This window comes from Vanellus vanellus, assembly GCF_965231255.1.
Source record: "Vanellus vanellus genome assembly, chromosome: 1".
Classification (NCBI taxonomy): domain Eukaryota; kingdom Metazoa; phylum Chordata; class Aves; order Charadriiformes; family Charadriidae; genus Vanellus; species Vanellus vanellus.
The window spans coordinates 148,453,686-148,574,812 of NC_138905.1; the positions used below are offsets into that span (position 1 = coordinate 148,453,686).

The 121,127-nt window shown below is 41.7% G+C and overlaps 1 protein-coding gene across 4 annotated transcripts; it reads left to right on the plus strand.

Moving 5' to 3' along the window:
- The first annotated feature begins 62,679 nt into the window (after positions 1-62,679).
- UBE3A (ubiquitin protein ligase E3A) lies at positions 62,680-118,426 on the plus strand. Of its 4 annotated transcripts, XM_082495751.1 has the most exons (14): positions 62,680-62,767; positions 70,858-70,925; positions 78,145-78,291; positions 78,929-79,047; positions 82,423-82,467; positions 93,301-93,611; positions 97,991-99,246; positions 110,814-110,958; positions 113,135-113,340; positions 115,513-115,677; positions 116,066-116,221; positions 116,316-116,389; positions 117,307-117,450; positions 117,690-118,426. In XM_082495751.1, the coding sequence occupies exons 4-14, from the start codon at positions 79,028-79,030 to the stop codon at positions 117,808-117,810; spliced, it is 2,643 nt and encodes an 880-aa protein (XP_082351877.1). In that variant the 5' UTR covers positions 62,680-62,767; positions 70,858-70,925; positions 78,145-78,291; positions 78,929-79,027; the 3' UTR covers positions 117,811-118,426. The 4 variants fall into 4 exon arrangements, with proteins under 4 accessions (XP_082351877.1, XP_082351878.1, XP_082351880.1 ...); XM_082495752.1 differs by lacking the exon at positions 78,145-78,291; XM_082495754.1 differs by lacking the exon at positions 78,145-78,291 and having other exon boundaries at positions 93,432-93,611.
- Positions 118,427-121,127: the final 2,701 nt, after the last annotated feature.

Here is a 121,127-nt window from a genome sequence, read left to right on the forward strand (position 1 = left end):
GGAGTCATCATGCAGACATCACTCCTTTCAACGTGGCAGTCTTGGCGGCTGAGAGCTCTCCCCCACACTAAACACCTCATAGCCTACAGCTGACAGATACAGCCACCTGGTGGCACTTGTGTGAGAAATTAAGGGCACACTTTCATGGTGTGCAATGCCCTCAGAAAAGGGGAGAGTATGGTGTATGGATAGCTATCAGCGGTCTGTCCCACCGTATTGCAGAAGAGTATTAAACAAACAAGCCATCTATAATAGTTTCTCAATCACATAATCACAGAATCACAGAATCACAGAATCACAGAATCACAGAATCACAGAACGGTAGGCTTTGGAGGGGACCTTCAGAGATCACATAGTCCAACCCCCCTGCCAAAGCAGATTCACCTAGAGCAGGTTGGACAGGATCACATCCAGGCGGGTTTTGAGTATCTCCAGAGAAGGAGATTCCACAACCTCTCTGAGCAGCCTGTTCCAGTGCTGTCGCCCTCAAAGTAAAGAAGTTTTTCCCTATGTTCAGAAGGAATTTCTTGTGTTGCAGTTTGTGCCTGTTGTCTCTTTTCCTGTCACTAGGCACCACTGAAAAGAGCCTGGCCCCATCCTCTTGATACCTGCCCTTTAGATATCTATAAGCATTTATGAGATCCCCTCTCAGTCTTCTCTTCTCCAGGCTAAACAAACCCTTGTCTCTCAGCCTTTCCTCATAAGAGAGATGCTCCAGTCACTTGATCATGTTCATAGCCCTCCACTGGACTCTCTCCAGTAGTTCCTTGTTTTTCTTGAACTGGGGAGCCCAGAACTGGGCACAGTACTCCCGATGTGGCCTCACTAGGGCAGAGCAGAGGAGGAGGATGACCTCCCTCAACCTGCTGGCCACGCTTTTTTTAATGCACACTAGGACACCATTCTACACAGAAACATTGCTGGATCATGGTCAACTTGCTGTCCACCAGGACTCCCAGGTCCCTCTCTGCAGAGCTGCTTTCCAGCAGGTCAACCCCTAACCTGTACCGGTGCATGGGGTTATTCCTCCATCACTGCAGGATCCTACACTTGCCTTTGTTGAACTTCATTAGTTTCCTGTCCAACCAACTCTCCAGCCTGTCCAGGTCTCCCTGAATGGCAGCACAGCCTTCTCGTGTGTCAGCTACTCCTCCCAACTTTGTGTCATCCAGGTCATTGATGAATATGTTGAGTAAGACTGGGCATGGTATTGACCCCTGGGGGACACCGCTAGTTACAGGCCTCCAACTAGACTTTGCACCTCTGATCACAACCCTCTGAGCTCTGCCATTCAGCCAGTTCTCAATCCACTTCACCGTCCACTCATCTAACCCACACTTCCTTAGCTTACCTATGAGGACATTACAGGAGACAGTATCAAAAGCCTTGCTGAAGTCAAGGTAGATAACGTCCACCGCTCTCCCCTCGTCTACTCAGCGAGTCATGCCATCAGGTTGGTCAAGCATGATTTCCCCTTGATGAATCCATGTTGACCACTCCTGGTAACCTTCTTTTCCTCTACATGCTTAGAGATGACATTCAGAATCAGTTGTTCCATCACCTTCCCAGCGATGAAGGTGACGCTGACAGGCCTGTAGTTTCTTGGGTCCTCCTTCTTGCCCTTTTTGAAGACTGGAGTGACATTAGCTTTCCTCCACTCTGTAGGCACCTGTTCCTCATGACCTTTCAAAGATAATGGAGAGTGGCTTCGCAATAACATCTGCCTCCTCCTTTGTTCTCAACTTTTTCAACCTTTTCTTCTCTATACATTTGTATCTCAGAATTAATTTTGATTTGAAGAATGAGGTCCAGGAACAAGCTGGCATCACAGCTTTCCAGGCACTTTTTGTAATGTAACATTATCACTCATGTAAGAAAGTGTACAGGTAAACCATGAGACAGGTGAGCAGCGTCAGTGTGTCTTCTGAGGATGAATGGCTCTATGATGCTGCATAACAAATACTAATTATTAAATGTGTATTTCCATGTTACACAATCTTTCCTTCTGTTTCTTAGGGAGTCAAATCCAGAGTAACAATTTTGTTTATTTAGCAGTGTTGTTAAAAATATCAAATAAGTTACAGATCAGAAGCGGCCAAACCCACAACTATTTCGTTAACAGAGATAACTTTGACCTGTCAAGGGAGTCCCTGAAAGAGCAACAGAAGTGCAGCAAGGCCATCCCCTTCAAAGGTGCTGAAGGCTGCAGTTAACTGTATTCTGAAAAATAAAAAGCACAAATTCAACATAACACATGCTAACAGCCCTTTCCAATGCAACCTTCTAGCTAGAAACAATACATCTAAAAATACATCTGCTGATGAGGTCAGTAGGTTTATCCCTGGCAGGAGTCGGAAGGGCAGGAACTAAATAATAATGCAGAATCAGAAAAAAAAGGGCTACAGCAATGGGAAAACATCAAGCTGTTTGTAGTTTCAGCTTTCCTGACCAGCTCCAGTACATGATCTCTTTCCTGCTGCTGAAACTTCAAGTTCAAATGATCACCGCCCAGAGTAAAGCATAATTATTATAATACAAGTGTGTTGAAAAGCAACACAAACAGCTACTAAAATAAAGATTCCCCCACCCCACATCCTTGAGTAAAGACACAGATTTAGTTTCATTATGGCTGACAGTGACTTATTTACACATCACTAGACAACAGTGTCCACTAGACTCTGTGTGTAGGTGAAGATGGGATCGTCAAACTGTACTCATAGAATCCTCTTCCCCTGCAGTTATGGGTTTCCTGAGAGCCTGGTTCATGCCTGGCACATAAGATATTTCTCTGTTCCCACAGAAGCCTTGTGTGAAGAAGAAAATATGGTGGCTTTCAGTCCTATGAGCATGCTTTTCAAGCCATCACCACAACCAAGCTGCCAGAAACTTCCAGGTGGCAGAGCTTTAGGGCTGTCAAGGGTTTTTTGATGAGTGAACAAAAGATAAAAGTTAAAATCTGCAATTGCTTTGAGGAGAAGCACAAGAGTTTCATGAAGAGCCTGAGACAGGACTGCTAGGGCCACTGCAGAACAGCAAGCAGAGGTGGAAAAAAAGCATCAGCCAGCTCAGTAGCTACAGACATTCACAGTGCAATGCCTTCCCGTGAAGGAATTCAAACCAATTCCTGCTTAAAATGAGCAGCCTATTTTAAAAGAGTCATAGGAAGAAAAAAAAAAAAAGAAAGAGAAAAAAAAAGAAAAAAATAACCTTGGCTTTATACTTCTGCCACACTGTCTGCTTGCTGCTAAGGTACAACCTGCAGATGTGTGCTGGGCTTGCAAATCATACTACAGCATCTGTGCCTGGAGACCGGTCCTGCTCCTAAGTCAGCGTTTTCTTCCCTGACATCCCAGAATGACAAGAGTTGACCTTACTCTAGAAGAAATGGAAGGCACCATTTGCGTCACTAAAGCAACTCCATCGAGGTGAGAGCACCACGGCACCCAAGGCAAGCCCCGCTGAACTGCAAGGTCCCCAAACAAAACTCTCTGTGAGTCTGCATCTGCTCCCATCACAATGAGTGCCAAAAATGCCCTTGACTTCAGCTAGAGCAGGATCAGGTGATCTCTCACGGGAAAGGCAGAGCCATCCTAGCAGAGAAAATCCAAGCCTATCAAATAAGATAAAATACAGAAATTGTGAAGGAATCCTTCAGGAGGATTTTGGGGGGAAAGCACCCCTGTATTTCCATTATTGCTACCAGAGTCCCTTGATAAGACAGAGGTGGTTGTGACACTCCAAGTCTGCCCCCAGAGGGACGGGGCTGGTAAGTTAAAATACAGTTATTTCATAGTGAGAGCGGTTGTTCTGTTTTCGAAGCTCCCTGAATCTCTTTGGCTAGCTGAGCAAAACTGACGAGGTTAATAAAATCCAAGCAGCTAAGAGGCAGCTATGACATTGCTATTTGTGGGGCATCAAACCAAGAGGTCAGGCACACTGACTTCAGCCATGTCACACTTGGGATAAGTGGGACCCATGAGATCTTTGCTAGGTTCACAATCGCACAACAGCATGGTGTTTAAAATCTCAGGGTGCCTTAGCCCAGGTACACTCCCTGCCTGAGCACGCTCCTGCCACTGCTTTTGGTCCAGCATCTGTGCCTTGAGGCACAGCAGCATTCAGGCATCACTTCAGGCTCATCTCTCCGGGCTCATCCAGGGGTGCGCTGAGCTGTGCCATACCCCAGCAAAGGGATGGTGCTCCAGCAGCGCTGACCAGGTCCCAGCCACATCCTTGCCAGCCTTTGCCATGCCTCACAGACACCTGTTCCTATAGCACAGCCCTCGCAGGGCTGGCTGAGTGGTTCATGGCTTATCCCTCCAGGGACTTTGGACTTGCAAGCCCATACAGCCCGTAACACACAACTCCTGCCAGAGTGGGGGTTTTTGGTCTTTTTTTTTTAAAGTCGTTTGCTTTAGACCACATAAGAAATGCACATATCCAGCCCAATGAAGAAATCATCTATATGCTGTGCCATCCTCGCTTTGCCGCACCACCCTAAATTGTTTTTTGAGATTGAGGGAAATTCATCTCAGGAGAGGAGCGTCTGATCGCTCTCCAGACGTCAGGAGCAAGGCTGACCTTTGGAGGATGGAGGGTCTCTGATTTTTCTGTCTGTGTATTTCAAACGGGCCCATGAGACGGTTATAGTCTCTTTTTTCTGCCATGAGGTAATCCCACGTCTGCTTTTGTCAGGTGATCGAGGTCCTTCACAGCGTAAGCCAATTCTTAGGGAATAAAATGTCTTTTCCAAATGACCACATACGACATCAACAAAATAAAGCTTATTTAAAGCATACACTAGCAGGTTGTTATTTACCCTTGGATTTTTTTCACAGACAGAAAGTAAATTGTATTAGAAGCAATCATTATTGTAGATGAGGGGTACAAGGCTGCATTTGTTGAGGAAAAAAAACACTATTGGAGTTATAAATGCTAGGTGCAAGGCAGAGGAAATTTCTTGACTGATAAAACAAAAATTAAATAAGCAGTTTTAAAATATTTTTGAAGTATGTCTTATTCTAAGACTGAAGACTTCTATTCTGAAGACTTTGACATGTCTAACATATGTGGAATTCCAGTTTAAGCCTAAGTTTTATCAGCTGTTTAAAAGAAACTACAAAGTTCTCCTCTCAAAGATAGACCACTCTTTGCAGAGAAAAGAGCAGCCATGTACCAGGTTCTGCAAATTCCTTGCCCTCTGCTTATCGTTAGACACAAAAACACTAGTCAAATGTATGGCATTAATCATATACGTGAGTATTTGCAGAACAGACCAACCATTCGATCCCGCAGCACTGCTGAAGATTGGCAGTATTAGAGCCAGGAAACAAATTGCAAAGTCAGGGCACCCTCTTTCAGCTGTATCCGCTGAATAAAAAACTCTCTGCAAGGAAATTAATGGAATACTGCCTAATTAGGCAGACTGGACCAGACCTGACATTCAATGAGTCTTTTCGGGGAAACTGGATCTGGGTATGAGTTGTGATTACATGTTTCTGACATTGGCTGCTGCTGGAGGGAGAACACCAGATGAGATGTGCTGCTCCAGCAAGTGCTAAGTTCTTAATTTAGGCACTTTATGGAAATTGTTGAAAAACATTCTAATTGGAAGCAACTTCTGCTTCTACAGCATATAATTTTCCCCATTTCTTAGCACTGAGGCATTTGCATGAAAACAAGCTCTTTGTTTTTAAAATTCCACTGCTCTTGTTGTTTATTCCCCACTGGAATTCATAATCCTGTGTTTGCACAAAGCACGATAATTGGTTGCTGTGGAAGTGTTTCTATCAAAAGGAAATGATTATTAATAATCAAGAACGAACAGTTGCATAATAGAGATTAGTAAAATAAGCACCATTCTAATAATAATGCTAATCTCCATGAAACCAATCTCTTCAAATGCTTTGAAACATAAACATATCCCGGTGATAAAAATCACCTTTAAGCATGAAGAGCGGTAAGAACCATAGGAGCAAGTACAGGTGGAGGTTGGCTGTATCAACAGGAGCAGTGCGTTTTGCAGCTGGCAATAACTTCAAAATTCCACCATGAGCCGACATGTCCCAGACTACTATTTATAAGACTCAACTGGCAATTAAAGACTTCACATAGGCAATTCCTGTGGCCCAAAATACATGTAATAATAAACTAATACAAAGGGCAAGTTTCTCCATATCATTTATTTCTAAAATTCTGAAGAGGAGAGGCTTTGCTGGTAGTTTACATTATTTCTGATATGTTTACTGCAGATATGGAAGGCTTCGTTTTTTAGTTGCTGAGTCTCAGAGGTCTGGCACAGGGAATTCTGTTTCTAAATGTCCTGAGGAATCAGCGAGGAGACTCCTCCAAAGGGCTTTTCACCAGATCACAATCTTGAGACAGTTTTTGAAGTCCACGAGGGTCTGCTGGTACATTACTAACTCCCTGCACACCTTCAGGGCTAAAACATCTTTTTCCTTACCAAAGAACTTCCTAATTTTCCCCTATAAAATACATTTCTTCTTTTCCAGTGCACTGTGATTCCAACTTTTAACCCAGAGCCATGCTGCTTCAACAGCAGTTGGAGCAACCCTTGTTTTGGAGCAATGCCGCAGGGATCTGGACACTTAGCCGGGGCTCCCAGTTGCTGAGTTTACCTGCGCCAGACCTCCAGAGGAGTGCCCTGCTGCCTGCCAAGTCACTCTGAGTCAGGTTTAACACAAATCAGGACTTAAGAATAAAATGTTTACTTTAAAACATCGATATGCAACCATGGAACAATGTTATAAAAAGATAAAATAAATTGCCTTAACAAGGGCATATTTAACAATAAAGATCCTCCTCTGTAGCAGCTAGCGTCTACCTTTTTTTATTCTAGGTTAAACAATAATATCTCCCAAATAATCGAGTTGTTTTTTTTCTTTTGAGGTTGTTTCTGCCTCCTCTTGCATCTTTTCCTCAGTCCTCCCACCTGCCCTCTCCCTGGGAGGCAGTGAACAGAGCAGCACAGGGGAGCGCTCAGATCATTCCTCCATGCCAGCCCCAGCCGGGATGTTCCAAGCTCGCTTGCTTCTCACCTGCGAAACCTCCCTCCTTGTTGCCTGTGCCTGGGCATTAGACACCACTTGGTGCTCCATGTGCAGTAAGGAGACAAAAAAGTCGCTTTTTTCTTTTCCTTTTCTTCTACATAGGTGGTTCTACAAACGTTTCAACAGCCAAAGTTAAATGTCATGTTCCTGGCTTCAGGCTTCTTGTCTGTTACAACATGCTGAGGAAACATTGATAAATCTTTTGCATGATGTAATGGTAAGTATTAACATTCAGTCTTCTTCCTATATTCATAACTAGCTTTATTATATGAGTATCGTGTAAGTTTAAACATGTTACTTCAGAGACCATAACTGGGAATGGTTGCTTTATCGTCTGCAGCTCCCTAAAACACAGTCTTAGTTATGAGAGCCTTTCGGGGGGACCCTACAAAAGCAAACTGATAGCCTGAACCTCTGGTCCACTATAGCAATGGAAAATGGGATACAGAGTAAGGAGGGGACATCACCTCCTCACCGGAGCAGGCTGTGGCGGCGCCTCTGCCTCTCTCCTTGCCACCCCACAGCTTTCATGCAGAGGGCAGCCTGGAGCTGAGGTTGACCGTACTGGGCACAGACTTTTTTCTCAGGTCTGGCTATCGCCTGCCTTATATGACTAAGCAAAACAGCCATACAGTTAAAGATTGCCCTGCTCTGACTACCTAACAGTTCAGTTCAGTTAAGTAACCAATAAAAGACAAAACTGGTGATATGATCCAAAACCAGCCCTATCCAGAGTGGCCATGCTTCAAACGAAGATGGGGCATCTGCTTTTAAAGAAGGGTAAACTCTACTGCTTCAGATGAATACACATCCCAGTAATTGCTTTGATTTAGGATGCACTGCAACACACATCCATCTAAGATTTGTGCATATCATCCTTAAATAAAATTAGAGTATTTACTTCTCATTGAATGAGATTTTTGCATAATAGGAAAAACAGTGAAGCAATGAACAATTGAGAAGTCTTTGTAACAGCAGTCATCTTCAATTGTCTTCCTGTCTGGCTCTTGGCAGACCAAGAGACGTTTGAGTTTTAAAGGTGTGGCACGGAGGTATTTCCAAAGCAAACATCATTCTGACACATAAACATGAAAACAAAGTCCCTAAAATGGACTCTAAAATACTTCATGCATGCATGGCAAAGATGAAACTGAAATATTTATATAATCGCCTTTTGTTACAAGGTTTGCCAAAGCCTGCACTCTACCCTTTTATTTAGTGAAAGGACTGTGTCTTGTCTGCTCATAATGGCATCTTTGGCATGGGCTGGAGGTACTTATTTCTCTGTTTTGACAGAGAGAGAGTTCAAGGTCCAGGTACCACTTCTTCGGGTGCAACCTTTGTCACCAAGTGAATTGTTCAGTGGGAATACAACAGAGGAGGGCTTGGAAATATCCTTTGCCTTCCTCTCTTCGTCAAGAAGCTCTCTCTCTGATAAAAACACACATTATCAGACAGTGAAGGGGAAGTGGAATCTCTCTTTCCTTGGCCAAATAAACTACATTGATGTAATTTACTAAATTCAAAGCCAATTGATGTGGGTTAACTTAAACTTGTTCAGTAAATAGACATATAGCTGTAGTTACTCTTTGCCAATGATCTTCTCTGGCATTTATACATGAGTAACGGCCCTAAAACCCTACATAGGCACACGGGAATCCTTCTAGAGCTCATGTAAGACAAGGAATATTCAGTTCAAACCGAAGAAATAAGACATTAGTATGCAAGCAAAGGGACAGTGTCTTGCAGGTGTACATGTTCAGATTTTCAAAAGGCTTTGAACAAGCTCCTTGCCAAAGACTGTTAAGTATCTGAGTTGTCAGGATATATGTGGGAATACACTCTTCTGAATTAGTAACTAGTGAGAAGATACAACACAAAGGACACAGATACGGTCCAAGTTCACAGTGAAGTGAATTTCCTAGCAGGATGCAGTAAGGATTTGAGAAACCTGTACTAAATAGCATATTTGAGTATGACCTGAAAAAGGGAAGGGGGATAATTGAAGCAGCAAAGTTAACAGGGGGTGCAGAGGGATTCAGAACAGCCGGACCCAACTGCGAGGAAAAGCTGAAGTCAAGCTGATGGTGCAGAGCTGCAGAGGGATTACACAACATGGAGATAATGGCAGACAAATTTCAGTGTCAGTAACTGCAAAGTAATGCACATGGGGAAAAAACATAACCTTAAACTATGTCTGACAGAGTCTAAAGAAGGTATAAACAGTCAGGAAAGAAATCTTGAAACCATGTGTTACTTCTCTGGAAGTTACTCAGTGTTCAACAGTGGTTAAAAAGACGTTCTGGGAATTAATTGCAAAAGAATAGAGAAAAAAAAAAAAAAAAAACACCAGAAAATACTATTACACCACTGTATAAATCCCCAGAGCATATATTCATTGAATATTGAGTACCACTCTGGTCATGCCATCTCAAAAGGAATATAATACAATTGCAAGCAGTGGTGGTGGGACAGCAGGACAGTATGACTTCCATATGAGGAAATGGCTAAACAGACTAGGAGTTCACTTTGTAAATGGTATGGTTGAAGGGGTATATAACACAGGGCTACATAATCAACACACTCTTGCTAAAGTGAATAGGGAAAGTCTGTTCCCAACTTGCTATTTATCTGGGAAGAGCGATATGGTCTCATAGCAGGTTTAAAACAAAGAATAGGAAGAACATTTTCACCCAGCACATAATTGTATGGCTGAACTCCGTGACACAGGATAATGTGAAGTGTAGAAACAGCAATCATTTCGAAAGGGGATTAGATCAGTCCATGAAACACCACTGAAGCCTATTAAACATGATGGTCTCTCTGCATCTACTTACTGAGGAAAATCCCTCAACCACAGAGAGTGAAGCTGGAAAAGCGTGCCAGGTAATACCGTCTGTATCCTCTATATCTGCCCTTGGCATCCGTGCTGGCCACTGGCAAGAGCACACACAGGGCATTGGGTCTAACCTGTTATGGTAACTCTCACCCTAATGCATTTACAATAACTAAAGTTTCCATACTGATAATTTGGGGTTAGACATTTGGTTTCCTGATGTTCAGCTACATGAAAGTCAGTGAATATCAGCCTACCAAATCGTTATGAATAATTTTGTTTCACCAGTGTGAAACAAAACACAGGCAACTGTTTCGTGCTCTAAAAGCATCACTCTGGTGGGCTTCAGCATGGCGTCTACTTCCCCAGACACCATGGGGGATGGGGAGGAGGAACACCCAGACAAAGCACAACCACAGGAGTGCCCCGTGCGGCCCAAGAAAAACTCAGGACCAAGCAGTATATAATGTGAACAGATGTAATTTGATCTCCCAGAGGGACCCAGCACTGAATTGGTTTGACGCATGTTGGCTTTGCCCCACTGGCAAAATGATCCTGACGCCTCTGAGTTGAAAGCTGGGACAGTCCGAGGGGACAAAAGGAAAGGGTGTGAGGAGAAGGGGATGCAGAGAAACAGAGAGCAGGTCCACGTAAAGTGAGGAATTACATGTGAAGGCTTAAGGCCATCCTGTGGGATGGTCTGCCTATGGGAAGCTCAGTGAAAGACCCTGAAACGTCAGAAAAGCATCAGGGAGCTCTGGGGCGGCAGAAAAATCATGACCAGCAACTATTCTTGCCAGAATTTTCCCTGCAAACACTTCCACATCTCTGATCACCAAATGAAGATTTCTGCTTTGCTGCTTCAGCTTATCCAGGAGTCCTTGTCCCAGGCAAGGCACTTACATTATTTTTAGCATACACAGTAAAATTCCATTTTGTTTCCGAAACATCTAGTTCTCCCAGCCTTCACTACTGAGCTTTTGCTGAGGCCACACTGTTTTACAGAATTATAACCTCTGCCGTTTAGCAGAGTCAGATTGATCAGATACCATGATGGATAAAACTGCAGCGTCCAAAGGAAATTATGAAAATCTCAGTTGAAAAAAGGAATTACAGTCAACACAGAAGTTCTCTTTTCTCAGCTTAATCAAGCAAGATGTGCACCTGAGCATTTAGGCTTTAGAGGCTGCAGAAGCCAGGTGTACTACTAAGTCTGAGAGTACATCACTATGACCAGGAGTAACTGGGTTCCCCTAAATCACACCATCTACTTATGTGATACTTCATGTGTCATCTGATACATAGGAAGTTTTCTGTAGAATTTGCAGGACTAGGTGGTTAATAAACCCCAGGAACAAAACAAAGACGACTTGGTTGGGTCTTTTTCCAGTTTTAAAAGCCTGAAAATCACAGAATCTCGTGTATGTTAAATTAATGAAGCAATGAAGTATTGGAACAGTTACCAGGGCAATATATTTATATACAATTATAAGAAATTAAAAAGCATGGATACTCAGCATATAATGAGGAAGAAAAACACACAAAAGAAAATAAAGGAAAGTGCTGACAGCACAAACTTCTGTCAGTAGAATGGTGGAAGAAAAGTATAAAAACCACTGAAAACTGGTACATTTATGGAGAAAAAAATACTCCCCCAAGGGTAGTACTTCTGAGATAGCAGCTAGAATGTACCATCTGAGGTCAGCTTTCTGAAGGTGAGAGTATATGAATAGCTAATCAGACCTATAACTTGTGTAGCTTTACACTTTTATGTGATTTTTTCTCATTGGTTGAATTTTGTTAAAATTAAAATTGTACTTCATAAGTCTGAGAATTTGTTCTGATTCTCTTTCTTCCTTTTATGTCCACATTTTTTACACTTCATACAGTTTTTGTAGCTAACCGAGTGAATGCAAAACTTAGGTATCTTCAAAAGGAGTACAAATACTGCTAATTTATTGTTGTAATATTAGTAGCCCCCTAAGGGGCAGGGTCTCAGTTTTTTTTCCCTCCTTTTGAAAACCAGCCCATATTTCACCCCCTATTCCCCCTGGGGGCTTTCACCTGCCTGGGGCAGTGGTGCCGAGGAAGGGTCTCCTCTCCACACCCTCCGCTTTGCCTAGCAAAGATTCATGGAGAAGAGAGATGACAGGAGAAGGTTTGACTTTGCGTCCTAGCAGCTATACACTTATCTTGGACATGAAAGTCATAAGCCTGCTCCAGAACTAGATAGATGGATAAAGACAGATAAATAAATAGATCCCTGCTCCAGAACTTTATGTATTTTTTAGACAGTCATTGCTTAAAAGCTTAAAATGCATAAAAATCACATAAAATTCATTAAAATAAAGGGAGCAAAAGTCCCTTGCCTTACACCGAATCCTTTGCCCTAGGCTGCGGAGCCAGACTAGGTGTTTGTGCCCCAACTTTACGGCACTCAGATTAGGACATAGTGAAGCACAGGTCCCCGCTGTGAGGACACAGCCACAGCCAGCACTGCCCTCAGCTGAGCCAAGCACCCGGACGTGTGGCTTTTGCCTGCCATGCTGAACACCCTCACCTCCCTCACCTGCTCTCGGCCAAGCAGCGATGGCTGATGGCACCTCTGGCTCCCCAAGAGCAAGACGCTCCTGCAGGACCAGCTCATGCAGTGCAGCCCCTTGCAGCGGTGGGTCCGGATGCTGGGCACCCATTCTGTTCAGGAATTTTGATAAATCCCAAAAGGCACCGGGTGGTACCTTTACATGTCTAAATAGCTTTATTAATCTGATCAATAAATAAGGATGGCTTGCTGTCTGTACGAGTAACATATAAGAATGTTGCCTATTAGGATATGAAGCATTATTGAGTGTTCCGTGTCTGAACATCTGAAATGCCCAACGGGAAAACCTGATAGGCACGGGTTCAGTCACCCAATTCCAGCTACCTCTGGCCTTGTCCTGGAAGGGGACAATGAAAAGACCAGATTTCTGGTGTCAAACACGAGTGCTGTTGGAGGAGAAAAATTTTCAGGTGAGTCACTGAGGTTCTGTAAAAACTAAGAAAGGAAAAAAAATTAACAGCAAATCCCTACAAGAATAGGTTTAACGATCTTGTTTCTCAGGCTATTCATAGACCGTGCCATTAAAAAAAAACCCAGCTAGAGTCTCTGTTCCCCCAGCCCTCTCCTGGAGGCTTTCCTCTGCTTTCTGGTTCCTGTGTAAGGAGTATATATTTTGGTCGAGGATAGTGCTGACACAGTGGCACCTACCAGCTGTCCAAATGCTGGCATGGGCAGCTGGGCAAGCCAACAGCCCTCGAGCTGTGCAGCATCAGCTGGGGTCTGGCACGGATGGAGATGCAGAGTAACTAACAACAGTTTAATGGAGAAAAAGTTCTTCTGAATTCATTCCCTCTTGGTTTTAATCACAAGCAGCATTTGCCTTTGTTTTCACTTTCTCATCCCTATCCCTTTTAAGGCTCACCCTACTCTCACTGTCATCATGGCCCCTACTGAGGCCCAGCATAGTTCACAGTAAAACTTAACCTTTCAATTCATCACTGGCAATACAGTGGTTAGAATCTCAAACACTCAATCAGAAAGTCACACAAAGGCTGGAAGCTTTTGAAGTTGTTGACAGAATGCTGTGCTGATAAGATGTGGTGGATTCACCTTGGCTGGCTACCAGTTGCCCACCCAGCCGCTCTCCCTCACCCCCTCCTCAGCAGGACAGCAGGCGAAAATAACACGGAATAGCTCATGGGTTGAGATAAAAGACAGTTTAATAAGAAAAGCAAAAGCTGTGCGTGGAAGCAAAACAAAAATAAAAGGAATTTATTCACTGCTTCCCATTAGCAGGCAGGTGTCCAGCGTGCTAGGAAGCAGGGCCTTAGTACATGTACCAATTGCTTGGGAAGACAAACGTCATAACCAAGGTGTCTCCTCATTCTCTTCCTTTCCCTCAGCTTTTATTGCTGAGTACAATGTCATACAATATGGAATATCCCTTTGGTCAGCTGTCTCTCCCAGCCTCTTACCCACTCACAACCTACTGGCCTTTTTTTGGGTGAGGGGGTTGGAGAGACAGCCTTGATGTTGTGCAGTCACCACTCAGCAGTAGCCAAAACACTGATGTCTTGTCAGTACTGGTTTAGCCACAAATGCAAAGTCCAGTACCATACAGGCTAGTGTGAAGAAAGCTAACTTAATCCCAGCCAGACCCAGTAAATAAGAGTCGAAAGACTCTAGCTGGCTAATTTACAAAAGAAAAGGAAAAAAAAAAAACAAAAAAAAAAACAAAAAAAACCACCCTGCCTGTTCTATAAACAAGCCCACTACAGACAACCATACTCCTACAACTAATTCAACTTCATAGATGGTTACTCTTCCAGCACCAATTAATTCACTTGCAATTTAGGCAATAAAGAAGAACAAGCTCCACAGCTGAGATTCATACATCCTCTGTCATGAACACATGGAAGTTGAAAAAGATATTTTATTAGTCTGTGGGATAATGGTTCTTCTTGCCTCACATAGTACACTCAAAAATATAGGTGGATTGTTTTTGTAGATTCATAGAATGGCTTAGGTTGGAAAGGACTTTGAAGATCACCTAGTTCTAACCCTCCTGCCATGGGCAGGGACACCTTCCACTAGACCAGGTTGCTCAAAGCCCCATCCAGTCTGGCTTTGAACACCTACAGGGATGGGGCCTCCACAATTTCTCCAGGAAACCTGTTCCAGTGTCTCATCACCCTCAAAGTAAAGAATCTCTTCCAAATAGCTAATCTAAATCTACCCTCGCTCAGTTTAAAACCATTACTCCTCGTCCTATTGCTACATGTCCCTGTAAAAAGTCCCTCTCCAGCTTTCTTGTAGGCCCCCTTCAGATACTGGAAGGCTGCTATAAGGACTCCCGTAGCCTTCTTTTCTCCAGGCTGAACAACCCCAACTCTCTCAGCCTGTCCTCAAAGGAGAGGTGCTCCACCCCTCTGATCATTGTCGTGGCCTTTCTCTGGACCTGCTCTGGACAGGTCCACATCCTTCTTGTGCTGAGTGCTCCAGAGCTGGATGCAGTACTCCAGGCGGGGTCTCACGAGAGCAGAGTAGAGGGGCAGAATCACCTCCCTCAACCTGCTGGCCACACTGCTTTTGATGCAGCCCAGGATATGGTTGGCTTTCTGGGCTGCAAGAACATATTGCCAGCTCATGTTGCTTCTCACCAACCAAAACCCCCAAGTCCTTCTCAGGGCTGCTCTCGATCCATTCCTGTCATTTCTTTATGCAACAACACTTATGAGCTGATGAGACTTTCATTTTGTTACGGAGGTCCAACTGGAGAAAATATATGGAAAGGCTTAAACCCTACAGACTGTCACTGATTCCTTTTTTGCTCTGGAAGCATGAGTACCTGCAGAGCTGGATGATCTGTAAAGGCGATTGGATGCTGTGCGTTGGCTGTAGCCAGCTTGGCAGACAAGACCTCAGGAGCATCACCTCTGGTCTATGTGCTCAAATGTGATTTTGCACTGGGAAGCCGCAGATGGGACAAAATCCAGCACCTTTCCTGGAAAGGGGGGAGAAAGTCACCTCTCAGATGTAGTAAGCACTGAGGACTCTGGTCTTAGTATAAATTTAGCAAAGACTGGCACTCCTTTCTAAATAGCAAAGCCTAACTGAAGCCAGGTGGAATACCAACAACGAGGAAAAAAGGCTGAACAGGGAATGGGCCTGAAAGCCGTGGTGAACAAGGCATGGTTTCACCTCACTTAGCACAGTCATGCTGGAAACAGAGGTCCCACTATAGCCACCAGAGAGGCACTTCTGAAAGCCATTTAGACCTTATGTTGGATGATTTCCCTTTTGGGTTTGCCTTGCACTCTCCATCGATGATGGAAACAGTCTAGCAGGGTGGCAGGGCTGCCCATGGAGCCTGTCTCACGCTGGTAACTAATTTTAAGTGTGCCGAGTCAGAGCGAGTCCTCTGAGTGATTTTTTTTTTTGTGCTTAATTTCATCTCGATGACTAACAAATGAATGCAAGAGAGCCTTAAATTATAGCTACTGTCCTTTGAACTTGGCTAACAGTGGGCTCTGCAACGAGCAAAGGAATTACATGTGGATGGTCAGAGGAAAAGCAGCAGCTCAAATTGAGGGCACTGCACTGAGGGCATGCTACATTGCTACGACATTCACATGCTGGAAGCTAACCATTAAAAGTCATCTTAATCATTTACCTGTGGTGGCCCTCTCAAAGCTGAATGTTCATTCGCTGCCTGGTAATAGCTGACAAAGTCCTGGATACTGGAACAAAGCATTCAGTCCTATTTAGTCATATTCTGGAAAGCTATTTATGTCTATTTTTCTTTTTTTTTTTTTTTGTTATTATTAACAACACTGCCCCATTAAGAAGCATGATAATCATTTACAAACTAAAAAAGTGGTAAATATGTCTGGGTGCAAAATTTATTAGTGAGAGGCTATTGCCTGATGTGACAGAGATTGGTGTAATTCCTAATTTTTCACACAAAGCCTTGCTTCCAATAGAGAATTGTTGAAAATGTTGATAAATCTTTGCTATGATATATTTAAAGGCTGCTGGTGAACACTGCAAGACATAAATCAGAGAAGGTGGCATTTTTAACTAGTAAATAAAAAGTAAATGAAAATATCATCACATAGATTTAGAGGGTGTTTGACAAGAAGGACCTATGAGTGATTTTTTTTTTACTGGTACGAGCTCTAAATGGGAAACAACAAATACTGGAAGTCCATATTGTGACCCTGCATTTCTAAGGCAGCACCCTGTCACAAAAACTTGAATTATGACTACCTCCAACTGAGAAAAATGACAGAATCTGGCCCACATCGTGAATCAACATCCACTCTGCTCAATTGTAAAAGAATCTGGAGAACAAAGCACAAAGTGGTTTGGAGGGATCAGAGGGACCCATTCAGAGAGTTTAGAGTCTGCCCTGAGCAAAGGAGAAATCTTACACTTCTGTGAACAAAGGGGAAAAAAAAGAAAATGACAACAAAGCCAAGGATGTGGTGGCTGGAAAGTGCCAAGCTCAAGCTGTAAACAGAAATAATAATCTGCAATTTGCCACTATCAGCAAGTAGTGCCCATATTATTTTTGGATGTGCCGGGTGAGAATTATCTAATCTAGAATTTCCCCTCCCACCAGTAAAACGCAGATTGGACTCCACATGCATAATCCTCAGAACGTGCAGTGTGGCTTTTGCACATGTTGCAAATTGGGATGTAACAGCATAGGGTCAAGGTGCCCAAAGGTGTCCGCCTCGAACCTCCCTTTCTTTTCTGTTATCGGTGTTAAAATGCTGGAGCAACACTGCTGTACAGCCCCTCTCTGACACAGCTCCTCCCAGACACAGCTCCTCCCAGGGCACAGGACTGTTGGGAGAGGAAGACACAGGACAATGTCCTCCTACCATCGCTCAGCCTGCACACACAGCCACGGCAGGTGTGATCACAGTCAGTGTGCAGTCAAAACCTATCAAGCAAGACAGTCATTTTTACTCTTTAAAGAGATGCAGGGCAGCTTTCTCTGGTTTGGGCCATGCACAATTGAATTCCAAGTATCATAAAGTTCACCGAGTTCTGCTGGAGCGTATCCAACCTCTGGAAGTCATTTCATGAACACCTTTGCCATATGGGCTATTTAAGACATTTAGAAACTAATTTGAAATATTCAGCTTTTCTATCTTAAAGTTGGTTCTCAGGTCTGGTGCTTCGTTTGTTAAGGAAGACGTTCCTCACCAGCAGGAACATCAGAAAGCATTTTCTGGAAGAAGAGTTGCCTAGAACAGCTTAACCTTTTGGTTCACTAGTCCCATAAGCCTTAGACTAAGCCTAAGTTTTCTGCCAGGAAACTTCTTATCTGAGACATATGTGTATCCTGATATGTGTATTACATTCCACAGCCTCCGGTGAAAAGTAAAATTTGCCCTTGCCTGTGGAAGAAGGTGGATTCCACACAGATTCCATGTTATTGCAGTTTTGAAAGGGTCAAATCCCCACTTTTTCTACCGCCATGCATTGAATTAATCAGCTTTTGAGATTTGAAATCAAATTCTTCACGTGGAGTGGTGAAGAACTGTGAGTGTGGAGTCCCCTGGATGGAAAAAACTAATAAATCCCACATTTTTAGTAAGTCACCCCAGGTTTTTGCTGCACAGTCCTTTAATAGCACCATGGAAGGGTATATAAGGCCATTAAGCCAGTGAAGCTGTATCTTCAGTTCTATTTTCTTCATTTGGTTTAAATGGTGTTGCCAACATTTCTCCTTTTTAAAATAAACACAGATAGGCTTTTTTATTAGCACTGAGCTTCTAGCTGGGGGAAAGGATGGGGGAAAGTTAAATTGAGTTTGCTTCATTAGAATGTTGTTTGCATAATTACTAAGATTATGCAGCTGTTACTATCTGCAGGTGTTAAGTGCTGGGCAAGACTTTTGTGTCACTACCATGAAAATTTTAAAAAGCAAATTTTTAGCAGCAACACTGTGCACTTTTAAGTATTTTAGGTAAGCTTCCATTTCTTACTATTTTTGGTCTACTTATGGGTTCATGTGCTTGTAAAACTGAGTATCACACAACCAAAATACTTCTTCTGCTGTGACGCCAGGGTCACAGCAGGAGAGCAAGGGACATTAATTCCCTCAATCTGCCCCTGAACAATGCATGACTTCTCTCTGCCCCTCCACGCCCTTTGTAAAAAATACTTTTAAACTATCACCTCAAGAGACTGTGACCTGGTTTGACTTCTTTGCATCCACAAGGCATGGCATAGTCCAGGGAAAGAAAGCTCAGCAGGGGCCATCTATTCACGTGAACGTTATGGGTTTGTTATTAGCCTGTGCGCTGAAGGATACAGGCCTAACGTGATCAGATGGTCTGCCTATATCTCTACTTTTTCTTAGCAACTTCTGAACGCGCTGGGCAATTTCCACTGGACTGGGGTGGTAGTAGTCTCAGCTGTACTTCGCAGATATTTCATCATGACAGGTGGTAAAGAAAAGGAGAGAAATCCTATTAATGAACCCACAGAGGAATGGCAGGAAGAGTTCTGCCATTTTTTTGTTTCATTTGGTAGTTTTGCCTTGATTTTCTCAGTCTCCTTCACAGCTATAGCTTTAAAAAACATCGTGCACATTTTCGCAGAAAGTTACTTCGTGAATCCTGTCATTCACTTTTCCAAGCCTCTCAAAGGCCATTTCTCCCCACATTAATTCATTTTAGCTCTTCTTAGGGCCACCTATTAAAAGATGCTCTCTTGCCTCCCCTGCAAGGCCAACCTCTCCACCTGGTGTTCATAAGCCCAACCTGTAATTCCAGGTCGGATGCTGATGACTGCTGCCGTCTGAAGCACACCATTGCTCCTGCCTTCTGCCCTTTGATGAACACCCCCGAGCCGGAGTCCTTGCCTCTCCCAAGATTCTCCTCCCTAAGGTTGTCCAGAAAACAAACTCTTCTCAATCAAAATGTAAAGAAATGAAAAGGTTTTATGGGTATTTCCATGGAAATGTTCAACTTACAGACAAAACATGACATTTTCTCTGAAAGTTTGGCTGGGAGTATTTCTGTGTTTCACAACAGCGCTGATCCAGGAGCCTCTTGTTTCTGCTTCTCCTGTGGTCTGAGCAGCCAGCTAAGATGATCCATCCCACAAAACAACCCAGTGCCCTACATGAAGAAGTCCTTGCACCCTGGCTGTGTGGTCATTTTCTAGAACTTGCCTTTTGACAATAAATATCTGCATTTTGCTGTGGGGAGGTGGCATTTTTCATGAAACAGCATAATTTAGCAAAGCACAGCTTTCCATCAATAACAGCTTAGATAAATTATTTTTTACACCAATTTCATAGTCCCAAAACCTTTTCCCTGGGTCATTTTGAGGGAAAGGCATGAGGATGCACAGCAGCCCTGGGTGTGCGCTGACAAGACTGCTTCCAGCCTAACCTACTAAGAGCCTGCAGCACTTCAGAAGAGTTCAACCCACCACCACTTGCTTAATTTGAGTAGGTATCCAGGTTTTTTTTTTTACGATGCAGCAGTGGTGTCATTTCACTGTATGTTGATTCCATTGGGGTTGAGATTCCCCCATCCAGGTGCCTAAATGTGAGTTAGAGTGGGATTAGTGTCACTGTCAGCCAGGGCCACTTGAGATGCCTTCAGCTGCCACTCCAGAAGGACCCAGGTTTCCCACTGGTCCCATGCCATATCTGCCAGAGAAGGTATCGCAGATACTGGTACTGAGGGGCCTAAATGAAGCCCTTGAACTCCACTGAGTAGAACAGGGCTTGGGCACCTGGTTCACAGCCAGCTGTCCACATGTACCCACCTAACTAAAAATTGCTAAACTTTGGAGCCGAAGGTCATACTACGCCTTTAGTCCAATGCTATTTAGACCTGATCTGACGACATCGTTAATCCCCATGTTTGCAATGCTCTATTTTGGGTGACACTGGGCCCGCAGTGCCCGATAGCAAATCAGAGCCTGGCCTCTTTGGGGAGCCAAACTCCTCCCAGTGCTGCTGGAGGAGCACCCACTGCACCAGCACGATGTGCAGACGCTGAGCTTCCCCTCTCCTCTTACTCCAGGTTTGCACCACACCTAATTTACATCCCCGACACTGATAAATTCCTCTCCCAAACAAGGTGCTCTCCAGGGGCTGATCTATTCGCTACAGCATATTTTAGTCACAGCAAAACCCAAGGAACAGAGTATGTCTTCTCTAACTTTGCCAGACGAGCATTTTGCATTTGATGAGGGGCAATATATAATGGCTCTTGGCTGAGCTGAGAGCCGGCAAGTGTGGCAACCTGATTTCAGGCAGGGAAAGACTCAGGCGATGAAGGAGTGCCTTATCACTCCAGAGCCTTAGGAAAATACCCAGCCACTTTCTGAGAAGAAGACCTTTGAAGTGCCTGAGCCGGGTTCCTGACAGGTACCTTTACTTGGGCTCTTCACTCCCACACATGGCTGGCATTGGTGGTGGTCCCACTATGCAGAGAGGCATGTGTGGGAGGGGGGTCAACCTGGATCCTGAGCCCACCTGGGGCATTGCCTTGCTCCTCCTGCCACCACCTTGCAGGGACCCAGCCCCTGCCCACCTCCTGCCCCCCTTTGGCTCCTTCCCCTTTGGCAGTATCTCACAGGCTTCTCCTCCCTGACCCCAAAATGGTCTGCTTTGAATATTTTCTCTAACAATCTCTTCACGCTCCTGCCCAAGTTAATGGAAACACCATATGAGTTAGAGGGAAGGACAGAGCCTGTTGCAGGAACCCAGCCCTGCGGGTGAACACGGATTCTACAGGGGTTGGGTACCCAACAATGCTTTTGCTTAAACCGATTGTTTTTATATAGAGGCTTCATGAACAACAGGAAAAATAGCAATGGGTTCAGCCCACCCATGGTACGTTTTGCACATCTCATCTTACACAGAGTCGCCTTCATTGCCGTTTCATAATGTCAGAAATCGAGTTTACTGTTAGGACATGCCAAGTACATGAAGTACGATTCGGAGGGGAGACTGAAGTGGCTCCATAAGGAAAGCTCTCGGGCTAAGAGGAAATCACCGGTGAGGTTCCTTAAGGAAATCTGGTTTGAGACAATCTCGGGGAGTATCTTAGCAATGGACTTCAGGCTGAATATAGATGCTTGCTTTTGGACATCAGCGACAGCTCAAACTTTCCCATCATGAGCTCCTTAGAGAAATAAAAAAAAAGTCTAGTAAAACTTACGTACGAGGTGCCAGTGAGCCTCACCCAGGAGAGCACCCTACTTCTGCTCAACCCCTTCACAAGGAGGAACATGAAACGCCCAGATCCTGTGCGTGGCTCCCAGGGGGAGCAGTGATGGGGAGCCAGTACAACCAGTGGAGACCCAGAGAGCTCGGGTTGTTTATCCTGCAGACGAGAGGCAGAGGGGGATGCAATTGCTTTCCTAGAAACGCCTGCCGGAGGGCAGACGAGCTTCTCACCCCAAAAGACAATGCTGGCACAAGGCAAAATGCCTATGAATAATTCAGTCTGGAAACTCAAGCGAAATGAGAGGGGGGGGATTCAGCATCAGTTTTCCCATAGGACAACAGGGGAAACAGTCTAAACTTCTCGTCCGTAGCCTGCTGTAGTTACAAAAGCACAAGTGTATCAGTGGGGTGAGCAGACGAGCGAGGTTAGGCTGGCAGGAAAAGCCAGGATTTTAGAATGGAAAAAAATGAAGACATTTTCAGGTGGAGAAGCCCTTCTTCAAGGCATTTTGTAAAGTCAGGAGTGCTCTGCAGGCTGAGGGGGGGGCTGAGATAAGCAGGGTAGCACACAGCTTTGCCCTTTCCTGGTCTGCGCCGCTTGCCCCTACCAGTGTCACTGGTATCCCAGCAGTAAGATGATTACTTTTCTCTTCATGCACGCTTTCTCTCCTGTTTTAAAATGCAAAATCACCAGGGGTGAGATTTGCAACTATACAATAGTGGACATTTCTGATGTCCCATGTTGAACACAATTATCCCGTTCACATCCCCGTCATTAGGCCAGCAAGATCGCCGGCTACCCATCATCTTCTGTGTGCAGTGCAGCATTTCTGCTCGCTTGTCACTTTGGTGTCTGAGCTTCTTTATCGTAGTATCTGCATATCTCTGCAGTGATACTTCGGTTGCGTGCCAGGCACAGCTCTGCCATACCGCATGGAAAACAAAGCCCTGAAGACTGCCCCTGAAAATCTCTAAAAGGGAATAAGGATGTAACTTGCTTCTAGTAGAAATTGCCGAGTTTCATATTGCTCGTGGCTGATTTATGTACTGAGGGAAAAAATGTTCCGCTCCTCCAATATTTAATATGAATTTTGTATCTATATGTCATAAGGATCTATATATTGAATAAATAAAGCGTGGGCAGGGCTAGTCATGATTTAATCCCACAAAATTATGTCATGATCAAATCACTAAATTATTACTCATGATTAAATCCTACTAAACCCTGCAGTGCAAAAACATTAGTGAGACCAGCTAAAGCTTGCCTCCTCCACCCTCGGAGGTGCCCATCCACTCCCGTCGCCCACCCTAAAGCTGTGTGCCAGGTACAGTGGTGCGGGGCCGGGGGGCTGCTGCAGGCCCAGCTCTCACAGTAACGCTCTCCTCCAGGTTTCCAGCAAATTTCCATCCCCTGCCACCTTTATAAAAATAAACTGCTCTCACTCTTATTCCCAAGTGGAAATGTTCTTCGCAGGCAGCGTATTTCATTTTTAAGTAATAGCCTGTGGTGGCTTTTTCCAAGGGCCCTTTACTACTGCCTGGAAGTGGTTTTATTTGGTGGGTGAACAGTGACATCTGCTGGGAAAGTCCCCGGGAGGAGGACTGGGCCAAGCACTCCTGCACTCCTGCATCCCTGCACCCCTGCATCCCTGCATCCTTCCCTCCCCTCCTCTCCCTGCCGGGGGGACAGACAGAGCTCTCTCACTGCCTGCAGGGCTCGTAAGCTGCATGCCATTCATTCCGGATAGGCACAATTAAGCCTTAAAATAATTATCTCTCTGACTGTATCAATGAGCAATTGATAAAATTCACTAGGTTTGGGGTTTGGGTGTTTTTTTAATTATTGCTTTTTCAAGTGCTAAAGGATGCAGGGGGTGGGGGTGGCAGGGGATGGTGGCACGCAGTGGCTGAGCGATTGGAGCTTCTATCCATGTGTCTCGCTGAGCATCTCAGTCCTTCATCTCTCTCCCACCTGGCACTCCTGTTTTCCCCACTGCCTCCCCCCTTTATTATATAATATTTACAACAGGGCTTATTTGAAAGTGAAATGCCCCAGCAGAATTGTGGGCAGAAACCAGCGGCGAGGCCTGTGTTACTCCAGGCACCGGGGTGCCCCTTCAGCACGTGCCTGATGTCCCATACAAATAGCACGACACTACACACTCTTTAAAATTTCCTTTCCCCCAAAAAGAAGAGCTTTATGTTAGGAAAAATGAAATCTGCTACTTTGAGCTAAGCACTGGGCCTGCTATGTAGCAAGCTGTGCAGTTTCTTGGCTTCTTTGAGGCATTAGCAGCACACCTCTCCAAAATATTATTATGAAGTTAAAATACTTAAATGCGGGATCCAGACACCATATAGGACCTTCATTATGATCAGCCACCCTCTGACTCTGTGGCTGTGGTTAGGTGATTTTGCAAGAGCTCTGTCTCCCATTTTCCCCTTTTATTTCTGAAGTGCTTGAGGAGAGAGGCCGGTGGGTGTGAGCCCAGCACCAGGCACCAGAGATACGTCTGTCATTTAACTCTTCTGACCCAGCTTTCCCCATGTTACTGATAACACAAGAGCTATTGTAATTCAAGACTACCAGCTCACACTGATCATTAAGTAACTTTAAAACAGAAAATCTCTTATGGCTTGAGCCTAAGCACATCCTGCTGCAGGGAAACTGGGCTGCTCACCAAACTGGGCTGCTCCTTCTGGCACAGAAATATGGTGGTGCGAGAAAAGCTCACCTTCAGCAGGAGGAAGAAGAAGATGCAGTGCACCTGAACTTGCTTCGCTGCAGGAACACACGTGGTCCCAGCGGCTAAGCCTGAATTTGCTCTCAGCTCATACTGTCTTGCTCCCACTGCAGAACCCCCATCACCCATCCCTTCATCTTCAGAGGTCCCCACGCCTCTGTCCTCCCAGCCCAAGGCTCAGCTTCCCCCTGTCACAACCCCAGCAGGGATTTCCAATGCGGAGCACCCACGCCTCCGCCTCACCTCCCTGAGAGCCCTGCTAACATCACCCCGTTAAAATATTTCCAGGAATCATGTTTCTTTCCCTCTTCTGCGTATGCCTGCTGCCCAAGGAAACATGGTCCAAAGTAAATACGCTGTTCAAAGAGAAGAGAAGGCCTTAGTAAGTGCATAAGTCAGCAAGTAATTTATATACTTCCCTCTGCAAAATCAAATAATGCCTTACAAAACTCAGGGCGTGAAGCTGAAGGCGTTCGCCAGGCCATAAATCACAGGAGCAGAAGAGGGAGCGATGGCAGATTGCGTACGTGTGCCACACAGGCGATTGCCACCCTGCGGCTCCCTCCCACACCTGAGCACGCTCGCGCTCGGCACGCCCAGCCGAAGACGGATGTCATCCCCTGGCCCCCAGGGACTGAAGTGAGTGGCAGATGCTCCCTGATGCTGAGGAATAAGTACGGGGTCATCCTCCACGGGTTCCCCAGCAGAGGACACGGGCAGCGTGCCACTGCCAGCCCCGGAGGAATACAGCCTTTCCCAGCACGCGCATGCTTCTCCCAGATGTGTATATAGGTAATGTATCCAGAACAATGCTCTGTTCCTGTGCTGCTGTCCACCTCCTTCCCATGCTGGTTGGGTTCATTGCACAGGGTGTTGCTCATGAGGCTCTGGTCTTGAGGAGGATACAGGCAAAGCACGGATTTTGAATAAGACTTTCCTGGGGAAGGTAGCTCTGAGTGACGCTGCCCACTGTAGACCCTGAGCCTTGTGACTTGAAGATATGATCACATAAGACAACCTACTTTCTTGCTCTGTTTACCAAAACCCAACCTAAACACAAACCCAGCGATGTCTCAAGAAAGCTGAGAAACATCCTCAGAGAAACTCCTGAGAAAGGTCCGCAACAAGGCAATCACCGCAAGGTGGGGTGAAATATTCAAAGCTGGGAAGAAGCAGACGGGAAGCAAGTGAGGGGTCTTGGGAGAGGCAGAGAGATGGAGGGGAGAGGAAGACATTGGAGCCACTGGGGAACAGAGAGCCTGCGAAGGAAAGAAATACTGAAATAGGGGCCAGTCTAAAAACTCATTTTTAATTTTCTTAACTTGGCAGGGGTCTTTTTACCTGCAATTACACATAGAATCATAGAATGGTTTAGGTTGGAAAGGACCTTGAAGATCATCAAGTTCCAACCCCCTTGCCATGGGCAGGGACACCTTCCACTAGACCAGGTTGCTCAAAGCCCCATCCAACCTGGCTTTGAACACCTCCAGGGACGGAGCATCCACAACTTCTCTGGACAACCTGTTCCAGTATCTCACCACCCTCATAGTGAAAAATTTCTTCCTAATATCTAATCTAAATCTACCTTCTTCCAGTTTGAAGCCATTCTCCCTCGTCCTATCACTACCTGCCCTTGTAAAAAGTCCTTCCCCAGCTCTCCTGTAGACCCCCTTTAGGTACTGGAAGGCCGCAATAAGGTCTCCCCAGAGCCTTCTCTTCTCCAGGCTGAACAACCCCAACTCTCTCATCCTGTCAACTATAACACATGAAACTATGATTTTTGGCTGGAAAATAAAATAAACCCATCTGGCTTTCTGTTTGTGATCTGGAGAAGGAAATCAAAGATTTCCAAAGAAATCAAAGTAAAACCTTGCAAAAGATTCTTTGGGGAAAAAAACTTCTTTTTCATATTACTCCTCTGTGACTCTTCCCACATAGCTGAGCACATTCATATGAATCACCAGTTTACACGGAAGAGTAAACACCCAGCTCACAGCACTGAGAGGGAAAGCTGGGACAGCCAGAGCCACAGCCTGGCTTATTTTAGACCACAGAGCTGGAGCTGCCACAGGGGGTGTCAGGAAGCCCTTTCCCACTCCTGCACCGATGCAGGGGAAGATCTGGTTGGGATTCACAAGGAAAAGACAACTAAACAAAGCAGTTAGGGAAGCCCCTGTAAATGCATGGTTTTGCACAGGCAGGACTAACTTCTCTTGCTGAGAAGCAATCACCAGGCATATGCGAGGCAAAACCTGCAGCTTAAAGGACGCAAAATGATTGCTAAACAGCCCTGCACTTAGAAGGAGGCTGAGGAACTGAGCCCCAAAGAACCGTGTGTGGATGCATGTGTTTGGGTCTGCATTCAAATTTAGCATACTGGCAACAGCGCTACTGCCAAGCAGTCAAAATCTTGAAGTTAGCACCAAAAAAATGAGGTTCAAAAAACAGCCTGGGGAGTCTTTCTGCTCTTTGTGCCATTACCTATATACTGTCTTCGCATTTTCAAGCTTTTCCCACCAGCTAGACAGGGTGGACTCCCTTTCTTACAGAGAAACAAGAGATATTCTGGTATTTCTTTTGATTCTTGCAGCTTTCTAAAGACTGAGTGCTGTAAGCTGGTGGCCATAGAGAAAGAACCAGTGGGCCTTACTCCTTCTTAAAGCAGGAGTAACTTTACCAAAGGACCAAAGAGAAACAGGAGCAATAAACAGCCTCCTCTGATTGCAGACAAGAAGAAAACCCAAAGCAACATCATGAGGAAAGTGAAGCGGAAGGGTAAAATGCTGCACTTTTGAAACATGGCGTGAAATAGGGACTAAATGTTTCACCGCTCCTCTGTCACAATTAGCAGCTCCTGAAGAGAAACCCCTGGCCATGTTCTCCAGGCTGTGTTGTGAAAGGAGCAGCCTCTAGGGATTTACGTGAGGTAGCTGTGCTATCTGCAGACTCCCAATTATATCTAACTTTCAATACAGCTTGGTTGTGTTCTATTTCATGTTCTGCTTCGACACGTTTGAAGTCCAGAAACTAGGAATAGAAGTATATATGCTGGGATTGTCACAGGCTCACTCTCTATACTAAATTTCAGAGCTACTCTACTGCTGGTAAGCACTCAGGAGCCTGCCTGGTTGAAGTGAAGCTCAAAGCTTTTTTTAAATTCATGAGCACTGGCTGTACTCACACCGAGTCTCCTTATCCATAGTTCACTATACTAAGAATACCTTGTCCCTTGAGTATTGCCCCTAATGGTAGCTCGACATGAGTCCTGCCCGTGATACCTTCATTGCTCCCAAGGGGTTGCATTCTCCCAGATCAGCATGATAAATAATGCAAAAACAAGCCTTGAAAGTAGCGAAAGAAAAGCTTCCCAGCACGCCCAGCTAGCTGAGACACAGCTCAGGCACGGTGCTTCTGCGATCTTCACAGCTACGAGCACCTCAGCATTGCCTCTCAGGGTACTACACTCAGCACTGCGGCCTTCTGAAATACAGCGATTTCATCCTTCCCGCGAGGAGAGGTTGGATAATGAGCTGCAGTCTTACAGTGACTTACTCCCACTGCAACAACTGCTCTTAGAAACGTTAGCTCTGTCTGAGCGGACCGGATAAAGGGAAAGGAGGTGGGCAATGGCAAGGCACAGAATCAAGCCCGGCTCTTGCACTAACAAGTTCATTTTCTCCCTCTCCTCTCTTCTGCAGCCTCCTTTTATAAGGGGATGGCCTGGCTGGGACGGCTTTCTTCTCTTCTTCAAAGTGAAGTTCTTCTGTTGTTGACATCCAAGCTGCTTTTTTCCCCCTTAAACTATGGGACCGACGTGCACAGAATGTACTAAAGGAGCAGCAAGCACTCTCCACTTCTTCTTCTTCCCTTCAGGGAAGGGAAGGGGAAGGGAAGGGGAAGGGAAGGGAAGGGAAGGGAAGGGAAGGGAAGGGAAGGGAAGGGAAGGGAAGGGAAGGGAAGGGAAGGGAAGGGAAGGGAAGGGAAGGGAAGGGAAGGGAAGGGAAGGGAAGGGAAGGGAAGGGAAGGGAAGGGAAGGGAAGGGAAGGGAAGGGAAGGGAAGGGAAGGGAAGGGAAGGGAAGGGAAGGGAAGGGAAGGGAAGGGAAGGGAAGGGAAGGGAAGGGAAGGGAAGGGAAGGGAAGGGAAGGGAAGGGAAGGGAAGGGAAGGGAAGGGAAGGGAAGGGAAGGGAAGGGAAGGGGAAGGGGAAGACCTCATTAAGGGTCATTCTGTTTGAGTTTGACAGGTATGGGAAAGTCTCATTGATCTCGTTGCCACTATCAAACATTCACTTTATGTCTCTGTACTTTCCCAAGTAAACAGGCAGGGAAGACGCTTTCTTAAAATGAAATAACAGATACTCAGGCATTTGCTTTGATTCCAGCAACTTCTACGAAGACCAAGCATTTTTTTAAAAAACAACCAAGAGTGGGCAGGCTCCTGTTTTCCTTAGGCCAGAATGATGGCATGGTTTCACCAAAGGACCAGAAAGAAGCAGAAGCATCAAGCAGTCTCCTCTGATCATGTCTCTGTACCTTGTTTCTGCTGCCTCCAAGCAGTTCAACTGGTGGATTCAACTTCCAGCGCTCATGAGCAGATGGTACTTAGGTGGGGAGACATTCCTGTTATAACAGCCTATATGCTTTTCAACAGCTTTCATAATATGTGATACAGTGACACGGAGCTGCACGGGGAAAAAGACTACCAAGCTAAAGGCAAAAACATATGTATAAGTGTAAGTTGTGGCTCTCTGTAAGTAATGAAACAACACGGGGGTGTTATCCTTCCTCTTCTTCCACTCCCACTCAGGTGTCCAAGCACAGCCATATATGATATGTCTGGATGTTTTCATGGCTTTCCAACTCTGGAAGTATCTGCAGAATCATACATAGGTATGATTCACTCATGTCCTTAACGCAGTTGGGACAGGAGTCAGAAACAACTGGCAAAAATTCTTGAAAAACAAGAATATCTTTTAGAAGTATTTTCACACTCAAGTAATGAAATATAAACTCACAATAACTAGAAATATATATGATATGAACTTGCCTCTTATTATTCACTTCTACAATGAAACAGAAAAACATCAAAATTCAGGAAGATTATGTTTCAAGTTCACTATTGGTGTAATGGAGATGAAAAATTCAGTCTATTAATTATCTCATGCTTCTGGTGGATGAGGCAACTACTTCATCTTAAGTAAAGCAGTTCCTGTGTCTTTGACTACAGCTATTTCCCGGATAAGCGCTTTTCAAAACTGTTAACCATTCACTGACAGCAGAAAGATGGTTTCTATTTCAATAAAAATCTCTCATCAGCAAAACAATGAGCAGGAATTGAATTATATTTGCTCAGTGCAAACCCATAAAATAAATGCAGAACAAAACATTTTTAAAAAATGGAACAACTTGGAACAAATTAGGGTAAGTTTTCCTCCAGGAAATCCCATGAAGTTCAAAGTGAGTGTAAAATGGCATACTTGAGTAACACTCTATCAATCCAAAACTGGAAAGAGAGTCCCATAGATCTTACCTTCTGTGATGGGAAAAAAGGACAACTTTGGGGAGTATATAACCAAAATATGTAACTAACTTCTCTTTCCCTTTTTCACCCTGGAGTCCAGTAACAGGAGTTAGCTTGATAAATTTATTCCTATTTGAATATATAACTCATTGCAAGTTCCATCACTTGTTATTAGTTTTGCAACTAGTGCAACTAACATGTCTATTTTAATGACTGGATGGATGGGTTTACATGTCTTTCAAGCAATATTACTTTTATGAATCATAAAAGAAGATATTGTTTCTTTAAAAATCTAAAAATCCCCTTTTAAGGTCTTTAAAAAATATATTAACATTTCAATACTTAGAGCTTGGTCTTTCCTTGAAGATGTATATTTAATACCAGGCTCCATGTCAAGCAACTAATGACACAAGGTTTAGCTATCCCTACCTGGTCAAAATCCTAAAACTTCTTACCTAACATATTCAACGTGCTTTTAAAAACAGATTTTTATCCTTACTTAGACAACCCTGAAGAAAGAGCATATCACTAAAGCAACAAATAGTACTAGGAGATTCAGCAATGCCATCATTCATAATTTGTTCTGGATTCACGCTTCCATGAGCTCCAGTTCTTCAAATGCGGGAATGAGGCTAACCATGAAATAGTTCACGGTTTTAGCTTCAATAAAACTACGAGGCTGAGGAGCGTGACTAATAAACATACAAATCGCTAGCTCCTTCCATGCTAAGATGATACACTAGCACAGGTATGAAACAGAATATATAGGGGATCACAACGGCAAGGAAACAGCAACTGTTCTACTTATGCTTTGTTATTCCAAATTATAATAATATCAGAGTGATAGCAGTATCTCAGGAAGCAGTGCAGCCTTTTTAGGCCTGAATTCCTTTCTCCACTTTAAGATCTAGTCATTCAGCATGGCACCAACTGGTAAGTGCTGGTGTGTACAACACAAGAACTGTCTTTGCCATCAGTTGAAAGAAGATGAACAAGAATATTGTACTTAAGATCGACAAAGGTGTTAGTGGAAAGGGTTACCCCCTCTCTCAACTTCCTGTAGCAGTGGATCATTTACTTAAGCTTAAGAATAATTATTTCACATTTCATTTTGCAAGCTCCTAGGATAGTTCTTATTCAAGATGCATGTAACATGTTCTGAAAATTGCTTAGTTTTAATTAAAAAGAGAAATTCCACCAGGACTGTAAAAGTAGTCATCCTGAAAAAAACATATCCCTGAAGCTTTGGTTTCATTGAACCATTTGGTTTCATTGTTACGTTCCCTAACTCTGTTTCCTCATCCCTTAAAGTAAAAGAAATAATTTCTTAAAATTGTCAAATTATACGAAAACATTTATATTCTTTTAGGAAAAAGGAATTTTCACATATTTCTTGCACGCTGAATTGAGCTAGTTGGAATGACAAAATGGTTGCATTCAAGCTGGAAGGACCCGCTGTGAGCTCTCACAAATGCTGCTGGGTACAGCTGTGCCATTTTGGACATCCCACAAGAAGAGACAATACTCAGATACGCAATGCCCATCGTTCTCAGGAAGGAAACTGAAAAGTACCTGCTTGCTACTCGCCCTGTTTACTGATATTCACAGCCCCATGACTCCTGAGGAGCCACTGAAAGGCAGGTCAGGGCAGTTGTCGGTCTTCGAGGAAGTCTCCAGCACACTTGAGAGAAATTCTGGGGACAGACGGCACTGTGCTGCATCCCTGATCAGCAGCCCTGAAGCCCCGGATGACATAAGAAGTTGCAAGGCTGGTGCTTCATGACTGCTAGATTAAACCCTGAGGGCACCTCTGCTCTCAAACAACTCAGTTCTCCAGTTCAGCCCTGGCCTCTGATGATCTTCCACACTGGATAAATGTCTGTTCGCTCCCGGCTTGAGGCAAGAGCAGGCTCCAGAAGACTGGCAGTTTGAAAGTGGTCGCACCAGCTTTGTGTCTGTCCACCTACTGCCACCCTCCAGGACGACCCCAGCCCGTTCTTGACCTTCATGCACTCCTGCAGGCTTTGATGCCATAGCCCTGGGCTTGAAGCTTGCATCCTCAATTTCCTGCCATTAAAGCATTGCTTCAGTAGGTTAGAGCAGAGCCTTCGGGCTGTTTTGAAGGTTGGAAGCTCAAAAAGTCACACATCATCATCATCACAATAGCAATAACAGTAAGAGCAGCAACAACCAGAATGGTCCCAGGGCCAGAGGGCAGCACATGATTCCCAGCTGTGCTGGGGGGCTGCCTCCAGCCTGCCCTAGAGGCAGCCAGCCCCAAGCCATCTGAACAGGTTGGCTTTGCACAGCCTGGTCTGCCACGAGGGCGGATCCCCTTGATCACTTTGTGGCCACCTACTAGTTTCTCTGCACTAGCAAAATCAGACAGGCCAGGGGCTGGGCTCTGACAATGAGGCCAAACGGCAGAACCCAGCTCTCCCCAGTGTGGCAAACCCCTCCGCTCCCAAAAACAGGGTGGCCGTATTCAGACCACCTGGCAGGAATTGTCCATGGCATATGCCGCTCTCCTCACAGCGCCCAGTGTCTGCAGCTGGCAGTCAGTACTGGCCAAAACCATGCCAGCAGCTGGGCTAACCCAGCCAAGCAGTGTGGGAGACCACAGGGCAGTGCTCAAACCTATGGTCCAACCCTTACGAGCATGGACGTAGCTCAGATGCCCAGCTAACAGGCACCTCCTGTAGTGCCCCCTTGCCCGATCTGTGCCAGGGACCCTCGGACCCATTGTCTCATGTTATAGGAGTATAAAACTCAAAAGCTGCCAGAAAGGCAGGGCCTCAGGACCACTGACCAGAAGCCTGAGCTTGTGAGCTGGTGGGAAACCAGGCAGATCTCCACTGGAGGTAGTCTTTCCAACAGCTTAATGGCCTAGGAATTGCAAGCACTTGGCATGGCTAAAATATACATCCAAAGTAGGCAGGCATTGCCTATACCTCTCCGTAGAGGTGTATGTTGCACTGACGGGAGTGATCCAGAGGGGAATGTAATAGGAAAGGAAATAACCTGACAGCTTTGTAGGAAGAAAAATAGATTGACCTTGAAGGTCCAGGGAGGTAAGGGAAGCAGTGAAGAAAGTTCTCCAGATATCTTGAATCAACAACCATAAATTGTTAGAACAAAGTGCTGCGGCACCTCTCTTGATGTAAAATCTGGCAGCCTGTTGCCATATCAACACAGTGCTGGAGGCTCGGAGGGAACAGCTTGAGCCATGAGCACAGGAGAAAGGCATCAGCTTTTTTTTATTATTATTTTTCCAAGTGAATGTGCTGCTTGTGAAAAGTACCACGAATGACAGCTCCAAAAGCTGTAGGGCTTTACACCTCTTTTCCAGTACCTGGCATTAGCAACAGTGGGACATGTATCACCCAACCCACCCCACACTGGTGAATGAACAGACTCCTGAACTGGAGCCCATATACTATAATTCTTAAACCTAACAGCAGTGATATTGAAGAAAACAGCAGTTGAATGTCAAAGAAAAAGGTCTGAGAGCAAAGGTGATCCCTGTGGGTCTTTCAAGCTGCTCACGTGGAATAACATGTGGGGATAACGAATCTGAACCCCAATTTTCCAAGAGCTGCTACATTCATCCCAAGCCACTCAAAGGACAAACTGCTGTTACACATATTACCCTAGAAAATGTTATTCATATTGTCCTGAAGGAAACTCCAAAGAGTCGAGGCAGGAATTAAGTCTCGATGCCTACACAGGTCTTAGTCATTTTTTTACTCAGCAGGATTTTCTGATGTCTTTGATATGAGCCAGTGATAACTGATTTTTTGCGATGGAGACTACAATCCCCGCTGTAATCATGTAGCTGGAATGAAACTGAACTAAGGAAGTGTTTTTAAAGAAAAACAGAATAGCTTTTAACATAAATAATCTGACAGCCATGAAGTAGGAATGATCTTAGTCCATCTGCCCTACTACTATCAACCCCAGGTATTTCCCATATCCTTCCTCCATGGGAAAGTTGTCATGAACTGGGATACTAGCAGCTGTTGTGTCCTACCAGAATATAAAAATATTCTCTTAGCATCAGTCATTTCACCTCTACTAGTCAGTGCTGGGTAGCTGTCAAACCAGCTAGTATCATTTCTTTTTTTTCCCTTAGCCACAGCAGAGAACCTCGCAGGGGTCCTGCCTCCAAGCTTTGCTATAGCTGGGAGACCCTTGCCTGTGGATGCTGAATGATAATCAACCCTGAGATGCGTCCATGAAATACTCTGGGTTCAAATAACCATTTTTTATCAGAAACATGCTTTTCTGGAAAATGCCTGGCCAGCACATGGACTGTTGCCATCCGTTGTCCAGTCACTCTAAGCTCCTCCATTAGTACTTCCATCTTAAAAGCCCAAATGTGCTTTGTTTTTCTCTTCCCACTCTTCAATCTTATGTATGGTATCAGTCAACAATAGACAGAGAAACTATTTTTCAAATAATGTGGTATATACTAATCCCATTATAATCCCATTACAACTGACACTGAACCATTGTTCCACAAACAGGTAAGCACAAGAAGGAGCAGGGACTCAAATAGTCCCATCATCCCATGACTTTTAAAATTCCTAAAGTATGAATCACATTACCCCATTACCAGAGGAGCAAAATTGGAATGTCCATGAGATGTCTGCTTGATCTGAAACACTCTTTAACATCAGCTTAACGTAGCACTTCAGCTAGAGAGTGAGAAAAGCTGTTACTTAAACAGTGATTAAAGGTTTTGTCTGGTCTCAAGAATTAACTCCAGAAGTAACCACCAAAGCCTACCTCTTCTGTTGAAAGGACTCAATGATCTTAAAGGTCTTTTCCAACCTAAATGATTCTATGTTTTGACATCCAGACCCATCCAGCTCCTGGTTAAGGTGGAGCACATCATTTGCAATTTCTAACATGGCCTCAGGGGGCAACTGTGTGCTGGGACATGTTTTGTACTGGGGGAAAGCTGTTTTACAATGCAGAAAATAGAGCTGCTGCAACAAAAGGTGGTTATTTCATTATAGAACTTCATTAAAGCCACTTTAATAAACAAATTAAGTGCACCTAATTACATCATTTATAATATCAACTACCTGTGCAGTGAAAAAATATTACTCTCAATTGCTTAATTAAAATACAGCTAGCTCACATGTATGTGGCTTGTCTGCTTTCCAGTGGATGGATCTGCTCCCTGAAAACTCAGATAAATATACACAGGAGATAGGACCACACTTGCCCAGGTCTTTCACAATGCAAAAATGCCAAACAAGCAGTTTTTTCATCATCTGATATATGTACATAAATATATTGGCATCTCTCCAATGCTAAGTGAAGTCTTTACAAGCTTTCTGTCAAATTTGGTGAGCTCCACGTTGAGTCACTTACCCACTCCTCTGTCAGTAAACACATGTCTAAACCAAGGATAGTAAGAAAGCATAGCTCACCTATATAAAGCAGAACATCTTTAAGTTGTGACAAAACATATCATGATCACAGAATCACAGAATGACAGCATGGTAGGGGTTGGAAGGGACTTTCGGAGATCATCTAGTCCACCCCACTGCCAAAGCAGGTTTATCTAGAGCAGGCTGGACAGGAACGCATCCAGGCAGGTTTTGAATACCCCCAGAGAAGGAGACTCCACAACCTCTCTGGACAGCCTGTTCCAGTGCTCTGCCACCCTCAAAGTAACTAAGTTTTTTTTTATGTTCAGACGGAATTTCCTGTATTCCAGTTTATCCATTACTGATATTTCCATTTACCAACACAGGGAGACTGAAACACTCAGGTTCATGAGTTACCAGTGCTTACCTAGAGCTATAGTTCCTAACCAGTGATGTGGGCTTCGGAGGTGAGGAACCAGCATATTACACCTGAACCATAGCCCAGTGCCCAAGCTACCAGACCCACCAGTCCAGTGCAGACTCCACAGTGACTTTTTGGGCTCGGGGGGATGGCTAGGAAAACTGGGAGTCACTGCTCCAGTGGAGTGTATGGACCTATAGGTCCATGTGTCAGAAAACCTTGTCTAAGGTGTTTCAAGAAATTATTATCTGAAGTCAAGTTTTTGGCAGACAGATATTTTTTTTCTCTTAAGCAACTTAAACTCGTCTCATCTTTCTTTTGACACCATGGCAAGGGACAATGTGTGTTATGTTGCTTTGGATCTACACATGGCCAAAAGGCATGTTGAGTTTGGCCAACCACCTATGAGCACGGATAATAGTCCATTTCTCTCCAGTACTATTTTTTTATTTCCTTCCCTACCCAACCACCAAGCAACAGACTAATTGACAAACAGGCTTTTCACTGAGAAGTCAGATAAAAAACTCTTTGACCAAGCTCTGCATAGTCTAAAACTATAGAGCTTGAGGTTGCCATGCTAAACTTTCAGGTTATCTGTCAGCTGGGGCCAATCAAAGCCCAAAGTTAGGGAAGAAGAACAGCAATTTCAGAAATTAGCAAGCAATGAGTTGCCTCTGGCACCGAAAAGGAAATAGTAACTAGACACACACTGCCTGATTCTTATCCCCAAAAGTATTTAAACCCCTTACTCTGGTCAGTATTCTCAGCCAAGATATTTCTGCTGGAGTTATGTATGTAACCCAGGTCAGCCTTTTCCCATGAAAAAAACAGGGAGGAGAAAAGACTTGGTTCCCAGTGACAGGACGAGGGGCAATGGGCACAAGTTGGAACACAGGAAGTTCCGTTCAAATACACGAAAACAGTTCTTTACGGTGAGGGTGACAGAGCACTGGAACAGGCTGCCCAGGGAGGTTGTGGAGTCCCCTTCCCTGGAGATTTTCAAGACCCGCCTGGATGCAGTCCTGAGTAATGTGCTCTAGGCAATTCCTGCTTTAGCAGGGGAGTTGGACTAGATGATCTCTAGAGGTCCCTTCCAACTCTGATGATTCTGTGATTCTGTGATTCTGTGACTTTTCTCAATCCTGTTTAGCAAATAGACAAGTGGCCTTTCCTCTAATCTATTGAGTTTTGAGTCTCTCTCTTATTGACTTACCACTTAACACAAAGAATGAAATCTTTATTGGAATAAAGGTTCAAAACTGGTTTGCGCAGATTCATCGTTCATACTGCAAGCCAAAGGCAGAGACAGACTCACCGGCCATCATTCATCTCCATCTCTCCCTTCCTCCCTCACCTGGGGAGGACTCAGGAAAACTATCCTGTGATCCCACAGTGGTTCTCACCAAAAATTCAGTAAGCATGAGGATTTTAAATGAAGCACTTGAAGCAGAACACAGACTTTGAAATAGAAAATGCCCTACCTGCTCACGGGTGGAAGAGGGTACTTGAGTAAGTCTGTTCTTGCCCTTTCCCGGCTCTTTTTTTACATGAGAACTGATGTGACAAATGTGTTGTAGGAAGACCGAGAGGCTGGGGCGACTTCATTTGCAGGAACGTCTATTCTGAGAATCCCCCGGGGCTTGGATAGGAGTGGGAGCCTGATTAGATCAGAAGGCTCCTCGTGCTTGTACCTAATCCCAAAGTAGCTCTAGGCAATGCCGGGATGTTACAGGCAGGCACTGACAAACCTGGACCCACTCCACCCGCTGGGGTGCTGGGACAGGAAGGTGGTGTGGATGGAAGCTGGTTCAGAGATGCTGGATCACTGCGTTAACTCAGAGTTGAACCCGAGGCCTGCTCCCAAAACCCTTGGCTTCGCTCTCTGCTAACACAGGTTTACAGCTTCCAGAGCCACCCTGGGGCAGGACACTTTGCAGATTGACAAACTCTGGTCTCCAGCAGTTTGGGAATCTCTTTGCTATCTTCTGTCTCACACTGCAGGTGCCTAGAAACTGAGAAGAGGTTTTGGGGCAATGCCGAAACTGTGAAGGTAGCCCCCTGAGAATTACCTGCTGAGTAAGAGCAGTGCAGTGCAAGCGGCATTTTTACAGGGGTGTACAAAGGGAAGGGACATTTTAAGGCAAGTCCAAGAGGGCAGCTGTTTTCATACTGTTACTGCTCAACTATGGGACTGCTGAGCATTTTCTATAACATTATCCGAGCAGAGGCCAGGATCCACCAAGATTAATATAGCTTGTTTCTTGGCTTTTCTGAACCATGGCTTAATGAAATAAATTGGAATAGATTGGACAGAGTTGGCTAAGTGCCCAATGCAAGCCCGTCGTCACTGGGGGGAAGAGGAGCTTGCATCAGTATGAGAGACTAAAGGCTTTTGCTGCCAAGGGGTTTATTCTATCACTCCTGATTTACGGGGGTCAGGCTTGGTGGGTGTCTGACTCTGCAGCTCCATCTCTTGGCAAATATCAGGTAATGAGCATACTGCAAGGGCTCTTCACGCGGAGATGCGTGATAAATACTTTTCAGTGCAGAATACTCCTCATTTCCTTAGCAATAACAGAGGGACATAACTCTCACCTAAAATAGAAGAGGGAACTCTCTCGCGTACTTCCTTCAGCGTTTGTTATGTTATCAAGCGTTGCCCTGGAAACAGAGTCCCCAAGTCAGAAACCGGCAATTCAGAGAGAAAAAACAGGGTTTTTTTTCAAATGTTTTAAAAATACATCATTACATTTTTTAATCTGGTACTATTTTTCGGCCATGAGAATTGCTTAAGCAATAAAGATAAAAATTTTTATTAATAAAAAAAGAAGTTTGGAATGTTCTTCTTTTCTGATCAGCCAGTTTGCCCCTGCGGTGGCTGATGTAATTGTGAAATATACAGTTACACTGTTCTCCTTGTTTGTGGGTCAGTACCTCTAATGAAAAAGAAAAGCCCTCAAATTGTCAATCAATTATTCTTATTTGCTGCACTGTGGCCTTCTGCAGCCTGTATGACTGATGAGCTGATCAACATTTGTGCTTCTGAGTGAACCTTAGTGATTTATCCTAGTTGATGAAGTGGTTTTGCTATAAGCACAGACTAGTCAAGCCAAAGATTTTGCAACTCACTAATAAATCACGGTAATTCCTTGATCTGGCATGGATTTAAAGTATTTTAAAAGTGGACAATACTAAAAAGTACAAGATAACTCAAGTTATCTTGTAACAAGTACAGATAAACTCAGGCTCTGGGAATGGAGAGGAATAAAATGCAGATACAAAGCAGTCTTGAGCAGTCAAGTGACAAAAGATTTTTTGCTGAGAAAGTTTGTAAATTAATAAAGAAACAGGAGAGTGAAAATGGTGGAAAGCAAAAACATTTAAGTAAACCAGGAGAGGGGCTTGGATGAGACACCAGTAAAGCAAGATGCCATGTATCTTGCATGAATGCAGCGTTTTCAAACAGAAAACGGTGCCTTCTGAGAGGAAGAATATGAACTAAATCTTCTAGCTTCTAAATTTAACTGTCAAGAATCAGAAAAACACTTGGGTGTCACTGTAGGCATTTTGTCAGAGATGTCTTGCAGTGATAAAAAAGAAGGGAATAGTTAGGAAGGAGAAAGAATAGAACAGAGAAGCGATACTGAAAATACTTTTTATCACCCCAACTGAGTGCATCATGATCAGTTCTGGACACCTTGAGAAGGACAAAGCAGAAATGAAATGAGTTCAGAAATGACAATGAAAATAATTAGAGGCATGAAAAGCTTCTAGGTGAATAGTAAAATCAAACCTGTTCACTTCAGAGAAGGGAAAAGATGAAGGTGTTCAAAACAATGAATGGCACCAAAGAAAGTGAGTCCTGATCATCATTTCCCATCATACGTGAGCAGGAGGGCACCTGCTGAAAATAAAAGGCAAAGGGTGAAAAGCAATCCTTTCCCACAGCATACAACTGCCTGGTAACAATTCCTTCCCACTGGAGGCAACCGAGGCCAGGAGTTTGGTGAATTAAAAGGGAATGGAAATGTGCACGGAAAGAAGAGAATACGTTAAGTGCTAAAAGTAAAGTTGTGATTAGATTTTAATGGAGCTTATCTTCCAGCGTAGGCTGCAGGACATAAAGCAGTCTTTGAGGGTGGGCGAGAGCAAACTTTTTTCCCTCAGAGGAGATTCTTTTTAACGACCTTGCTCCAGCATTTCTCAGACCTTTCACTGCCAGACCTGGCACTTCCCACTGTCCCAGAGAGGATGCTGGAGTAGATGCAGGAGTGACTGGTTATGAAGTAGCAGGTCCTGCACTACTGCACCAGCAAAAGGGAAAAAGCTGGGAGAAGCTAAATGTGGCCACGGGAAGACGAGAAGAGTTTGCAAAAGCGCAAAAATTAAAACCAGCTCCACAGTTCAGCTCAGTTCTTAAGCAGCCGAACTTTCAGAGAGTGATGCTCCCCCTTGGAAATTAGCAGGGGAAAACAGAGAGAAGCTCTGAGCACAGTGCTTTTCAGGGAAGATTATTAAATGGACACAAGCCATTGAGAGAAAATTTCAGCACCTGTGCAAAGCAGAAGAGCCCTGAGTAACCTGGGAAGGACCGAGGGCAGCTGGAGATGGCGGTTGCCTGATTGAAACCTGGAGATGGTGTCTTTGCCCCTAGAGAGGAAAAAATACCCTGTATTTCCCTAACTGGTCTCACTTTCACCCCTGTGTGATCCCACATGATAACTCATACTCAGTTTATTGCTTTTATTGACAGTTTTCCCGTGTTGCTGCTGTAATTGAAACACACTGTAAGAAAAGATTCATTCATTTCATTTCTATGTAGTGGCTTGGCTAAAACTGAATCTTTTTTGGCCTTTTTTTGCAGGTATGAAAGAAAAATAGGATCAGTTTTGGCATATGCACTGTATCCCACTTCTTTTAGCATACTCTGCGTTAAAATTTTCAGTAAGGCCCACTGCGTTGCTCTCAGGGATTGTATGAATGAGCACAGATGCTTCACCGCTTTTGGAGACGCCAAGCAGGAGTCCCTCTCTCCCCGCCACCTACTGAGGGACTCGAGGCAGGCCAAATGCCTAACCTAGGAACAAAGGTTTGTGGCTGAAAAGAGATGGTATAAAACACACACAAGTTTTCAGTGTTTCAGAAATGCCCCGCCTTCTTCCTTGTTTCAGCATGTTTTTAGAGACATTCTGTCTCTTTCAAAGTAGCACAGGTTCTGAAATCTGCTGACTTGAACTTAAAAGTACGACAGATATTCTTATGTGTGTAAGGATGGAAGTTTCTAGCCAGTCTTTCTTCCCCGTCACAGTGTTGCTTCTGCCCCACAGTTCTTATTTTTCTGCTATTTTAACTCTGCTACTCTCAGCTGATCTTCTAATGTGTCCTCATCCCCAGCCAGCATGGTTAATTATGCAGTCATTCCATTCGCAGAGTTAAGAGTGACATAGGTTTTGATGCAACTAATTTTTTCTTGAGTAGCATTTTGCAAAAGCCCAGGTGAAACGAGTTCATCCTCTGAGCACAGCCAAAGGGGAGAGCCGGGCAGACCAGCAGGGAAAAACAGCCAAGTATGGCCTGGGAAGAATTTCACACACCTCTCTCCTTTGGTCCCTCAACACATACTGACAAAACCAAATACAGCTGAGAACACCATCAGCCTGAGCTGCTCTTTGATTTTTTATTTTTTTTTTTTTGTATAGAGGGGCTGTTCACAGATACAGATAACACAGATAATTATCAGAAAGTTGATGGGGTTTTGCAACAGGCAATATAAGCTATGAATCAGTGCTTAGAATGGTTGGCACTTACATACATAGAGATATTTTGCTGTCCAGCACCAGGCAGGGAGTATTAACCAGCTGAAATACTTATTCACGGACCTTTCACAATCCGGATCTATGTCTGCATAAGACTTTTCAAGCCGATCAGAGATAGGTACAAGGGTTTCAGAAAAAAAAAAACCTGTAAAGTCAAAAGTCTTTAAGCAGCTTGGAGTATATAAAACTTTTTGAAAAGATGAAGAAAGTCAATGAAACAGAAAGGACAAGCTTGTCTCTGTGATCACCTCCAGCTCAAAATTCTCTGCTGTCGCCAGCAGGATACAGTGTAAATTTAAAACAAAAAAAAAAAGAAACAAGATGAGTTTGATATCTTCAGCAACTGCAATGGCATCAGCTGGAATTGCACAGATGCTCTCAAATCACTTGGTTCTGCATCCCTGCTCCCTGTAACCAGATGATGTGCTTTCCTGGGTTTTTTGAAGTTCAGCTGAGACAGACAGTTTGAGTTAAAAACTTAATCCAGGGAAGACCAAATCGATTGTGGCAGAGTGTTAGCAGTTGTGTGAATCCTGAAAGCAAAAGCAGAGGTAAGATCCCTTCCATCACTGCTCATCCTCAGACTTGCCCTGCGGGCACCCCATCCAAAGACTTGGAGTTGGCCTTGGACATACAGGTAACGCCGGGGGGGGGGGGGGGGGGGGGGGGGGGGGGGGGGGGGGGTGGTGGAACTTTGTTCCCTATCTATGCCTTTACAAATAACAGCTCCTCCAGCTGGACAAATTTGCATCTCAGCTCAGGAGTTAGGTGACTGTGGAACTTGGGAACTAAGACTTCAGTGAAACCCATCGCATTTGAAGGAAATTAATTTGTTTTGCCAAGCCAACTTGACTTGACTTTTCTGAAATAGAAAAATAGACCAGCTAAGGCAGAACATAAATTTACGGAGTGATTTGGAGAAACTAAAAAGTGCTTTTGAAAACCAGAAGGAAAATAAGAAGAGGGAAAATTATAATGTGCCAATTAGAGTGGAATGTGAGTCGTCCGTGCTAATGCAGGATTCTTTTTAATTTGTTTTTCCAGGAGAGTCTTCAAAAGTATTGAAATTTAGTGTCAGCGCCTCAGACTGGCATCAAGAATGACAACTATAATAATAAAACATCATATTTCAATTAGGCAAGAGAAAAGCTAGGTCTTTTAGATTTTATTCACTGCATTAATAGCTCATATCCTTTAAAATTCATAGCAATTTCAATGGGATCATCACTTCATTGTATTATTGAAAATCAACAATCAGTAGAGTCCTGCGACTGTGCTTTAGGCTCATGAAAAAGCCTGATGGGAGTCAAAAATATGCTTGCATTTTGTCAATGTTAGCTGCCATCACTTCTACTTCTGAATTAGAACTATCACCTCTGCATACATGCTCACACGGATATACATCCTTACATACTTTTCATTATGACTTCCTTCCCTCCACACAAAAAAAGAAAAACAGGTGGTTTTGTACTGTTTTACCAATGCAGAATATTAGTAAACACGGAATTGGTTCACCCCTGAGCCTCAGTAAGGTAGATTAATATCCAGCAGAAGAAAGAGAAGTGCTTTAAAGTGATAGTTTGTAAGAGAATCATGTGCAGCCTGTTCACAGATCCTAAAACAGGCATTTGGGATCTCAAGGTTATGCACATATTTTGACAATAAAGAATTCAGCTCTGAAAAAGAAAGCCCACACCCTTTAAAGAAAATCTTACAGCTCTGTTCCTACAAAACTGTTTATAATGGTTAAAAAAAAAAATTAAAATAAATAAAAATAAAGAGAAAGCTCAAGCTTCCCAGCGCGACCGCAGCCAGCCCAGCTGCGGGGCCAGACCTAGCAGGACATATTGCCGGCTCAAAATTTGGAAGGAAACACGGTGCCCCTGGCATCCTTCGCCTGGGAGCTTTCAGATGGCCCCTTGGCCCCTCGCCTGCTCCTGGCACCTCGCTGCGCCCTTCAGACCCACCACGACAAGCCAGCCCCCAGCAAAAGTTCAAAGCCTTATCACCTCCCTGGCACCGGGCAGCAACCGCAGCCCCGGTGCTTTGAGGGAGAAGCGGCAGCCAGGAGAAATGGAGGGAAGGGGGGAAAAGCTGCTGCGTCAGTGTACACCGCTTGGCACCCCTTTGCAGGGAGTGAGCCAGCAAAGCCGGCTGTGGTCGAGCCTAATCCTCACCAGCGAGGGGGAGAGCAGCAAAGAGAAAGCTGAGGGGGAAACAGCAACAGTGATATTTGAAAGCATAAGAAGGTATACATTATTTTCGGACGGTACGGGCAGCTATCAGGAGACGGGGATTATTCATGTGGAGGAGTTCAGAAGAGGCTGTAAGCGCTTTCGGGAGGATCCTAAACTGAGTGTAAACTGAGTAAATCTCTGGTCAGCTGTGAGAGGGAAGCTGCAGTGATTTATTTTAGCTGAAAAGGGCTTTTACAAGCTTATAGGCTTCCTGGGACCTTTGCTTACCGCAATGCCCATCATTGCGGCAGTGTTCAAGGCACCTGCTGTCTTCACCTCCTGCTTCTTTCCATGGAGGGTATGACACAGGCACTTCTATTTTCAATGCTCATGATTATTTTGCCAGAGAAACTGAGTGCGAGGGGACTTAAATCCTCTTTTGGGAGGCTCTCAGCCCAAAATAAATAAAATAATAGCAAAATACACCAGCTGAAGCTATCAGAAAGGCCTCCAGCATTTCTACCTCTGCTTTCTAGGGGTCTGAGGCACCATGGGTTCAAATGTGCATGCCCATCTGGTGGGACAGCCCAGCCCCGCAGTCAGGACCCAGCTGGTGACTATCAGCAAACAAGGGAGACAGAAATTACAGGCTCAAAGACAGGAATCCAGACTGGGGGCCCCAAAACACCTACGTATCGTCTATTATACTGCAAAGAGGTTCAGCAGTCACCACAAGCAGGAACCCTGCCCAGATGTGTTAAGCAATTCCCTGCTGATATGGGTTGCATCAGCTCTCTGGATACAGCTAAATCACAGCAGTGATTTTTGCTGTCCTTGAAACTTTAAAGTACACAGTAAAAGCTGCTTTTTTGGTGGTTTTTTTTTTTTTTTACCATTGTTAAAAATCAGATTGCCCCATATGTTTTTTATTTTCAGTTCATTAGCTGGGACAGAGAATACCTTTGGGCAAAGTCTTTGTTTCTTTAAACTTAACTCAGCTGTACTACCCATACAGATGAACAGTTTTCAGAAATAAGGTACAGATAAGCTCAGCAATAAGTACAGACTATAGTTTCTTTGCTCTGTAGACAGTGTCTTTCCTTTTTATAGTGCAGCCTTTTCAGTTTCAGCGTGCTTTTTCCTCAGTTTATGAACCGGTTCCCCATTTCTTCAGCCCTCCTCAACCTCAAAACTAAGGTTAGGCAGCAGCTAAGCTGGAAGACTGCTCTGAACACCTCTGTTTGCACGCATTGCTTCAAATAATCTCCTGTGTAGAAAAATCTCTCCCAGTCAGAGGACGGCTCCCCTCCAGCAGCAGCTCGTGCAAAGGGATTTTGTGAAGGACCAGAGCATCCTTTCCTCCCCCCCACAAAATCCTAGTCGGATCATGCATCCATGAATTAAAAAAAAGAGAGCAGGGTCGAAACAGCACCCGCCTCACACTGCCTTTCTGCCTGAGAGAGGAGGCAGCCCCATGCGCAGAGGGCGCCGGGTCAGGGAGAGTGAAGGAGGCAGGTGCTGGTGGCCCAGTCACGCAGGCATGACAAGGCCTTTGGCCACGTCCAGCTGCCATCCTCTGCGTTAACTCTTGCTTCCTCGGAGGGGGAGGGAAAAGCAAACTCTGTAGAGGAGCTGGCAATAAGGGGGCTGTCCAAAAGGTCACCTTGGAATAACAGGGCGCTCCCCCGCCTCAGCCCCCGCCTGCCACCCACGCTCTCTTCCTACTGCTCCTCTGCCCCCTGCATCCTCCCCAGGCCTGCCGAAGGATCCTGTTTTACATATCTTGCTCGTCTTTGAGCAGCCTTACTGATATCCACAGCCCCTCCAGCCCCAGAAAGGTCTTCTCAAAGTGACCATAATGTGCCAGATGTGCTCCCTTTTACCCAGAGCGGCACTTCCACGGCTGTGGGATGCTTCGGGCTGAGCATCAGCCAAAACAGAAGAGCAACACACCGTCCAAGCACCATGTAAGAAGGCACTTGATTCAGATGTGGAGTGGATGGAGATCAGCATTGTCTGTAGGGTTTGGGGGAGGCAGGGAGCCGATAAGGACCAGCAGCTGGAGCAGGAAAAGGCAAAGACCAGGAGGGCAAAATGGAGGACACAGGTTTGGAAGCTGGCAAAAACATGAGGAAAACAACATGCAGTGGGAGTACAAAGGGAAAACTGGGACTGGCTGAGTAGTGAGAGCATGAAAGAGCAAAGCAGGGACTGGTGTTGAGCAAGGCAGTAGGAAGAGTGCTGTATAAATAAAACATGGTACAAGAAGCGCAGAAGCCTGGGGAGAACCAGGAACGCAGAGAAAGGCAAGCACGTGGCATCAGGAGAGAGCGGGAGGTGCAAAGCAACGTGCAAAGAGAAAGTATAAAGATTAAAGCAAAAGCTTCTATGTTTTGGAGCTGAGAGGCATTGAGAGTCTCCTTTTTTTTTTTTTTTTTCTTTTCTGTCCAGAAATGCCTATAAAAGTTTCTGACAAAGAGTCCCAGCTCTCCCGAAAGCCTCAGCCACCCTGCACAGGGCAGATGGCAGCTGCTCTCTGCCACCTTCTTCATTGCGTCCCTGGCACCGGTCCTGCAGGGAAACAAACATTTTTGTCCTGGCTGTTGGCATGTCTGCAGGTATCAAAAAGACAATGAATCCATATGTTTTCTTTGCTTTTTAGAAACCCAGGCTCCCAATCTTGATCCCATTTGCCACGGCATGTAGCATCATGTAACCCCTGTACAGAGAATACCCATTAAGAGACACAACTTGCCAAGGACTCTGCTCTGCTGATTGAGTTTACTTCTTTTTAAAAGAAGAGATTTCAAATTACATATTTAGAGCCAGTGCAAAAAACCTAGATGTGTTCCTCTTAAATTCAAGCACGTGGAAGGAAAACATTTTAATTTTATTTTTCTGGAGGAAAAAAACAAAAGCATCACACTTCAGAGTGACACAATCATACTTCCTGGAGGGGTTTCCAGGTAAAAGAAAACCCATCAATGGACAATTTCATTTTCTTGAAATGGCATTTTCCTCAATAAATGAATAAACTTACTTAATTTTTTACCTCAAACTTTCTATTGTTAATCTGTAAACCACAGTAATGCTACCTATTCATCTCTTTGAGGTGTTATGAAAATAAAGCCATGTGAAGCACTCAGATGCTATAGTAATCAGCATCATAGGAAAAGGCCAATGAAGAAATAAAGGACATCGCCTCCAGAACAGGGTTTAAATCACGCATGAACTGTGTGTTAACCTAAAGACCCACATAAAATGACGACGAGGAAAAAAAAACATACTGAGGCAAAAATCCTGCAAGAACAAATATGTTGTGTGCTGATATGATTAAAGGCTCCATGATCACACAGGCACCTTCTGTCTGACATTTCCTGGGAGATTTTTAGGTGACTTGGCAACCAGAAGAATGTTTTTATTAGTTAATGGTTATTGTGTCAAAGTCTATTTGATTTGCCTTGTATGCATAATTTAGTGTCTCGTCTAGATACCTGAGAAAATTATGAATTTGTAAGTTCTTTTCCATTAGACTAGGTACCTCGTAAATATATCTAAACCACACCATATACATATTTACAATACATATTTACAAATACTTAGGATAAAACCCTTCAATTTCTGTTCTAACCTTTGTCCAAAATCTATTTTTTTTGCTCGGGAAGACTATCAGCTTTTTATTGCACTCAATCTTCAATAAAAAAGAAATGCTTCCTAATTACAAGACATGATGGAGCTTGCTACGTTTCGAAACAGCAGTATGCTTAGGTGCTTAAGAGCATTTGGCTTTGTGCTCTGCATCTAACCAACAACACACCCAGGTGAGCTGCTATTGGACAGGGACTTAATCCCTGTCATGTTTAATCACTACATTAAAAGATTTACAGACTAATGTTAAAGGCCATTCGATTTGGGCACCATAGACTTAAATGACGGAGTTGGGAAAAGCCACTTGGTTTATCCTGGCAAAACCTGTTTTAAACCTTTGAGAACAAAAGCCACGAGAGCTAAGAAGGAACCTCGTTCTCTGTGACCCCCCTCCCCATGGCTCAGACATCCATCCCAATGCCCTCGGACTTCCTGCAAGTTTCACATGGGAGGTGTTACTTGCACCATTTACTCAAATAGCTGCAATAAATGGTTAGCTCTGGTCCTCTTCTGTTCTGCTTGACACCAATAAGAAAGTTATTAGGTCGGTACTGAATGCACTGAAAAATCCCATCCCTGCTCGATGCATAACTGCAGCAAGGGTGACTCATCATCAGTGCAGAAGGCATGAGGGGGTCATTTTATATTCCCTCAAGAATTTGACCCCCAAGTGCAAAATCTCCTACTTGAATCCCACATTGTTTCGGAATGTGATTACTAACAGCAGTAGCCAGGGCTGTTTCTGCCTGTCCAGTCAGCTAAGGAGTTAGAAGCCTCTCTTGGGGCTGTGGGCTTTGCTACAATTCCCCAAGTGCTGTTACTCTCTGCTTAACTTGGATCTCAGGCAGCTGAGAAATAAAACAGGGTGGAAGGTATAGCTGCATATCCAAGTTTGTCCCCTGGCGCCACACTACCCCCATGTTGCATAAACTCCATTGGCTTCCAAATTCAGTTAGTTGTTGAGGCCCCATCATTGGAGGTGTTTAAGGCCAGGCTGGATGTGGCCTTGAGCAACCTTGTCTAGTGGAAGGTGTCCCTGCCTATGGCAGGGGGGTTGGAACTCAATGATCTTCAAGGTCCCTTCCAACCTAAACCCTTCTATGATTCTATGACTCTAATCACAGAACCATAGAATCATTTTGACTGGAAAAGACCTTTAAGATCATCAAGTGCAACTGTTAACCTAGCACTGCCAAGTTACTACTAAACCACGTCCCTCAGCACTACATCTACACATCTTTTGAATACCTCCAGGGATGGTGACTCAACCACTTCCCTGGGCAGCCTGTTCCAATGTTTGACAACCCTTTCAGTGAAGAAATTTTTCCTAATATCCAATCTAAACCTCCCCTGGCACAACTTGAGGCCATTTCCTCTTGTCCTATCACTTGTTACTTGGGAGAAGAGACTGATCCCCACCTTGCTACAACCTCCCTTCAGGTAGTTGTAGAGAGTGATAAGGTCTCCCCTCAGCCTCCTTTTGTCCAGGCTAAATAACCCCAGTTCCTTCATCCGCTCCTCATAAGACTTGTGCTGTAGACACTTCACCAGCTTTGTTGCTCTTCTCTGGACATGCTCCAGAACCTCCATGTCTTTCTTGTAGTGAGGGGCCCAAAACTGAACACAGTTCAGTTCAAGGTAGGGCCTCACCAGTGCAGAATACAGGGCGACGATCACTTCCCTAGTCCTGCTGGCCACACTATTTCTGATACAGGCCAGAACATTGTTGGCCTTCTTGGCTTCCTGGGCACACTGCTGGCTCACATTCAGCCAGCTGCTGACCAATACCCCCAGGTCCTTTTCTGCTGGGCAGCTTTCCAGCCACTCTTCCCCAATCCTGTAGCACTGTATGGGGCTGTTGGGACCCAAGTGCAGGACCTGGCACTTGGCCTTGTTGAACCTCATACCATTGGCCTCGGCCCATCAATCCAGCCTGTCCAGATCCCTCTGTAGAGCCTTCCTACCCTCAAGCAGATCAACACTCCTGCCCAGCTTGTTGTCACCTGCAAACTTACTGAGGGTGCACTCCAGTATCATTGATAAAGATATTAAACAGAACCAGCCCCAATACTGAGCCCTGGGGAACACCTCTTGCAACCAGCTACCAACTGGATTTAACTCCATTCACCACAACTCTTTGGGCCCTGTGATCCAGCCAGTGTTTTACCCAGCAAAGCAGACGCCCATCCAAGCCGTGAGCAGCCAGTTTCTCTAGGAGAATGCTGTGGCAAATGGTGTCAAATGCTTTACTAAAGTCTAGGTAGACAACATGCACAGCCTCTCCCTTGTCTACTAAGGGGGTCACCGTATCATAGAAGGAGATGAGGTTAGTCAAGCAGGACCTGCCTTTCATGAACCCATGCTGACTGGGCCTGATCGCCTGGTGGCCCTGTACATGTTGCGTGATAACACTCAAGGTGATCTGCTCCATTACCTTTCCCAGCACCAAGGTCAGGCTGACAGACATCCTTTCTGTCACTGCTGCCCAGTAGATACTTTCCAAGGCTGATGACAGAGTGATCTCCCAGTTATGAGACTTAGAACTAACCTCCCCGGTTAGCCAGGACTGCTGATAAATGATGGAAAGTGGCTTGGTGAGCACTTCCACCAGTTCCCTCAGTACTCTTGGGTGGATCCCATCCAGCCCCATAGACTTGTGTGCGTCTAAGTGGTGTAGTAGCTCGCTAATCTTTTCCTCTTGGATTATGGGGGTTCATTCTGCTCCCCATCCCTGTCATCCAGCTCAGGGATCTGGGTATCCAAAGAACAACTGGTCTTACTATTAAAGACTGAGGCAAAGAAGGCATTAGGTACCTCAGTCTTTTCCTCATTCTTGGCCACTATTTCCCCCCACACAGTTCTCCAGTCCAAATCCAGTACCTTGCTTTGATTTGTCAAGTTGCTTATGACTCTAGTCCTCTATATCTGAAAAAACACCTCTCTGCATTTTCAGCCTAGCAATTCATCAGCCAGAGAACTCTGATGCTACACATGAATTATGGGGCAAATGCAATGCCTTCTGCACTGTGTCCCAAAGTCTCAGTCCCTCAATGTCCAGATGAAGGGGCTAATGGAAGCCACCATGGATTCTTCCTTGAGTTTCTTACAGGTTTTCTTCCAGCAAAAAGCAGTGTAGGCAGTGGGGGAGAGGTGATGCATGCCAGCTTTCTCTCTAATGTGCTGTCAGGGTACAGGCACCACAGCTGAGAGGCATCCTCATGGTTGCCCAGATAGACGCTTCATGACTCACAAGATATACCATTCAAAGTCCCTTTCCCTGGCAAAGACCAAGTTTAATCAACTTCAGAGGATGCTTTGAAGATAATTAGTTGTTTAACCAGACCATTTCCAGTGTGTTATTGAGAAGACCAGAGAGCTTGAGGGGTATTTTAGTCCTTTAGTTCGTACTTGCTTACACGTTGTGCCAGTTAACTTTGCTGCTCAGTTTACATCTGTGTTAAGTGCAAGTATACCTGGAGATGGTATATAGATGCATCAAATAACAAAACAAATTAATACAATTAATCAGTATATTGATTTTAACCATATTCCTACAATATAAATGGAAGATGAAATACCAGTTGAGATGGACACCTGGGATGTCTTCCATTGAGTAGGGAGAAAATACGTTATTATAAGACCATCATAAGGAACTCTACTGAAGGTACAAGATCCTTTAAATTGTATTCATTAATTCATACATGAAAAATCAGGTTTCAGAACTCAAATCACGAGACAGCTGAAAGAGAATTTGGGTCTACAGCAAGGTTTCCCCACATTACAATCCCTCTTCTTGCAAAGAATAGTACAATGGTCTGAACCTGCAAAACCTGCCTCATATGACATTCCCTGTGAACAACAGGGGCTGTCCAAAACCTCTCAGATTACTTTCCCAAGTGGGTAAGAGATTAGTATTGTGATAGCAGTGCGTATGACATCTTTATAATTGCTTTATCTACAGAAAAAAAAATAGTTTTTCACAGACAACCCTACAGTCATCATCACTCTTTCCAGCTACCAGAACTTGGCACAAACTTCCAGGGAGCAACTCTGTTTCAATAATCAGCTTCTGCCAGCACCCGTGGAGCAAAGACATCCCTCCCTGATGCTTTCCCTGCAGCCCTTTTATCTATGCTGTCTTGACTGAAAACATTTTCACAGCCACAAAGCTAACAATATCACACATCTTTTCAAACATCACATCCTCTTCATATGGTAAAAAAAAAAAAAAAAAAGAAATTGTAAAACAGTAGACTACACAGTGATAACCACTGATGTAGAATCTACATCACTTAAGGATCTTGTCAGTAAGGTCATTCCTTATGAATGCTCATTTAGATTTACAATGCCTCTGTATAAACAATTAGAAATTTATTCCACTTATCCCCATTTTATGCTAACAATATGTGGAGTCATTCAAACCATGCAACTTTTTTTCAATTAAAAATAAGTCACTGGTTTTTTCCTACTAATTCCTTATCAGGATAATAAAAATTGTCTTTGTCATAGGTGTATGATAACCCAATACAGGTAGGTTTTAGTATTCCAGAACAATCTTTTCAAATGTTAGCCTTTATCATACATTTGCCTTGTCTTTTCATGCATCAATGTGCACATGGACATGCATACATACACACACAGATAAATACAAACAGAAAAGCTAAGGAAAACAAAATACTTTCTAGCCCAACCACTGCTAGCAACAGACACCTGAAAATGAGACAAATCACAATCTCTGTACACAAGAGAATTATTTACTTGAGTAGGTCAGGGAAGACTTGCCCTAGGATATTGTTTAACATAAATGTAATGTAAAAGACTTTGCAGTTCAAACATTCCATCATTCGTATGACTTGCATATAGTCTGTGGCTTAAACAGCATGGAAAATGGGCTTCTCTTGTTCTAAGCATTTATTTTTTTTTTATTTAAGAGAGTGTAGACTGAAATATGAGCACAAAGGAGTCACCAATGTGTGTCACTGTGAGGTGGCCTCTCCAGTTCTCCCTCACCATAAACATGTGTGTCTGTGGAAGGAAGACAAAGGTGTGCTCTCTCTGTCTGTGATGGGACAGCATGAGAGGTGTTTTCTTCGGCTAAGGAAAGTTCAACATGAAGTATAGAGCTGTTGTTCCTTATGTATTCCTTACCCAAATATTTGCATATTGCCACAGTAAGACCGAGGATCAGAACTTCACTTGGTGTTAAACTTCAGAGTTCATATCTAGTCCTGAGTGTTTTGATACTAATTTTGATATTATTTTCAACTATTTTCAGTTCATGGTTTTACAGATTTGGCATCACTTTAGGGGGGGGAGAAGATTTAGGCATGAAAGCCAGTGTTTTGGCTAATGATGTCTTAATTACTAATTATGCATTTGACACACTTATGACACACTGTATGAAAAGTACTATTTCTAACATTACAAGCATTTTAGCATTAGAAATTACTCTACAATTCTAATTCCAGCTCATAAATGATTACAAGCGCTTACTATGCTATATAACTCTTAGCTGAGGATCCTACATGCTTATTACTAAGCTTTTGAGAACCCTGGAGTCTTGGCAGAGAAATCAAACCATAGTATTCACTCTCAGGGCAAAGATTTTCTTGTGTAAATCTTGCTTCCAGGTTCAGTAGGAGTGTTTTTATGGAGAAGGAAAAAAAAAAACCAAACACATCAGTGGGAACACTTGCTACATTTAGGAGCTCATTTGTTTAATTGAACAGTGGAGACCATAATGGTGTCTGTAAGCACAGTATTAACCAAAATTATAAGACGAAAACGTAAGGATGTTCCTTCTGGAGCGTAACATGCCAGTATTAGAAACACCAACACGGATACTTTAATGAAAGATAAACCCCATCCTACACAATGCATCTTACCACATTTCCCCTCTTTCTGAGGGGCAGACCATTCAGCAATTTCCAACTGTTCACTCCAAGTTGAAGAGGGTAATTTGTGCCTTGAAGGAAAAGTTCCCATTCCAACACAGTAGTTTGGTCTGGTGATTGAGTCTCAAAGATGTAATTCTTATGACTTTGGCTCCAACAGCACACCAATTTAAAATGTAGTGTACCTTTTTACCTTCTTTATGGTCATTACAGATAAGAAGTCCTAAATAACAGACAAGCATCCAGTCTTGCTCATACAGAAAGAACAAGAAACCGAAAAACATCAGACTACGCCATGATGTCACTGTTACAGAATCCACATTGTAAAAGGGTCTTACCCTTGAATCTATGCCTCGTGAGTGCTCACCCAGCTTTACAATGCCTTTATGTCTGTAATGACATCAATTTTGACCAATTTAGAAGTGTGAGATGGCATTAATTTTCAATATCCTCTCTAGAACAGTGAGGATACAAAGTGCGGTACTTCTTAAATCAGACGTCACTTGTGAAAAAGCATATAGGCGCTCACCCACTGCTTCCTTTCACAAAAGTGGTGTCAGTTCAGCCTTTCAGGGTTACAGAATAATCCCTGGGCACAGAATCACATCTACTCTGTGTTTTTTTTTTAATATTTCTTGCTGAAATTGTAAGGCTGTCAGGGAACTTGTAGGCTTACAAAGGAAAACCTGACAAGAAGTCATAATCAACGTTTATTGTATCTGTTTGAATCTGTTTCTCATGTGCATGAAGAGGACTATATTTCTTCTTCAATGTCTCTAAACAGTGTGAAGTAGCTGGTTTTCATTTTTAAGTGCCTGCAATAAATGATGATCGCAGGTTAGCAAAGAAACTAGTTCAAAGGAGCTTGTCCAATCTTTAGCAACACAATAACTTGCTCACAATATCTTGGCCTTTTCCATATAAGTAGAGTAAAATCAGTATTTCACAGTTCACAGAGATTAAATGCCAGCCTAGAAAATCAGCACCAACAGCAATAAACTTTCATACCTGTGCAGACTTTCTGAGAGACCAGAGGATGAAGATCCTGTTTTAAAAGGTATTTATTTTTAGTTCAAATGAGTTCTGCATCCAGACAGCGCCAGTCATCATATTGGAAAGAGAAAAGCAATGGGAACAAGGAGCTCTGAAGCACCTTGGTAAAACTCCAAGGTCTATTTCCATCCCAAAGGCCAAACCTTTCAGTACTTATTCAGGCAAAACTCCCACATATTTCAACTGGATTTTCCTCCATTACGTAGGATTTTGCGTTCTTAGTGAGAATATCTGTATATCTTCAGCATGACAGACAGAAAATATCATTTTCTAATATTCTGAAAATGCAAAACGGAAAAACTGTGAAAACAAAATCACAAATGCAAAGAAGATCCCTTACTGTAGATCAATGTTTGGGCAGTGGTGGATTGACATGTATGGGATAGATGTTCAATGCTTTTCCAGACAAAACACTTATTGAATGCATTTGCTGGGTACATAATGGCTTGGATGATCCATTCTGCTATATGAGTATTACCAGTCCAGAGTATATTTCAGCTCTGGGGTCAAGAGGTGTGACAAAGCCACGTGCCAATGTCACATGGGGCTGAGAGATTATATAGTAGTTTCCATAGAAAGGTAATGCAGGCACATGGGTCAGATGCAGCCTGCATGCTCTAACAGGACCCCAAGCATAAAACTACATCCTCCAGCAGATATCTGTATGGCGTCTCCCAATCCTGCGCTTCCGCGGTGAGCTCAGCACTGCAGACAGTGGTTGTCTCAGGGGACAAACAAGCTATAGTACTTTTAACCTCTGGGTTCAAACACAATTCATCCCCACTTTGGTAATAAATGAACATTTTCATACCTTTCTGCCCAGCTACGCTCTTCAATGGTCAATGCCTCCCACGTCCTTGTCCTTCTGCCCCCTCCTCTGACACTCCTTGGAAATAAGGCAAGACCCAAAACACAGGAATTAAATTTCCACCTAATATTAAAACCAGGCAATTCACGGGGACAAGGCACATGAGGCAGCTTAAACTCTCCTTCTTCTCCCCCATTTGCTCTCAGTTCTGTGTCTTCCTGCAAGGGGCAGCCAGCCAAGCATCTGGTGTTTATACAGTGATGAAAAAATGTTGTGACTTGTATTTTCTACCTTTCAGGTAAGGACATACTGCAGGGTAGGTCCCACTAGCTACAGGAGGTTGAACCTGGTATAGCTGTCTCTGCAGCAGCAAGAGCTAGAGTAACACGAATATTGCTGCTGAGGAAACGAGAAGAGCCGGGCTTCTTTTCTAACATCTTCTAGTACCTGAGCCAAGACAGGTTGGAGCTGTGGCTGATGCTTTTTCTTTTCAAGTTAAATAAGCTTTCATCTTCAAGCAGACACCCCTCGGGAGCATCCTCTTTTTCAAATTAAAACCTCCCCAGACAACAGTATTACTAAAGCAGCTGTATAAAAATACTGGGTGTGGAAAGCTGCATATTGTATGCTAATTACTTGAGCCTTCAACTTTTCAATTATGTCATGATGACCTTTTAAAAATCATTTATTGACTGGAAAAAATATGGATAGCTGGTTGGACCTGATTTCACCAAGGTGCCGCTGCAGTGCTAATAACTGAACTGTACTTTGTATTCAAGGAACGAGCTGTTTAAATAGGAAAGTAATTATGACATTAAAATGCTAGAGAAAAAAAATAATTGTAAATTGAATTTGTCATCTTGTAGTATAACCCAAGGGTAAAGTGAGTTTCTGGCATGAAATAAGTTTCTCTTGGAAAAATAGAGTGTCTAGTCTCGAAAGCAATATTACCAATTGGGCGTTGTGCAGTCCCGTGTTTTAGAAAAACATGTGCTGTGTTTGCGTTGGGATTGCTTGTCAGATTATTTTTTTTTAGCCATGTCAGGTTGATAACTGCCGATGCCTGTACCCTTCCAAGCATTATTAAGCATGTCACATTAATTGCACAAAGTCATTTTGCTCTGCTCAGCAAGTCAGACTTCTATATATATCTTGGAAAAATAATGTAGGCATGTGGTCAGTAAAACAGCTGTCAGTCAGGCTTCTCTTTTACAACCGAAACAACAGCTAACCCAAACCTGCATAGCTATGGGATGTTTAGGCAGTTTCAGCTGCGCTGCGTGCTGCAGAACATACCAAGATGTCCCCATGTAATCTCTGCGTAAACAAAAGCATTGCTCCTAAGCATCTTTCACAACTACAGCAACTGCTCGAGACTTCTTTCTGAAACCAGACACCACGTCAGGAACCAGGGCCAGGCTGTGAATGTAGAAAAGTGCGTGATACAGCACAGCAGAGAGCAAAAAGGCAGAAAAAAACGGGTTGACAATCCCTGCAGTGCTGGCATCCTCGCAGCACAGAACCGGAAAGACTGTAGAATGGCCAAAAAAAAAAAAAAAAAAAAAAAAGAGCATTTCCAGTTCATCTGCAGAGGGGACCAAAGGAAATATCGTGGAGACCTGCAGCGAAGCACAAACCCCTCAGCCCATGAGGAAGAACAGAAATGTCTATATTCTGCTCCTGCAGGAAGACTGGAGGAGGTAAGTGCAAGGCCGGCAGAAAGATGGTACGCCAGACTTGGAGGCGAAGGGGTGCGCATGAGCTGCTTCTCCTTTCACCCTATTTCTTTCCAGAGGCCACTGTGCCGGGCAACGCATTCAGGGAAACAAGACTCTCCCCTGACGAGCTTATTTCAGCAAAACGCAGTGGGAAATCTCCCTCAGCTCACAGGGAGGAACCGAAACACCCTCACTCAATCAAGATTAGTCTTTGAGCCAGAAGTGGGAACTGCTTCAAGATAACACGAACCTCCACAACACACCTTAACCAAGAGACCAGTTTGCCTGTTCGTGTGGGGAAAGGGGAGAACAAGCACGGCCCCTCAGAAATGCCCACGGAAAAGTTCAATCCTTCAGGTTAAAATGAAGAACCTGACGTAAGTAGCTCAGATACTAGAATGAAATATTGAAAAGAGCTCTTGATAGTACGTTCACTCATCATTCATCACCTTTTCATTCTCCAGTGGGAATTTAAGTTAATTGGAAGCATACCAGACAAAAATGAACATCAAATTTAGTCAAAGAATGAAATAAACTTTTCTGAGTATTGCTTGCATTCAGCTGCTGTAATTTTCAAACTAATGTTTCTGTCTTGGAAATAAAAAGAGCAGTAATTTGGTAGAGTTTAAACAGTCTTCTTGCTATTCCTACACACCAAAGCTACGACTGGTTTCGGACATCAAAAAATCAACACTAGCAAAAAAAAAACCACCTGTATAAAAACATACGGGAGGTGCGGGGAATCATACCTGGGCCACCTCCAGAGGACTTTTAAAAGCAAAGTGCCTGCTTCCCTATTTCTACTTGCTTTACTCATATCTGACTCCACTAAGAGTTTTACCACAGCTCTCAATACAAGGAGGGTCACATTCACCGTAAGTGGCAAAGGGCGGAGTGGCCAGAAGGGGCTGGACCGGTTTTAAGATTTTGGGGGCAGATTACTATCCACTTTAAATTAGTTACCTCCTCACCATCATGACAGGAATGAGAAGAGAAAAGGATAGAAGTGATGCCTACTTCATTTGTGACCTGTCTTCTCCTACATCCAGGGCTTGAGCTCAAAGCATCTCACTTGCCCACTTGCCTGGCCATACAGCCTCCACCACGCTTGGATTCACCACCTGCTTAAGATGAGGATTACACTGTATTAAGCCAATTGACTTGCAGTCCCCTACGGACAGCCTTATGAGCTCAAGTCTCTCTGTCTGTGTCAAAAATGAGGAGATCTGAGTCAAGAGTATTATCCCCACCTCCAAATTTCCCACCAGGGAAAAAAAGAGGACAGACCACCAGAGTCCACCATCATCACCCAGTCACTACAGGGATTTTTTATCTTCTGGTTAGACTAGGCTCTAACTCAGAACTTCACTATTTCATTATATTGCTGATGATCTTTCCCCCTTCCTTATCTTTTTATCTGCAAAGGGAGGCACAAAGGCTTCAGCTATCAGCAAGCTGAAGCATTTGGCTTGGCTCCCAAAGGCTCATAACACTTCAGTGTACTCCTTCTGTCTAAAGAGGATTAACTAAGGTAGATTGCTCACAAAAAGATGCCTATCATCTAAGGGGTTACACTTACAGAGCCTCACAATCTAATTTTCACTCACATAATTATTTGAAATCAACAACAACAAAAACAAAAAGTATTATCAGGTTATTTGTATTGGGGTTTTCACATGAAATGAGAATGGGACACACGCAGTGTTCTGTGTGTGTTTACAAAGATATCTCCAGAGGAGACTATTTTCTACAAAGCTCTGAAGTGAGACATCAACATCTACTGAAATTAATATGCAGCAGTCTTGACTCATGATGGCACTTGTCCAGCATCACAAGTAACGGGTGAATGAGGCTGGGGATTCTATTTTTAATGTCCTTTTCCTCCTGCTGGAAACCACTGCTTATTCCATGCAACTTGTGTATGAAGCAAGTTGCATTTGTTCCCCTCCAGCAGTTAAAAAAAGACACTTGTTTCCAAACATTCAGATGCTAAGATTAGATTTTTCTGCAGGGCTTCTACTCAGCGACCAAGTTATTAGCCATAATTGTTGATTTTTACTTTTTTACCAGGTGTTACTTCAGTCACACGATTGAAGCATCTCACGGGAGCCTGCCCCGTGGAGGGGATTGCTGCAAAACAGTCCAACCACTTGTCCTCCTCAGCTGCGGTCCACACCCAGGCCCTGGAGCTGCAGCAGGGATTAGCGAGGAAGCAGGGAGGGAGCCGTGGCTTTTTCCACCGGGAATTCCAATCAGATTTCTCCAAATTCGGAGTCTGCTCAGCTGGGCAGATCCAGTTGCCTTCCAGCAGCTGGCTATACCAATGCAAAGAAGCTGAAAGCACTCAAGGCAGCAAAAGCATTTCTGTACCCAAATACCCGAGCACTTCAGAATATGTAACATACGCAAATGAGGCAGGGAAGTACAATTATCCCCTTTGTAACAGAAATAACTTGGGCACAGCAATGGCCACAGTTAATCTGTGGCTAGTCAAGCTAATTCAGAGTAAAAAAAAAAAAAAAAAAGTTGCAAGCACAGGATATAAAAACTAAAAGTGATACAGTATTTCCCCCAAAATAGCAATTTATCCCTAGCAGAATCAAAGTGAAATCCATCATGCAGCTCGGTCACCCAAGCAGCATGCAATGCTGCTACAGAGCAATTTGCTCTGGCTATATTCCTTAACGTATCATTCTTCGCATGTCCACAGCCAATGTGACCTGTCCCACACCTCCTCAAAGCAGAAGGAAGGCTGGGTCTTTTCATACCTGTGCGCTGTTCTGAGAAGTCTCCTTCCCATACCTCTGCATCCAGCCAGTGGAATAAACAAACCCCGGCATCCGCACCAGCTGGATCCATCCTGTGCATTTCCTCAGCCTGTTATCATCTGCCTCTTCCTCACAATTGTGTTTTCTTCAGAGGAACACCTGTGACATGTCTAAGCAATTATCACCACCCCTGGAGGTATTTAAAAGATGGGCAGATGTGGTGCTTAGGGACATGGCTTAGTGGCGGTATTGCCAGTGTTAGGTTAACGGTTGGACCTGATGATCTTAAAGGTCCCTTCCAAACTAGACAATTCTATGATTCTAACATTACCTCAGAGCAGTGATGGACATTGAGCTACTAACCAGGGACAAGATCTTCTCCCATCAATAGTTCCATGGGAAAAAAATGCACTTGATGCTCTGCAAGGGCCAAAAAACCCAACTCCAAACCAAGTGACAGCTACTACTTGGAAAGAAAGAGGGGTATAAAAGACCATTATCATATAAATCAACAGTGTCCCTATCTTTGATATTTTGAGCAGTGCTGGCCCTTCCTGCTATAAGGATGCAAGAAGATGAACAAATGTTCTGATAAAAGTTATGGAGACAGCTTCCATGCAATGATGGACTGCAACATATACCAGGAAGGGCTTTAGGAGCATCATCTAAGCACACAGGGATAAAATTGTGAAGGCCAAAGCTAGGCCAGAGTTGAAACTGGTGAGGGATGTGAAGGACAATAAAAGCATCTATAGGTACATCGGCAGCAAAAGGAGGACTACGGAAATTGTGATGTTGCACCTAGTGGCAACAGGACATGGAAAAGACTAAGTCAGTGCTGTTGCTACTGGCCAGGTGGGGTGTTAAGGCTCCCAGATGCCTACAGGTAGTAGGAAAGCTTGGGGGAGAAAGGTGCTGCTCACAGAAGAGGAGGATGAAGCTAAGGACTACTTAGATAAACTGGACGTTAGATAAACACTCATGGGATCAGATGGGAAGCAACCAAGCACACTGAGAGCGGGCCACCACTGAGAGAAGGCCACCTTCTGTCATCTCTCAATGATCGTGGTGTTCATGGGAGGTCCTCAAGGGCCAGAGGCAAGGTGGATCTGAGGAACTTATGGCTGATCAGCTTCACCTGAAACTCAGGGGGGTTGTGTCCAGACTCAGTAAGAGCAAGAATGTGACTGGGAACAGCCAGCATGGATTTACCAACAGCAAATTATGCCTGGCCAGCCTGAGCACCTCTGTGATGAGAAGACTGGCTCTGTAGGCAAGGGGAGAGCAGACGTTGCTTACTTGGACTTCAGCCTGTGACATGCTCCCCCATAGCATCCTTATAGTCAAACAGGAAATAAAGACTGGACATGTGGGGCTCTGCAACAGATCACGGGAAAAGCAGCAAGACAGTGCATCTTCCAGATCCAGTTTTCTCAATATTATTATTTCTGAGGTAACAGGAAAGCTCATGGCACAATCAACTTTGTGCTGAATCTGAAATTTTAATACATCAAAGTTGGCAGGTTTTGCTACTGTGTGGGAGAGAGCCTCCAGATGCAGAAGTCAGCGTTCATTTCAGTGACTATTTTTAGATGAATACCGACGTCCATCTGAGCACAGCGCCGCAGCCCGCGTTCTGACCACACCAAACTACAAGAGCACTTCATTCAATCTTAATTATTTCGATTACACATCTGCCCACCACATTCTTTGCAAGTACCAGGACTCTCGGCGCTGATTTCTAACAATGTAGTTGAAGCCCATGGGTCCCACCATCTGTTAACACAGACCATAGGGCTTCCAAAATTGTGCTAAAAACTGTAAACATATCCACCTCTTCTTAAAGATCTTAAACACACATTTCCTGGATCCAGAACAAGTACTTGGCTTCCAAATTGTGCTTTTGAGAATTTATGTTTATAGTCTGAACAGCTCATTCTAACTTCTCTAAGAACTTCTCATGCTTCTAGATTATACTTTAAAAAAAAAAAAAAAAAAAAGTATACTGCCAGGGTAGAAGCACCTCTATTTAATTCCCTTTAAGGGATAATGTAAAAAAGATTCAGATCTGTTTTCCTTTTTTCTTCCTACTTAATCTCCCTCTTCTTTACTCGCAGCTCCACATTTTTAATGCCTCACATGAAACATCCCCAAAAGTCAAATTTCGCACGCATTGCCCCATTTTGAAGTTACTTAACCCACCTGCTCCCAACATCAACCTGCCAAAACTAGAATTTTACTCGTGGTTTTAAACTCCCTCAAAATTCTAATAAAAGAAATATGCCTACATACACATGCGGCCCACGCGTGCGTCCCCCTGTACGTATGCACGCGCGCGTACCCACCAACACACACATATACGCATACCCGCGAGTGTGTGTATGTGCCCCTTTATGTACATGCGCGGGGGGGGGGGGGGGGGGGAGGCGCGCCGCCGCGGTCCCCCGCCCGGGGAGCGCCCCCTGCGCACGCGCCACTCCGGGCTCCGCCCCGCCCGGCGCGTCACCACCCCGCGCGCCGGGCGGACCGCCGCTCCATAGGGAGAGAGCCGCCTCCGCCCCGTTGCCCACTTCCAAGATGGCAGCTTCCGCTTCATGCGCGCAGACACGCAGGCGCTGGCTCGGCTCCCTTCCGCCGGGCGCCGCCAGTGAAAAAGGCAGGGAAGAACCGTCCTCGGGAACTCTATGGTTTCGCGCGGTGGGTAGCGCGGTGCAGCCTTGTCTGCCCGCCCCCCGCCCGCGTTGCACGCCGGGACACAGTGGGTCCTCCTTCCTGCCCCCCCCACCCCAACCCCCGCCCGCTGCCAGTCCTCCGAGCTTGCGCCGCGCCGATATCCGCGTTGCTCCCAAGATGGTGGCGCGGGGCTCGGGCTGAGAGCGAACGAGTTCGCGAGAGGAGGCGCACCCGCGGGCCCGGCCCGCTCTTCCCGCCCCTGACCGCCGCGCCGCCGGCCTCGCCAGGCCGCTCGCCTCTCCCTTCCCTGCCCCACCAGGCCGCGGCCCCGTCTCTCTCCGCCCCGACGGCTCCACCGGCAGCAGCGGCGGCGGCGGCGCCTCCTCATCCTCGCCTGCGGCCCGGCTCCGAGCGCGGCGCGGCCCCCGCATGAGCCCGGGCGGCGGCAGCGGCGGGAGTGACTGGGAGCAGCAGGCCGCGGCGCCCAGGTCGGTAGACGCTGCGCAGCGCCCGGCCCAGGGGAGGGCCGGGAGGGGGGATGGCGCCCGTCTCACGCCGGCCCTGAAGGGGAGGGGGCCGGGAGGCGGCCCTGCCCGTTTCCCCCCGCCCGGGAGACCCCCCCCGCCTGGGGAGGGGTAGGCAGGCGGCAGGCGCCGGCGGCAGGGGTGCGTGGCCTCGGTGGTCCTCTCCCATCCTCCTCGTGAGGCACATGGGTGCGGGGCCGCCCCGTCCCTCCCCAGAAGCGGGAAGGCCGGGCGGGCGGGTGGCTCCGGGTTTCAGCCCGCCCCCCGGGGAGACCGGGCTTGCTGGGCGACCTTGGGTGAACCCAGCCTGTCCCCGCCTCAGTTGCCCGGCTCGGCCGAGCGCCGCAGTGGCTGTGCCCGCTCCCCGGGGCTGCTGTGGGCATGGAGCGGCTTCGGCATGGCCAGTTGTGGCAGTCGGGGTGGTGCGGGTATGTGAAGTACTGCGAGGGTGCATAACTAGTGTGCAAGGCCTGCTAACAAAGTAGGCATGTTCACTTGCTGGCGTTACCTTCTATACAGTCGGAAGAGTTGCATCTGCTAACCTGTGAACAGGCTGCTGTGCTGATAAGTGTCATCTGTCAGTCCTGACTGCAGGACTTGCTGGGTTTCAGTTTTTAAGTGTACCCCCAGTATTTATCTTAATAGAACTCTTATGGGTTGTCATAGTTCACAGTCGATTTGTAAATTGGGTGTTTACGATGATGTGACATGGTCATTCAGAAGTTACTATCGTTTAGCAAACAAAGCCTGTTCCACAACTCTTCTTTAAGTAACAAGAACCTGTGATCAATAGACTTGTAGTTATGTTTGGGTTTTTTTCTCCAGTTAATGGAAATACTTGTTTGTGTTTCCTTCAGTGTAAGCGATGTTCTAATTCTGAGATAAAGTCTGTCTTGCACATCGCTTCAGGGATGGTCCCTCTGTGTCTGTATGGAAACTTCCCTACCTCAGCAGGAGGCTGTGCAAACCTGAGCATCTGTGAGAATCAGCTTGTCAGATTAGTTTTGCCGTGCTTCTTGCATGTCTACCAAAAAAGTTCCTCAGTGGGAAATTGCACCTGATTTTAGCTTTGATTTCCTAAGGAAGTAAGACCTACATGTTTGTATTGTCAAGTTTGCGTTTGGGTTTTTTGGTTGTTTTTTTTCTTTTTTTTTTTGACTGGTTTGATAGGCAGAGGTATAAAAGATAAGATTAAGTTCCTAATTCATGTAAATAGCATCCAGTTAGAGAGAGATTCCCTGCTAAGGGAGAAGCTGCACTCTTAAGTTTAACTCCATTGTTAGTCATCTATGACTGGGTGGGATAATAATGGAGATGGCAAGAGGTACCTCTTGATAAGAATGAAAACTGCTGGAAAATGGGCTTTACAGTTTTCACAAACTGCTTGTTTTAGGTGGTGGCACTAAATACTCCATGCCCTTTTATCTTGGAAACAGTTAAAGGTACTTTTTTTCAAATTGAAAATACTGTGAAACTCTGAGTTTAATGACTGTTGAATTGAAAATATGTGCATTACCAAATTGCTATGGATATTCGATAGTTTTCCTCACATACATTTGTCTTCTAAAACAGATGCAGTTTGCAGTGCTTATGACTTGTCTTCTTAACAGTAATGTTCTGTCAATTCAATACAGGCAAACCTTGGAAGAAAAGCTAAACCACTACTTAAGTTTACAGGGCTGAAAAATACCTTTAACTGAAATTATTCCCATGCACTATTACAGATATTTAATCTCTTATGAATACCTTCCATTCCACTCTAAATGTTTGCTATTTAATGTGCCATCTTTCATACTGGAATTAACAAGTTCTTTTTCTATTTACCAGACTTGTTTGCTATTTCGCCTCACTGGAGTATCCTGAGTATCCCCCAAGAATTTAGAAATAAAAGCAGCAAGCTAGATGGCAAAATAAATGGTTTCATTTGTTTGGGGGTTTTTAGGGTTATGATTGTGTGACTGTAAAAAAAAAAAAAAAGTAATTGAAGGAAGGGCAGGCTTGAAAAAGCAGAGGTGTTTAACTTTTTCACAGCAGTGAATTTCAAAGCCTAGATTTCTCAGTCTAGGTGCTCTTCAGAACTCTAACATTGTGTGGGTTTTATCCTATTTTTAATAGCAAACAAAACTTTTAGTCTTTTTTAAATTACTGCTGTTGCTTAAAGACGTATGCAAATGATGGTTCTTTTGTGAATGGAATTTAAAACTGTGTGTATTTGTTAAATACACCTAGGGATGTTCTTAGCTTGTTGAGTCCCCGTTAGAGCACCTTGAGTTTGTCCCTGTTCTCATCGACTTGAGAAAATAAAACAGATCCTCTTTCTTTTCATTTAACTTCACTTTTTGTAGGAGAAAACCTGCTTCAGAAATATGACATGTACCCCAGTGTCAAGTCATGCATATTTCATTATGAATATGTGCTTTATTGATGTGTTCTTCACTAGTTCTCTATGAATTAACAGGTTCTACTTAACCAAATACATAACTGGGGGGGGGGGAGGGATATCTTTGAGTCAAGTTTTAATAGTCATAAGCATGTTTTATTGTGAACATGTTTAAGCATGTAACATTTTGTGTAAACAATAATTAGTGTAGTACATGATGTGACACTTTTCATGGAACAAATTTAGTATTTACATTTTTGTAAATATGCATCATCTTAGCTTTTGCTATAGGAAAGATGTATTTATGTATGCATTTTTGCCTCTGCTACTTTTGGTTTCAGTTTACTTAGTGAATGTCCAGAGAGAATTCATCTTTTTTTAAATGCAGGAAATGTCTGTCTTCCTCCCCATACCAGTATATTCATACACTTGAAGGTAAAAGTCACTAATTCTTAAAAATAGAACATGCAATTGAGCGACAAGAGGAGAGAATTCCTGAAGTATGTAGGCATGTATCTCATTTCCAGTGTCAATCTTTGTTTCTGGTACTGTGGGCCAAGTCTTCGCTTCACTTTAGTTAATGAATTGATATTGATTTTTAAACAAAGGAGGTATGTTTTACACTTTTTCTGAAGTATCCAGCATATTTAAGGTAGTTATGAGTTTTATAGAGAAGCAGTGTTGAAAGACTGTGTCTGTCATTAATCAGTTTCTGATTTGTACACGGAAGGAGAGGGGTGAAACACTTGCTATTGGGGTCTGTAACAAATAATTTAGAATATGATATTTACTTTTTTTAAAAATAATCTCACCCCCCTCCCAGAAGAGTGCTGTAAGCTTTGCTAAATAGTTGGTTCCCAGAGACAACAGCAATGAGCAAAACGCATGTTTGAAGTGACTTTTGTCACCTTAAATGGTTTGACCTTAACATTTATTGCATTAACTTCCTGTATTTACAGGCAATGCCTGACAGCCTTGTAAGGCTGTATTGTCCATGAATGAAAGTTTGGAAAAAAGCTAGTTCATATGAATAGTAATGTGTGTAAAGTATCTGGCTGGTTAGCAGAAAGTCAGTAAATACAGTGTAAAGGTAATACTTTGTAACAAAGCAACGCTTCAGTAGCTATACCAGCTGGTGAGACATTTCTTCGGGAAAATAACCTCATAGGAGAAATACAAAAAAGATCAAATAATGTTGAGGTCCAGGATTCATGCTTAGCAATGTAACACATGAACAAGTAGCACTTTAAATTGCTATTTTTGAATTGTTCCACCTTCTTGTGGCTAGGAGTGACAGAACTTTCTGACGACAAAATAACTTACTGGTTGCAAAAATTACATTATAAATTAAATATTACCATAGTGTTCTGTCTCACAAATACTCTTATGAATGAATCTCTTCAAGGAAGCATTAACTACTTCTTACTTTTAATAGGTTGAGCCTGCTTCCCTGTATTATGCAAACTGCTGAATGGAGGAAGGGGGCGGAAGTCAGTCTTTACCGATACTCTTTCTGTTACCATCCTGCATGGTTCTTTACCCATGTTTTACAGGGTGGTGAAGAATTAGGAGAAGCTGCAGTTGTTCAGCTGAGTGGAACTAAATGGGTGGCTTCCCTCTGGACCCTCACTTCACTGTCTTAGGTAAGAGGGCTGATCTGCTTCTTCTGAAGCAATTTGCATTTCCTTAGAGCAGAGGTATATGTGTTTTAAGAGAAACTTCTAGTTAGCAAAGCAGAGGCTTAGACTCCTTTTTTTGTAATTGGTGGCTTGAAGAGGGTATTTGCAATATGTAGCTGTTCAAGACTTTTCATCAAGAAGCGTTACTGTTTGCATCTGTCCAAATAGCTTTAAAAACATGCTCTATGTTCACATGCTTTATCTTTGAGAATCATGCTTATCTTGTGTAGTATGTCAACAGTGGGACTGTACCAGAGGTGAATTACAGCAGTGATGTTTTAGCACAAACTTAAACTAATGTACCAATTGGCTGTTTGATATTCAGGGTGCTACTTTTTTTCATGTTCAATCCTTGTATGCCATAATTTCAAAGCTGTGGCCTAACTAACTAAATAACAAAATTTAAGTGTCTCAAAAACTGTAAGGTACAGTATCTCAGTTTGAAACCCGATGGAAGTTTGGCCTTGGTGGGCCTTGCATCAATTGGTGGGATCACAAGCAGAAAAGTCATGGAAGCTGCATTTAGGTTTGGTGGCTGTTGCATAATTGTCTGTCAGCAATTAGTCCGCATGGTTTGCTTTATATTCTGGAGTCCTGTGAGGACTGGCAGGACTTCTGCTGTCTCGGCCAAGCTGGAGTTCTAGAGGTGAAGCTAGTTCTTTGTCTCTGCTTCATAGAGGAGACCACGCTCTTATAGCTTTGGTGGACCCCTTTTTGAACTTGTTGATACTTCCTTAGATAATCATTACACCAAAGAAATTGGTGAAATGAGGAGATTAGAATGACAAATGAGCACCCTGTCTCCCATACCTTTAGGAGCTGTGTGCAGGGGAGGCACAAGAGCTATCTGTAACACTTTGCCAAGCTTGTGTGGTGCTGAGAGATGCCAGACTTGTCCAGGCAGCCAGGCTCTGGCACTACTTGTGTACTCCTGCTCTGGTATGCTCTGTGGGATCCAGGTTGGAGCAGCTGCAGTTCAGCAGGCTTGGGGTGTTACAGGGTGGTGAAGTGGCTCTTAAAGGAGCTGAACTTCTAAAATGGGCTGCAGGTCAAAATACTTCAGGAAATGCTACCATAGTTGGAGACGAGTTTTTCTTTTGCATTATGGTTAGTCATGTGTTTGAGCTGACTATTTTAATGTTTAAAATATTCTCATTGTACAGTATGGTATTTTTCGTTGTCCTAAAGATATCAAAAAACTTCTACAAAGCTAGATAATGCTGAAGAGGTCTCCCAATGCTTCAGAATTTGTATTTCCAGTATGATGTTTTAATCTTTTATTTGTATAGCCATAGTCAGATAATGATTACTTTTTATTTCATAGTGAAATCTTATGTCCAAAGTCTTAGTGATGAATATTGTGGTTTTGTATGTGGATATACACTCTGTTTTATTTTTAGAAAGTCCAACGTATACTAGCGTACACTGGCTGCAGCAGTAGCACCTAGATGTATTTCAGCGGTTGTAGCAAAACTTGCCTGTTGTGGACCATAAAAATACATACTTATAGTCCACACAACCTGCAAGTCCCATGAGAGTTTGAGGACACAGCAGCTCATAAAAGAGTGTACCACTTCTGTGAAATACTGGTATTTCTTGGTTGCAAAGGTTGAGACCTTTAAGTTGTAAGGTGGTGATAAATACTCCATTTGCATGGTTTCTATGACCTGAATGCCTTACAGAAAGATGGTTATTTGTGAATACTTGTTTTTATTTGGGTAATGTTGTTATATTAAGAATGTCAGTCATGGAAGAAAATTATTCTTGTTTGGACTTACATGTTTGAAATTGTGTGAGAGAATCTATAATACCTACCATTTTCTTTAGGGTAGTGTGCTCAAAATTTTTTCTTCTACTCCTGTCTTGTTACAGTTATTGCAAAAAAAAAAAAAAAGTGGAAAATGTCTTTGAAGTACCTGATAGAGGTGACTTCATCAGGTCTGTTATTGGGCCAGAGATGAGTTGCGAACTATTTTTCATAATTTATAATTAATTTCTTAAATATTTTGCAGTTCTGTATGCTACAGTTTGGTTAATTTAGTATCTTACCATCTTTGTTAATATCATTTGGTGTGCCTTGAAGTCTGTTTTTCATATTGAAAATGTATGATGTTTGGAAAAAACAGCTCATGTGACATCAAGATTTCTTTATGATGAGTGGAAGCAATAGTGTTAGCCATGCTTTTAGTCACATTTGCCATTTGCATTTTTTTAGGCAGATCTGGCTTAATGCTAATTAATAGGTATACTAAAGGTGAATGTTGAAGCACATCTGACTTCATGAAGTTATTTTCATTCCTTTTAGACAGGCATTACAGATTCTGTATTTCATTTTGTTGTTGATCATGTAGTCTTTGAGCAATTTTTTTGAGTAGACTGCTGAAGTATTGCTGTGCCTTGGTCGTAGCTGATGGGGGGAGACTGAGGAAAGAGAACTGAAAGTCCAGGAGCTTCAGTTTTGTGCTGTTGGAATTACTTGCTCTTCTGCTGCTAGTTACATGTTGTTGAGCAAATCCCCCATCTCCTACACTGTGGTCTTGTTTCTTCTGTAAATTGTACTGTCTTAAACTACATAGCTTCAGTTATGTTGGGAACCTTTGTTTTCTTTTCTTTTATTGCTGGGCAATAATCATAAGATCCCCGATAGATGTGTTTTTTCATGCTGTACTTTCTACTCCCTGCACACTGAAAGTTGGTGCTTTTGTACCTTAGAGGAGAGTGGGTGAATTTTATATAGATGACACTGCTCTGTGTGTACATGAACAAATATATACATTGCAGTTTAAGCTGAAAATCTTGTGATACGAGGTGTGAAAATATTGGTCGGATATGTCATAATACTTTTAACTGAGTTTGCCTAATGGTATCACAGTGAATGAAGAATTATTCTTTAACAGAATACAAGATAGATATTCTGGATTTCTGTGTTGGTATGGAGTGGAAGTGCTGCCTCCAAACAGGAAAATCATCAGTTACTGTCTCATATTGTTCAGATAAATTTATTCATTTTTTCTTCTGAATGGTAGTAAAATTTTAGTGACACAGTTGCATAACATTAACTCATTAATCCTAATTGTGCATAAATCCACATAATTATCATAATTGTTTGTTGAAATAGCAATCTTGTTTCATGACACAGGTAGGGTGCCCTATTTAACTTTTTTCTTTAAATACAAAAAAATGTGTACAAACTGTTAGTGCTGTAGAGCTTTACTGGCGTGACTGTGTCAGTCCAGGATCACCCTGTTTCACATCCCAGATAAAGAATGGGGACTTTGGTACTGGATGGGTTCTCCGTGGTTTGACATATTTTAAGACAAACCTGAATGTACTCCTAAGGTAACCAAACCAGGGTTTCCTTTGTGGGAACTCTCACCTATATTGGAGATCAGCCTAAATCGACTGCATTGGTTTTGTTTGTTCTTGATAGAATTTTAGAACGAAGAAATTAAGTATTAAATCTTCACAGTACTAAGAATGTGATACTCTGTGCCAAATGAGTAACTTGCCAAATGAGGGGGGACACGGGGGTGGTGAAGGCAAGGTGGGAGAAATCTTGCCAGAATCTTCCAGAAGAAGGAAAGGAATATTTGTAATGGACTGGATGGATGGAATTGTAAAACTCTATTGCATCAGAGAGGAAAGAATAGGGAACACTGTGCGTATGGACTTTCTGCTTTTGTAGTTTCCCTAACATATTAAGTATTTTCTGTTATGGTTTTTATGGGAAGTATGATTTAGTTTGGGAAGTCATGTGATTTAGTTTTAGGTAGTCCTGCAAGAAGCAGGGGGTTGGACTCGATGATCCTTATGGGTCCCTTCCAACTTGAGATATTCTATGTTTCTTTTCTGTAATTCGAAGTATGTGTTCCCTTAGTTGCAAACTTGTGACTAACTGAATGGCCATTCTTGAACTTATTGTTTTGAAGTTGCGTGAGTTTCAAATTGGTACAGAGCATAGCGCAAAAACTAAAATGATATGTTTTGCATTATAGGTACAAGAATTGTAGAAGACCACTTTAGAATTTGAAAGAAAAAGTTTCTGCAGCTCTGGAAAGATATGGTATGTTTATGTTTTCATTTATATTGTGTGTATGCTAACAATCGTCATAACAAATAGTTACACTTTTGTTCCCTGATTAAAAAAAAAAAAGTTGAAAATAAATTCAGGAAGAAACATATGCATTCATTTTTCCCATATTTTTTTTGACTATGATGTCTGTTACTTAGGCATAGTTCTCTAGTAAACTAAGTTACTTGTTTTTTCTTGGAGAAAATAAATACTGCTGATACAACATTGATGAATTCCCTTTTAATTTGTTTTACAAGCTCAGCATCAGGCAGCTACCATCCATCTGTTTCTCCATGGATTAGATAAGAATCAGTGCTGTTTCTGAAAGTTGGGTTTTTTTTTCCTTGCTGCTGAGCATATTTATAGTGAGGCTTGTACAGTTTTTAGGTATGACTTGCAGAGTAAGTTCAGAACCACTAGAAACTTAAGCAAACATCAGTGTAAGTCAAATTTGCAAATTCGAATGTTAGGAAATACGAAATGTAACCTTCAGTAGCAGTGCTAACATGAGCCTATGGCATCTCTTTTTGTTTAGGCTCTTAAATGTCCAGCCAACTTAAAAATATGTACATGCATTACAGCAAGGTTGGAACCTTAACTTGTAGTTATTTTCATTTCCATTTTCTAACTTTATTCTAGTGTAGTCCAGTGGAGATACCTGGTAGTATGGAATAACTGCACCACTTTGTAGTGTCTCTTGAGATCTGTAGTTCTGTAACTTGGTACATAGAGAATCTTTGAAACGTTTTGCATTGCTGCATTCAGAAAAAAACAATTATTGTTAAAGTTCATTTTTCTACCATATTAAGTAGGTCTGTTAATGCATATATTTAACACTGTATGTGGTTACTTCAACGGCTGCTTCTAAGCTATGTGTGTACTTTCTTTTTTAACCATTTAAAATGTGGAGAAGAACTTAGTAACTCCTGATACAAGTTTGATACCCTGTGTGTTTATGTCTAGATTTTTCTTTTGAAGATACTTAACATAAGAACATATTGAAAGTTTTGAAATCTCAACCTTGCAGAAGGGTTGTTGGGTGTCTGTTTTCTTTTTTTAAGTTCTGTTTCATAGGAAGCCACAGACAGGAGCTAAAATGATTAATGCTAAGCTGAAACTTTAAATATAATGTGTGCTAATTAAAAGCTGTAAATCTCTTAAAAAGCCATAATGTAACATTATCATAATCCAGATGTTCCTGAAAGAATTGTATAGATTGGTCCTTTACTCTAGCAGGCATCTGGCAGGTAGTGTATATTCATTTTTGCACCCACAGCACCACTGGGACCACCCACCTGCTTCTTGCTCTCCAGTTTCAATACCAGTTGCGTGTATGATGGCTCTTCTTCAAACCTAAGCTGTTATTTCTTTGTTGCCATTATTTTTGCTGGCTGCTTTTTTCTGAATGTTTAACTGCTTGCCACCGTATGTATGCATAGAGTCTTTGCAATGGTATGCACTTCATAAATTGATGAATGAGGATTCCCCTCTAATCCCCCACAACTTGAGTAATGAATACTAATGGAACATCGGAAAAGCTGAATATTATGCTAGAGAATTGCACGATTGCTTGGTCTTAATATGAGCTACATAAAAACAAACATACTGGTGACACTGGACAACTTGGTGAACAGAAAGGTACTTTACGTGGAAGGCTGCATGGAAGATGGGTGGCAAAAGAAAGCAAAATAACAAAGCATAATCAAAAGGACAGATGGAATAAAAGTTTGAATACTAAAGCTGAAGTGAAGCCGTAAAACTTACCTTTTTGGAAAATAACTTAATGTGGTACCTAGCCAGTAAAAGGAGAGCTGCTAAAAGAAATTAAAATAAATGGTTGGATTTCACCACCTGATGTGGGAGGGGCGTTCCATTCATAACTGTATATCATTTTGGAGGGAGCCTGAAGTAGCAGGCATTAACTGAGATAGAAACACATGGTTCTGCTGCAAAAAATAAGGAGTGTGGGTAGTGGAGTAAACATCAGTTGTGGTCTAAGTGAAAAATGCAGAAGCTAAAGACAATTTCAGGTCTTTCACTCTTAAAAGTTGAATAAAGCACATTTACAATCTCAAACCAAAAACAAGTGTTGAAGGGAAAATCTAGTGTCCAGAGTTGCAAGGGCAGTTGTAGAAAATGAGAATAACACACAGGCCTTTAGCTTTGGGGGCGGTGAGGGAATGGGAGCAATCACTAGACCTTTTTCTGTTACTCTGATTTGTGATGTATTGACATCAAGGCAAAGTAAGTATACAGATATTATAGGATGAAGCTTTTATCTTAATCTATAGTTGATCTCTGTATATTGAGATGGACAAAATTCTGCCTTTATTCAACTCGTAACTTCTGTTTTTGCTGAAGTGTAAACTCCAGAATGGCACCAGCTTTAATTTGAAGATAGTAGCAAATTCAGATCCTCACCCCAAATAATTTATTCAAGTGTTAATTGTCCTCGCTATCCTGCATGCTGGTGTTCCTACTCTAATTTGAATTTGTCAGCCTTCAGTTTTTAGTCATATGGGGGTTTCATATGCTTTCTTCTAATTGGAGGATCTTTTTTCATGTATTCTTTTTGTGCTATGAGAGGACTTAGTTTCTTCCAGTATCCATATTGATTAGCTTGATTAACTTTGAACTTTTTCCATTATCTAATCACAAGGCACTTTCTCCTTTCTTCATGCTGTCTTTATGGCTCTTTTCTGCTACTGCTGGAATACTTTTGAAGACTGTCAAGTAATTGGAGAACTGAGCTCAAGTTTTGAACATGTCTGAAGTACTTTGTGCAGATGAACACCTTTCCAGCAACCCTTCATGAGTCATATCTGTCATTGTATCTGTAATACTGGGAGCATGTGTGTGTTTGCTTGTCAGTTGAGTGCCTTAATCACTTTAGGTTGGCATTTTCCAGGATCAAACCCAATTCTTTTGGTCTTCTAACTATGTGGTTTTGTATTTGTTGTTATTAGTGGAATGGTTTGGTTTACCAGGCAGTGGGGAAAAAAAAAAATCTTATAGATGCCTTATTACTGGTTTTTTTGGAGCTCCATTAGGATTTATGTAATCAGGTTTTGTTAGTAGTTGTTTTATTTTATTTTAGGAATATTGATAATTTTGCCTGCTATTAGTTGCATGAACAAAACTTCTGGAATCTTATGTCTTTCGACATTTTCTGTGTTGGACCCACATGCAGGCAACAAAAGCAATTGAAAATCTCAAGCATGCCTGTTATGTTTGTTTGGTGGTTTGTTTTTTTTTTTTTTCCTGCAAGTGACAGTTAAGATTGAACTTAGGGATTTGGTGAATCTTCTACAATTTCCTCCAGGTCACTTGATGAATCAGTCTCAAGTTATAAAAGGCCTTTTTGCTTATTAGGTGGCAGTTCCTTTTTTTAAGTAATAAGCTAGCAAGGGTAGTTCTGAAGGCACCTTTTCCTGTATAGATGATGACTGTCCATTTCATCATGGTGCTCAAAGTTATTTTGGAAATGTATCAAATTTGAGAAGAGCGTTCATTCTTGGGGGATTCAGTGGGGTTCTTCAGAAAACACACAAAAGATTACTTTAGTTGGATCTTGAGAGGTGGTTATTTTTAATTAAGCAACTCCAATTCCAGCACTGGAAGGTAAGGAAGGTCATGGTACATTTGTACAGGTCAGTCACACCCCAGTTTTCATTAGATCATCTGTCAAAAAGAGAATCTGAAAAAAAAATTGGATCAAAGATTGCTTGGGTGGAAACTTAAATTCTTTTGTAAAGGAAACTTATTCTTAAATATGCCACCTCCCAGGGCACCCATCATTCAGTAAGGTCAACTGAAGTCATATTTTCAATAAGAAAAGTGTTCCTTCATTCAAGGATCTTCCTAGACCTCAAATACAGGGTGTCAGCTGCCAGATGGCTGTGCTGTCACAGAAATCGACCACCTGTACATCAAATAACATAGGGAAAGTAATAGGTGTAGGAAATCCACATAAGTGACAACTTTCAATTAAATGATTTTTAGCTGGAAGTTTTTTGGCTTTGTTTTTGGTTGCTGAAATATAGGTACTTATACTCTCCATGGTGTGTCTTCAGGCCCTGTGTTTTGAAACCGGGGCCTTTTCTTGGCTCATGTTTGTGATTTCAGACTTCCAAGATTAAATGAAAGAGAAGATCTCATGAGGCTATGCAACAAAGTTGGGTTTTAGCCCCTTTTTATGCATCTGGACTTGGTTTCTGGCTTCTTGTTCTTTTACTGATTTATTTCCTTTTTTTCAGTTGACAGGAATGTTCTTTTCAGAAAATCTGCTATTTTGTCACCTTGGAGAAATGGGTGTAGTCTCAAAGTACTGCATAAACATTATTTATCCTGTTCCCTCCCGTAGAGTGCTACTCTATGCTGTGCAGGGTTCTTCAGATATATGGTTTGAAGGCATGGATCTTGTGTATTGTCTGGCTAATTATAACAGGGGTTGCAGCAGTCCTGATTGAGTCTACCTCTTGTAAATAGTCACTAAGCAGATGTAGATGTGTCTGTACTGGAGCCTGCCCAGTCCCAAAGAGCCTGTAGCAGCCATCTCAAATTTCCCAGACATATTCCACAGGCACAGACGGTGTTTAATACCTTGAGCTACTCTGTGTCTGTGAAGCCTAACCTGTAAGCCATACTTATCATGACAGTGAAGACCAGAGAAATCAGTTTGAGTAATGCTGCTCGAATAATAAATATTTGTTCTGGAGCTGCTGTTGCAGGGTCCTACCTTCTAGAAGGTAAGTTATATTCAGAGATATTTTGTAAGGGAATTCCTGCAACAGAGAAGCTGCTGGTTTAGGTCAGTTTTCTATTCTTCATAATCCACTTTTCTAAGACATTAGTCTATTCATCTGTGTGGTTTCCCTTTCCTGATCAAGTACTGTCCTTTGACTCTCTTACCATTTTTTTTTTCTGCCTTGTTTGTATCCAGCAGTCAAAATGTCCTTTGTTCAAACTAAGTTCAGAATAAGGGGTCTTTGATGGCAGTCTCCTTCACCACCCACCCCATGTTCCAACATGCTGTACTCTTTGCCAGCAGACAGTACTCTGCTGATGCATGAACGAGTAAGGTTTTAGAAAAACGAATTCTTTCATCTGTGCTAGGGAATTTTTGCCAATCATATTCTGTCCCACAGGAGTGGCAGAAAGGATAGGTGAGGAAGGTAGGGCAAGAAGGAGATAGAAGGGAAAATGATTTCCTACATCTGGATTGTTGAAAAGTAGCATGAGGTTTTTAGACCCCAGTACAGTAAATCTGGTTTTAAGGCATCTTGTTCAATTTCACTACAAAACTTAGATAAGTTAACTTTGGCTTGGTGAAGCTGAAGTTAACTTCATGCTGGTTCGGATGCTGCCTCTCTTCACAAAGCTGCTGTAGATACTACATTAGGTGGTGTGGTAAATCTGACTAACGGAGTTGGATCTGTGTCAGGCCTGGGCACAAACTTGTCTTGGCTGTGATTGTGGAGCTGCCACCTCAATGCATATTCTTTAACATTACAAGATCTAATGGTTTTTGAATCTAGCACAAACACTTCGTGTTCCTTCACTGTTGACCATCGTGCTCATGACTTCTCCCATATGACACAGCCTCAGGAAAACTGTTTTACTAAGGTTGCTGTCAGCCTGTTGTTCTTACATGCTTCCATTTGAATGGAAGACTACTGTAATTAGGTTTTGCCCATGGTCTGGGTGATATAGGACACAAGTCTAGGTAAGGTGTGATTGATTTGGTGCACTCCAGAACATGAGCTGGTACTTCCAGCAGACAGAATGTAGGTTTCCCAACCAACGAGGCATTAGAGATTACACCACTGTCCTCTTTGACCAGTGTACTACAAGTTACTTGGGCAGAGAGCTAGAAGGGGGGGTTACTAAATGTGTTTTTACAGAGCCATTTCACATCAGTTCAGAAAGTAGAACTTAAGGAGAAAGCACTGTCTTAGAATAGGCACCTGTTTCTTTAAAGCTAAAACTTGCCTGAAAGTGGCCATTATCATGTCTTAATCAGAATGCCATAAGCAGTGGTTTTAGGCTTCTTAGTTTCGCATCAGCATCTTGGGTTTTGCCATTTGCTTTTCTATACAGCTGATGATCAGCAAACATTTTAAAAATCTTTACCCTGTTTGTCATTTAATGTTGACAGACGAGGAACCTTTCCAACTGACTTTTATTCATTGTACTATGTTCCTGGCATTGACTCAGTTAAACTTTGACAGTTTACACCTGTAACAGATAGGAACTAGAGAACTTCTGTTTTGTTTCAGAGGTTTACGGTAGCCTGCTTCTTTTTCGCTTTCCTTGCGTCAACTGCACTTGAGTTTAGCTGAGAAGACTCAAATATTACTGATGTTAAAATAATTAAAAGGCACTTTTCCTACTTCAAGGAATGTACCTGACAAAACAAAGCATCATCTCAAAACTAATACAAATTTCCTTCTGTTGTAGAGTTTGTAGCAGAATGGCAAGATGTAGTAGAATGGCAAAAGTGAGCGGTTTTTCCGATAAACTTTAGAAAATTTTGGGCCTTGCTTACTGAACCATGATTTTGTATCTCTGACGAGTCAACAGATACAAATTAGCATTGAGAATGCTTGATTGTTCATCAAACCTAAGACCTTACTGAAAGACTCTTGTAATAGGTTGAACTGAAGCACAAAAGCTTTCTTTACTGTAACATTTAAAGCTGTTGGATGTACTCTGTTAGTTATTTGCACCAGATCTTTATGACTGTGGGTGTTGTGGAGAGCTGCAGGGGTGCCCTCGATAGCTCGCTAGCTTTTGTGCACCTTGCTTCTGTATGAGGCTGCTGCTGCATGGCAACCTGCAAATGGGGGGTTTCAGCTGGGTTAGAGCCACAGGAATAAACTTCTCAGATACTGCACAGGGGTTTGACTTCGTAGCTGCTGGCTGTTTAGAGAAATTAAGACAACTTTATATTTACTAAGTACAGTAATAACATTTCAATTCTAATCAAGACTTTATATTAACAAAAAGTGAATAATGCTGTTTGTGATCTGACTCTCCAGCTGAGGCCTTTTTTCTTTACAGCCTTTGTCCAGTGCGCCTAGGAGCTTGGGTGGGAGAGAGAATGGGGTCAATTGAGTGTTGAGGGTTATGTTTCTAAATATTTTATCAGTTAACTTTAGTTTAGAGTAGATAATAGCAGTAGGTAAGAGACTAACTGGTTCCTTTTCAGCCATGGAAGTAATCAGCTGGGGTGGTCCCAGGGCGCTCTGGGCAGGAGTATTGCTGAGTGATCATTGGCTGCCACCTGCGTGACAAAGTAAAGGACCAACCCTTCAATTTATACCGGTGGAGCCTGATCACGGGAAACAATTGACAGGTAAAATACACTTTTGAAAACTTAAGGGAGAGGAGAGACTACATGTGGTGTAAATGGAGCAAAGAATGTAAAAGATTGGCCACAGATAGCAAAGGTTGCTCCTCTGAAACTTTTACATAGGCTAAGCTTACTTTGTTTTGGGGAGAGGCACACAGTGAAGTGCAAGCTACATGTTGCTACCCTGGAAACACAGAGCCTTGTTAGGATACCAGTATTGAGTTGTAGCAGGGAAACAACTAATGGAGTGTTATTGTCGTTAGAAATTCCAGTTCCTATTTATGCATATGGTTCCAAATCATTCAATGCTTGTTGTCTTGATGTCAGGTGTTTTCCACTGGTCCGAGAGATGGGGTTTTGTTTTTTTGGGGTGTTTTTTTGTGGGTTTTTTTTTTTTTGAGAGGCCAAAAATAAGTTGATGAATTTTCAGGTTTACCATTTGAGTGTACTGTAGTGAGTTACCCTTGAAGTCTTAGAATGCCATTCAAAAATTATTTAATTTTTGTGCAGGAGGTCTTAATCTCACAGATAAAACAACATTTAGCATCAATATTTTTCTTCTGCCTAATGGTTTTTATTTAGTACATTGTCTGAAAATAATTTTTAAGGACTTTTAACTAAATTATTTTTACTTATTTAGAGTTGTTAAGCTTATGCTTAGCCCAGCGTGATACAGGATTGGTGTGACAACTCGTTTTTAATCAGTGACTCAAAATTGTGATCACCCTGATGTCACCGAATGGCCACAGCTTGTAAAAGGTAAGCATAAAGCATATAGTGTTGTTTCTCAAAATAATTTTTAGTATAATGTTTAAGTGTTGCGTTTGTATGGCTTGCAGTTAGCTTTATGAATAGTATTAAGGTATATTGTTTGTTTAAGATAAGTTGGCTGGCAAAGTTGACTTACCCTTTGGTTAGAGTGATTTCAAAGCTCACTTAGCTTGTCACCGCCTGTTTTTTAAAACATGACCACTGTGGTGCTCCGTGGTATCCCTCTTAAGAGCAATACTACCACTTAAAAGTCTCTGGTTGTTTTTACTGTCATACTGAAATTCTGTATAAATTGCTTAGCATACTTATTTAAGCAATTTTAAATTTTTTTTAAGAGTGTTTGTCGAGGAAGTTTGATGTTAAAATTTCTAGGCTTGCATACCTTTACTTTTCTCTCCTAGGGAGGTACAGTGGAGGTAAAAGGAGTGGCTTGCAGAATGGAGAAGTTGCTCCCTGTGTTATTGGAAGTGAGCCATCATTTGAATTTGCTAGCTCATACTGCAGTATTCAGATTAGTTGGTGTCTCGTGATCAGTATCTACGATCTAATTCAAAGCTGAAATTTGTAAGAGCATTTGCTCTGAGATTTTTCTCTGAACAGAACTCTTGTTTTTAAGCATGATGAAGCGACGTCTTGCCATACTATATAGTTGTTTTTCAGTACTGTTGCCTGCTCAGAGGAATAACAAGGTATCTTGTTTGTAAACAACCGCCTATTGCAGAATAAATAGCTTCTCAACAAACAACTACAATTCCTGTAATTGAACTGATCTTCCACATTGTTTTAATGAGTACTGAAAGCTCATTTTATTTGGTGATTACACTGTCATTTGAAACCTTTTAAAATCTGGTTAATAAGTGCATTAATAGGTTCTGCAAATCATAGTTGTGGTAGGTCTGCTCATGTTATAGAGAACGAGAAGCTGAAGGAATTTGATCCCCGTTTTCTGTAGAACCACCTTAGAGGACCAAACCTTCTATGGCTCAGCTAGGTTTTATTTTTTCTGAACTTTCCTGAAAATTTGTCATCTCTTATATTGTTTGTCTTGGAGAAGAAACCTTTTTTGCAGAATAGTGTGTACTGAACTGTGCTGCCTGTTCAAAGCCCAGATGAAACTAGTATCAGTGATAAGGATAGGAAAAGATTTTGGATATGCTGATAGCTGTGTTTACGTGTCTGTACTACAAATCACCAGGCTACCTTTTTTACATGTTAAGTTTAGATGCTAGTCTACTCTTTTTCTGTAATTTTTTCATACCGCTATGTATTTTAAAGGCTCAAAGTGATTAATACTTGGGATGGTTTTGTTTTAACACCACTATTTCGCTTGTATTTTTATAGCAACTTAAAGTACTAATCTTAGCCAAAGCTTCATTGTGCTGTACTTCCTATGACTAAAAGAAAGATAACAACTGCCTTAAACTTCCAAGCTCTTTGCTCTCAGTTTCTGAAGTCCTGGATGTGAGTAGAGGAGCTAGCCAGTATGACTATAAATACTCTTTTTTTCCCCACTGTTCCTCGGGTTATACGGCTTCTAGCACTTACATTATTAGGTGAATAATTAGGAAAAAAAAATGAGGTTCTTTTCACTCTGCTATGTATTTACTGACTTGTTTTGGTCACTAGAGTTGACAGGAAGTGAAATTTTTATTTGTTTTGCTGCTGAGCATTATTTTTGTCAGCAACTATTTCGTCAGTCCTGAACCTTAATGAGTAAGGGAAACATCACTTGGAGGGAATAAATAGAGACCAAATTTTGAGATTGGGCAGGTTTGGTTATTTTTCAGTTAGAGGTTATTTGCATTTTAAGCACGACTAGAAATTTAGTTGGATAGTAAGTTCAGAATTCTGTCCTTAGTGTGAGTTGAATATTATAACTTAGTGGAATATAAACCAATTATATTCCTGTGTTCTGCATTCTGTTGCTGCATTGTATCCAGCTAGCCTAGGAATTTTAACTTATCTGCCAGAAACGCTTTCCAGGCACTGGATCTGTTAACATAATACAGTTTGGTAAAATGCAGAAAGTTGCTAGGATCTGGTATGTCAGTAAAAGAACTAAGATTTTTAGTAGAGAATTCGGAGAACAGTCCAGACTTTAACAGAATAGTTCAGGCTTTAATAGGAGGGATCATCCAGTAAGGTAGCACAATGAAACATAGGAAAAAAGGATATTTTTCAGGCTACAGGTAGAGGTTTCTAATAGCGTTTAGAATAACATAGATAGTTATATAGTAAAGAGAGAAATTCAAAAATTCCATTCCTGTAAACAAAGGGTTTTGTCCAGTAAAGCTATGGCAAAGCCTGCTTAGCTGTGCTAACTGACATTTCCTAGCAAACTCTGTTGAAACCTACAAAGTGAGTTCTATTTGCAGATTTTAGTTCACTTCTGTTTTGAGAAAGCTCTGTCATGAAAGACATATTTGTTCGTGTAAGCTACAGAGTTTTACTGTAATGGCTGTGCTCTATTTCCACTCACACAATATCCAGCATGGCAGTTCTGGTCAACTGTACCAAAGTCTATACCCAAGTGAAGGTTGGCTAAGATTCTTTAGGATATGATTTCAAGTCAGCTTAAGGTGATTGAAATCAAAACTGCTGTATTTGTAGGGGAAAAAAATAAGCTGTCTTTAAAAAAAAAAAAAGTGAACTTCTTGAATCAGTGCTGGCAGAAGCAGCCAGGAAGAAGAGAATTGGGGAATAAGTGGGGAATAAGGAGGAGCTAAACAGCTATAATTTAGCCCATTTAAGTTAATATGGAACTATACCTTATACTATAAATTAAGTCAAGGGGGTTAGCAAGCTGAAAACAGGTGCTGGTTGTGTTTTCAAAAATGCTAGGCAATAATACCTAATTCTGAACATTACTGGCTGACCTGTTAGCTGGAAGGAAGATGCAGGACCTGCCTTTAATGCTTCTGCTCTGGGAGATTATGTCCATAAACTCAATGAGACCTGCTTCTAAGCTGCTGCTTCTTAGAGTCCAACTGTGCAGAGAATCTGTTTGTAACAGTTTATCACTGATAAACTTTGAGTATACATTTTGGTTACAGAAGTGGTGCACTATGCAAACTGAATATGGAAGTAGTGCCAGCAGAACTCTGCTCTAAAGGCTGCTGTTGCGTAAGATGTGGGGAAACAGTGCTGTCCTCCTTATAGAAATTTGGCTTAATTCTTTGTCAGGTTTTATGTTATAAATGGTCTTTTAGAGTTTGGCCAAACAAATTCAATGTGCAAGTGCATAAACGTTGATACTTTTAGTGGCAATAATACGTATCATCACTTTCTACCTTTCTTAACTCTTCATATTGTGATGACTTAAAATAACAAACAATGCTTAAGGCTTTGTATCTGTATTTGCAGATCACCAGGAGAACCTCACTCTGAAAACATTGAAACTAGCCGAATGTAAGTAAATGAGTAGATGGGTTTGGTATATCTTGTTTAAAAATGTTTTGAACATACATAACAGTTACTCTTGTGCCTGCTTAAAAAAGGAAGACAAAAGCTGAGTAGAACTGCGGAATCAGCTTAGAAGATTTCAAGTTAGTATTTTGCTATGGAAAAATAATTTTAAGCCTCTGTAGAAGCTGTGATTCTTTTGTTTTCTTTTTTTTTTTTTTTTTTTGAGGGTGAATGGGTTGAAAGCAAAGTTCAGAGATTTAATTTAATGTGAACCAGTAGATGGTAGCATAATACAGTGTCAGAAATCTTCAGGCCTATATTCAGACTTGACAGCACGGGTGTAATTTCTACCTGCTATTTGCTAACATATTGCATGGGTTTGAAGACCCTTCAGTACTAAGGCACAATACCTACTAATATCTGTTGTGGCAGATGGATTGCTGAACTAAGAAGAAAAAAAGTCTGACTTAACTAGCACATGAATTTGCCAAATTAATTCTAGAAGCAGAAAACTATCTTTCTTTCACTAAACAGTATTCATGTAGCATCTTGCTCACAGTTCTGAACCTTGTTCTGCTGTCTTCATTAGCCTAGAAGCCAAGGTTAACTAGAAGCAAGATTGTGATAGGCTGCAATGTTAATTTCAATTCCAAATTCAAAAGGGTTGCAGGAAAGAGAGGAATATTTTAAAAAAAAAGAAAAAAGTTATTTGAGACTTTATTCTTCTGTTAGTTAGCAAACAAAGATTCTTTTCTGGCTATTGAAACTGTTCTGTCATAGAACTCAAATGGGGAAACCACAAACTGCGTTTCTGGCTTACAGCTCAAGTTCCAAAATAATAGAGGGAGCATAGCCCAGTGGTTAGGGTACTGTCCAAGGCTTCAAAAGACCTGGGTTCATTTCTCTTCTGCCACAAACTTCTCTGACCTTAAACTGTATCCTCCACACCCTTCCCCCAAGTGGTCTAGCATTTTACGCACTGCAGGCTGAATGCCAGTTTCAGGATGTTTTGCAGGGTAGGGTCATGGTGTGAATTGCTCAAGGACTTCTCTGCTGTAGCTGCCCAACTTGGGGAGGAGCAAAGCTGAGGTGAGCCTCTCCACACTGGACCACATACCTAACCTTAAAAGTGATGAGAAGGAAACAAGGAATGCTTTTTACTGCACTGAAGTCCTGTTCTTGCACTAGGAAGAGAATTTCTTCTGGGACAACAAATCTGCTTTTCTCTCTCTCATGCCATGCTACAGAAGTGCTGTCTAGCTGCTCTCTTAGGAGTACAGGTCACTGGCTGTTGCTACATGGACTCGCGTTAGAGCCAGAGGTTGCAGGGCAAAACCCCTGCCATAGTCTCTTCTCCTGCTCCAGTAGCAGCCCCTGCTGTGTTGTGTTTTACTGTTCTTGCAGCAAGTCGAGTTGCGTTCTTTTGTGTCCCTGGCCTAGCCAAACAGGCGAAATCAGGCTGTAGACTGGCTGTAGTCCACTCTGGATACTGCCAGCTTTTTACACATTGTAAGGAAAGATGTGTCAGAAGTAAGGATCTTGATTGATGTGAAACAAAGACTCTATAAGGACCCATGACAAATCAGAAGGAAAAGGTGGTACAGCTATTTTTGCTTTTAGCAGTTTGACAATTCTTTGTATGTGTGTGTTTTATCCTCCTTAAAACTGAACCTGAAAAAATAATCTACAGTAGCAAGCTTTTCTATATGAAAGATGAATTTTTTTTTTTTTTTTTTGGTGCAGTTCCCCTGACTATGTAGATTTTGGCTGTCTTTCTAAAATAGATGTAAACCAGTCAAGCTGTAGGGATTCACATATTTGAGTAGTTCTACAGTTTTAATGCATGGTATACTTGCAAAACTATACCTATTACAGAGATTTTCTGCAATCCTGCTGCATAGTTGTTCTTGCTACATAAGGTGGAATGGCAGTCTGGGTAATACAGTGTGACCAGCAACCCTACTGTGTAGCTAAAATAGTTACTATATTATTTACATGCCTATAATTCATTAGTAAATGTGGGGACTTACGCAAGTGTTTTGTTATTTGCACAATGAATGGTTAAGTTAGTTTTGTTCTGGCTGATATAATTGCTTTATTTGTTTCTGTGTTTTGCATTGCAAAGCTTTATACCAAGAGCATAGTCACATATGTTTCACGTGTGTGAATTAAAATTAATAGATAAATAATCTACTGATTCTTTCAGACTCTTATGCAGCAAATTCTTCCATGGATAAGTCTTTCTTATCCCAGGCTTTTCAGATTCTGGCTTCATGCGTGATGAACATCTTGGTGCTAGCTCAGAGTTAGAAGTCTCTTTTCCTTAGCATTCATTCATGTCTTTAAATTTTTAAGATCAGCATCATCTCCTGTCTGCTCCTGTCACAAGTCTGCCTTAATTTTCAGCTTCAATTAGTATAACTTCTTTAAAACCTCTTTTGCACTAAATTACATAAATTTTGATTGTTTACTTTAACAATAATTCGACTTCTTATCAGTTTATGTATTTTCACTCTGTATTGTATGTTGTCACATATCAAGGCAAAGGTGTTTTGATAGGATAGCTTTCTGTGCATTCATTTCCCCTTTCTCTTTTTAAGCATGGGATGCTTTGCAATTTTGAAGCTTCTCTTTCTCTTTATAAAGAAGAATGAACACACCCCACCCATTTAAAGTGTTGTTACAGTTATAGTTGATGTATAGTCATCTCACATTGGAATAGATTTAATAGCTGGCTTGTTTCACTTGAAAGAATGGCAAAATAAAAATTCTGTAGCAGCCTCAAAATATGGCAGAAAAACAAATTACAAACATTGCAAATATATACAGTAACTGTATAAAGTATTAGTGTTTCTTGATACATACTTTCAGATGCCATCCTAGTGCTTTCTAGACATAGAATGCCTTAAATTACTTTCCTCATAGCTGAAAACACAGGTGGGTTTGTGTAACACAACTGTGGGACATGCTTATCATGGCCTCTGTATCAAACCTTGCCACATACAGGTGTTTTTGTAGCATTTACAGCTTGTTTTATTGCCATTCTTGGAAGGAAGAGATGTAGAAAGTATCTTTATGTACACCTGCAGCCTTGCACTGTGTTATATTGTGGTCTGTTCAGGATGAACTAAATTTCTTCTTAGAGCCTCTCGCAATGCATCATTTAGCCAGGCAGCAATTCCCTTGAGGAAACTTCATCAGTTAATAAGACTGCATTGACTCTACTCTAGAATTACTAGTTTCTTAAACTTAGTAACTACTTGTTACAATTAAGTGTATGTTTCACGTTTGCTTCCAAGAGCAAAGGTGATGTAAGATAAGTTGGAGAGAGCCTAGTTGGAGGCCTGTAACCAGTGGTGTCCCCCAGGGGTCAATACTTAGTCCAATTTTGTTTAATATTTTCATTAATGACCTGGATGAGGGGACAGAGTGTATCCTCAGCAAGTTTGCTGATGATACCAAACTGGGTGGGGTGGCTGACACCCCAAGGGCCATGCTGCCATCCAATGTGACCTGGACAGGCTGGAGAGCTGGGCAGAGAAGAACCTAATGAGGTTCAACAAAAGCAAGTGCAAGGTCCTGCACCTGGGGAGGAAGAATGCTAGGCACCAGTATAGGTTAGGGGCGGACCTGCTGGGAAGTAGCTCAGAGGAGAAGGATCTGAGGGTCCTAGTAGACAGTAAATTATCCATGACCCAGCAATGTGCCCTTGTTCCCCAAAAGGCCAATGGAATCCTGGGCTGCATAGGGAAGAGTGTGGCCAGTAGGTCGAGGGAGGTCATTCTCCCCCTCTACTCTGCACTGGTGAGGCCACAACTGGAATACTGTGTCCAGTTTTGGGCTCCCCAGTTCAAGAGGGACAGGAACTGCTGGAGCGAGTCCAGCGAAGGGCAACTAAGATGATTAAGGGATTGGAGCATCTGCCTTATGAGGAAAGGCTGAGAGAGCTGGGACTCTTTAGCCTGGAGAAGAGAAGGCTGAGGGGAGACCTTATTATGGCGTACAAGTATCTAAAGGGTGGGTTGAAGGAGGATGGAGCCAGGCTCTTTTCAATGATTTCCAGTGACAGGACGAGGGGCAATGGGCACAAGTTAGAACATAGGAAGTTCCGTTCAAATACATGGAAAAACTTCTTTACGGTGAGGGTCACAGAGCACTGGAACAGGCTCCCCAGGGAGGTTGTTGAGTCCCCTTCTCTGGAGATTTTCAAGACCTGCCTGGATGCAGTCCTGAGTAATGTGCTCTAGGCAATCCTGCTTTAGCAGGGGAGTTGGACTAGATGATCTCTAGAGGTCCCTTCCAACTCTGAAAACTCCGTGATTCCATGACTCCGTGAAGTTGACCAGATTTTATAATGATTTGAAAGAAAAGGAATTCCAGATTTTGCACTAGAAAATATACCTGAAACAAATGTATTACAGACCTTGGTTCCCATGGAGCTTGGAGGATGCTGTAAATTTACCAGTTAAAAATAAACAAAAAGAAAGCTTAAGGAGGAGATATTTCTCTCTGGATCTGTCTAATCCACATATGCTACACTGTTCTTTAACTGGAAACTCAGGTGTTTAAGTCTTAGGATCCATGTTATTTGCCCTTAGTTCCTGCGTGATAACGGTCATCCTTCTAGGACAGTGTCATGCAGAATGAAGGCGTAGTAAAAGAATGCTACCATGGAAACCTGACTTTAAAAACTCTGGAACATTTTTTTAATAACTTGAAAACAGAGTTGTACGATTGCCCCTTTTCTGTACTTGGCCTCTTTCTTCAAGCTGTACAAGGAGAGTACAAGGTTGATCAGCATTTAGGCCTCTTCTCTGCAGGTTGGTCTTACATGTTGCAGTGGTCAGTCCTCTTATATCAGTATTTTTGTCTGAAATAGTTTGTCTTTGATGTCATGCTTTCTACTGAAACACTCCAGTGGTCCAGAAGTAGACAATTGGAATCAGTATCTCCAGGTTACCGTCTATAATCTTTTGATACCTTGCTGCAGTGTTAATCTCCTTTCTTTGGTTGGGCTGCTGATCAGAATACAGTGTATAAATTTCATACTTCACAAATTTAAGCTTGTTCAGTAGAGAACAATGTGAAGTTTAATTGTACTTGCTTGAGTGCCAAGACTTCTTTAACCAATGGAAAACAACATGGAATGTACTCAAGAATATGTATTTTGCTGAATATTTTATAAAATATTAATTTTTTTTTGTCCTGAATGTAAAAGACAGACTGAAGGATTCCTGCAAGTATGTGAAGTTGCTGTCATTTTATTTCTTGCCAATAAAGACAAAGCCTTATAGTCAGTACAGAGATTTAGAGTTTGACTCCTTACTTGATAATTTAAAACAAAGTTTGGAGAACTGTTGAAATATTTTGTGTGGTTAGACACAATTATCCTTTGGAAGTTTAACAGCTGGTAACAATAGTGTACTTTTTCTTTAAAATACTAAGAATAACAAATTTGTTCAAAGAGAGCAAGATTTTGTAAGTGTATAGTCAGTCCTAAATTTAGTAATAAGTTTATTCCAGCAGTAATTCAAGTTACTTTTTCTTTGCAGTTAAATAAATTTATGGGATCTTTTATGAGGGCTATATTTCTCCCTGCCTTTTTGAAAAGGCACTTACTTTGTAAGCATGATCATAGTATTTAAAACACAGTGAAGAATGCCTAAAGTCATTACCATTTACATAAGTTGATTGCTTACAATACTTGCCTAATAATTGTTTCCCCATAATCAGTTATTTCATGGCTTCAGGCCTGTAATGTTGGGGTGGGGGTTGGAATTGGGGATTTCTCCTGAAATTGCTTGGGTTGAAAAGCCAGGGTATAATTGATGCATTATTCATCTCTCAAGTTTTTGGCGAATTGAATGTTGGAGGGATCACATAGGTGACAGGGCACTGCATGCCGCCTTAAGAAGGACAGATAGGAACCAGGGTGTGAAAACTGTTGGTCTGTGGAATGACGTTATCCTGGTAGAGTCCTGGAGCTAATAACCTGAAGAGGAAAGGGCAGTAATGAAAGGTGCTTTTCTAATAGGACTGTGGCAAGGTAATTTCTCTGTGAGACAAAATTGAGATATGTGCTGACTGTGTTCTTGACCCTCTCTTTAGCTGTCTTTCTGCATTGCTCCATTAAAGCCAGGACAACTCTTATGTTCTCAGGTTCACCCTTCCTGAGGAAGTGCCATGCCTGACTTTGTCAGCACATGATGTTCCCAGAAGCACAGTGGATCTTGAATACGTGGTGGGGAGGGAGGTCCCCTGGGTGAAGCCAGTATTGTCCAAGGGAGCTCACAGTTTGCACCCCAGCTATTGAGGCCCACCACACTGGAAAGAACGAGGTTGAAGAATGCAAGCTCCATGCGCGTGTGCATTTGCAAACGTGTGCTCGCTGGGGTGCCAGTGGCTGAGGCAGGCAAAAGGTGTTACAGCACTGCTGGAATGGAGGGCTTGGCTCCAGCTCTGGGTGGAGCATTTGGCGGTTCAGTGTGCTGGCCTCTTCAGAAGGGTTTGTGCGGTCAGTATGGGCAGCGCTTTTTCTGGAAGCGTGTCTTCCCGAGCACTGCTGTTCTTACTAAACAGTATCAGGAAACCAACATGTGAGGGTTGAAACTGAAACTCAGAAAGCAGTTTTTAACTTCACAAAGATGTCTAACCATAACTCACACCTTTTTAAACAGTTTTTTATCTGCTGGTCATCTTATTTCCACCGTGTAGTATAATTGTTGCAGGTGTATAAGTCTCTTTATGCTCCTGTCTCTTAAGGCATATCATAGAATGGTTTAGGTTGGAAAAGACCTTTAAGATCATCGAGTTAGTTCTTTTGGTCTTATTACTAAAGAAATGGTGCCTTTTTTTTTTCCCCTATCCAAAAGACAAAACAAATTTTTCTCTAGTTTCCATACACATTAATACTTTTGATGGGGGGGTTTTGTGTTCAGAAAGAAAGCAGCTTGTGAATATTTTGGCACTTCTGAATTCCTAATAGTTTGGTTAAAACAGGCCATTGTAAATTTCCACTTACTAAAATTGGCCATCTTGGAGCAATGTGAGACTTCTGTGTAGAAATAATATAAAAATGTTTGTGTCCCAAGCAAAAACCATTCAGAAAAACATCATTTCATACTGATATTTTCAGACAAGTATGAAACCTTCATACGTATTTCTAAAACTTAGGTAAACTTAAAGCAAAAATGCATTTATGCACATATTTTTAACTTCAGGTAGGTTTTGAAACTTGGAAGAAAGTTCCTTGCTCTGAAGAATTATATGCTTCAGATTTTTCTAAAATTCCTTAAATGTTTAAACATCTGATTTTTCTCTGTTGCAGAAGTTCCTTTTATGTAGCATTTATCTGTATTTAGTTCAAGATATTTGAGAAATGCAAATTACATGCTGTTACGTAGGAACTTTTGAACCAGTGCATTCGATACCTTGTTTTGTATGTGATTTAGATAGTCAGAAGTTACTTTACAACCCAAAATGCAGCCCAATGCACCATTGATGAAGTATCTAGATGGGTAGAGGCTCAGTGGTGTACGTTTCTAGTGATACTCCACAGTTTGGGCAGCATTTCAGTTATAAATGCAAAGTACTTATTATCTGGCTTTTTATCATTTAAAGAACAACTAAAAAGTCAACAAGCGTTCTTTTTTCTTTAGTACTACAAAAGTAAGTCAGTGAATACTAATAAACAGAAAAATGGGCTTGAGAAATGATTGGACTTTGGGGAAGGAAGATGATGCCTATTTTAGGTGCCTCTCCCCCTCACTGAAGTAGTGTCTTGCCTGAGGAGGTTATACAAGGCCCACTGTGTGGGAAGTTACCCTTAAGGATTAAGGATATGCCTGTGATATGTCTGAAATGTTTACAACTGTAACCACACCGGTGCAGTTTCCTACTCAGATCTGCAACAACAACAGAGTGAGTCTTTGCAAACCTGTTCAAGTTGGTCACTGCAGCCTTAGCTACACTAGGAAGCGTCTGTGTGCTGATGTACTGTAAACTAATCATTGAGTTTATAAGGGACCGGTTACTCTTCACTAGATCCCTGCATAGGAACTTAAAGGGAGCTGCAGTCTTCACTGTATGGCCTGAGCTAAAAATAGAGAGGGGATTTGTGTTACCTCGCTTGAAGAACCAGTTTTAGTTTTCTGCATACTAAATGAGCAGGGGAATGCAGAAAGGGATCAAGTTTTCACCTTTGGAGAATGGAGAAGTTATGCTACACTTTTTTCTGAATAACATAGAAATGTGGGCTGTTTAATATGTGTGTTGTTTAATATGATAGAATATGTTGTTTTAATATAGCAGTGTTTATACATTGAAGTAACTTTATTCAAAGTAGATGTTACATAAGCTAGAAAGGTGTGCATTCCTCTTTAAGACTAACAGTTTCTCTGGTTTGAAAACTAAGTTCTGTCTTCTTAAGGAATTGGTCAGCTTTTCACTATTAGCTTTTTCAGAAGGTATTTAATCTGAACAACAATAAATACACACACCTCCAAATATATATAGACTCAGAACAGCTGTGAGAAATAATCCATATAACCATAATATATCCATATATAATCATAGATGTATTACATAGGTCAGAAGACATCAAAATTATGGCAAAAAAAGTGATCTACATGTAGACTGCAATGGGGAAATAAGATGGAAAGAAAATGTGGTGAGGAAGGATAAATTAAAATGATGTGTATATTAAATAAGTGCCATTTTGTATGCTGTGGAAAATGTGGTCAGTGAGAGAGAGGGAGGAGAATTAAAGGAACAGAAAGTTTCAACTTGAGTAGGAAAGAGCTTTCAGGAAGGCATCAAGGTAATGCATAGGAGAGGCTGCAGCAGGAATAAGCAAGGAGTGTGTTGGTGAGACAGGTGGCCATAGCTCAGGTGTAAAAATTCAATATTAACAAAGAAATGCTTTCACATGATATACTTGTCTGCTTACTAATTACAATATTTTGCACTCTAAATCTGAAGGTCTGCAATGATTGAAAGTCAAGAATGATCAAAGCATGAAATCTTGGCATTCAGAAACAGATGTCTGAAATTGTGTACTACTCTAAGCTCTATTAATAAAAAAGTTTTGTTTTTTTTTTTTTAAAGCCTCTATACTAAAAGCTGAAGTGTGAAAGACAAGATCAAAAAAAACTTATATTTATAGGTACACGGAGAGAGGCAGGTTTTCCTAAGTCCACACCCAAAAATTGGGGAGGCTAGAACTGTTTCCTTGAATCAGAATACAGCTATTCTTTACAAACTATGGTTTTGATTGTAGTGCTGGTGCTGCTTGCTTTTATTTTTTTAATTTTATTCCATCTCAAGGTGACAGGGTAACCTTTCTCTTCAATTTTTTTTGTCTTGGTACTTGCTGGGGCATTTGGAAGGTCAGCTAGACATTGAGGTCATCGTTTTCTCTGTAAGGAATGTTTTATTCTCTAGGATTATGAGATCTTGAAGGGTGAAAGAGAAGGAGCAAAGGTGTTATTGCTGAATAATACACACCTCAATAGTTACTTTCAGAACTTGAGGACGTTTTCCCTTCTGAAGCAGCAGCATTGAAACTGATACTTACCCAGCCAGTATTGAAAGCTAGGTGCAGCAAGTGCTGAGTAGTACCTGTGGGTCTAGCACTTCAGTTCCCAAATACTTGTTCTATGCAGAGTCTGTGCATATATCAACATCCAAAAAGGCATCTTTAAGTTAATATCACAATTTCTGATGAAAAACTTGCTTCCCGTGTTCTAATCTTTATAGTACTGTATCACTAAAGCTATGTAAAAAGCCTGCATATTAGAGCTAATCATAATGTTTTAAATGTCTCGTAGTTGATATTTTTCATTAATAACTTGTTTTCTTAAATGAAGTGAAGGTTTGGGAGTTTTTCCACAATGTGGTGAAATATGGTGCTCTTGGTGCTGCATGCAGCTTCTTCTGTCCCAATTACATGCAGCTTTCTGCCGATTTCTTTACCATTTGCATGTTTCTGTAACAGTCTGTGACCTTATTAATTGGCCAGTTAAATTTTATTCTGTGTGTGTATATATAGTACTGAACACATTGACTTGTGTAGTGGTACAGTTGTAACTCTTCACAATACATACTTGCCATGTATAAGTGCAGGGGAAAGGGGAGGATTTGGCAAATACCTTTTTTAGAGAACCATATACCTTATTAGGCTGAGGAGAGATGTTCAGCCCTGAGCTCACCTTTAACATCGTCATTTTGTCATCAGTTTAAGGAATAATTTTCTTACGGATTTAAATACATTAAATATCAGATAACTTAGTCATCTGGAATCTTGTTTAAAAAATGGTTTATATTTCTAAAGGGTTTATATCCTATTGGTGTAGTATTAATAGTATTGCTAAGTAAATGCCTGGACTTACTTGTGTTCCATGCCTTTTCCCTCTGTCAGTAGCAACCATACCTCAGTACTATATATCAGACTCAGTCACCTGTATGAGATCCAGTTCTGTTTCACTTGCAGCCTTGCTTTGCATCTAAATTGCTCTCTTTTTCAGTGACAATTGAGATTGTTCAGAACTGAACAAGATTGTGTCCAATGTAACACTAGAATGTAAAGCTGAAAACTGTGCATAAACAAGATTTACCTTTCACTTGCATAGGACCCACAATTAAATTGTGTGTTAAATATATTTGTGTTTGTCAAGATGAGAATCCTGCATTTAAAAAATCTCCTGATGTGTCCTCTCTGATGCAGAAATCTTGTGTTTCAGTGCCTGACTAATCTCTGCCATGCTGATGCTTTTGAATGAGCTTTGTATGTGAAAGCTCTACTAATCCTTGTACTTACTGTTTGAATGTTTGCTACAGGAAGCGAGCAGCTGCAAAGCATCTAATAGAGCGCTACTACCACCAGTTAACTGAGGGCTGTGGAAATGAAGCCTGCACGAATGAATTTTGTGCTTCCTGTCCAACTTTTCTCCGTATGGATAACAATGCAGCAGCCATTAAGGCCCTCGAGCTTTATAAGATTAATGCAAAACTCTGTGATCCTCATCCCTCCAAGAAAGGAACGAGCTCAGCTTACCTAGAAAACAATTCCAAAGGTGCCCATAACAATTCCTGCACTGACAGAAAAATGAACAAGAAGGAAATGCAAGGCCCAAGAGATGACTTTAAAGGTAAGAAGTTATTTTAGAATTTTCCTAAAATAAAACACAGTTAATATGCACGAGTATAAGCCTACGGAATTCACTGTGATGCTGTTCTGCTGACTGTGGTGATGTTCTTTTGACTTCTTAAGTAAAATACAATATTGGCAATCAAATGTGTTACAGTGGATTCTGAAAAATGGCTGGATTAATGCTGAACATGCATTCCACATTTCTGTTAAAATCTGTGTGCATTTGTTGCTTTCTGAGATTACTGGTTTTGCAAATATGGAGAGTTTTTTTTAAGTGCTGCTGTATGACTGTTTTAGTTCCACTAGTTTTGTAACTCATCTGTAGTTAATGAATTATAAAAGTTATACTTTAACTAATTCCAGATTCTGTGTTAATAAACTTAACAGATGAACAAAAAATGATACAGTGGATGATAGGCAATACATCTACCGAGCTAGAAAAAGTTTAAGCAAAGTGATTTCTAAGCCAGCATACAAAAATGAAATACTGTTCTGTATGTCTTTTTCTGACTTCTATTTAGCTTTTCAAACTCTCTAGAATGGTAAATACATACTACAAGAATAATTTTAGTTGCCATCGTAACCTGTAGTGCAAACAGAAATCACAAACTAAATGAAATTGAAGCCATTAACCTTTGAGCAGACCTTTTTTAAGTATCATTGCAGTAAGTGGTATAAACACAGAAGGTGAAACTGTTTACAGCAAAGAATTAAAAAGTCCTACAGGATCAGCAATAAAACAGCACTGTGTTATAAGGGACCTAAGACCCTCCAGTCAATACCTGCATCAGTTTGTTCTTTATCTGATGCAGGGATAAATTTGTCCCAAAATTATTTAAGGTCTGAGTAAGCAAAGAGGCAAACAGTAGGGAGGGGAAAGGGGAGCCAGTGTAGTGTTAAATGGGCAAAAGGCCCATTAGGTCTGTTTTGTGATTTCTCTCTTTAGTTTTGTATGTCTTTAACAGAGGTGTGCATATACAGGTTTTTCTTTCTTCTCCCCAGCCCTACCATCCTCTCTCCCCAAGACAGATATCTAAGAGTCTTCTCAACCTTTCTCCAGAGACAGCCTGTTGCCTAAAGCAATGGCTCAGACTTCATCTGTTGCAGCATCACAAGCATTGACCTGTCTTGTAGCTGTATGGACAGAGAGCATTAATGTCTGTCTGAGACTCTTAGTTACCTTAGTTACCTTTGGAATTGGCTAATGTCGAAGCAAACGTTCTGAAATTTTTAAGGTCGATCTGCAGCAACAGTTACTGAGAAGACTGCAGTGAAGTTTAAGAAAGCCAAGGAAAAGGATGTGCGGCTTGCTCTTATGCTTGACATAGGATTGAAAGTTCTAAATAAATTGAAAGAAATGCCCTTCAGAAAGAATTACTTAAATTTCTTTTCTGTAGTGCTAAGCCCTTAGACTATTATTACCTTTGGGGAAAAATGTATCTGCAGGCCATTTTCAGCATCTCAGTAATGTCTTAGATGGCAGTCCAAAAAGAGGAAGGAAGTAGAGGAATTGCCAATATATAAAAAGCATATGTTAAAATGTAGTCATATATAGAGAGAGACATTTCAAAATCAGTGTTACAATTACTTGGGAAGCTATTTTCAACTTTGATCACCAAAACATTAAATTGGGAACTGAGAAGGACAGTGGGCAGGCAGTGAGCACACAATCATAACAAAACTTCCATAAGAGACAATGAAAAGATAATTAATAAATTTTATAAGTAGGGAGTGTGTTGTTGTCAATATAGAGACTACGTGCAGTCTTTTTCATAGTCAAGGATCACTGCTAAAACTTCATGTACAGATTTGTCACGGAGTATTACTGAGAACAAGGTCTGAGAGGAGATAGTTTACTTCACTGGATTACTTAGTTGCAATAGAAAGGGTAAGAGGACAAGGCATGTAAAAGCTCATGTATTCAGACACAAGTCAGCTAAAATTGACTTGAGTTAGAAGAAGGCTTCATTTATGTTTGTTCTTCTATGGCTGTTCTCACTGCTGTAACTTAGAAATGGGGCAGACCCTTATGGCAGCTCAGAGGATGGTCACAGGATATGACTTAAAAGTGTTATGAAGCTCCTTTTTGTAATACTAAATATTTTAATGGCAGATAGCACATAGTTCCTTAAATACTAAAACCTTTAAAAGAATGGCTGGGGAATTCCTGTTTTAAGTTTGGAAATCTGAAATGTGTTGCATTGTTAAATTGTCAAGTTTTGCTGATAACTTTTATGCTACGAATAACCTCTGCAATCCAGAGTCAGTGAACTTGAGCTCCTAATTTTGAGGAGCTGTGGCATGGAACAACATGTATCAACAGTTAAATTTCTTTTAGGCAAGTTTGCTGCATGAGCATGCACCGCAGCAGATAAAAATAGGAGACGTTGCACTAAGCTTGAATCCTTTCATAATATTTTTAATGCTGTTGTTTTTTTAACAGGACAGATTTTAGTTTTGAAGCTTTTTCACTGTCTTCAGATTGGTTGGAAGTCAATCTCTGTAGCATGACATAAGCTTAATCTTTCCTGTGTTATATATGCTCTAAGAATGGCTTGGGGCTCTGCAAAAATCAGTAGGTTGTCTGTCTTTGCATCATTTAGTTTGTATTTTTTATTTAACGACTGCTTGGAATTAATGTTATTGTCAGCAATCACAGTTCAAAATACTTTAACATTTAACTATTAAAATGATACACTTTCTGCAGAGATGGTTGTTCTAGCATGGTTGGTGAATACAATGCTCTGTGTGTTTTTTAGATCTCTAGAGATGCTATTAAACAGATTCAGGTTTAGTCCTAAATTGTGTGTCACTTAAAAAGAATCTGCTTAAACTAGAACATCTTTTCGGGGTCTGATCATGTGGTGATCCTATTCTAAATCATCACCTGATGTGAAACGACCTGTGGGTTCTGTTTGAGAGGTAGCATAGAAAACTATAAATAATGTTTTCTCCTTTTCTTTTTTCTAAAAAGAAAGGAATATTTAAAATAATAAATGACCACTTTTGTGGTTTAACCCAGCAGACAGCTGAACACCATGCAGCCACTTGCTTACTCCCCCCCTCTCCTCAGTGGGATGTAGGAGGGAATTGGGGGGGGAAGTAAAATTTGTGGGTTGAGATAAAAACAGTTTAATAGGGCAGCGAAGGAAGAGGAAAATAATAATAATAATAATGATAAAAGAATATACCAAACAAGTGATGCAAGTTGCTCACCACCTGCTGACCAACGTCCAGCCCATTGCTGAGCAGCAATCACGGATTCCTGCCCCCCAGCCAACCCCGTTTATATACAGATCATGGCATGTATAGTATGGAATATTCCTTTAGCCACCTTGTCCTGTTTGTGCTCCCTCTTGACTTCTGTGGGAAGCTGAAGGAGTCCTTGACCATATAAGCATTACTTAGCAACAAGTACAACAATATGTGTTATCAACATTATTCTAATACTAAATCCAAAACACAACAGCTACTAGGAAGAAAATTACCTCTATCCCGGCTGAAACCAGGACAACCACCAATTTACTCATTTCATATCAGGTGTTTGGGGGGAGGGGGAACAGACAGGTATTTGGAACCCCTGTAGGTAATGTGTGTAAACCAGCTTTTCATCTGAATAGCAAGTTGATAAGTATACTTAAATTGTTTATCTCAGTGAGGCCTAACATACAAAGAAATAACCCACATGCCCAACTGTGTGTGTAATTTAGAAGGCAGCATAAATTTCTGAGCATGTATTGTGGTTTTGGGGAATGATTTTCAGGCATCAGTTTAATGTAAAAACAGTTGCAGAAAGCATTACAAATAGAAATAAGAAATCTTATATTCCAGTCAATATATAACAAAACAAATTATTGCATCTTTTCTTCAAGATCTGTTTTTAAGTGGGAAAGAGTATGTGAAGTCCATAAGCATGTGCTGTTTGAAAAAAGAGGTTGATACAGTGGAGTTTGTGTGTAGTTTAATGACATGCATTAACTGTGCAGATTTACGAGAAGACTGCTGTTGTCACACAGTCTGATTTAAGTCTTTTGAAGTTTAAATACCTTACTGATTGATTTAGTTGTTCTTGTTTAGATGATACAATACTGTTAAACGCTATCAAATGCAGTTAATTTGCTGCAAAAGTTTTACAATTCAGCATGTAAGGATTGACATCCATGAATAAAATGTTTCATAAAATCATAGTAGATGAAACCATGATTCATCATGTTAATGAAATCATGAAGTATCTGTCTTGAATTTATCCAGCACTGACATTTTCTTCCGAAGTGTTATTGATGGTATAATACACAGGTTACTTGAGTAGAGCATATTAGAAGTATTTTCTCTTTTTAATTTTTATCTTAATAAAATTAATATTTTATCTTTTTATAGATGTGACTTTTCTAACGGAAGACAAGATATATGAAATTCTTGAACTATGCCGAGAGAAAGAGGATTATTCCCCTTTGATCCGGGTGATTGGGAGAGTATTTTCTAGTGCTGAAGCATTGGTGCAGAGTTTCCGAAAAGCCAAGCAGCACACCAAGGAGGAGCTCAAGTCTCTTCAAGGAAAGGATGAAGACAAAGATGAAGATGAAAAGGAAAAAGCTGCCTGTTCGGCTGCTGCTATGGAAGAAGATTCAGGTGCATCGTCATCTTCGTCATCAAGAATAGGTGATAACACACAGGGAGATAATAACCTCCAAAAACTAGGCCCGGATGAAGTGTCTGTAGATATTGAAGCAGTCAGACGGGTCTATGATAGATTACTTTCTAATGAAAAAATAGAAACTGCCTTTTTAAATGCACTTGTGTATTTGTCACCTAATGTGGAATGTGACTTGACTTATCATAATGTGTACTCTCGGGATCCTAACTATCTGAATTTGTTTATTATCGTTATGGAGAATGGCAATCTTCATAGCCCAGAATATCTGGAAATGGCTCTACCGTTGTTTTGCAAAGCAATGAGCAAACTACCCCTTGCAGCTCAAGCAAAACTGGTCAGATTGTGGTCTAAGTATAGAGCAGACCAAATTCGGAGAATGATGGAAACATTTCAGCAGCTCATTACTTACAAAGTCATAAGCAATGAGTTCAATAGTCGTAACCTAGTGAATGATGATGATGCCGTTGTTGCTGCTTCAAAGTGCTTGAAAATGGTTTACTATGCAAATGTAGTAGGAGGGGATGTGGATACAGATCATAACGAAGAGGAAGATGAAGAACCCATCCCAGAATCAAGTGAACTAACTCTTCAAGAGCTGTTGGGTGAGGAAAGAAGAAATAAAAAAGGTCCTCGAGTGGACCCACTGGAAACTGAACTTGGTGTTAAGACTATAGATTGCAGAAAACCACTTATCCCTTTTGAAGAATTTATTAATGAACCACTGAATGATGTTCTAGAAATGGACAAAGACTATACTTTCTTCAAAGTAGAAACAGAAAATAAATTCTCTTTTATGACCTGTCCCTTCATATTGAATGCTGTTACCAAGAACCTGGGATTGTATTATGACAATAGAATCCGGATGTACAGTGAAAGACGCATAACTGTGCTCTACAGCTTAGTTCAAGGACAGCAGCTCAACCCATATTTGCGACTTAAAGTGAGACGTGATCACATCATAGATGATGCGCTCGTCCGGGTAAGTCATGCAGCAAGATGAAACTTAGGTGTTTTGGTTCTGACCAGTGCAAACTAGTGGGCTTTGACTAACTGAAAAAACTGTGTGCGAGTGCAGTGTTTTATGTATTAGATTTCCTCTAGAAGAAACCCAAATAGCATTACCATGTTAAGTTTGAATTCTAAGCGTGCTGCTGAAGATTTGTATATTCAGCAGAACCACTTCTACTCAGAATGGTTGCAGACTTAGATATTTTAAAGTGTCAGATAGTTCTTATTCCCCATTAACAGATTCTGCACTGTTATGACTCTTAATGGTGAGAATGACCAACTTCTGTTTCAGTACTTTTTCTTTGTCCTCTGGATTGTCTTGGATCATCTTCTGATAGTAGGGTTTTTCAGATGGAAGTTAGAATTAAAGCCTTTCCATTGTCTACTCTTCTTGTGGACTTCTGATCTTCCAGATACAAAGTGCGTGTAGTGACTGCATGATAAGTAGAACTTCTTGCCTCTCTAAGCGTTGCAATTTTGTGCAAATACTGATATGGCTGAGAAAGGAGAAGTAAGACCTGAGAACTGTAAGAGCAGCCTGTTTCTGAATATGCTGACTTCTTTCAGTAAAACTTAAAGCCATTTGTTCACACATTTTTGGAAGATGGGAATCATACAGGACACAAACTATAAAGAATATTTCACAGTAAACTTTTTTCATAGAAAGATATGTGCTTCGGTTTTAGTATTCTTTGTCCCTTTATCTTTTACTTAAAGCTGTTAATTTTCAGAAGCTCATTTTTCTGTGTTCTGTTATTAAAGCATAACAGTGTTTGCAAAATTTTAAATTTAACCATGGCTTTCAAGCTTGTTGCTGAAGACACAGACAGGTATTTGGAGAGCCTCTGGGAAAAGTACTTCTTTTTGCCTCTCAACCCAGCTGTTAGTTCTAGTTAAATTTGACTTCTTTAACTGCTACTGCAGGTCAATTGTGAGAGCCTTAAATGAGCTTCCACCTTGATTTTTCTGTGTACCTCTGAGTTTCCAGACAGGTTAGCTGCTTCATGGGAATTGCTGATATTATGACTTAGCATACAAAACCTTTGTCTCCAGTACCAGTAGGAATAATAAAATTGCAATGCAGAAATGGCTTCTGTCTATAACCTGATTCTGTTAGGGAAATGAAAAATATACTGTTCTAAGATTAAACCCTATTGTCTACCAGTTTTCTAATTTAAGAATATTCTTTGTAATTTCACTGCCTATCAGACTTACAGTTGTATCCAGTTATGTTTTGTGACATTAATGTAATAGAGTTTATTTCCTTGATTCTGTTCAGCTTTGGGATACATAAATAATGGAAAAAGGGGGAGGGTCAGTACTATCTCTTTAAGAGAAGGTGGGCTGAAAGAGGATAAGAGCTAGTTTTGGGGAGACATTTGGCTTAATGTCAGTTTCAGCAGAGAGGAAGCAGAGACCTTTCTCATGCTGATGAGGGGAAGGAAAATCTGTAAGTATGAGAAAAGGCATTCTACATATTGCTTGTTGTAGAAGGAAGTTGAAATCCTTGAGGACAAAATTGTTTAATGTTGCTTAGAAAGCTCATAGATGCATCAAGTTGGTGGAGCTGCTATATTGCAGTGGGGACACAGCAGTCATCACTGTGCACACTCGTGTTCTGTTGGAAATTAAGGTAATTTAAATCAGATTAAGCTCAAACATACTAATTTAAATTGTGATGCACTTGCAGCAGCCCTTGCACAGCCTAGTAGTCTACAAGTACATGCCTGGGCAGTTGCCATGGATCCTCTTATGGCTGTTAATTTAAGCTGTCAGAACATGCTAAATTATGGTGATCTGACTCTGTCAAAGCCTCAAGGAGAGTAAGAATTTTGAACTGCTTATTCTGGGACAGAACATAAAGGAAAAAGATACAATTGTTCTAAATTCAGGTAGTGTGAGCTGAACTGTAGTGTTAGTCAACGAGACAGAGTATGGCCCAGGCATTTCTCAAAAGTGGAAAACGGATTATATTCAGTAAAATGGAGATGAGTCAAGACTCACCATTCTATCGGGGGAAGGGAGCTCTATGTGCCATTTCAAACAGGTTCAACAAGGTAGCTGTTGTGAAATTATATGGACTTAGATAAAATTCTGTTGATAAATATAGATAGTGGCTACAGAAGTCATCTCTTAACTGTTGATATGTTTTAACTGATTATATGAAGTATCAGTGCTCAAGGAAGAGATTTTTAAATATTCCTGAGGAAGAGTTAAGAGTTAAAGGAGCGAATGAAACAATACAATGTCTCTGTTTACTATGGTGTGCCTCTCTTTTTCATTTGTTCACATTAATATCAAAAAGGACGCAATAGAAAAATATTCGGAGAGTTCAGAGTCTCTTCAGAGAGACTGTAAAGTCCTCTTAAAGTTAAAAATAGTGACAGAGAGGACATAAAAGATGGCATGGAGAAGTTGAATGGGAAATACTGGCTTTCTCTACTGGTAGCACTCAGTCGTATTATCAGGAAGCAGTCTTAACGTAAGCAAAAGGACATATTTTTTTCCCCACACAGTGTACCTTAAAATTATGGATGTCATCGCCCAGAACTTGTAGCTCTTCACGAAAGAAGGATCCATCAAAAGGTTATGGGCTTTACAGGCGTTTTGATGTGACCCACACACAAACCTCAGGAAGCCCTAATGCTTAAATTGAACTGCTCTGTCTCTAATTGTAGTGAGAGTTGGAACTGCAGGTCAGAGATGGGTACCATATGCTTTTGTAGCAGCACTGACAGCATCAAACCTAATTGAAAGCTACATTGTATGAGTTTGCATCAGTGATGGGTGCAGTTTTGGGTGCAGTTTTGAACTTTGGAAGTGTCTCACCTGAAAACTGTCAGAAAGATCTTGCCAAGATAATTGTCTTTGGTAGTAAACGCATGTTCTTAGATCTGTTCAGTGACAAAATGTTTCCAAACATGCTTAAATTACAGCTAAGTAACTATGATTACTGATATTTTACCCTTGCATTGCTTTTTTTTAATTCTGGGGTTTGAATACTTAGACTTCTTTGACTTGTAAGTAATTACATGCTTGTGTCACTAGACCTGTGTCTTTACAGATCAGTCACTGCAGACTTTTTTGACTATATATAACTCTGATAAATGCATTATAAAAGCATTTTCAGAAATATTGATTAAAATGAGGTTGAGATGGTCTTATTCGTATTTTCCATATTGGTGTTGGATATTCTGCAAGCATATATACCAATCAGCCTTTATAACTTCTTCCTGCAAATGGACTAAGTATGGGTATTTCTCTGCTAATTAGTCGAGCTAATTAAGCTACCACCAAGCTGTTTTTCTCTTATCAATACTTAATATTTAAACTTTTAGAATTCAGTATGTTCATCTCACTTTTTGGACTTCATTAAAACAAATATGAGCCCTGGTAAGTGATTTTTTTTTTTTTTTTTTTACTATTATTATTACTGTAGGATCCTTTTTCTTTTAGTGAGAATTTGAAGCAATACCTTTTTAAATACCTTTGAAGCAATAGCTTGTTTAAAGTTGCTCATTAAGAGAATCATAATTCACCCTGGAACAAATACATCTAAGCAAAAATTATATTTACAGAGTCATTATTTAATTTCTTTGCATGTATGAAACTTGCATCAGAAACTTTTTTTTTGTTGATATTGACTTAATCAAACATGCTTTCTTTGTATTATATACTTATTTGTATCTATGTTAGTCTGAAAAGTCACCAGGGGAGCGGAGTGTTGGAAATGGTAAAGTGCTAATACCCACTTTTATTAAGGAGCCCATACATTTGGGAGTTGGTAGCTCAGTTTGCAGTTCTTGAAAGCAGTTAAATGCTTTTTTGTGTTTAAAGAGTTTCTTTTAAGAGGTTAGGTGTACTCCTGCTGAGTCATGTTACCTGGATGTGGTAGTAGTGAAAGGAAGCTTATCCTTAAATCCTCTCTTCTGCCTTTTCACTCCTAACAGCTATTTCTTTCATCCCCTTCCTCCGAGTTTCTCTCTCTCTCTCTCTCTCTCTCTCTCTCTCTCTCTCTCCCCTGCCCGCCCCCCAGATTGTATGTGGATTCATTCTCAGGTAGCAATAACTTAAAGGGTGTGTTACAACATGTGAGTTCAGCAAGTGAAAACATCTGGTGGACCTTTTCTGCAGAGTCTGTCTGGTACTTGCTCACAAATTATAAACTCACTTTGACAAATTTCACATTGAACGTAGACGGCTGCGAGGCTGCAAGTTTCTCCTGCTTGTAAATCACTCTGCTAAATATGTTGATGAGGTAGAGCTCTTATGTGACAACTGAAGCCAGTAGGCAGATTCTCTCGTAGTACATTAGCAACAAACTACTTCAGGAGCTTTGAGGTTCTTTTAGACTAAATCTATGTTTATGTGTGTTGAGTTGAAAAAATCTCAGCACTAGTGTGCCTTAGTTGCGTGCAGAATATGTCTGACTGTGGTGATGTGTGCATGAACTGTAAAGTACAGCATGAGAGGATGCTTCTTAGTCACTTTTTAAGTATTCACATGCCATTGTGCAGAAAATGTAGTGACCGACTTAAGTCATGATGTGTCACTGGTACTTTCAAACTTGAATTAGTTTTGCTTGTGTCAATTTTGCCTTCTAGCATGGAAAGTATTCCTGCCACTGCCTTAAAGAGAACTTCTATGTTCCATTACTAGAACTTGAAGGGGGTTTTGATCATTTTTAACTGAACAGATGAGTTCAGTTACTATCAATTTTAAGAAGGGAAACAAACTCTGGTATTACATTAAGCTTTTAAATGTTGTCATATTTGTCTCATTCAATGCAAAATTCCTCTGTCTCAGGAAAGAAAAATGTTGTTCTGTAAGCAAAGTAAATCATACAGTCTATTATACTGTGGCACAATACTATGTTTCAGCCAACAAAATACAGATGTTCTGTATAATGTCATTTCAGCTTTCAGCTTTTCAATTTGTAGATACTTAATTTTTGATGATGCTGCGTCAGAGATGCTACACCGTGCTTTCTGGGAAGTCCCTGGAAAATGTAATCACGACTTCACCTGCTTGGCCAGTCAAACCATCGTGACACAGACCATATTAGCTTCTAAAACTGCAGGAATTCACACACACACAGAGATTGGGTTTATACAGCAACATGTCTGTTGATGTGAGACAGCTCTGATTATTTAAAAAAAAAAAAAAAAACAACCAAAAAAAACCATAAAAACCCAAACAACTTTAAACTGAAGTTCATACATCCTTGCTATAGAACAAATGCTGTAGTTCTACTAAAATTTGGTGCATCTCTACCTACCTTTGTGACTAATGCTGTGTTTTCCACTGAGTTCCAGTTTTCTTGTGAAGCACCAGTGTTGAGAGACATGAATGTTCAAAGGAGCAGCTAAATCCGCAACCTTTGTTTGAGCAGCTTAGCAACATTGTCCTGGTTATAGAATCTACTTCAAGAAACATTAGGCTTTGGCTCAAAATACTGGCTTCTTGTTAATTCTTTATCTGACTCCCTCGCAGAAATCAGCAGTGTTCCAATCTGCCCAGCCAGCATTGCTCAACAAGAAGCGTTTCCCTCCCCTTTTTTAATACTGCTTTTCTTTTACATCACTCATTACAGTGTAGTTCTCAGTCAAAAAAAAAAATTTGAAATAGTTTTTTTTATTGCTTTATATGTATAAAATGAGCAGTCGTCTTAGTATAAGTGTATTTCTATGACACAAGAGAGCCTTTACTTTATGACAAAGGTTGCTGTCCCAAAAGAAATGCAGAGACAAAACTTGCTTTCTCAGAACTCATCAAAATTCATAAGACTTGCAAAATGAGGTTTGAGCAAGTGGATGATCTGCTGAGCCTGGTGGCACAGCTCAGGGACGAAGTTGAGCGATTAAGGAGTATCAAGGAGAATGAGAAAGAAATAGACTGGTCGACCCAGGCCTTGAGCTCCTTGAAAGAGAGACTGGCCAGACAGCAGAAATAAAAAAAGCCCTGTAGGGCTGAAGGGCCAGAAGGCAGTGGCCTACTGGAAAATGATGAATGGAGGCAAGTCTCTGTTAGGGGAAGCAAGCGAATCCCCTCCTTGCCTGCCTCCCCTGCCCTTGTACCACTGTACAACAGGTATGAGGCCCTCGGCATGGTAGAACAGCCTAAGGACGATGAGGCTGATGGTCCTAATACATCACAGCAGCCTTCAGGACCGGAAACGCCTACTCACCACATTAAGTCCACCTCTACAAGGAAGAAAAGGAGGGCTATAGTCATGGGCGACTCAGCTCTGAGGGGGACAGAGGGCCCGATATGTAGGGCAGACCCCAGTCTTAGGGAAGTCTTCTGCCTCCCTGGGGCACGGGTCAGGGACATCACCCTAGCCTGGTGCAGCCCTCAGACTACTACCTGCTGCTTTTGTTCCATGTGGGGGGTGACAAATGTGCAGATCAGAGTGCAAGGATGATTAAAAGAGATATCAGGGCCTTGGGATAATTACTACGGGGATCTGGAGCACAGGTCACTTTCTTGTCCCTACTTCCTGTTGCAGGCAATGACACTGAAAGGAACAGACGAGCTCAGTCTGTTAATATATGGTTCCGTGGCTGGTGTCACCACCACAATTTTGGGTTTTTTTAACAACGGAATGGCCTATGCGACACCAGGCCTGCTGGCAGCAGACGGGGGTTGGCTCGCTCAAAGGGGGAGAAGGGGTTTTGCCCCAAAATTAGCAGGGCTTATTAACAGGGCTTTAAAGTAGATTCAATGGGGAAAGGAGGTATTATCAGGTTTGCCTGTGACTAGCCAAGGAAAGAGGAATGGGGTGCTAGTGAAGGCCTGCAGCTATTCGCTTCGAAATGTACTGGCTATGCTGCAGCATGCTCAAAGTCTTAGGTAGATGAGCCAGGAGCTCCTGAACTGACGGGAGCCAATGGGGAGGCACTGTTAATACATGGCATAGGAATACTGCCTGGAGAGGAGCGCAAAGTAATTACAGCTGTTCCAGCGAAGTCAGCCTCAATGAAGACATTGCTGAAGTGCCTCTATGCAAATGCACGGAGCATGGGGAACAAACAGGAGGAGCTAGAGATGTGTGCACACCTCCAAGGCTACGATCTCATTGGCATCGTAGAAACTTGGTGGGATGACTCCTACAACTGGAGTGTTGGCATGGAAGGCTACAGGCTCTTCAGAAGAGACAGGCAAGGGAAACAAGGAGGTGGTGTTGCCTTATATGTTAATGAGCAGCTGGAATGTATGGAGCTCAGCCTAGGGATGGATAAAGAGCCAACTGAGAGCCTATGGGTCAGAATTAAAGGGAAATCGGGAGAAGGGGACATTACAGTGAGAGTCTGCTACAGGCCACCCAAGCAAGAAGACTGAGTGGATGAAGCCCTCTATAGACAGATAGGGGTGGCATCACATTCACAGACCTTGGTTCTCATGGGTGACTTCAACCACCCTGACATCTGTTGGAAGGGTAACACAGCCAGGCATGGGCAATCCAGGAGGTTCTTGGATTGCATTGACAACAACTTCCTTCTCCAAGTGGTTGAGGAGCCAACAAGGAGAGGAGCTATGCTGGACCTTGTTCTTTCCAACAAGGAGGGGATGGTAGACAGTGTCAAACTCAAGGGTAGCCTGGGCTGTAGTGACCATGAAAAGGTCGAGTTTGAGAGCCTCAAGGCAGTGAGGAGGGTGCACAGCAGGCTGACCACCCTTGACTTTGGGAGAGCTAACTTTGGCCTCTTGAAGAATCTGCTTGGTGTGGTGCCATGGGATGAGGTGCTGGAGGGAAGAGGGGCCCAAGAAAGTTGGTTAATATTCAAGGACCACCTCCTCCAAGCTCAGAAGCGATGCATCCCTACAAAGAGGAAGGCAGGCAGAAAAGCCAGGAGGCTCGCATGGATGAATAGAGAGCTCCTGGACGTGACCAAAAGGAAAAAGGAGGTCTATAGGGAGTGGAAACAGGGGTGGGTAGCCTGGGAGGAATACAGAGGAATAGTTCAAGCAGCCAGAGATCAAGTGCGAGACCACCTGAGGAACCTGAAGGTGCACAAGTCCATGGGAACTGATGAAATACATCCGCGGGTCCTGAGGGAACTGGCAGATGAAGTCGCTAAGCCACTAGGCATCATATTTGAGAAGTTGTGGCAGTCTGGTGAGGTTCCTGCCGACTGGAAAAGGGGAAACATAACCCCTATTTTCAAAAAGGGAAATAAGGAAGACCCAAGGAACTATAGGCCAGTCAGTCTCACCTCTGTGCCTGGCAAGATCAGGGAGCAGATCCTCCTGGAAACTCTGCTGAGGCACATAGAAAACAAGGAGGTGATTGGTGATAGCCAGCATGGCTTCACCAAGGGCAAGTCATGCCTGACAAATTTGGTGGCCTTCCATGAAGGGGTTACAGCCGCAGTGGATAAGGGAAGAGCAACCGATGTCATCTACCTGGACTTGTGCAAAGCGTTTGACACTGTCCAACACAATATCCTGGTCTCTAAATTGAAGAGACATGGATTTGACAAATGGACCACTCGGTGGACAAAGAACTGGCTGGACGGCCGCACTCAAAGAGTTGCGGCCAATGGCTCAGTGTCCAAGTGGAGACCAGTGACGAGTGGCATTCCTCAGGAGTCGGTACTGGGACCTGTACTGTTCAACATCTTTGTCGGCAACATGGACAGTGGGGTCGAGTGCACCCTCAGCAAGTTTGCCAATGATACCAAGGTGTTTGGTGAGGTAGACATGCTGGAGGGAAGGGATGCCATCCAGAGGGACCTGCACAGGCTGCAGAGGTGGGCCCAAGCCAACCTCATGCAGTTCAACAAGGCCAAGTGCAAGGTCCTACATCTGGGTTGGTGCAATCCCAAGCACAAATACAGGCTCGGTGGGGAATAGCTGGAGAGCAGCCCTGAGGAGGACCTGGGTGTGCTGATTGACAAGAAGCTCAAGACAAGCCAGCAATGTGCGATCGCAGCCCAGAAGGCCAACTGCATCCTGGGCTGCATCAGAAGAAGTGTGGCCAGCAGGTCAAAGGAGGTGATTCTGCCCCTCTACTCCACTCTTGTGAGACCCCACCTGGAGTACTGCATCCAGCTCTGGAGTCCCCAGCATAAGAAGGACGTGGACCTGTTGGATTGTGTCCAGAGGAGGGCCACGAGGATGATCCAAGGGCTGGAGCACCTCTCCTGTGAGGAGAGGCTGAAAGAGCTGGGACTGTTCAGCCTGGAGAAGAGAAGGCTCTAGGGAGATCTTATTGCAGCCTTCCAGTACCTAAAGGGGGCCTACAGGAGAGCTGGGGAAGGACTTTTTACTCGGGCATGTAGTGATAGGACAAGGGGAATGGCTTTAACCTGGAAGAGGACAGGTTCAGATTAAACATTAGGAAGAAGTTTTTCACTTTGAGGGTGGTAAGGCACTGGCACAGGTTGCCCAGAGAGGTTGTTGAGGCCCCATCCCTGGAGGTGTTCAAGGCCAGGCTGGACGTGGCCTTGGGCAACCTGGTCTAGTGGGAGGTGTCCCTGCCTATGGCAGGGGGGTTGGAACTTGATGATCTTCAAGGTCCTTTCCAACATGAACCATTCTGTGAAAATAGCTGGTGGTAGACGCTACAGTCATGACTGGGGAGAAAAAAGCCAAAGCTTTATTAGTGCCAGTTCTAAGTGGAAGGGATTCAAATAGGAGAACTTCAGTCTGGCCAGATTAAATGTATAACCTGTACTTGTGGTCTTAAAATAAACGCTACTTCTCTGGTTTTATACAATTGAGACTTTTTTTGGAACGTGGTTTAAGCTCCACTGTCCTCCTGCTCGGGAACAAAATTTTTTTACACATCTGTAAGATACATAATTTTAAGATTTACATGAAAGGCAAGATGCAAAACTACACTGTTATGGGAAGCATGTGATAAGAATATCAATGGGGGGAACTGCAACATGTTTTTGCTGCAGAAGCATTGCTGATAAAATATAGTGAATTTCAAAGATTAAATGTTATTTGGTCTCCTTAAGGGCAAAAATAGTTCATAGCAAATTATATGCAATAGAATACCAAATGATTTAGTTAGTATATAACTAATTTTTCCAGATAATCTGTAACTTAATATATATCTCAATCAGCTAATCTGACTTGCTCTTGTTATTGGGGTCTTCATCACTTGCCTCCATTTTTTTTTTAACCAAGCTTTTTATGCTATGGAGTTACACTGTCTCTCTTCCTCATACTAGTTTTCAATACCAGTTAGTGGAATTCTTTCTCCACATGCTCCTTTTGCATGAGGAGCTTCAAAATCTTCAAACCCCTTACGCTAACCACCTTAGATCTGTCACCCAACTACCTACCCCTCCTGTGCTGTTTGCAGTATGGCTGGCTGGCTTGGCGGTACTGGCAGAAAATGCGTCTCACTGGTGGTGTCATTATTGCTGCCTTTATCCTCTCTGTTCTATTCCTGTTTTCCTCTACACTTCTTAGTAAAATTCTGGGACGTAAAGGATGTGTTGGCTGTGTGTGTGGATAAGGTAGGTTAGGGAAATAAAAAGAAATGGTTTGGCATGTTAAGGACACCTGCTGGTAAGTACAGTTTGTGCTAGCCTGCAGTAGGGGCAAATCTGACCCAGTAGTATGGTCTTGGTGGAGGAATGTACATGTCAATCTGTGCCTTACTTTACTGCTGTTGAGTTTTCTTTGGCACGTAGGTGTGTTTAATATAATCATGCTGCACAGGTTTAACCAATGTGCTTATGCTTTTAAGCAGCCTATTTCTTACCAGTTGCAAAATACTCTTGCATAAATTTTAATTTACTGAAAGGATATATTTTTGTTGGAAGAAAGTGAAAGAACTGTAATGGCCTTTACAAAGACATGAAGCCCTTTCCTATGAAGCGTCACAACTTCTATTTGACCTCAACTGAATTTTCACTTTCGTGGCAGCAACGTGGTAGATCTGTTTAAAGCCACTGAAGAAATAAGAGCAAGAGATTTCTGGGACTTCTTCATTAGGGACAAGAGGAAAGGGGATCAATTTGACTGTAATATTAGGTCTTTTTATTATTCCCTGCCCAGCTCTTTGAGAGATACTACTACTAGTCAAAGGCTTGTCTTCTGCCTTTCCCTGTAAATTATCACATAAAAGGTTCTGAAAACATATCTGTGTAATCCCTTCACAAAACCATTCTTTGTCAAACGTGTAGATCAGATTGCAGTCTCTTTTCGTTGTCAGATGAATGTAATTATTCCAGTAATACATCTTGTTTTCATACTGTTTTCTGTGAATTTTGTGCAACACAATGCTAACTTATTTTAATTAAATGCTTCAAAGAATAGAAATGGAGAAGGCTAACAGACTTAATTGGCTAACAGATCAGATCTGTGATAAGTTTCTTGCTGTGTTAATCCCCCAAGTTTAATATGTGCTTAGAGTGATTTAGCATTACTATTGGTTTCTGATATTTTACTGTTGTGATTTATACTTACTTTCTTCTTAGGTTGGGAGGGTAGGTTTGATTTCATTATTAGATACTCAACTGCCTCTTCTGTTAAACAGACTTACTAATGAAATACTTCCATCTGTTCACTCAATAGCTAGAAATGATCGCCATGGAAAATCCTGCAGACTTGAAGAAGCAATTGTATGTTGAATTTGAAGGAGAGCAAGGGGTAGATGAAGGAGGTGTTTCCAAAGAATTTTTTCAACTGGTTGTGGAAGAGATCTTCAATCCAGATATTGGTATGTGTTCTAATAATTTACTGATTTATCGGATTTTTCCCATGAAAGGTTGGACCAGATGATCTTTCAGGTCCCTTTCAACCTGGGCTGTTCTGTGTTTATGCAGTGCCTTTCTACATTTGCTGCTGCTTCTCTCTGAAACTGTCCAGATTTCTTGGTGATCGTGAGAGTATTTGGCTCACTATGTCATCATCAGTCATCCTCCTAACTGTGTATAGTTAGTGAAAGCTACCATTGCTTGTTTAGATATAAATCAGTAGCATAGGGTTTCTTTGCAGGGTTCTTTTGTTTTCTTACCTTTCTCCTCACTTTGAGGAGATGAACTTCTAGAATTAGTAACCAAACCAAAGAAGAAGACCTTCTGCAATAAAACCAGAGTAGCAGTATGGTGAGTTTCTGAGTTATTTCCTCCCCTTCTTCCAGCTTAAAAAATCCGATGGTCTCAGTTCTTCTAAGTATTTCATCCAAAAGGGATACAGATCCAAAGTGTGGCACTAATGTCAAATTTGACTGTAACTAGTTAAGATCTAGGAGTGATTTGATATATCGGAGCCAAAGTTTTATATTTGTGTTCTAACAGTCACATTTCCATCTTAGTGGTTTTTCCCTTGCTTCCTGCACCAGTCTTTTATGCTTCCATCTTTATACATGCAAGGACATGCTGCTTTTAATATGCAGCTTGTGAGCTGCTCTGAAGAGATTAAAATGTTCTAAAATGTTAATGAATACTCTGTGTTAGAATAGAAATGAGACCTACCAGGTTCCTAGAGTCTTTGAATGAGTTTGCAGTTCATTTTCTTACACTAAATGAGAATTAAGGCTTTATCTCTTGACTGAAGGTGATATCTTATTTTCAGTTTTAGGAGTAATTTTGTGGCTCTGTTCATGTGGCTTTGTAATCAATTTGTACATCTCCATAGGTTGTAAGTAAGCATATCTTTTAAGACTTGAAAAGATAAATCTTTGTGGCAAATGTAGTTCATGTTCTTGACCACATGAATCTAATTTCTGGTGTGTTGGGAGGAAGGAGCCTGGGCACTGTTCTTTGGGTTCAGCCTGGAAATCATGAGACTTAGCTGTACAAGCAACAGGTCTCTGGGACTATCCTTGTTCAGGGTGGTCAGTCTCTCTCCCCTTAAGTCTATATGCATTTATCTTGCTTCATTATCTAGTCAGGTAAGCAATGGATTTTACTGTGGAACTCATTTAAATAGTTTATAGCCTATACACAAACTCTGGTTTCATAAAAAAGAGCTAATCTAGTGCCTTGCTACAGCCAAAAGGGTAAAGGGACTCTTTGCCCTTCTCATGTATGTAGAGTCCTATCCGCTCCTGCCAGCTCCTGGCATGTGCCAGTTCAGCTGTTTGTTGAAGCTGTCTGTGAAGGTACTCAGCCTTTGAAGTTGGCAGGGAATTGGTCACTTGAAATAGCGAGCTGAATCAGATGAAGGAGTAGGGGAATAAAGCAAAACCTCCCCCTTTCAACAGTGACACACTGTTAAAATTGCAACCCCTCATGTGAAACAACAGTCCCATATTACATTTTCCCCTCAAGTCGCGATGTACATGGTAGCTGCAGCGACAGTGGACCTTGTTGAGTACCTTTAAACAAACAAACAAAAAATGTCTTAGGTATCTAAATCTTAAGTTTATATGTGATGGTTAATCCTTGCTTCATCATTGTAGATTCCAGTTCAGCAATGGGGCTGCATCAAGTCCTGTTTCTTTGCTGGAACTGGCCTGGAAAAGCCTTTGAAGGCTATCACTTTATAGTGATTGGAATCCTTCAGGATTATTTAATCCACGTGGGTTTTGATTTGTGTTCTTTTCTTGCACTATTGTATTTATCAAAGTTGCCATCTATGTTGACAATGTGCTGCTGCTTCCTCAGTAATGGAAGGGGGATGAAAGACTGTGTATGCACAGCTTCGGTGGGCACTGCAGGATGTCGTATCACAGGTCTCCTGCGTGCTTTTAGTGGTAATGTGAGTAACAGTATTTTGAGCGGCTCCAATTACCCTAAGGTAAGTAGCTTCTCTTTGCCATTAAATTAAGTATAATGTTAAGTTAAACATGTTTTAGTGGCATTCTAATGCAAATGCATTTATAATGGTATGTTTTACTTGTCATTTTTATTGAAACGTAACCGTAATTGTTCAACATCATTTTTTTACAGGGATGTTCACATATGATGAATCTACAAAACTGTTTTGGTTTAATCCGTCCTCTTTTGAAACTGAGGGTCAGTTTACACTGATTGGCATAGTACTGGGTCTGGCTATTTACAATAACTGTATACTGGATGTACATTTTCCCATGGTTGTCTACAGGAAGCTAATGGGCAAAAAAGGAACTTTCCGTGATCTGGCAGACTCTCATCCTGTAAGTTCATTATGTTCTTTCAGTTGATTAATGCATTTTCCATGCAATAACTTAATCTAGATTTAAATTACACACAAGATCACTGTCAGAATTGGAAGTGAAACAACCAGTGACTTGTGTGAAGAGTCTGTATTTGTTAAAATAAATACATAAGCAATAAAACCTCTATTACATCTGTTTTGGAGGAGGCAGAATTGTCAAGTCAACAAATAGGGCTGGGTATCAATAAAGCTTTGTTCTATTTTTGTACATACTGCCTGAATTGCTTAATATCACTAAGCGCTATTAAGCATAAACTATTATCAATAGTATCTTCCTAAAGAGACTTCTAAAATTAGGCTGTTTATATCCATTTGTAGAAGTAGATTTCTACAAAAAATGTGAAAGAAACAGTGGGCATACAAAAGTGTGATGCTCATATTGTTTTTTGTCTAAAGCAAAGACAGATGTGGCAGTTCATGAATATCCCTGCAGTTTGGGAGCAGTGATCCGTGTCCATCTTCCCCACCCCTCCACAGCCAGTGGATATACAAAAACACCAAGCTGTGCACATGCTTTCATAGATAGAGCATAGAAGCATGTATGCAGGATGTCTTGTCCCTGCTCCATCTTCAGTCAAAGGTCACCAGTAGCTTTTCCTCAAATTGGCTATTGTGAGTTCAGAGTATGCTTCATTTCATTTCAAATGGTGGGACACTTCCCTTTTCATAAGCAGTTATGCAAAATCTTCAGCTAGTCAAAAAAGATGAGTAAAAAGATACTGTTTAAAAACAACTTGCCTTTTATTTTTGTTTAATCACAAAATGAGGCATGTGTAATCAAAGAATAGGTTATCCAGTCTGCTTTGGATGGCTATATTTAACAGTGTGCCAGCTCTGACCAGTTTCTCTGTAAAATGATGTTGAGAAATACACAGTGCTCCCAGTTTCCTGTAATTTTTATTACTTACTCATTTTTTTTTAATGACACAAAGCAGATTTATTTCTCTGGAACAAGGCAGTCGGGGCACTTCTTAAGTTTTCTCCCCTACTCTTATGTTTCTCCTTTGACGCCTACACTGACTTCTTATTAAATAATCCTTTTTAAACTCTTTGTATTCTAATACGACTTAAACAATTACTCAGAGCTTCTCAAATCAAAAATGAAATTTGGAGTAGTCAAGCCTCCTAATGCTTTTTCTAATGCCGTAGAGCATGGAGGACAGGGTGTTCACCAGCCCTCATCACTAACAGTTCCAAGTCCAGACATTTTTAGTGCAAGATATTTTTAAAGGTGCTGTGGAAGAATCAAAAGGATACAGTTAATAAGGGTGAGGCTTACATGTAAACTTTCAGTAATTAAAACATTGAGTGGAACTTTGCTTCCACTTCACTATAAAAATATAGTTGCACTCAGTTGTTCCTTTTACCTTCACTTTGCATTCTTGAGTCCTACACCTGTCTCAACCAAAGAATTGTTCCTTTTCTGTATAGCCTTTGGTTCCCAAGAGAGTCTTGGGCTTTTCCTAAGGCATAGCTGGGAGGAAGGCTAGTTGCTCCTTTGAATAGAACAAACTTACAGGTAACTTCAGATTCCGCTTGGCAGATTCTAACCTAATTTGTGATTATTTTTTTTTTTTCATGCATTTCTATACTTTAATGACTGCCCCATCTGTGTCGCTCCAGGATTACTTCCTAGTTCGGGTGTTAAATCAAGATGTAGGAGATAAAAGCCTGCTACCTAATTTTTATCTGATATAAAATAACAGCATTTTCTTTGATTTTTTTTTTTTTTTAACACATATATGTTCAACTTACTAGTGTAGTACGTTCTGGATGCCAAAAGTAAATACAGTTTCAAAAGAGTTAAAAGAGGAGGTAATCAGTGGCTCTTAAGCTACAGGTCTGACCATTCCATTTAGGAAGATTCCTGGGTACTGGTAGGCTCTTCTGAGGGATTTATCTCTTATTGCCATGTTTCTTTTTTGTCTTTGCTTAATATCTGCTATTGGTTGTTTTTACAAACACTGAGCTCAATATACCTTTGTGTGAACTGTTAGGGGAGATCTTAGGTGACGCGTGTCATAGACCATAACAACCCTTTTGGAGGCAGATGATTTCATGTCTTCTGGTGTTACTCAGTGAAATCTATTGCAACTTATTTATGACAGACATGTATTCCTTATTCTGTTAGGTTCTTTACCAGAGTTTGAGAGACTTACTAGAGTATGAAGGAAGTGTGGAAGACGATATGATGATAACGTTTCAAATATCTCATACGGATCTCTTTGGCAATCCAATGATGCACGATTTAAAGGAAAACGGTGATAAAATTCCTATTACAAATGAAAATAGAAAGGTACACTCAATTTTTTTTAACGTAATCTGTAATTTTTAGATATTCTGTGCAGAATTACATAGAACTCTATAAAGGTTTGGTCTCGCTTATAATTTAAGTTTAAAAGCCTTTTAAAATTGCCATAGCACAGTGTAATTGTAAGCAGAAAAGGCTTCTCTTTTTAAAGCAAGCATCAATACATGCATACGTTGCTTCTGGGTATGGTGGTTGACCTGTTTGAGAAATATCTGGGACTTGCTCTTTGTTTTTGCTGAGTAGAAACTGAGCCCAGATAATCTTTGTAGAACTATAGAATTAAATGTATTTCAGGGTCATATATATATTTGGGAGATACTTCAAGTGGCATGCGTCGAAGTACTAAGGGTTTTTTGGGATTGTTTCCTTACAGGAATTTGTCAATCTGTATGCTGACTATATACTCAATAAATCAGTAGAAAAACAGTTCAAGGCCTTCCGGAGAGGATTCCACATGGTGACCAATGAATCTCCTTTGAAATATTTATTTAGACCAGAGGAAATTGAATTACTTATTTGTGGAAGTAGGGTAAGAATCCTGAATTTACACCAGAAAAAGTGGAGTTTTTTTGATCCTAAGTATGTAATTAGTGGTCATTTTTAAAAATGTCATCTTCTTACAGAATTTAGATTTTCAAGCACTAGAAGAAACTACGGAATACGATGGTGGCTATACAAGAGACTCTCTTATTATTAGGTAATTTTTTCTAATTTCTGAAAGGTTAAAAGCACTTTACATGCCTGTTTCTTCATAATTAATTTAATATTGTAAGATTTAGTATTTTTGTAGTACTGGAGATGCGTCTTTTGTTTAATTTCACTTTACTCAAGTACTGTCATTAGAAAAGAGCAGATTGTATAAGCGTTGTCTTTAGCTTCCAGTGACCTTTGGTAAAGCTTAAAAGGGATTTTTCCCTGGGTTTTTGTCTCTCTTATCATATAGTTAAGTAATCCCCAGCATAAACAGGACTGCTATCAATAAATTATCATTTTGCTGTAGTTGTTTAAAAAATAAGATAAAATTTGCAAACACTGAATTGTTTGAACAGGTCGCACGTGTAGAATTTTCTTCTCTAATTAGAAATTAAGTAAATTCAATGTTTTTAAGAGGGAAAATGTTTTTAATGTTTTTACCTTCTTGTCCCCTTTGATTTGAGAACTCTGAAGACAAGGGTCGGAGAAGTGTGACTCTTTGGTCCTCTAGACTTTGCCAACTACTTAACTAGTTCCTGCTAGGGTAGAAACCTTTGACAGCAGCTGCATTTCTTTACTGTGGTGTTTAAGAAGGTGGTAGAAATGGACAGTGTAGTGGAACCAGTGTAATTCCTTAGGAATAATAATATAAAGGGGGAACATTTGCAGAACACATATCAGCCAAATTAACATTTTAAAAACAGTTAAACTGCAGTGGTTTGGTAGTATTTCTGATTTCTACTTCTGAATCTCTCATCTGTTGGTAAATACATTACTGTTAGTTTTGGTTTATGAATGCAACTTGCAAACTGATGTTAATATTTATTAGAATTACTAAGCCTTCAAAGTTCAATTGCTTTTGAAAGTCTCTTACCAAAGAAAGTTGTCATTTTACTTACTTTTTTATTTCTTCTTTGATAGAGAATTCTGGGAAATAGTCCATTCATTTACAGATGAACAGAAAAGACTATTCTTACAGTTTACAACAGGCACGGACAGAGCCCCTGTGGGAGGTCTTGGAAAGTTAAAGATGATCATAGCCAAAAATGGCCCAGATACAGAGAGGTAAAAACAAAACAAAAAAAGAACCCAAACCTACATTATGCTTGTTTGTTTATAAATGATAAATGAAAGCAAGTTCTGTGCTTTTAATTTACTAACTTAGTTAAATCTGAAAGTTGAATCTTTAAGCAATGTAGATTCTCTTTACATTCAGTATTTTGGATCTGTGACATAGCATGGTGTTTCTTTGCATGTACCACGTGATCCCAGATCTGAACTCGTCTTTTTTGTTTTCCCCACAGGTTACCTACATCTCACACATGCTTTAATGTACTTTTGCTTCCGGAGTATTCAAGCAAAGAAAAGCTTAAAGAAAGATTATTGAAGGCGATCACATATGCCAAAGGATTTGGCATGCTGTAATAAATATAACAAAAGGGATTAAAAAAATGATGGTGATGATGTCCCTGTCCAAAAAGGCCATAAGATAGTGAGCTACAGTAGTCACCTGTGTTTGTGCCTCCCTTCTTTACTGGGGACATTGGGCTGGAACAGCAGATTTCAGCTGCTTATATGAACAAAATCTTTATTTTTTCTTTTAGCGTGAAAGTGTTACATATTCTTTCACTTGTATGTACAGAGAGGTTTTCCTGAATATTTATTTTAAGGGTTAAATCACTTTTGCTTGTGTTTATTACTGCTTGAAGTTGAGCCTTTTTGAGTATTTACAAGAAAACAAACTGTACTCTCCCAAGGAAAATATTGCCATCATTTGTAGACCATGTAACCTTCAAGTATGTGCTATATTTTTGTCCCTGTATCTAATCAAATCAAGAACTGTACTTTTTGAAGAGTTTGCTTTTGAAACTTGAAGTCTTGGAAAACAGTGTGATGCAATTACTGCTGTTCTAGCCCCCAAAGAGTTTCTGTGCAAAATCTTAAGAATCAATAAAGATGGAAGGGAGAACTTGGAATGTTAAATTGCAGCCTTGAGAACTTTACTTTAGTCACAGCACAACAATTAAAATTCATTTCACTATATGTTGTCTTCACATGTCTTGTAATAAATTGTGTTTTTAATTAGGAAACATTTCTTAGCATATGAAAGGGTAGAAATTTTAGTTACTTTTTTTAAAAAGAAGTTTACTGGGGAAAGTGCATTTTCAACTGAACAGCTTTAGAGTAGGGAGTGAAGTGTTCGGAAAAAAGATAGGAAGTTTTTGCTATATTATAAACAAAGCATGTGGAAGTGCACTTAAAATGAAGTTTTATTCTTAATTGCCTATTATGTTGACATTTTAAATAGACAATCCAAAGTCTTCCCTACATGTTATGTCATCACCGTTTATTTAATGAATCGTTGTTCCTACTTATCAAGGCACATGATCAGTGTTGCAACATAATCTAAAGGGATGGCTACTGTATTTTAATCGCATCTAACAATAAGCAAAATTGAACAATATTAAACGTAAGGCCTACTTCATGTTGTACACTTCCAACCATTAAATAAACTGTTAGTAAATACTAAGGTTATGTTCATCTACTACATAAAGTATTCAGTAGGTTTTTAATTTAACTCTACAAATCATATCAGAAATAAATCCTTTACCTTTCGTAGTCTGTGTTTAATGTTAATTTCTCCTGTTGCAATATATGATAAAGGGATTATGCGTTTTTAAGTGAAGACGTAACTGGCATATCTCTTTTGTAAGACAAGCTGCAGCGGATATGCAGAGCTGAGCTTGTGCCTTGACAATTGCTATAACTGACTACTACCAATCAAACCCGTGACTGTGTGGAATTGGCATTAAAAGGCATAGTTTTGAAATCATTGGGGAAAGAAAAGATGTCTTTCAGGACTATTTTAATGAATTCTTTCTAGTAATAGAAACAGACAACTGTTATGTAACTATGATGCTGAATAAAACAGTGACCTTTTTTCACCACGGTTCAGTGAAAAAGAAAACAAGTGACTTCCTTACTTTGATAAATTGGATATTAAATTATTTGATCAGAAAACGTTGTAGTACAGCATAATTTGAGGGTTACAGGTACGTAAAACTCGCCAGAAGTGAACTGTAGTGATGTGGGATCCAGCTGTGTTCCCCTCTCAAATCCAAGCCGATGCAACATGGCCTGGACGTGGGCACTGAAACCTGCTGGGGGAGGGAGAGATGCTGGCTGTCTTCTGGTCTTGGATCTTGAGGTGGCACTTAGGGCATGCTCTCTTGAATGTTCACCTCATTGCGTGCCCTTGAAGAGGAAAGCACAGGACACCCTACCTCTCAGCAGGGTGGTTGACAACAGTTCTTTGCTGATTTCCTTCAGGTTTGGGGCACCTTTTACTGTAGGTGGTGAGATCAAGGTTTGTCGAGTACCTCGACGTGTTTTGTTACAAGTATGAACCACATCATGATACTGCTTTTGTGGTGTGTACTACACCAATAGTCTGATGCTGTGACGCTATATCCCATAACTTGTTTTATTCTGATGACGTAGCGATGGATCGTGGTTATGTCCAGCTGACAAGTGTGTAAGATTCATGTTGGGTTTTTTTATGTAGGTCCAAAAGCTGGGCAGACAGCATAATTGGATAGCAATACAAAGTTCTCCAACTGAATTGTTGACATTGTAAATATGCTTTTTCTGTCTTCCTTTAGCATTAAGATTAAAATAACACATAATTCTCTTGGCCTTTAAAAGCATAAGTTGTTTTTCAAGGATTCATTCTCAGGTAAGTTATGAATACTTTCTATTTGGCAGATTTCCCATTTAAATATATACTGCCTCCCCCAAGATGCCACTGTATTGAAACCTTATCTCATTAGCGGTGTTATAAATGTGCTAATTGTCCAGTGGCAGTTGATAAGGTTTAAAATAAACAAAGTCTTGTAGCTGCAAGCTGCCCTCCTGCCCTGCAGAAGTTCCAGTCAGTCTTCTGTTGCTTGAAAGGTTTGTCAAAGTGGAGAAAATGCTGTTTAAGTTCTCTTTTTTTTCTGGGCTCCAGGCACACACGGAATGTCTTTCACCCTCACTTAGTCTTTCTTCAGCATTTAGCAAATTTTAGGTCTACAAAACTGACCTCAGAAACTTAGGTGTACTTATGGGTCACTGAAATACCTCTCTCGAGTGAGGCAGAAGACTCCTGTTCCAAGGTAGCAGCCTGATGCCAGGATCCGGGTGCTCTCTCCTCGGGGTGTCCTTAATATGTTAACAAGAAAATATTTTGGGCATCTCATCATTGTCTCATTTGACAAGTGACAAATGCCTCTTTGAGCATTTCCTTCTGCACCCTAATAGACTGCCAAAATGCTTCCAGCCTTTGTGCAAAGGGGACATCAGGCTTTTATCTGTGTTTTTGTAGTATCGTATGCCTCAAAAATGATGGTAATGCAAGAAACGCTGAAAAGAATTGTCTTCAGAACTGAACAAATAGGGCATTTTTTTTTCACATTTTGTTAGGACTGAAGGAACAGTTTTTGTTTTAAGGGTACATGACTGCACAAACAGAGCATCACCCTTTAAATGGTGAAGGCTTTTGTTGCTAAAAAGATTTCGGGAACCGCCATCAGGAGTGAGCACAGTTCATCTAACTAAGGAGTAAGTGTTTTGTGAACTTCTAACTGGCTTCTTTCATTTGGCAGGTAGTAGCCTGAGATGAGACTGTGGCAGCCAAGACGACCCTTTCCAGCCCTGTGCTTTGAGGAAATTTGACACTGGAATGGGCTGACAATGAACCT

What these genes read in the sequence shown, in the direction of transcription:
- UBE3A (XM_082495751.1), top strand. Translation starts at nt 79,028, where the DNA reads ATGGCCACAGCTTGTAAAAG. An exon ending in AACATTGAAACTAGCCGAAT is followed by an intron (nt 82,468 to 93,300) that starts GTAAGTAAATGA and finishes TGTTTGCTACAG; the next exon opens with GAAGCGAGCAGCTGCAAAGC. An exon ending in TACTTATTTGTGGAAGTAGG is followed by an intron (nt 116,222 to 116,315) that starts GTAAGAATCCTG and finishes ATCTTCTTACAG; the next exon opens with AATTTAGATTTTCAAGCACT.